At 50.7% G+C, this 140414-nt stretch overlaps 5 protein-coding genes across 9 annotated transcripts in view; 4 read left to right on the top strand and 1 right to left on the bottom strand.

Annotated features, from left to right (window-relative positions):
* NPTXR (neuronal pentraxin receptor) overlaps nucleotides 1-6200 on the top strand; it is a 22578-nt gene extending 16378 nt beyond the window's left edge. The window contains exons 2-5 of the mRNA XM_075009193.1: nucleotides 3128-3347; nucleotides 3987-4237; nucleotides 4882-5061; nucleotides 5976-6200. Coding sequence (XP_074865294.1) covers nucleotides 3128-3347; nucleotides 3987-4237; nucleotides 4882-5061; nucleotides 5976-6200 — 876 coding nt within the window. The remainder of the gene's footprint in view (nucleotides 1-3127; nucleotides 3348-3986; nucleotides 4238-4881; nucleotides 5062-5975) is intronic.
* A 25570-nt stretch (nucleotides 6201-31770) lies between these two features.
* Nucleotides 31771-38207, top strand: DNAL4 (dynein axonemal light chain 4). Of its 2 annotated transcripts, none has more exons than XM_074983907.1 (4): nucleotides 31771-31849; nucleotides 33705-33929; nucleotides 36251-36334; nucleotides 37676-38207. In XM_074983907.1, the coding sequence occupies exons 2-4, from the start codon at nucleotides 33858-33860 to the stop codon at nucleotides 37838-37840; spliced, it is 321 nt and encodes a 106-aa protein (XP_074840008.1). In that variant the 5' UTR covers nucleotides 31771-31849; nucleotides 33705-33857; the 3' UTR covers nucleotides 37841-38207. The 2 variants fall into 2 exon arrangements, with proteins under 2 accessions (XP_074840008.1, XP_074840009.1); XM_074983908.1 differs by having other exon boundaries at nucleotides 31779-31849; nucleotides 33702-33929.
* A 14450-nt stretch (nucleotides 38208-52657) lies between these two features.
* Nucleotides 52658-73832, top strand: LOC142007296 (extracellular serine/threonine protein kinase FAM20C-like). Its single transcript, XM_074983906.1, has 9 exons — nucleotides 52658-53133; nucleotides 53272-53350; nucleotides 56331-56423; nucleotides 58106-58221; nucleotides 59030-59210; nucleotides 59567-59676; nucleotides 72654-72735; nucleotides 72983-73042; nucleotides 73390-73832. The coding sequence occupies exons 1-9, from the start codon at nucleotides 52932-52934 to the stop codon at nucleotides 73619-73621; spliced, it is 1155 nt and encodes a 384-aa protein (XP_074840007.1). The 5' UTR covers nucleotides 52658-52931; the 3' UTR covers nucleotides 73622-73832.
* Nucleotides 73833-84937: 11105 nt separating this feature from the next.
* SUN2 (Sad1 and UNC84 domain containing 2) lies at nucleotides 84938-111022 on the top strand. Of its 3 annotated transcripts, XM_075009169.1 has the most exons (19): nucleotides 84938-85146; nucleotides 85881-85964; nucleotides 86629-86788; nucleotides 87911-88101; nucleotides 88711-88845; nucleotides 89218-89313; nucleotides 90822-90915; nucleotides 91276-91346; nucleotides 93654-93763; nucleotides 94371-94580; nucleotides 94981-95058; nucleotides 97175-97218; nucleotides 98371-98536; nucleotides 98900-99127; nucleotides 102297-102381; nucleotides 102838-102953; nucleotides 104150-104317; nucleotides 105021-105113; nucleotides 107529-111022. In XM_075009169.1, the coding sequence occupies exons 3-19, from the start codon at nucleotides 86664-86666 to the stop codon at nucleotides 107640-107642; spliced, it is 2124 nt and encodes a 707-aa protein (XP_074865270.1). In that variant the 5' UTR covers nucleotides 84938-85146; nucleotides 85881-85964; nucleotides 86629-86663; the 3' UTR covers nucleotides 107643-111022. The 3 variants fall into 3 exon arrangements, with proteins under 3 accessions (XP_074865270.1, XP_074865261.1, XP_074865280.1); XM_075009160.1 differs by lacking the exon at nucleotides 85881-85964; XM_075009179.1 differs by lacking the exons at nucleotides 84938-85146; nucleotides 85881-85964 and adding an exon at nucleotides 85173-85388.
* A 5946-nt stretch (nucleotides 111023-116968) lies between these two features.
* On the bottom strand, nucleotides 116969-139881 carry GTPBP1 (GTP binding protein 1). 2 transcript variants are annotated; one of them, XM_075009136.1, is made up of 13 exons: nucleotides 139482-139881; nucleotides 138682-138793; nucleotides 134499-134679; nucleotides 133410-133758; nucleotides 132667-132790; nucleotides 124039-124153; nucleotides 123372-123516; nucleotides 123047-123229; nucleotides 121976-122111; nucleotides 120997-121175; nucleotides 120304-120504; nucleotides 119330-119371; nucleotides 116969-118957 (listed from the first exon to the last, which is right to left on the bottom strand). In XM_075009136.1, exons 1-13 carry the CDS (start codon nucleotides 139716-139718, stop codon nucleotides 118865-118867), a joined length of 2097 nt encoding a protein of 698 aa, XP_074865237.1. In that variant the 5' UTR covers nucleotides 139719-139881; the 3' UTR covers nucleotides 116969-118864. The 2 variants fall into 2 exon arrangements, with proteins under 2 accessions (XP_074865237.1, XP_074865246.1); XM_075009145.1 differs by lacking the exon at nucleotides 119330-119371.
* Nucleotides 139882-140414: the final 533 nt, after the last annotated feature.

Here is a 140414-nt window from a genome sequence, read left to right as displayed (position 1 = left end):
GTTCATTTTAAACTCAAAGGTGTCTGTTTCAGTTATGAACTATTTCACCTCGGGCCCTTTGATCAGACCTCTAGCTACTCTGGGTTGTGGGCAGAGCTGGGGATTTTGGTGGAGTGTGGCTAGCACATCACCACCCCATCTGCCATACCCTGTCCCAAGTCAGACCTCTGAGCACAGCAATTGAAAGAGCTAGCCTGTGGCCTTGGATAATTGCGAGGAGAAGGTTTGCTTGGGCATTGGTATAGTGTCTCACTGGAGATGGGTGGAAGGGACTTTCACGTAATGTGTAACTCGGAGCTATCCATATCTCATAGAACTGGAAGGGGCCTTGAGAGGTCATCGAGTCCAGTCACCTGTCCTCATAGCAGGACCTAGCACCATCCCTGATGGATTTTTTTTTTTTTTTTAAATCTGACCCACCCCAGATCCGTGAAAGGTCCCTGAAGGAATGAACTCACAATCCTGGGTTTCCAAGGCCAATGCTCGGATGCCCCAGCAGGTCCGCTGCTAGAGTTTTGTGGCCTTCCTCTCTCTCTAGTCTATATCTGTAGCCTGAATGGAGGAATGTCTCCATGGGACCACAAGGGAAGGTTTTTCCAAGCATGTATACTTCTTTCAAATCCAATGCTGAGAGAGTCAGGAGTCTTAAATGGAAAAGCAGGACAGAGGTACATAGGTATGAAAACAGACACATACACCAAAGGCAGGGGTGGGTCAGGGAAGCTGGGCTGGGTTGGTTACATGTAAACATGCAAACTAGGAGGCAGAGTAAACTGTGCAATAGGTACTTGGAAAGAGAGCAACAGACAGAGCCAGTGTTTGACCCTTCTAGTCAGTTCCTTTGCCCCGACACGTTTTTCTTCCTTGCCTGCCACTCAGAGCAGATATCAGCACTCACCTGAACTAGTCCCACTCCCAAATGCCTTCTCCTCAAGTAATTAACTAAGCAGTGATTATCCAGAAGCCTAGAGTTCCATGACCTCATCTCAGGCCAGCTCTGGGGGCAAAGGCTGAGCATGACAGCTGCTCTTTCCTACCCTGCCCCACTTGTGTAAGAGAGCCGAAGCATAACATGGCAGGAGGGGCACAGGGAGGGGAAGTAAAAGAAGGTTACTCCTGGGGCAGGGAAGAGAATGCAGAAAGCATGAGGCAGCCCGTCAGTTCTGCCTGGCGGGATTAGGGCGGGAAGGGGAGAAGGGCCCAGTTAGCTACGCGCATACAAACACACATTTCACAGCCCTGGCATGAGTGGACTGGAAGATTCATGACGCCCAGCTCGAGAGTGAGCTAGTCAAGGGAAGAACTGATATTTGAGGGGAAATGCATGCCACTAGCGGCCACCTGGCCTGGCCCACGCTGGCGTTGACGAGCAGGAGGAGTGTGGGATGGTGTCAAGCACTGATTCCCACAGTACCATCTGCCAGCACCAATCTTGTTACAGAGAGGAGGCAGCAAATTTGAGGCTGAGACGAGACCCTGCCCTTGCAAACACATCGGCTGGGCATGAGTTTGAATAGGAAGGGCTCTCTGGATGAGCTGACCTCTTCTGCAAGAGATGCACACTCTGCAGCCTGGCTCCCAAAGGCAACATGCTTTAACTCAGCTCTACCCTCTCACCCCAGCTTCTCCCGCTGCTGAGTAACATCAGACCTGCTCCCATCTGGCCTGGGGTCTGTCAGGGAGCCTGCAGGCTGTTGGTTGGGTCTTTTCAAGGTGCTGTAACATCTTAGGACTGCTCCTCAGTGTTTCTGACCAGGATTTAGCACTAACCAAAGCAGATCCTGCCTCAGAGAGTCCATTCAAGGTTTTCCTCTGGTGCAGGGTGAGGTAGGGCTTTGCGAGTTTTGAGTGTGGGCACCTGTGCAGGACAGGCATGATCCATAAATCTCAGCACTGTGATTTAAACTCCTAGTGAACGGAGGCCTTGCAGGTATGGCTGCTACACCTGCTTTTCTATTATACCAGTTAATACCTACCCTGGTGGAGAGCTGTACCAGCTAGGGGCTTATCTTCTGTTGTGGGTCCTCACCCCACTTTGCCATGTACTACCTGCTGTGACCTCTCTCTCTCTCTCTCTCTCTCTCTCTCTCTCTCTCTCACTCACTCACACACACACACACACACACACACACACACACACACACACACACACACAGAGGGAGAGAGCAAGGACTGAGCTGTGTTAAGAGCATTACAGCACCACTGTGTGATGTGCAAATGACAGCTGCCTGAAAGTCAGAGATGAGCGGCAGGGAGGGGACTTCTGATCTTTTGCAGCTCAGTCTCACCCACTGTTATGACCTAGTGGCCTTTAAGGTCAGCAGGGACTGTTGTGATCATCAAATCTGACCTCCTGCATGTCGCAGGACACAGAACCTCACCCCGCTGCTTCTGTGACAGACCCCTAACCTTACCTCTGCTGAGCTACTGAAGTCCCCCAATCGTGGTTTAAAGGCTTCAAGTTACAGAGATTTCACCATTTCTTCTAGTTGAAACCAGCAAGTGACCCTTTGATGAAGAAGGCGAAAGAAACCCAAGGTCTCTTTCCCTCCAACCCAGAGGGAAATTCCTTTCTGACCCCCAAATATGGATATTTGGACCCTGAGCTTGTGGGCAAGACCCACCAGTCAGCTCCTGGGGAAGAATTTTCTTTAGTAACTCCAAGCCTGCCCCATCTGATGGCCCATCACCAGCCACTGGAGAAATCCTCACATGATGTTCAGTCACAGCTCCATGGGCTCCCGAGAAACTTTGTCCAGGGAGAGAACTGAATTCCACGGAAGTCCCCTTTGCAATTCAACCGCAAGGTAACTGGGAAAAAGGGTAACCTGTTGACACGCTTAACGTCTGAAGAACTGTTTGTCATGAAACTAATGAAGGTTTGTGTAGCGCTTGTGATGAAACTACATGTGAGGTTCAAATCCAGATGGAGGCTCCTGAAGCTGAGAGTCGCATTTAGACTGTGGCCCTGAAAGACCGATCTGTTTGTCTCAGGAGTCCTGTGTTTTGTCCCAGTCCCTGATGTGCTGCTGATGAGCAATTTGTTTTCATCATGTTCATCTCTGATTTTTGTTTGTTTTCTTTTCCCACTTCCCTCCCTGTTCTCCACACCTCTTCCTGAGTGCAGCAGGAGCTCCCAGCGCGCACCAACACCTCCACCTCCCCCTCCCCGGTACTGGCCCGAGATGTGCTCCACACCAGGATGGAGGAGCTGGAAGAGCAGCTCCTCTCCAAGTTGCTGTCTCTGGAGAAAGAACGTTCCTCTGTTACCGGCCACACTGACCAGCAGCAAGAGGTGGAGAAAGAGCTGAGTGTTCTCCAGAGCCGGGTTGCCGAGTTGGAACAGGGTCAGTACTGACAGGGGAGAGTCTGATTAAACCGTGTTCCTGGCTACACAAAAGCTCCTACGCCCCATCTGCACCCACACGGGCGCCTCGCTGTCCTTAATGGGGAGGCGGAGTAGATGCTGTGGGCTGGGGCTGAAATAGCACGTCACTTGAGTGATTAGTGATCAGTGGGGCTGACTGTACAAATCAGTGGAAATGCAGCCTGTAGCCTAAGGAGATGACGATCTAACTGGACTCAGGCCAGGTTGCAATAGAAGAGGGCACAGAGTCTGAAGGGCCAGACCATGAGCAGTGAGGGGCTTGTTTGAAATCTCTCCCATGCATTGTGCTCACGGGACTATGGCTGCTCCCCTGTCTGCCCTCTCACCGAGGCCTCGTCTGTGCCACAAAACAGCCGCCGCTGACAGTGGTAAGTAATGGTTGCAGCTGAGCTGGTGCTGCACATGGAGACAGGAAGGTGCTGAGCTACCGGTGTGCTCAGTGGCTGTTGTCAGTGGGCTTCTATTCCACTGGGGTGACTCTAGTGTTGGAGGGGTTTAATTCTCAGTGTGTCTGGGTAGGACAGTCCCCCCTGTCATGCCCACTGTTACTCATCTCTAGCCCTGTCTCTATCCCCCCCACCACCTTTGTCCACCCAAGAGCACACAGCAGCACCAGACTTCAGCCCCCCGGATGCCTACAAGGTGACCATCCCTGTACGGACCAACTACATGTACGTGCGCATGAAGAAGAGCCTGCCAGAGCTTTTTGCCTTCACGATCTGCATGTGGCTGAAGTCCAAGGCCTCAGGGCTGGGCACGCCTTTCTCCTATGCAGCCCCCGGGCAAGCCAACGAGATTGTGCTGATGGAGTGGGGCCACAACCCCATGGAGCTGCTCATCAATGACAAGGTCAGGCGGGGGTTAGAGGCTCTGTGCTGGGAGCACCCATGTCTGTGACCCTTTCCTGTGGAGGGGGTAGCAGTGTCCAGCCCCACCCCCATTTATGGGCTGACTCACTATGCTGCTTCTTGTCCTGGAGAGCAGAGGGGCATATCTGCCAGATCCAGGCTGCATAGCCCCGTCTGCTCCTTCCTCCACCTCGCTGCATGAAACAAGGGACACGAAAGGGACTTTCATGGGCTAGGCCTTGGGTGTCCCCCAGCCACTACTGTTTCTATATCAGATGTTTTATGTATCCGCCCCTGTTCTTCTCCTCACCCTTTCCTACCTCTCCCACCCTCTCTTTATTTGCTTCCTTTCTTTTTCCCTCCCTCTGTCCGCCTTCCTCCTCCTGAGGGGGATCCTCAGCTTTCCAGGCCAAGTCCTGATGATCTGTCCCCAGCTCCCTACATTTCCCAACTCCCGTCAGCTGGATCCCTGGACATCGGGCTGTTGTGTGTCCCAGCCAGGGCAGGGGAGCAATCTGCGCAGGACTCCTGCTGCTGCAGATGGGGCTGGGAGAGGTTGTCTCACCGCCTGCCAAGGAGGCACCGTGGGCGTTGAAGCAGCCCCAGGACATGCCTGGGTTGTTTGGTTTTTTTTTTTCTTTTAAGGTTACCCAGCTGCCCCTGAATCTGAAGGATGGGACGTGGCACCACATCTGTGTCTCCTGGACCACTCGGGATGGCGTGTGGTGGGCATATGAAGACGGGGAGCAGCGTGGGTCTGGCGAGAACCTGGCTGCCTGGCATCCCATCAAACCCCACGGGGTGATCATCCTGGGCCAGGAGCAGGTAGGTTGCACTTGCTGCGTCGTCTTGTGAACAGTGAAGCTGGTGCTCAGGGCAACGTGCACAGCCTCCGAAGCAGAAAACAGGTGTCCCCTCTAGTACCCTCCCCAGGCTGCTGCCACCACCCTATAGGAGCTGGGTGGGACAACTCCTAGGCTGACCCCATTGTTGACTGATGTGGTGTCTTGCTCTCCACGGCCTCTCCTCAGTGGCTGTGTCAGCCCTGAACAGGAAGAACCCGCCTCCTCTTTGGAATCCCCTCCCTCACTGCTCCTAGGGCAGAGCTCAGTTATAGTCCCCCGCTGGCTCTAGAGCAGTGGTTCCCAACCTGGGGTCTGCAGACCTTTGGGGGTCCATGAGGCTAGTGCAGGGGGTCTGTGGAAAAAAATAAAAGATTAATAAAAATGATCATAGAAAATAGAATTGGCATTGGAGGGTGACAGGGGGGCCACACTAGCAGAAAAGTTGGGAGCCACTGCTCTAAAGCACCTGGGAGTTTGGGTGGGAGTCCACATGGCAATGCCGTATTCAGCCGGCAGCCATTGTTGGCCGGATGTGTTGACAGTGAGAGCTCCCTAGAGAAAAAGGGGATCCCCCAGGAGAGAAAGCTGAGGTGGGCAGGACTAACGCGGTGGCCACGGTCATTCGTTGTACTCGCCCTACCCTTGTCTGTCTCTCTCCATGTCTCTTTCATTTGTTCACCTTTGCATTTAATTCCCTTTGATTGTTTCCGTTTGGCTGTTTCTTCTTCTCCCCCTCTTGATACTTCACCTTTTCTCTCTTCTCGCGCTTCCGGTCTCTCTGTCTCTTCCCCCCCACTTCCTTTGTATGTCTCTCGTTCGTTGTCACCCCTCTCACTTTCTACCTTTTTTCCTGTTGATGGGTTGATGCCCCCCACTCCTGATGTGCTGCTGCAGGATACGCTGGGCGGGCGATTTGATGCAACCCAGGCCTTTGTGGGTGAAATCGCCCAGTTCAACCTATGGGACCACATCCTGACGCCAGCGGAGATCCTGGGCCTAGCCAACTGCACCTCCCACCTGCAAGGCAACGTGATCCAGTGGGACGACAAACTAGTGGAGGTCCTTGGGGGTGCCAACAAGTGGAGCTTTGAGAAATGTGAGGAGAGGATGAAGGCGTGAGAGGCCCTCCCACTCCGACCCGTGGAAAGGAGCATGACAACAACTCCCCCTCCCTCCTGACCACCTAAGGAAGGAGGCCTCCCTGGTTCCCTTTCTTCCAAATAGAAACATCCTGAGTTCTGAATCCGCCCCGCGAGGTGGGTGGGAGGGACGAGAAAACCCTCCAAACTCAAAGAAATGTGATGCTGTTTGTGTTGTTGTGCCAGTTACGTGACACAAGTGAGTGGCACGGCCCTCCGCCAACCATCCAGACCCTGGGCAATGGCACCACCAGGCACTAGCTCTGCTGTGGGGATGGGGGAGCCACTGGTATGCCGGGAACCCCTGGGCCAACATTTCTCCTCCCTGCACATCCTGTTGCTACCATTGCCAGCCCAGTGTGGGAAGTGGGTGGAACTGCAAAGGCCACAGAGCCTAGCTGCAGGGGGCACTGTCCTGAGGAAGCCATTCGCTGACCAGGAATACCCAAGCTAATGTTTATCTGGTCTCTGCATCTTCCACTGAGAGTGTCACAGTGATTCATCTTCCTCCAGAGCCCAGCTCCATGACCCACCCAGCTGGGATTCCCCTTGGGTCCACCCCCTCATATCCTGCAGCAATGAACAGCCTGAGTTCCACCGAGGATGCAAAAGGGTTTGGTCATTTCCTCTTGCCACAAATGGGCCAAAGTCGGCTGGGGTAGGACGTGATGCTTTAAGGCTGAGCCTCTCACAGCTGCCTGCTGGAATTTGGACGCTCACATCCTATTTAGATTGGGTTTCTCCATCCTGGAGGCAGGTTTGAGGAGCTCACACTTACTATTCACAGTGTGAAAAAGTCCTGTAGCTGCTGAACGATGGGGGGACAAGAACAAGCCCCTGATATGTTTGCAAAAGGATCCTGGTTCCTTTGTTAAAACAGGGTTGTTTCTTCCCTCTGCTCCTGCAACATCCCCTTTAGATCCCTTGAAAGGGAGTCTGTCTGCACAAAACTCACAGGCCCAGAGTCATTCCACAGGCCCCAGCCCTGATGAGAGCTCACAGCCGGAGGAAGTCAGGCTGAAGTGAGGGGTCGGGGGAAGTGTGATGCAAGGAGCTCCCAACCTGCTCCCTGCCTGGGAGGCAGCAATGCGGTCTCAGAAGTGAGTGGTGCTGGCTAGGGGAAGGGTGAAAGCAGGACAGGGCGAGAACTAGTGCAGCCTCAGACACACACGCTGCCATCCTAGGTGTGCCCACTGGGAAGCATGCAGCTGGGACACTCCTTCTCCTGCTGATGCCCTGCCCCCTCAGCCTGATGCCGTTGGCCACCACCTGCAGAAGCAAGGGGTAAATCTGGTCCCCAGAGTTTAGAACAAAAGCCCTGACTGGTTACACCTGCTAGCCCCTCCTCCCACTGAATGCCAGCAGACTTGGAACGCGCGATGGCTTGAGTACCCCGGAAAGTTCTACGGGTTTAACTATACCAGTACCCAGAGGTGCTGGATTTGGGCTGCAGCAGCACTCCTGGCCTGCAGTGGTTTCCATCCTCTGCAGGGTTTATGGATTGATTCAGTGTGTCTCAGCATCCCCCCCATTGTACAAATTTTTTCCAGCACCACTGACAGTATAGTTAAAGTAGAAAACAAAACCAAATTAACCCGACTGTAGTGTGGAATACTTACACCAGCATGGTCTATTCTTGTTTAGAAATCAGAATAAACTATGCTGGTATAAGACACCTTTGTACTGATACAAGTATAACTATTTTGGTTAAACAAATCATCCGTCCCTCTATCCGACATTGTTATCCTGTAAAACTTTATATGTAGGCCAGCCTTTGACTGGGCTTTGCAAATGAACCTAAGGGAGTTAGGCACTTAGCTCCTATTGAAATTCAGTGGGTTTTGGGCACATAAGCTCTTTAGCAAAGCCCAGCCTGATTGGATTATTCTCACTGATGCAGTTAGTTTGCTGTTTGCATTTCATGGAGGTTGGACCCCAAAAGAAGCCTAGTCAGTTTCACTTGCTGCTTGAGCTAATTTAACTTCCTAATTCTCATGCCCTAGCCTGATGCTGTTGTGTTTAGGTTTTCAATAGTTTAATCCTCCTTGAAACATCTACATTGTGTTCCCCCTTCTGCCATTCCCTGACATTTGTCATATTAGCTTTTCTTAGGTCAGACTTTTGCTAAACCTATGCTGCGCCTAAAAATACTTGACTGCATTGCCTTCTGTATATTACTGTTGCTACCCATCAGTCCCTCTCCAGTCACAGCCAAACAAATATATCTTGCACCCTCTTGGAAAGCAGACGGTTATCGCAAATAGGATGGGTGGCAAAGCTAATATCACCTTTACTGATAAGTTTACTCCAGCTCATCAGCAAACACTGTTTATTAAGAATACAGTGAATGCAAAGACACACACCTGCACACACATTTATACTAGATAAGGAAGTGGTGACAATCACACGAAAGATATATTTATCAGACTCTGCTGGCTTCCTCCCCTGTAGTCTGCCCACTAAGCACTAGGAGATCCTTCCAACATTCCAAATCTCAGATACAATTTAAACAACTGCCTTTAAAAACCAGCCAACCTGCCAAGAAATGTTCCCTACCTCTCGCTGCTCTAGAGGTGGAATTTTCCCCTCATCAACCCATGGTAAGGTTCAGTATCTTGTGACACACCAAAGTTAAGTTCAGCCGCTTTTACCACTGACAAGGAATTTTGGTTCCAGCTTCTACTAGGTAAAGATGTATCTTGCCCTCATAATCATGATGTGATGGTGTATTTAAAAGGGCTTTTAAAAAAAATCACAAGTTGACCTTTCCCTCTGAACAGTAAAAAAAAGTAGATGGAAAGGGCAGCCAAAGGCTGTGTCTAGATTGCTGAGAACTGTCGGCAAAAGGTACACAAATTGCACAATGCATTTGTATATTTTTTGCCGACAGTTCTTTCAGAGGCTTTTCCGACATTGGCCTATCCACACGGGGCCAAATGTTGGAAAACTCTCCTGACGAGACATCCCTTCACCCTCGTGGAATGAGGTGTAGAGGGATGTTGACAGAAGACTCCTGACTGGCAGAGATTTTGTCTACAGAAGTCTGCGGTCTAGCCATAGCCAAGGAGCTTTCACTGCACTAGGGAAGAAAGACGAGGGAGCTGGGAGGTCGCCCTGTTTACTCGGGGCAGGGTAGGAAAAGGGAAGCACGCCCTGGCTTTTAGCAGGGGGATGGCACTAGGATCTCCCCCTGCCTCTGAAACATATACAGTTAAGACTTCTGGTACAGAGGGAACCTGACTTCTACAGGCAGATGGATGCACCAAGTAGCTCCAGTACCACTGTAAAACCTCTCCACCATTTCTTAGAGTGTTCTTCTGGGGCCTAAGCAGGCTCTCAGCCAGGGATGGGGAATCGGAGTGTTCTGTTGGTACTGAATTAGGATGACCGAATGATTCGCTTGGAGCCATGCCATGGAAGAATAGTGTGGTCATCCATGCTGATCACGCCTCTCTGGGACACTAGCATGTGTTCTCTTTCTAGGCTATATATTTTCATGTCTACTGTGCATAGGGAGAGATTGATCCAGAGTCAACCCTGGCTTAAGTTAAAGCAGTGCCATCGTAGTCCAATTGAATTTCATTTGCGCAAGGTCCAGATCTGCCCCTTTATGAATAAATTAATGATTGGCTGTAGCAGAGAACTTGTGTTCTCACTGCGCCAGTCAGAAGGCAGCTTTTAAACCTGGGACTGCAGCTGGAGGGCGTGTTCCTTTGCTGAATTTTGCACCCCTGTTTTCCCCTCCCCCCAAGCCATGCAGGCATTTGGGGCAGCATGCCCCACTTGCAGCCAGGACTAGGAAACAAGCAGACAGAAAGCAAACAGTCATCCCAAATCTTTCCCCCTAACACAAGTTCTGGGTCTGATTCATCTCTGTCTGGCACCAGCCTGGTGTAACTCCACCGACTTGATTGCAGTTGCTTCAGATTGTCAATGGTCTAGAATTAGATGAATTCAACCCTTTGAGGCTTCAGGATTTCTTGTATTTTTCTGACACCATACAACTTACCCTGAGTCAGTAAGCAGGCCCTCCCCCCTTTCCTCCTCCCTGCTGCTGGAATAGCCTCAGTTACAGGCCTTGGGTGGGCAAAAATGAAGAAAGTTATTATACCCATGTCTCAGGGCTGTAACTAGAATCTCCCCTAAATAGAGCCAAAACATTTACTCTTTACATTTGGCTGACAACCTGCAATTCCTCTTCTTGATCGAGTCTGTTGGTAGGATGGAGACAGCGTAATTTCCTTGGTGTGAGTGCTCCAAGGTGGCTGTTGCTCCTGCTTTGTGAGATTCTGTGTTGTCCTCTGGCGGAAGATCTTTGGGACAGAAAGTTCAGAAGTAGTTGGGAGTATGGAAAGGGAGGGAGCACCTGCACCCCACAGTCTAACATGGTAGCCACTGCATTAGTTGGGGCACTGCTTTCCCACACTGCCCAATAAGTGCTGGGTGCCAGCTCAGTAGTGAGCAAACCAAAGGAAAAGGGGAAGAGGCGCGCCCTTGGGCATGCTGCCTAGATCATGGTCAACAGCTTGTTGGGAGAGGACAGAAAACAAGAAAAAAGGTGTCGGGGGGCGGGGGGCTGGAATCCAAGATGAATTTCCAGGCTTGGAGTACGGAGAATTAAGGGAAAACAATAGCCCAGGTATAGATAGTCCAGTCCTTGGCGGGGAAGTCATGCTGTTCCTTAGGCCCTTCATTGGTTAATCACAGGCAGAGATAGCCTACTTGTGTTTCCCTTTCAGGCTGTTCTTAGATGCTCAGAATGCCACAGCAAGTGTGAGGCGGGTAGGGGCTGGGAAGGGATTACTGATGATGGACTTTTACCAGAGTATGTGGAAGGAGCCAGCCCAGCACTCTTTGGGTGTGTCTACACAGCAAAGTTATTTTGAAATAACAGCCGCTATTTCAGAACAACTTTGCTAGCATCTATACAACCAATTGCTATTTTGAAATAGCAGGAACCATATTTTGAAATTGGTAAACTTCATTGTACAAGGAACAGGGCCTATTTCATTTTGAAATAGGGGCTACGTAGGCAGGGAATAGACCGTGTTTCAAAATAAACCATCGTGCATTCAAGGTCTCTATTTCGACATAGGCTCTAGTGCGTGTAGAAGCTCAATTTCAAAATAGCTGAGCACGATTTTGAAATGCATTTTGCACATAGCAGTGTTATTTCAAAATAAGCTATTCTGGAAAATCACTTCTGGAATATCTTATTTCGAAATAATGGTGCACTGTAGACATAGCCTTCGAGGGGAGGAGCCTTAGGGGTCAGTGGGCAGAAAGCTGCTGGATATGAGGCTGTGGGTGGAGGAGGTAATGTTCCTTTGGAGTGCCTGATAACTCAGGGTTTCCAAGCTGCGTGAAGCCACTGATGTTCCGCCTACGCATTTTTTTTTGGGGGGTGGGGGGAGAGGGAAGATATTTCGGAATTTTGTGATTGTTCGTGTCGTGTTTTGCTTCTCCCTCCCCAGAACCTTCCACTTTTCATGCCTGGTGGGTCCGTATGCTGGGTCCTATCCTTGTTCTCTCCCAGCTGAGCAGGGTGGAGAAGTGGGGGCGCAGGGGAGAGACAAATGCATTGTTGTTTCCTGGATTATTCTAGTGTCCATTCCTACTGGATCCCCTGCCTCTCTTCTAGCTGCCCTACGCTTGCACCGAGACGCAGCTAACCCCTGCCGGGAGGATGCACTTGAGGTGGGGGAGGGGCTCAAACACACTCGTGTTCAAATTGTAAAACACTGTGATCTTAGTGCACCATGACTGCGGGGAAAAAACACCTCTGCCAAGCTGCTCGCTTTCTCTCTTGTACATCTGTGACATGAAATTCCACGTGCGCGCCTATGTATGTGTATCATATTCTCTTTTGTAAAGCTGACTGTGAACAATAAACTTGATGTTTACATTTGATTCCTGGCTCTGGGGGCTTAAGAAGCATCCCAGGACTCGCTACTGTGGGAGCACGAGCACCTGGTGGCCGGGCCTCACTCGCAAGGCAGAATGACCATACACTCCATCTTGGAATGCTATCATACAACGGCGGGAAGGTCTGAAGTCAGGCCAGGAGAAAGAAATCAGAACGTTGACAAGTAGTTGGACAGTCCCCAAAGAGAACATCCTGACAAGCAGATAGTAAGCCCCCAAAGAGAACAGCTGGGGCTAGTAGCTGGAAGCCCCCCAAAGAGAACATCTTGGTTGTACAACATCAGAGGGTCCCAGGGGAGGTTCAGAAAAAGACCAAGGACAGAGGAAATCTTGTGACATGTTCTGACAGGCCGGGAGGATAGAAAGCCCAAATTAGGTAACAAACGCTTTAATTGGCCAGGTATCGAACCCCCAAGTAAGAAACAGTATAAAAGGTGATTTAGCAGGAATAAGGGTGTGGGCTCCTGGACACAAGGCGGAGGCTAGCAACTTCCAGTCCAGACAGCAGACCCCGGCCTGATCACCCGGACGTCACCACCACGAAAGGTCCCAACCAAGCCGTATCTCTGACTTGAAGGGCCGCTGTAACGTAGTTGTTGGTGAGATGTGGGAGCATTGGATGTTATTGGTAAGTCACATGTAATTATATACAGCTATATGTAACCTAGTGTTTAGCCTATGCCAAGTAAATAACTATATATATATATATATATATAACAAGTGTTAAGTAATTGTAGCTACGAATAAATGAATCAAAAACTATCGGTAAATACCACTAGCTGGTCTAGCTGGGGCTGTATAGAGAATTATTGGGACTTAGAACAGCCACAGGACACTGTGGTGATCACAATCAGAGTGTTATTGTTCCTGGTACTCATAATACTGTGGAAACCTAGGTTTTAAAGTAGATACGCTGAATCACATATTGCTGCTACACTATATAAGGCTGCTATAAAGGTGGGGTGGTCGGTCCCGGGCCACCTGACTCCCCCCGCTGTACCACACCCCACGCGCACTCACGGGACCCGGAGTAGGTCGGCACATCGTCAGCTACCTGGGCAAAGGTGGTGGAGCTGCTGAGACACCTAGACTAGTGAGTGCTCTGATCATCATTTGAATGGGTACCAATGCAACAGGGAAGCATGAGAGAGAGAGGTCCTGGAAGTTAAACTTGGTTCTACTGGGAAGAAGACTTAAACCAGGGAGCCCAGTCCATGACTATCTGGAAGGCCATAGAACTTAGGAGATCTTGTCATAGACCGGGCACCCTGTTATGCCAGCTGCTCTGTGAACACTTTTGAGGGAGGAGAGACCAATCTTAACCAAAGTGGAACCAGGCTGCTAGTGCAGCGAAGTGCCAAGATCTGTTTAACCTACAAACAGAGAGAAAGCTGACAGGTGTCAAGGCACATTCAGGTAGGAGCAAGGTGTGTGCTGGGGATGTCAGTCCTACAGCATTGCCTCTCTGATTACAGGACAGAAATTTCAGCTGCCATGGAAAAGAAACATAGCTGGATCGAAGAGGGACATGCTAAAAGAAATAACTGTGTCACATAAAGGGGCTTATTTGAAAGTAGTGCATGGTCACAAGCAAAAGCTATATACAACTATGGACCCATGTGGAAAGTATAAAGGAAAAACAGAAATGAACTAAAATGCCTTGCCATGGGAGAGCAAACAAGGGGTACTCTGGTGGTGGGATATGAACTATGGAGGAAGAACCGACTAGCAGCTGAGGCGGAAGACTGAAAGATTTGCTAGGATCTAACGAAAACACTTCTGCACAGAGAGTAATGTATGATGAAAGCAGTAAGAACACAAACACTAACACTTCAGAATACAAATCTATGAGGAGGGTTGTGCCCCCAGAATCTTGATGAGAAAATAGCATTGTGTGTGTGAGTGTCCTGCTCATGTGCTCCCATGCTGAGGGAGCTCAGCTGAGCAAGAAATCTAATAAAAGAACAATAATGATTGTTTTAAACTACCCCCCATGTAAACTGGCTTACGAGAGAAACTTAGAAGAGCTGGTTCTAGAGTAAACAACGACTGGAGCCACATGAAACCTTTTCCCTTAATATTTCTCACCATTGCTGTCACTGGCACAGCTTCCTGCAAGGGTCACAGTCGTGGGCGGTGTTAGTAGAAAAGAGGCACTGGCAGCTTATAGGCCACGTCTACAAGGGAAGCCTCTGTTGGCAGATGTTTCTGTCAGGAGAGATTTCCCGAGAGGATCTCTGTCGACAGATCGCGTCTACACCCAAAAGTAGATTGAAAGAGCAATCTGCTCTGTCAACAGCAGCCAGACTGCCTGGCCCACCCTCCACAGAATTGCTGAGCAGCAGCTCTGCAAACGGGGCTGCCCAGTGAACCAGAAGCCCTGTCTGTCAACAAAAGGGCCCCAGAGTGTCTACACGGCTGTTTGGTTGACAGAACACTGTTGAGAGAGGTGCTATACCGGAATGGGGAGAGGTATAACGCTGCCAGTGGATGTGCCAGGTTTTGTTGACAAAGCGCATTTTGCATGTGGACACTCCATGGGGTGTGCTAACAAAAGCCCAGTTTTGCCAGGGAAAGCCACTCATGTAGATGTGTCCCTAGAGTTTATGCCTAGTGTTCTCCAAACCTGCTCAGAGCAGAGTTAGACACGGTGGTGGTCACAATGCTGGCGGCCTCTCCACAAAAGCTGTTGCTTCTGCTAGTGAAGCTGTATCTAGTGCTAATTCAGGTGGGACATTTTAAGAATACATCTGTGGCAGCCATGGCCATGGGGAGGCTACTTCCAGCTTAGACCCAGAGTCAGAAAATCACTTAGGCCCAAGTGCGCAAAGGTATTTAGGCACCTATTTCCTATTGAAATCCACGAGAGTTAGGTTCTTTGAGGATCTGACCTGTAAGTCTCTGCTTAGGTGGAGTCTTAACTCTTCAGTTATCCACAGGAGCTGGTTCAGGCCTTAGTAATAACTGAGCCACTAAATAATAGGGATTACCAGATTACTTGTGCAACATCTTCTGGGCAGACGTCACCCACAGGTGATCACTGACGCTAGACGTTAGAAAAGGGTTTAAGGAAATAAAGAGGAAATGAGCCAAACAGACACTAAAATCAAAACCTAGGACACTACAACCCTTACACTCACCCTGGAGGTTTCTGAGGTAACCTCCTGGTTCCACTGGAGTCAATGGCATGCTGCCGATCAGAGTCATAGAAGGCATGCATGCCCTGTGCTGGGACGTGCACCCCACACAAGCCCTGAGTGGGTTAACGTGGACAAGAAGGGGTAAATTAGCTCTTGATGCTGCACTTGGAGGGGAAGCAGAGCTGGAGAGGGCCTAATGGCAGATGATGCCCAGCTGAGGGGAGAGCTGGGCTAGCATTATAAGTCACGCACAAACCACAGGCAGAGGCTGTGGGATGAAAGTCTGTGCTCCTGTCCTAGAGCAGAAGGGAGATGCCTAGGTACAAGAAGGAAATCAAGGGAGAGAGTAAGACTCAGAGTTCTTCCCTGGACTGGGAAATCTTTCAAGCTGAGATGGATGGAGTAGCCATAGGGAGCAGAGGAATCTAGTGGTAAATGAGGGATTGACTAGGTGGTAGATAGAGAGATAGGTAGGAAGTGACCCAGAATCTGAGCCTGTCAGCCATAGGGTCGCTGGGTTAGATCTCACAGTAGTGGGTAGCCCCTGGTTCCCCTGCTAGCCCTTGGCAAAGTGGCCCAGGGCCAAGAGATGTAGACTGGAACACCAGCTTACGCAGTACCTAGACAGCTTGTCCAGTGGGACTGCATCATAACCTGGCTGGAGAACAGAGTCAAAAAGCAGGAGCATGCCAAGTCACGGGGGGGGGGGGGGGCACAGCATGAGCAACTATCAGATGGGGCCAGCAGGCACTTCAAGGGCTAATTCCAGCCCCAGCTGCAAAAAGGTGCCCCGCAGTGTGCTCTTCTGCAGCTCCTTAAAAAGAAAACGGTGGAAGGCAAGTAGCAAAGCCTTGTTAGCTGACATGATCTGGAGGAGTATTGGAGTCAGACCTGGCAATCTGACCTAGGTAAGAACAATAGAAAGGAAGGCAAACTATGGGCTGAAGAAGTGGGTCTGTCTGACGAAAGCTCATCACCTAATAAATTATTTTGTTAGTCTTTAAAGTGCTACTGGACTGCGTTTTGTTTTGGTAGCGTATAGACGAGCTCGGCTTCCTCTCTGTTACCACAAGGAAATTGTGAGGTGGAAATTAGAAAGGTTGGAAGCGATGAGAATATCAAATATCTGAAGACTTAGAAATCAATAAGAAACCCCTTGAGTGCATTAGGAACATGAAGTCTGCAAAAGATCTTGAGCACATGCTGTGTTACCGGATAGTAAAGGGAGCAATTAAGGAGGATCGGGCAGCAATGCCTTGATTTCTTTACCAGCAGTCTTCCCTGAGGACAGCACTGGAAAGACATTTTACCCAGGCTTACTTCATTCAGTAACCAAGATGAGGCACAATCAGACTGAGGTGTCAGCTAAGGAGGAGCTGGGGCAAACTGACCAACTAAAGAAGTCACCTGCATCCAGTGATATCTCACTGAGGAGTTCTGAAGGAATTCCAGTGCAGCAGTTGAGCTGCGAACAAAAAATAGGCCCTCTCATTCTAATCAGCCATTGTGCTGAGGACTGGAGGGCTACGTCTACACGTGCACCCAACTTCGAAATAGCTTATTTCGATGTTGCGACATCGAAATAGTCTATTTCGATGAATAACGTCTACACGTCCTCCAGGGCTGGCAACGTCGATGTTCAACTTCGACGTTGCTCAGCCCAACATCGAAATAGGCACAGCGAGGGAACGTCTACACGCCAAAGTAGCACACATCGAAATAAGGGAGCCAGGCACAGCTGCAGACAGGGTCACGGGGCGGACTCAACAGCAAGTCGCTCCCTTAAAGGGCCCCTCCCAGACACACTTTCATTAAACAGTGCAAGATACACAGAGCCAACAACTAGTTGCAGACCCTGTATATGCAGCACGGACCCCCAGCTGCAGCAGCAGCAGCCAGAAGCCCTGGGCTAAGGGCTGCTGCCCACAGTGACCACAGAGCCCCGCAAGGGCTGGAGAGAGAGTATCTCTCAACCCCCCAGCTGATGGCCGCCATGGAGGACCCCGCTATTTCGATGTTGCGGGACGCGGATCGTCTACACGTCCCTACTTCGATGTTGAACGTCGAAGTAGGGCGCTATTCCCATCCCCTCAGCTGCGTCTACACGTGCACGCTACTTCGAAGTAGCGGCACTAACTTCGAAATAGCGCCCGTCACGTCTACACGCGTCGGGCGCTATTTCGAAGTTGAAATCGACGTTAGGCGGCGAGACGTCGAAGTCGCTAACCCCATGAGGGGATGGGAATAGCGCCCTACTTCGACGTTCAACATCGAAGTAGGGACGTGTAGACGATCCGCGTCCCGCAACATCGAAATAGCGGGGTCCTCCATGGCGGCCATCAGCTGGGGGGTTGAGAGATACTCTCTCTCCAGCCCTTGCGGGGCTCTGTGGTCACCGTGGGCAGCAGCCCTTAGCCCAGGGCTTCTGGCTGCTGCTGCTGCAGCTGGGGGTCCGTGCTGCATATACAGGGTCTGCAACTAGTTGTTGGCTCTGTGTATCTTGCACTGTTTAATGAAAGTGTGTCTGGGAGGGGCCCTTTAAGGGAGCGACTTGCTGTTGAGTCCGCCCCGTGACCCTGTCTGCAGGTGTGCCTGGCTCCCTTATTTCGATGTGTGCTACTTTGGCGTGTAGACGTTCCCTCGCTGTGCCTATTTCGATGTTGGGCTGAGCAACGTCGAAGTTGAACATCGACGTTGCCAGCCCTGGAGGACGTGTAGACGTTATTCATCGAAATAGCCTATTTCGATGTCGCAACATCGAAATAAGCTATTTCGAAGTTGGGTGCACGTGTAGACGTAGCCCTCATGGGGTTAGCGACTTCGACGTCTCGCCGCCTAACGTCGATTTCAACTTCGAAATAGCGCCCGACGCGTGTAGACGTGACGGGCGCTATTTCGAAGTTAGTGCCGCTACTTCGAAGTAGCGTGCACGTGTAGACGCAGCTGAGAGCTGCAAATGTAGTTCTCGTGAACAGCTGCTATGAGTGACACTGGGGGAATTACATTCACATCACTAGCAGGTAGAGTTATAAACTAACTTTGATGAACCTGCCATGCTAGGGACAAACCAGCACAGAGTGTGTAAAGCAGGGGCTCTCTTAACATCATTGCATTCCCACTCCCTTCCGACAACTGGGGGAGGCTTACAGACTTGCCAGGTCCCTGTGCACACTGGTGTGGCGGGGGGCGGGAAGCTGGCTGTGTGCTCCTGGAAGGGGTGGGCCTGGGGCAGCCAGCTCTCTACAGTTGCCTGGATCGCACTATGCCCTTGTCCTCTGCCCTAGCCCTTAGCACCATCCAGAGTGCACCACTTGGGGCTCCAGTGTCAATTAAAAGGGCCCTAGGGGTGGCAGCCAGTAGTCCTAGGCCTCTTTGAGCTGCTGGACCTCAGATCAACTATCGTGCCCCCCCTCCCGCCCCTCCTTTGGCAGGCCAGCTGACAACAAAAAGTACTACACATCCCTCATGAAGGGAGACAAAAGCCTGAGCCCACCTGGGTCCTCACCTCACAAGTGGAGGGACAAAGCCTGATCCCCACCACCTCAGCCAGGGGGGCCTGTAACCTGGTGCCAATAGCAAGGGTTTCAGCTTTGTCCCCAGGAGGTGGGGCTGGGGCTTCAGCCCCAAACCCCAGCAAGTCTCAGCCAGTCCCAGCAACCCCATTAAAATATGGTTGTGACCCACTTTGGGGTCCTGACCCACAGTTTGAGAACAGCTGGTGTAAAGGAAAGCCAGCTCTCTCATTTATTAGACCTCTTCAAGGATGTCAACAAAATAGTGGATAAAGGCAATTTGTTTGATATAACTTATCTAGCTATTTTAAAAGCCTTTGACAAAGTTCTCTATATGCAGCTATTAAGGAAAATAACTAGTCATGGCATGGGGGAGATTAGAAACTAGTTTAGAGAGAGAGAACCAAGAGTAGCGATGATGGTCAATTTTCAACATGGCAAAAAGCTATCATGAGGTGCTCCAAAGAGCTGTGCTAGAATCAGTGGTGTTGGTTTATGTATTGATGATCAGGAAAGAAAGGGAATGGCAAAGTGGCAAAATGTGCAGACAATGCTATCCTGTTGGTTAGTCAATCTATCGAAAACAGCAATTTCAGAGGCACCTAAAATGTTAGTCATCTGGGCAGCATGATGTGAGATGACAAGTTCCAGGTGATGCCCAATGAGAAGCACAATTGGAACCACTTATTCACACTCCTGTGTTCCAAATTAAATGTGACCACTCAGGAGAAAGATCTGAGTATCATTGTGGGCCACTCAGTGAAAACCTCTGCTCTTTGTGTAGCAGGAATAAAAAAGAGCAATCCAAAAGGAAGCACGAAGAGAGGAAATAAAAAAGTTGAAATATTATGATGCTGTTATAAAAATTGATAGCACTCTCTCACCTTGAATGCTAAGGTCAGTTATGGTGGCCCCAAGTCAAAAGTCACAGCTGAAATAAAAGAGCCCAGCAGTGGGACAATGATCAGAGAGTGGGTGTTAATACTTGTCTTTGAAGAGAGATTGAAAAGATTGGCACTGTTTAGCTTAGAAAAGAGGTGATTAAAAGAGGACTTGACAGAGGAGAGAAAAATGAACGCATAGAGAAGATAAAATGAACTCTCTTCTTTACCCTCTCTCAGCAAGAGTCATTCAGTGAACACCAGAGGGAATGCTATTAAAAGTGATCAAACAAAACTTTTTTTTTTGTATACTGTAACATAGCTTACACATCACTGCAACTATCCCTAAGGCCAAGAGCTTAGAAGGATTAGATCAAACCGTGGATTAGATTTGATCACAGTCCATATGGGACCTATAGGGGGGAACTAAATTTTGCTAATGGGCTCTTCAGTCTAGAAGACAAAGGTACAACAAAAGTCAGGGTCTGGAATTAGAAGCAAGATAATTTCAGACTAACAAGTTTTTAAGTGAGGGAAATAAACCATAGGAATAACATACTGAGAGTCATCATAGATTTTCCATCGCTAGCCATTTTTAAATCAAGGTGGGATGGTTTTTTCTGTAAGAGCCATTCTAGTTCCAACAGGAGTTAATTCTGGGAAGTCCTATGGCCCTTGTTACGCAGGTAGTTAAATTAGATGATAAGTATCAGAGAGGTAGCAGTGTTAGTCTGTATCTTTGAGAACAAGAAGTCCTGTGGCACTTTATAGACTAACAGATACTAACAGATAAATTAGATGATGACACTCATCCTTGCTTAAAAGCTATAGCAATGAAATGCTACTTTTACAAATAAAAGGGTTATAAACCTTCATGCTGCAGGGCACAAGCCACAAGGTTGCAGGGAAGGGGGATAGAAGAAACACCTCCGACTTCTTATCAGTATTTCCGTAGACCTTACAGGTCCAAGCTGCTTCTAGAACCCCATTGTGCTACGTCCTACTCGAGCATAGTAGGCTGTCCCTGCCTGGAAGAGCTGACCGGCCAGCTATTCATGATAGACTTTCTTCATCTTTCCTCTGGGGCCTCTGATGTTAACCATTACTGTGACAGGCTACAGGACGACAAGATAACCACTAGTCTGATATGAACTGAAGTTACAATAACCACTCTGTGCCGGTGTGGTATCAGTTTTTATCTCTGTGGGGCTAGTAAGAGGCAGGGAGTGAGCATGCAGCACTAGGAGGAGACAATTTTCCATTTGGGAGACAGGTAGGACAGCAGTTACATTGTGAGACAAGATCCTGCCAGTCCATTTACCTAGGCAGGGTGCTTTCCTGGTCATGAGCTGGAGAAGATCATGCAGTGTCAGCTCCCTCTGTCCAAAGTGAAGCTCAACTATGGTATCTGTCTTTAGGCTCTCCAAAGAGATCCTGCTTTCCAAGTGAACTGAGATCACGGTGCTTGCTGTGAACTGGCTGGCAGGATCATGGCGTGTCACAGTGCCCTACAGTGACTAGCTGGAGAGCTCCCGCTGCTTGAACCAGAAGGTGCTTCTAGCACAGAAAGGATGCCTCCGCGAGCTGATCTTCCCAGTCGGCCAGGGTGTCCATTGCCCCAAACTAAACACAATTATGAAAGTCCCTGTGAAGCTTACAGAGTCAAAGATTCTAAGGTCAGCAGGGATCACCATGATTATCTAATCTGTCTTCCTGCACAGTTCAGGTTACTGGATAGGAGAGAACCTGGGAATTCCCCTGGGCACTGAAGCACCAGCGCAAGTCTATCCTTTCTTATGGCCATTGATCAGTAGGGCTCTTGTGAACATTAACAGAAAACGCTAACTAGCTGGAGAATCCAGAATTAACCCTGTGCAGGATTAATAATTGAGGTGCTGACAAGCAGGCAGTGCCAAAAGGCAGTGAGTATTTTTCAACAGATGCCATTCATTTTTACATCAACGTGTACTGCAGTTAATGGTTACATTTTCCAATTCAACAGAAGGAACTACAAACACATCTCACAATGCAGGAAATATTTATAATCAGGATTATTATATAGCCAAGTGCAGAGAAGCAAAAGACTTTGCTCTGAACTAAGGCTGGGTGGAATAAACCAGCTGATCTAGGCCCGGAGCTCCAGAGAGACCCCAGCTCCCCCAACACACAACATTTCAGAAAGTCTCCACATGTGTCCACTCTACCACCCTGTTGGAAACATGCACCTCTGAGTACACACATTCCCAAAGAAGCACCTACATTTTGTGGCGACTAACCCCTGTAAGTAAGACACATGGTACCCTGAAAATCATCCCCTCTGGCCAGTTTTTTGAATGCCTCAAGATGTCTAGTCCCATCTGTCATCTCCTGAACCTTCACACACTGGGATCTATTCTTTCAGTAGAAGCAAAGACTGATGGAGAAACAAAGAAGAAATCCTTGTTAACTTGCTGCTTACTGACTGGGGCAGCTGAACTACACAGGGATTTAAAATAAAACAATAATTGACTCTAGAGTTCATTTCATCCCTGGAGAGATTAGAGCAGCTGCCTGGAAACAAAATTGCAATGGAAAGATCTTCCTCCCAGAGTTCCTGTTCCTAATTACCTGCCCATTGCTAAAGGGATGATCTTCAGCATCTACCATCTCTGGATGGCTCCCGTGCTGCTACAGCCTCATTCCAAGAGAATGGTGACATTAAAAAGGGGAAGAAAGGAGTAAAGCATTTAACTGAGGAAGGAACTGACGTGTTGCTGAACAAGTGAGGGATTAGAGCCAGTATTAAGTTTACATCTTTTAAGGTCACATTAAGACTATGTCTACAATAGGACGCTACGTCGAAGTAGGCTATTTCGAAGTAACGGCATCGAAATAGGCTACTTCGACATGTATCATCCCCACATCCTCCGGGGCTGGTGCTGTCACTGTTCAACATCGAAGTAGGGATGGGGAACGTCAAAAGGGGCCACCCTGGAGGGAAAAACAGAGCTTCCACACATGCAAGCACCCCCTTTCGAAATAAGGGGCCAGGAAAGCCTGCGGATGGGGTCACAGGGCAGACTAGCCTTTCCAGGGCAACAACAAGCTGCTGCTTTAAAGGGCCCCTCCCAGACACACCTGGTCTGCACAGCACGACGTCTACAGAGTTCTAGCAACATTCTCACAGACCAAGTCAATGCAGGCATAGACCCCCAGCAGCAGAAGCAGCAGCACGTGGAAGCCTTCCAGGTTGTCACTCAGGGAGCAAGAGCCCTACTAGGTGCTGTACAGGAGGCCACCCAGCAGCTCCTGGCAGGGAAACCCTCCCCAGGGGCAGATGGGGATGCCCCTGACCACTGGGCCCCCCTGTTCTTTCCCTGCCGGGTGCTCCGCTGCCTCTGGAGCTACCCCACCAGCTCCGAGTGGTGGGAGCAGCTGGTCATGGGGGAGTGGGACGACGACCAGTGGCTGCGGAACTTCCGCATGTGCCGACAGACCTTCCCGGAGCTCTGCCAGTGGCTCACCCCTGCACTGAGGCACCAGGACACATGGATGCAGTGCACCCTCCCTGCGGAGAAGAGGGTTGCAATAGCTGTCTGGAAGCTGGTCACTGCAGCCAGCTACTGTTCTGTGGGCCACCAGGTTGGAGTGGGAAAGGCCACGGTTGGGGCCATTGTCATAGAGGTAAGGAGGCCTAGGCATGCACCCACTGGCGGGTGGGGGCCAGGGAGGGGGGCTAGGGAGGGAGGGGTTGGGCAGAGGGGGTGTCCGGGAGTGGGGTGCCTGGGGGGAGTCGGGGGTACCCTGCACACCCTCATGGGCACTCATGTCCCTTCCCCACAGGTGGTCCGTGCGTTCAATGCCTTGCTGCTCCAGAGAGTCGTCCAAGTCGGGGACCTGGACGTAGCCATTGCAAGATTCACTGCCATGGGGTTCCCGAACAACTTTGGGGCCCTAGATGGGACCCATATCCCCATCCATGCACCGGACCACAGCAGCGGACGATACATAAACCAGAGGGGTTACCACCCCATGGTCCTGCAGGACATGGTGGACAGCCGGGGTTGCTTCCAGGATGTCTACATGGGCTGGCCCAGCTGTACACACAATGCCCGCATCTTCCGGAACTTGGGCCTGTGCCGTCAGCTGGGGGTGGGAACCTGCATCCCCCAGAGGGAGATCGCTCTGGGGTACTCCACCGTGCCCCTATGCCTCATGACAGATACAGCGTACCCTCTCCATCCCTGGTTTATGTGGCTGTACATGGCCCACCTCAATGCCAGCCAGGACTGGTTCAATGGTCACCTGGACCACACCTGCCAGGTGGTGGAGAGGACATTCGGCCGCTTGAAGGGCCAGTGGTGGTGCTTCCTCGTCCACCTGGACGTTATCCTCCAGAACATCTCCCAGGTCATGGGCGCGTGCTGCACGCTCCACAACATCGTCAAGAGCAAGGGGGCAGGCCTTTGTCCAGGGGTGGGCAGCCAATGCCAGCAAGGGATTCTCCCAGCCAGCTACCACACCCAGTAGCCAGGCCCACTGGGGGGGGAGGGCAGATCTAAGAGGCCCATTTTGATTGGGGGCCTCCTGAGCACTTCCCTGGCCATCCCCGGTGGGTCTCCAGCACACCGTCCCCACCACCTGCACACTATCCCCACAACAAGCACACGTCTCACCTGGTTCTTTGAAAAATAAAACTGTGAATTATTGAATAACTGATAAAACTGTCTAGTATGGTATGTGCACAACAAACTGGAACTAATAATATAAATTGGGGGACAACTATAAACATGGGGGGACCAGCAGATGGCTCGGCCATCAGCCCATCACTCTGGGGTGCGGGTAGAGGGGCATGACTCTCCCCTTGTCCGCAGTCTCCGGCGCGGCAGGCTGGGAGCCAGGAGGACCAGCAGCTAGGGCCGGGATGCCTCCCACAGCCAGTCTTCAGCCGCAGTGGGCTCCAGTCCTGGGGGCTCGCAGGCAAGGCATCAGGCAGGGCGGTAGGTGGGACAGCAAGGTGGGTAGTGGGGGGGCAGCGGGGGGCAGGAGCCAGGCCATGGCCTCCCAGAATGATCGACTATGTCCCGGAACACCCCCATGAACTCCTGCCACGCTGCCCAGCGCCAAGCGGACTCCTCCCGGTCAAATCGCAGCCTCTCCTGGGCCACCTCCACCTGCTGCCGGAGAGTCACCTGGAGCTGGGGGTTCATGGGGACCATCCCCTGGGTCTGGCAGTGGTGCACCCATCCTGGCTCTCACAGTGTCCCCAGGTACCAGTGATCCCTGACCTCTGGCTGGCTCTACAGGGCAACAGAGGGTGTCTGGGGCCTCGGATGGTGCAGCTGCAGAAAGTGGGAGAGAGGGAAGGGAAGGCTGTTAGTACTGTGCCCTGGCCTGTGGCCCCATGCTCCCATCTTCCCTTGGATGTTAGGTCGCCGTCCCCTCTTCATGGGTGTGGTGTCCCTGTGGGTGGCCCCATTGCACGGCCCCCCCCACAAGGGGTTAGGGCACAGCGCTGTCCATGGGTGCAGGTGCTGATGGGCACTGACAGCCATGCTGCCATCCTGGGACCATGCTGTGGCTAGGCAGTTGCAGGCTGGGGTCTGCTGGGAGGGCGGGGGACCCCTGGTCGTGTCTGGTGCCTCCGCCCCCTGGCTCAGGTGTGTGTACCCTATGGGGTACATACCTGACCATCCACTGCCGCAGTCAGGGGACACCTGGTGGGCGGACGCCTGGCTGGAGCTCTGGGAGGGGAGGTCTATAAGGAGCACCCCACCCACTGCTGGACCCCTGCCCGGTGGTCCTGAGAGCTGGCTCCTCCAGTGGGCCCCGGGCTGCGGGGCTGGCCTCTGGGCTGGACTGTGGCTCTGAGGCCTGCTGGGACTCCTCGGCTGCGGTGTCCAGTGTGGCCGGGGGGGTGGGGGGAGGAGGTGTCCCAGGGCCCAGGATGACCCTGAGCTCCCTGGAATAGGGGCAAGCAGCGGAGGCAGCCCCAGACCATCTGGCCAAGTCTCAGGCCCAGGTGTAACTCTGCTGCAACTCCTTTACTTTGCTCCAGATGTGATCAGGAGTGTGGGCAGGGTGACCCCAGGCAGCCAGGCCCTTGGCCACCTGGGTGAACACTTCTGCATTCCACCACTTGCTCCCCATTACATGAGCATTTCCTCTTCACCCCAGAGCCCCAGCAGGTCTTGGAGCTCGGCCTCCATCCAGGAAGAGCCCCGCCGCTTTTTGGCCCCGTTTGGCTGCCTGAGGGCACTGGGGCCCCTCGGGGGGGAGCTCTGGGGGCAGTCAGGGGGCTGGCTGGCTGCAATAGGTGCCAGTTGGACGGGTCAGGGTCTGTGGAGGGCATGCAGGGCTGCCACATGCATGTGCTGCTGACTGCATGCTCTCAGCTTCCTGCCACAGGATATCTGGGTCCATGGTGCTTAAGGGCTGCTGTGCGCGGTGATCATAGAGCCCTGCAGGGGCTGGACAGCATGTCTCAATCTCTCAGCTGATTGCTGCCATGGAGGACCCCGCTCTTTCAAAGGAGCAGGACACAGATCATCTACACACACCCTACTTCAACGTTTAACTTCGAAGTAGGGTGCTATTCCCCTCTTCTGACGAGAATAGTGATTTCAATGTCTTGCCGCCTAACATCGATTTCAATTCCGAAGTAGCACATGGTGTGTGTAGACGTGACGCATGCTATTTCGAAGTTGTGCCGGCTACTTCGCAGTAGCTGGCTAGCGTAGACGTGGCTTAAATGTTTCCAAATGTTGGAGCTTTCTGGTGGAGACTCCCTTCATTTATTGACTTTAGGTTAATCTAGCCCAAAGGCCCTGTTAAATTACCCTCCCCTCTCACTTTAGAAGGGATTCAGTGCTTGGCTAACTGGACAGTAGAATTAGTTGGCATTTCTCAAAGGAATAGGTTTCATTCAGAAAATGCCGATTCTGCATAACCCAAACTTTTAGCAGGAGCATTGATCACAGAATCACAGAATCATAGGGCTGGAAGGGACCTCAGGAGGTCATCTAGTGCAGCCCCCTGCTTCAAACAGGATCAACCCCTACTAAGTCATCCCAGCCAGGACCTTGTCCAGCCGGGACTTAAAAACCTCAAGGGATGGAGAATCCACCACCTCTCTAGGCAACGCATTCCAATGCTTCACCACCCGCCTGGTGAAGAAGTTTTTCCTAATATCTAACCTACACCTCTCCCTCTTCAACTTCTGACCATTACTCCTTGTTCTGCCATCTGACACCACTGAGAACAGTTTCTCACCCTCCTTTTTAGAGCTCCCCTTCAGGAAGTTGAAGGCTGCTATTAAATCACCTCTAAGTCTTCTCTTCCGTAAACTAAACAAGCCCAAATCCCTCAGCCTATCCTCATAGGTCTTGCGCTCCAGCCCCTTAATCATTTTTGTTGCTCTTCGCTGAACCTGCTCTAGCAAATCCACATCCTTTTTATACTGGGGGGCCCAAAACTGGACACAATATTCCAGATGTGGCTTCATCAGTGCCGAATAAAGAGGAATAACTACTTCTCTAGATCTGCTCGAAATGCTCCTCCTAATGCACCCCAGTATGCTGTTAACTTTCTTGGCTACAAGGGCACACTGTATACTCATATCCAGTCTTTCATCCACCATAACCCCTAGGTCCCTTTCCATCATACTGCTGCTGAGCCAGTCGGTCCCCAGCCTGTAACAATGTTTGGGATTCTTCCGCCCCAGGTGCAGGACTCTACACTTCTCCTTATTGAACCGCATCAGATTTCTTTTGGCCCAGTCCTCCAATTTATCCAGGTCCCTCTAGATTCTCTCTCTACCCTCCAACATATCTACCTCTCCCCCTAGTTTTGTGTCATCCCCAAACTTGCTGAGGGTGCAACCCAGTCCCTCATCCAGGTCATTGATAAAGATGTTGAATAACACTGGCCCCAGAACTGAGCCTTGCGGCACTCTGCTTGAAACAGACTGCCATCCAGATATTGAGCCATTGACCACTACCCGTTGGGCCCGACCATCAAGCCAGCTTTCTATCCATCTTATAGTCCAAGGATCCAATCCATATTTCCTTAACTTATGGACAAGAATGCTGTGGGAGACCGTATCAAAAGCCTCGCTGAAGTCAAGGTATATCACATCCACTGACTTCTTCATGTCCACAGAGCTTGTTATGTCGTCATAGAAGCTGATCAGATTGGTGAGGCAGGACTTGCCCCTTGTGAATCCATGTTGGCTACTTTTGATCACTTTCCCCTCTTCCAAGTGCTTCATAATGGATTCCTTGAGGATTCCCTCCATTATTTTCCCAGGGATTGAGGTAAGGCTGACTGGTCTATAGTTCCCTGGATTGTCCTTCTTTCCTTTTTTAAAGATGGGCACAACGTTTGCCTTCTTCCAGTCATCCGGTATCTCCCCCGATTTCCAAGAGTCTTCAAGGATAATGGCCAAAGGTTCAGCAATGGCCTCTGCCAATTCCCTCAGTACCCTGGGGTGCATTAAATCCAGACCCATGGACTTGTGCACATCTAGTTTTTCTAGATAGCTCAGAACTTGTTCCTTCCCCACAGATGGCTGCCCTCCACCTTCCCGTACTGCATCATCTAGGACCATCATTGGGAAGTTGACTTTGTCTGTGAAGACTGAGGCAAAAAAAGCATTGAGTACTTCAGCTTTTCCTGCACCATCTGTCACTAGGTTACCTCCCTCATCCAGTAATGGCTCCACACCTTCTCTGATAACCCGTTTATTGTTCACATGCCTGTAGAAACCCTTCTTGTTATTCTTCACATCCCTTGCCAGCTGCAGTTCCAACTGATGTTGTTGATGCTCTGCTATTTAAAAGGTATGGAGGCCTAATATCAAAAACCTTTTTTCAACCAGAAAAATATTATATCCCAAATTTAAATGGGTTCATGCTGGGGCTCAAAGTGTGTTGTGTTTGCAGATCTCTTGGCTCAAAATGCACAGCTGTGAGTGTTTAGATTTTTGATGGCTGGTTAGAAAAGTCACTTAGGAGCCTACTTCTCAAGCCAAAAGCCTAAGGCTAGGTGGGGATGCTCCCTGCCTTACAGCAGCTCTTTCTCACAGCTATCCTTCAGCATGGTAAAGAAGTGGCACGGAAGCAAGTGAATGAGGGTTAATGCTAAACAGGAGCAAAGCATTCTTATATCAGAATAAGTGTGTCCATACACAAGAGTTTTTTAGCACTGGCTGTTGGTCTTTAAAGTAACACTTTGCCTTACTCTTGATTAACTTTTAAGTGTAGCCAAGCCCTGGCCTAAAGTACTGGTTTGCAGCCTTGTGTAAACCTAGATGGCCTGTGGAAGCCCAGTAAATATCTTCAGCACAAAAAAAAAATGGTCTGGTTAAATATCTGCACCCACAATACATAATATATACTTCAAGTAATAAATATTAAATAAGCACACCACGTACACAATAGCAGCAACACCTTTCTTATGAGGCTGGCTGGGCTTGACTCCCCACTCCAGGTGTTGTGACCTCCAGGATCCCAGTGCTTCTCAGGTAACCTGGCTCCCCTAATGGGGGGAGCTGCCTGGGCCAAATTTGTAAAAGTGGCATTTGTGACCTGACATATGGAGTTGCATTGCCAGTCACTGAAATTTGGCCTGGCATCATCATGGGGGAGGGGAGACTGGGCCTTCCCTGAGCATCATTGTGACACCATGAATGAGGTCACAAAGTCCAGAGCAGCGCGTCAATCTTAGCCAGCCCTGCAGGACTGAAAATGCAGGAGCCGCTAGTTTGGGGTGTGTGGAGAACAGATTCAGAAGCAAGGCTTCCATGTCCCTAGGACAGGGCTCAACAGTCCCCTCTGGCCTCCCACACAACCTTCCAACACATTCTTGTGACTTGATTTTAGGTCATTATGAACCTTGGGTTCAGAAACCCTGCCACAAAGGACTGTGGTGTTACGCTTTGCACCACTGTAGCACTCACTCCATCAGACTGGCATAGAAGGGAGGCAAGAGCTGCAGGAGGTGTCTGTCTACATCTTTCATTCTCTTCTCTCATGCCCACCTGTGTGTGTTCTTACAGGCAGCCTCTTACATCTGGAAACCACTCCCTGATTCCTAGCTGTGCTCCAACACCTTCTCCTCCTCCAAGTCCGTCCTCAAAAGCCATTTCAAGATATATACAACACCACGGTTGCAACTAAGGACACTAAGTAGCATTCAAACTCATGCAAGGGTCAGCAAAGAAGCTGAATGATCTGTAGCTAACATGTAAACAATTTTGTGAGGTGTCCTTCTAAAAACTCAATGCTACCTGTAATGGGATTCAGGGGGTCCCCAAGCTCTGGACACACACCCCCGCACAGGCAGAAGTGACTCTCACTCAGCAGAACAGAGGGTTTATTAGCAAACAGGGTGCAGCGTCATACAGAGAGTCAGTACAGCAGGTAGAGACAGCCGGTCCAATGCATGTTGGGGAGAGGAGGCCTTGAGGGGCCCCCAGAGCCAGGGCCTTGCCCCCTTCTTTGTTTCTCTCTCTCCCAGCTCAGACTAACTTCTTGCCAATTCCCAGTTCCAATTCAAACCCCTCAGGCTTCACCTCCCCCTTTGTCTGCAGTCCAGAGGTGTCACCTGGTCGCCTCAGTTACCCTCAGCAGGAGCCCCACACCCTCTGTGAGCTACACACAAACACACATGTATCCCCCACTACATGATCTGAAGAAGTGGGTCTGTCTCACGAAAGCTCATCACCTAATAAATTATTTTGCTAGTCTTTAAAGTGCTACTGGACTGCTTTTTTGTTTTGATAGTGTTCATAAATTTGAGGCTATTTCTTTTCTTAGGTGAAAAGAAAAGACAACAAAAATAATTGCCTATTCTTCAGAATGCTCTTAAAGGCCTCCAGTAGCCCCAGAAGTGTCCTGATCTATTGGAAGAACTGTCCTTTGAAAGCATTACATTTCCCATCTCCAGGGGGGAAGGGAGCAGCATTGGAGCACGACTATTAATGCAATGATCTTGTTGCAAAGATGGACTAATGAACAGGGATGGGAACCTCAACTTAATGTCAGCACAGGAAAACGAGGTGTGAGCATGTGGCAGTGGCATAAAACTGTCTTCTCAATGCCATAACATGAAGGCATTGTAGAGTGGGTAGCACTGTGGCATAGTGGTGCTTTGGTGTGATAACCTGACAATGTTGTGATGGTCTGGCAGGGTTATGAATTGCCAGTCTCAGTGCCTTGGCGTGGAGCATGTTGGGATGTAGAGAACTCACAGTGCCATAGGAAATGTTATGTTTTGCAGGTCTCATGGTGCCATACAAAGGCTGTTCTAGCTATATGAAAGCTTTCTAGCATAGCAGGTTTCTGGGCAGCTGCCAAGGTGGCAGGTTTGATCTATCTGCCCCTCCTTCATAACAGAGGGGTTTCCTGTGAGTGATATTGCAATGCTGCATATCAGCGTACGGCCAATCTGAGTGCTATGTGGGGGTGGCACACCACAGAGTTGCACAGGACTACAGCTTTTGTGCCCTGGCCTCTTGTGCCATACTGTCATGTCATGCGTGGTGTGATGGTGTGGAAGTGATGGTGCAGCGCTTTCACACCACTGTGGTGCCGTGGCACGGAAGTTCATGGTGCTGCAGTTTCAGTGCACCGTGGTGCCATGAGATGGAAGTGTCTGGGGTAGCAGTGGTGCAGCACCCTGGTGCCATGGCATGGAGGTACACCTGACAGGTCTCCCAGCACCCTGGTGCCATTGCGTAAGTGGTTCTGTGGCATACCATTAGCATGGTGTAGCTGGCTCTTGTTCTGCGCCTGCAGGCAGCGTTATGACCCGAGGGTGGCACTGTGTTGGAAGGTGCTGTGCCAGGGCAGGGCGCTCTGTCCTGTGATGCTGAAGGGCTAGTGCCTGCTGTAGGCTCTGAGGACATCTTCAGTAACCTGAACCACTGACACGCGGGTTCCGTCCCAATACTTTGCGCCCGCGTGTGATCAGGCGGGAACCGGACACCTATCACTCCAGGCCCGAAGACACTGAAGGACCCTTTCACGCCATGGACAAACCTTCGAACCAATAAGAGGTTTCGAAAGTCTCATGCCGACCAATGAGGAAGGGGAGGCGGGACTTCCTGCGCTGGTTGCTAAGACAAGCACGTTTCTCTCCTTAACAACCGAGCGAAGCTGCTATTTTGGGCTGAGAGTCGAGGAGGTGCAGGTGAGACCGAGTCTCTCTCCGGCAGCCCATTGCCCACATCCCAGCCAGGGCTGCCAGCGGGCAGGTCCCCACCCGCCAGCCAGGGACTCCACCCAGCAAGGGCTCTCCTCAGGAAGGCGCCAACCCCTCCCGGGATAGAGTACTCCCCCAGCGCGTCCCTTCTAGGGGCTGGGAATAGCCCCTCCCCGGCCTGTGCCATCTACAGCCCACCCCCACCCCCCCATGACGGCGGGGAGGGCGTAGGGTCCTGTCTGATACACGCTGCTTATATGACTTGATGGCCCAGCCACTCTAGTAGGTCTCCCCTACTCGTGCGTATATATGGGGTGGTCGTCCGTGGGTCCGTGCGTGACCCTGAGCCCCGAAAGAGTTGATTATTTTTCCTCCACCCCCCGACCATATTTTCTTTCTGTGCTCTTCCTTTCCCCCACCACCCTGTTCTCTGTGAGGTGGGTCTGATACCTGCGGGGGCGGGGGGGGGGGCGTGCATGAAGGTGCAGGTCTGCTGCCACAAAGCAGGAATGAGTCTCCAGGGACTCTTCCCTGGAGTTGTTGTAAACGTAGCTCTTTTAAAATTAAAAGATGCTTTATGGGTGAAATGTCTCATGACAGCATTTGTCTAACATTTGTTTGCGTTTATACGGTATACTGAATATGAAGGATTCTAAGACGGATTGTATGTCTCATGGTGCCTGGGATTGTGACAATGAAGTTTAGGAGATAAACCTGAAATACTGCACAACTTGAAGGGAGCTGCCTCATTTCAGCCATCAAGTTTACTGTCCAGCCGTTCGCTGTCTGTAACTAGTGCTGACTGCCCAGTTGAGTACGTTGGACATTTGTATTAAGCACCACAATCCCATCTGAGGGAACCAGTAGCCCTAGTATTTGTAACTTCACCTAGTGTATCACCAGATGGCTTCAAAGAGGTGCTTGGCATGTCATTGCCCTGTGCTGGGTCATTACCTTTTTTATGCTCCTGTATTTTCTGATGTCATAGGGGAGTGTCTTAAGCTACCTAGGAAAACCAAGGAAGAGGCCAAAGAAAACAGACGAACAGCCCAAGGGGAGATGTTCTGAATTTGCCCATCAAAGAGTGCTATGGGACTCAAGTGTCGGAGGGGTAGCCGTGCTAGTCTGGATCTGTAACAGCAATGAAGGGTCCTGTGGCACCTTATAGACTAACAGAAGAGTCTTGAGCATGAGCTTTCGTGAGCACAGACTCACTTCATCAGCATCTGATGAAGTGAGTCTGTGCTCACGAAAGCTCATGCTCAAAACTTTTCTGTTAGTCTGTAAGGTGCCACAGGACCCTTCGTTGCTGCTATGGGACTGTGTCACCTTTTGAGCAACTGGCCAGAGAAAAGACCTAGAGAAGTGATATAACAGAGTCTGGCCTTGGTCCGCCCTCATTAGCAAACCCAGGAGTTGAAAAAAGAAGTTGAAAAACAAACCAAAACAACCCATTAACTATTTCTAGCCTGAAATTCACACAGCCTGTTCTTGTTGCATTCACACTTTGGCCCCATAACAAAAAGTATTGTGTCGTGAAAAGAACCACATAGCAGCCTAAGGCAGAGGATGGTTGATGCCATGCTCTGGCTTTTGGAAAGCTTTTGTCTCTTTATGGAGTTGTGCCCGAGAGAGGTCCAGCACGTTTAAAGTCCGAACTATGCAAAATGACAACTTTTTTCACTAGAGCAAAGAGATTACAAATATACTGAAAAGCAGTAAGCAATGGAGGAGATGGCAGGGGACTTACTTCTTTCTTCTTATAGTGATCAAACTGGACCTTATTTTAAAATTAAATGTTTTTTAAATTTAAATTAATTTTTTTCACCTTTCTTTTAAGCAGTGTCCTCTGGACAGAGAGCAGCCTCCTGCTTCCACTGAAAATGTGTTCTGCCTGATTCTTGAGATTCCATCCCTCTTGCCAACCTGCATGACAGCATCTGTCCGGTCCTAAGTAGGCACCTCTGCCTTGTCGCAGGGCCACAGTGGAAGGACCATGGCAGACACTGGGGAGGGGAAAAAGGAGGAGGCAGATTATAAAAGACTTCACAGCTTCCCGCTGATCAGGGTAAGAACAAGAGTGGCATTTATAATCATAAGAATAAAACCAATTTGTCATCAACTCGAGTAGCTACAAAAATACTATCATATCATACCACTTCTGTCTCATGATTGCACCCTTCTACCATTTTCCCATGTTCTTCTCTTCTATGAGGCAACTTAGAAGATGCCTATTCCAAAATTTGTCAGTGTTGTGCCCAAATCAGCCAGAGTGAGCTAAGACAATGGAAAGAAGTCAATTTCTGACCCCATTCCTTCAGCACTGAGCGTGCTGCCTTTATAACACTCCCATCACATTCAGGATACCCTGTGGAGCATGGTACAGTAAACCCTCAAAATGTGCAATTTTGAGTTGCGTTTAACTCACATTAAAGCAAGTTAAGCTCAACTCAAAGTCTCGCTCCCACTGGCCCCAATTCAATCCCCTGGCCCCATGCAGCCCTGGTTCAAGTCCCCCACAGCCCTGCTCACCACCCATGTGCAGCTCTAGGTCACCCCCACACCTGGCTCTGATTCCAGCTCACCACCCCTCATGCATAGCTCTAGCTCAACCCCAGCCAGTGCTGGTTCAAACCCCCTGCCAGTTCACCACCCAAGCACGGCTCTGGCTCACCACCCCAGCTCCCGGCTTCGGCTCACAACCCCCATGTGCGGCTTTGGTTCAACTCCCTCACCCTGGTTCAAACCCTCTCCAGCTCAACACCGGAGCACAGCTCTGATTCAGCCCTGCCTCTGCACGCAGCCCAGCTCACCACCCCCATGCGCGGGCTCAGTTCAAACTCCCCGCAGCCTGGCTCACCACTCCCACGCATGGCTCTAGCTCAACACCCCACCCCACCGCCGTACGTAACTCCAGACCAAATCCACCCGGCCCTCCTGCAGTCCTAACCCACCTCACATTTAACCCCCTTCCCCCTCCAACGGCCCCAGCCCACCGCCAGGCTCAACTCCCTCCCCAGTTGACCCCCTGACCCAAGGACTTACCTTTAAAAGGAGCTCTAGATGCTCCTGCTGCTTCCCCGGCCACAAAATATGCGTTATGCTAGGGAAAAAGCCACCCCTTGCCTTACGTGAAATTAGAGGTATGCGAGTGTGCGTGGGAACACAACCCTGGCGTAAATTGAGGCGCTATTGTATTTTTTCAAAGATGCATGGAAAAGAGACATCTCTTGACAATGAGATAAAAGAACAGGGAGTATGTGAAACTTAGGCTTCCCTAGACGGCTTATTGCAATGATACCTCAGGGTTGCCTACCTACCCAACCACAGTATGAGCACAAAATATTATGATCTGTGAGGAAATGGTAAAATAAATCCTAAATTCAGTTTAGAATGAACAGGTGAAGTTCCCATGAGACTGGCCAGGCTATACTCTGCAGTGCTGTAAATAATGGTATAAATGATTCAGAAACTAGTTCTAAGTAGTAATGCAGCATAACTTTTACATATTTGGCATTGAGTGATTGTAGAGAAATGAGTGTAGCCGAAATGTTGAAGTTGTGCAGGAGAGGATGGGATGTATGGGGAAAAGAAATTAGAATGAGAGCAACTAATACAAATTCCCTTTATCCTAACTCCCCTGTTAAATATTTTTTTCTCTTATACCTCTCTCTTCTCACCCTTTTATTCTACCCTCACTCACTCTGGTCTCTCATTGACTACACTAATGCAACTGTGAGCAGACCTTGACTCACTGTATGTGTCATGCATGTCTTGGAAACACAACGAATTTCAAATTGGTACTACTCTCCCCATTGCTCACAACAGTCCTGAATTTGGCCCTAAATATGTCTAACTTGGCTATGTGACAACGAAGTACACAAAGAAAGGAAAGGAATTACTTGTGGGGGGGTCCCAGAGGTACAACTAAGAGTGAAAGGGTGAAAGTGAAAGCCTATGCAGTGAAAGCCATTTAAAGTGTGTTAGACTGTGGAATACTCTCCTAAAGGAAAAGTTGAAACATCATCACTTGTAAGTTAAATCACTGAAATACAAAAAGGGAGTGATTCTGCATTGGCTGGGAGGGAGGGATGAACAAAATGTGACCTAATAAGCCTGTTCCATCTTGAACATTTGCATTTCTCCAAAGGCAGAGCTGTTTCTGATGTCAAGCCCATGACATTTAAGCTCTCCTGTGGGTGATGCTCATGCATCCTTTGAGGCACAGAGCAGAGGAGCTAGCATGTCTGATTTCTTCTGTTTGTATCCAAGAATGTAGGGTGCAGCCATGGCATGAGAGAGAGAGCTGGTGATACCAGCTTAACTGCTCTTCTGTTTTGTTCCCAGCTTTTTGGATTGCTGAGCCCCCTTTTGTTTGTTTTTTCCCAGCACACAGACATGCCAGAAGAGATGCGTGTGGAGGCTATGGAGTTGTGCGTCACTGCCTGTGAGAAATATGCCACGAACAATGAGGTAACAGTCTATGCTAAGAAGGTTACTTTGTCTGTTTGGACATGCTGGTTGCAGTCACTTTGTCTCCATCTTTGAGGAATCTTCTGAGCAAGAGTAAGGGGAAGAGGCAGAAAGGAGACCAGACGTTCTAGTCCTGATTGTCTGTTGTTCTAGTCCTTCACTGAGCACAGGGAGAAAAGGGAAGGGGAAGGAAAGGTGTTTCTGACAAGGCTTTCAGCATTGATCAGAGACCCTTCAGGCCTATTCTAACTTACAGTCTGCTTCCCATGGCTTCTTGTGAGTGAGCTTTCTGTATTCTGAGTGAAGTGGGAATGAGATCTCTGCTCCAGGTATCACAAGGGGTGCTGCACAGGTACAAGTGTTATAGTTGGCTATTAGAAAGCCTGAATTATCATACTTGGTCTGGTACATCCCCTTATCCCTAGAGCTCAGATGATTTCCAGCTAAGCAACAGGGGACAGTCTGATTGTTACAATGGACCTGCAACTCTGGCAATGAGCAAAACTAGATAGTGGAGGAGTTTTTTTAATATATCTTCCATTTGCCCCAAGGTGTGGGAAAGTGCCTTGTGCTGCTGTCGAGCATCTCTCTGCCTCTCACACCCCTTTTCTAGCTAATCTGTCATGCGGTGTGCAGGATAAAGACATTCACAACCTGGCCCAGTCCCAAAATTGTCTTGCTGATTCACTGTGAGGGAAGAAAGAGTCCCTCAAAACCAGTCATAGACTCAAAGAATACCAGAACAGGAAGGGACCTCAGGAGGTCATCAAGTCCAGTCCACTGCACTCATGGTAGGACCAGGTTCCATCCAGGCAATCCATGACAGATGTTTGTCTAACCTGCCCTTAAAAATCTCCAGTGATGGAGATTCCACAACCTCCCTAAGCAATTTATTCCAGTGCTTCACCACCCAGACAAGTAGGAACATTTTCCTAATGTTCAACCTAAACCTCCCTTTCTGCAGCGTAAGCCCGTTGCTCCTGGTCATATTATCAGGGACTAAAGTGAATAATTTTCTCCCTCCTCCCTGTCATAATAGTGATTTAATTCTTCTCTTCTCTTCTGTGACTTACGTGAGCCAAGTCCTCATTCAGACCAGGGTGAGTGAGAGAACAATCAGGCTCTAGATAAAAACTTCTAATACCTCATACTGGGAAATATGGGTGCTCCTTAGTGTAGGTGTGCAGTAGGTAACCTTACCCTAATTTTCAACCTCCTCTTGAGAGCCAGGTTAAATGGAGGGGAAGTGTGGGGAATTTGCGTACACAATCCAGTCCCTCCCATCTCTCTAATCTGCTGCTCCTTTTGCATACTCCTGGATTCTTTCTCTTTATTCCCCAGAGTGCTGCTAAGATGATCAAAGAAACAATGGACAAGAAATTTGGCTCCTCCTGGCATGTAGTGATTGGTGAGGGCTTTGGCTTTGAGATCACCCACGAGGTGAAGAACCTGCTGTACATGTTCTTTGGCGGCAGCCTGGCTGTTTGTGTCTGGAAGTGCTCCTGACACATCTTCTCATATCCCCGGCTCACCACATACAAGGGATTTCTTCAGTTCCTTCAGGAGTTTTTGTACAATCTTGAGGCAGGGCTTTATTTTTAATAGGAAAATTTGGTTTCCTTTTTCCTATTACATATTAGTTTCCTGGGATATGCATGGTGCGTGCGTGTGTGTGTGTGTGTGTGTGTGTGTGTAAGTAAGTCTGCTGAACTATCTAGTACAAGTTTGAGGGGTATCTCACTTTGATCTTGTGTGTGTCTGCTTAAACCAGGTGTGGGCAATAATTTTTGATGTGGGGAACACACTGAGATTTTGGAAAGTGGTCAGGGGCCACACTTTTCTACAGATGGGGAGTGGGGTATGGGACAGAGACTGGGTGAAGAAGGGGGCTCTGGGTAGGGGTTTGGGGTGCAGGAGTGGGTGTGAAGAAGGAAAGGGATTTTGAGTGAAGGAGTGGGTGGTGACCTGGGGCTGGGGGCAGGGGTTTGAGTTATGACCCAGGTTAGGGAGGGATTGGGGGCAGGGAGGGGGCATGGGTACAAGAGAAGATTCTGGTTGGGAGGAGGGCTGTTGGAGAGAGTGCAGGAAAGGGGGTGGTGACCTGGGCGTATGGGCACAAAGGGTTTGGGTGGTGACTTGGGCCAGGCAGGGGTGGTGACATAGGGCAGGAGTCCCAGAGGCAGACTCTGACTGGGAGATACTTACCTAGGCAGCTCCCATCCAGGAGCCCAGTGGGACTCTGAGGCAGGCTTCCTGACTGGTGCAGCACCAGGCTGCTCAAAACGGCTGGAGACTCCCTCGATGAGCCTTTCTGTGCCACACGCCCCTTGCAGGGAGAGGACTTTGTATGCTGCCTCTGCCCCCAGCCCAGTCATCACAGCTCCCATTGGCCAGAAGCCAAGGGCTGCCTGGTGCCTAGAGGGAGCTGCCAGCCATTATGAGCAGCCTTGGGTTGCAGCAGGCAGAGCGCCTGCCTTGGGGTCCCAGCAGTGTGAGCCATGGGCTGGATCTAAAAGCTTGGTGGGCCAGATGTGGTCTACGGGCCATATCTTGTCTGTCCCTGGCTTAAGCAATAAGGTTAGTCTGGTGGGTAGGTAATCCCATGTGCTGATGTTTCTGAAGCCATGTCTTAGACCTAGGAGTGTGTGTGAAAGGGAAAAGGTGCTAACTGAGCCGTGCCATCTTCTTCAATTTTTCCAGGCTGTTTCCTCTTTTCTCTGAAGTCCTTCCTACAGCATAGAAAGGTTCTGGTGGCCAATGGCTGCTCCACCTCCACCATCATTATTGATAGTATTTCTCCCCACCTCATTTTCTTTCTGTCCCCATCTAGGGTGACCTCTTGGAACAGGTCATATCAAGGATCCCCTCACACTGTCCCAAACAGTGTTGGGGGCTAAGTCTGCTTTCCTGCATCTCTCTCCCACTCTCTGGGACAAGAACGTGACAGCTGAGCTACCTGGGGGTGAGAAGAAAGGGACAACTTAGAAAAATCCAAACCCAGTGGATACTTGCAAAGCAAACTGACCCCTCCTTCTCCTTTTCACACCTACTGAGCAGCAGTGCAGCTCTGGAATGTTTGCCGTTTCTGGCACATGGGGGAGTGGGTGAAAATTCAGTACAACATTTGAATGCATTCTTGGGGTCGGGGGGCAAACAATCTCTGCACAGCATGGTGCCAATATCATGCACATTCAATACCTTATTTAGAGACTGGTGGTAGGAGGAGGCTCCATGTGAGCTCCCAGTTTGTCAGTCGTCCAAGGTTTAATATGCATTTGTGCTTTAGTCTGTTGTATCTTTTTAAAGCTCTGCGGAAATGTTGAGAGAGAATGAACCTACTCATATTTTACATAAATGGCTTATTTATATGAATATGGGGATTTTTTAACAATAAAAAGTTTATTAAAATGATGGCCTTTGTATTTGGGTTTTCTCTTTAGAACCCATTGAGGTGTGGGCACAAAGGGAAGGCACCCAGCTGTGATTTAGTTCAGGTGTCATGCTTGGAACACGTCTTCACTCATTCTGCTGTGGGCTGGGTGACTAGCAGTGGTGGGATGAAGGAGCCCTGTCCTCTTTAAATTTGGTTTTGTGCTGGTGGGAGGATTCAGTGCTGAAGGAAGGTTGCCAGAGCAACGGCGCTGGAGACCAAAGTCTGTTCTTTATCCCTAGAGTTTTTTATCCCTATCCCAGCTTCAATATAAGCACAAGCTACTTATACCCCTTCTGCCCTCTGCCAATCTGCCTCAGACCTGATCTAAAGGGGCAGCCTCTAAAGAGGATTTGAGTCTCAGTGGCTCATTTAATCATTGGTATTCTCAGAAGAGAGCCCAACAAGTGCTTCAATCTCTGCCAGTTCTTGTTTATCTTACAGGCCCCAGCTTGCCTACATTTGAATCCATGAGGGCCCACTTCTCCAGTACTGCCCACACTGGAACTAAGTGACTTGTTAGTCCTGTTCCTTGATCTGTTTGACTTGAGGTGTGAGCTGTAACAGCAGGGACCATCCTTTTTGAACACCTGAAAAATCCTTGGCCACACTGTAAACAATGTATTGTACAAAGCCATCAGATTTTTTTTTAAATGAGATTCTGTGCTACATACAGTAGAAGCAAAGGCCTGCGTCCTTTTATGTAGCCTCACCTGTGCAAAGGGAAATAAATTCTATCCTTCTGCCAGTGTGGAACTGGTGACTTAAAGCAGAAAATTCCCATATCCCGTGAGCCATCTACTCCCTTTTTCTGTTACCTCATAGGAACTAGCATGCTGCACCTTACCAACAAGCCAGCTCCTCCTTTTTACAAGCTAATGCAGCACTCCTGGAAAGGGCTCCAGGAGGGTCCAAACACTTGGCAGGTGAAACTCTTGGTCCTCTTGTTCTGTCTTCCATCCTCACACTACATTTACATTCTTTAGAGCCTGGGGGTAAGTAAAGGAAGAGACTCTGAAAGGTCCTGCCTCTTTTTCGTTTGCAATCCATTATGGCATTTCTGAAACACACTCTAGTTCTTTTTAATTGTATTTCTTTCATGCTAATGAATAGTTAATAGCTGTGCATGCGCCTATACACATGCATTCTGATCCTGGGTCCTCATGGTAGGGTCAGGCTGACCTGTCCAGATAAGATTGAGAGGGAGGGGGTTATCTCAGCAAACAATCTCTTGGCCCCACTAGCCGTATGTTATCTGGCCCTGTGGTCATGTGGCTGCAGCCATGTCTCTGTGACCTGCACAAAATAAGCACAATCTACAGAAGTTTGCTGGCCCCCAGCAATTAACCCTACGACTGAAAGACAAAACTCCTGAATTTCTTAAAGCACGTGCAGCTGGGGCATCTAGGAGGTTCCCATGTCCTCCTATGCCTTCCCCTGTAAGTATTTCCCTCCATAGCCAACAGTCTTGGATCTTTCTGGGTCCTACCCTCTTCTGGAATGGAAGTAGCTGCAGTCCTTTTTCTCCACTGGCTGGAGGGGGAATGCCTTACAAACTTGTTCCGTGAGCACATCAGCAAAGGACTTTCAAGTAGAAGCCTATTGGGCAGGCAGCGATTGTATTTCTCCTGTGTTGAGGGTGGAGAGAGGAAAGGTTTGTCCCCATCTGGCATTTCTTGCACCCAGTCCATGTGCTGTTACCATCTTTCTACTAAAGAACAGTGCTTGAGTGGAGAACTGTCGGGTGGCGTGATTGCCACCAAACATCTTGACCCTTCCGATCTGCCAGTTGGGAAGGACCACAATACTCCAATATCCAGTTACAAGCAGTGTGTGGTTTGTGACTTACTTCACTGCAGAGGGGAGCAAGGGACCATAGTGTGCTGCTATTGAACTGCATGGTAGGGAATCCCGAATCCATAAAAATACTGGAAAGGTCATTGAGGACATGACCCCCATGGACTCCCTGCCCCTTGGGAGACTCAACTCCAGCAGGCAGGTGAGGGATAGGAGACAGGAATCTGATCATTTCTCAGCAATGATGTTATGGCAACAGGGTGCTCTGACTTACAGCCAGATGAGAAGTGTTGGCTTTGAAGCTCTCCATCTCTCCTTTCGCTGCAGGCTCAGACCTGAGTCCATGAAAAATCTCTTGGTTAATATTTAATGTTGGCATTGAAGCGATACAGAGCCTGAGGGTTGCAAGCACCCCGCCCAGCTGACTTTCTGCTTCCCACTGTGACCCTAAATCACTGCTGTAACAAGTGACTAGGATTTCGAATGCACCTACTTTAAGGCTGGGATCTTTGTGAACAGGAAGGCTCCAACACGTATGGTATTGCATATGTGCGCTCATGCTGAGTATGAGATCCCCATGCACAGAGTAATCTTGGCCCAGCTCTGTGACCTGGGGCATGTGGGGTCCGTCCACACACACCCAGCTCAGCCCTGGACCTGTGACACAGGACATAATAACTTCACTGCTCACAGAGCAGGGACCAATTCATTTAACATAAGCCAACCAATAGCTACCAAGTGGTAAAAACTGTTGGCAAGCACGAACCTAATGGGTCTGTATTTCATCCACAAACCCTCTGAACCAGTTTGCTCCCCACAGGCCAGGGCCAGCTTGGAACCAGTGACCACCATTCCCCAGTACTATCCACTCACTCCCTGCTGCCTGTCTAGGTCAGCAGGACTTTGAGGTCAGTCGTTTTGCTGTGAGCCCAGAATATGGATGCAATTAAGAATGAATGTCTTTAGCACAGACTAAAAGGGGAAACAAGACCTGTGCATTTATTGTTGGCCATGTTCTTCCTGCAGCGCAAAGCAATGAAATATAGCATTGTCAGAATCTGAGACAGCTGAAATTGTCAGCCGGAAGCAGTTACTAGGCAACCATCACACCGTGGGACATGAGCAAGCACAGAACTCGTTGTTTTCTCCTCAGCAGTTGTGTGTGTATGAGTGTTCAAGAGTGCGTGTCCCCCCTACATAATGCATACCTAGGGCTGAGTGTCAGATAGAATCATACGAAAGGGGTGGGGGTGATAATGAGTGAGGAATGAGTGTGAAGAATGGGAGGCTCTGTGTACACCCATAGGTGCCATCCAACTGCCTGGACCTGAGCCCAGGTTGGATCTGCTGATATGGCTGTGAAGGGCTTCACTTCTTAGCCCCAGCCCCCTGAATTGTCCAGTCACCTTTCCCCAGACCTCTTAGGTGAAAGGAAATTTTAAAAAGGAAAAACTGGCACTTCTTTGACTCCTGTACCCCGGAGATGGTCTCTCAACCCCAAAACAGTCTGGGTCCCATTGGCTGTTGCATTAAGTTTGTGATTGCCAGCTTTGCAGGCAGAGTTGGTTACATCCAGGAAGTTCCCCCTTCTTTTTCCTCCTTGGTCTTCCTAATGGACCCAGCTTTGTGTGACTGTATATCACTGGAAAGAAGCAGGAAGGTTTCCCAGGGTAAGGAGCTCCTCAAAATGATTGAACTCCATCAAACCCATTTGGCTTAGAAAGTAGCTGGCAAGCTACAGTAAACACTTACCTATGCAGCAGCCCCAGGACCAGGAGGTTGCCGGATATTCAAATATTCTGGATAACTGAGAGGTAGACTAGTAATGCATGACACTAAATGAAAAACAGATGAGATATTAAGAAACAAACAAAAATGTATGCAGAATACTTTATTGACTAACACTGTAAACTTCTACTGTATCTGCTGTATTTATTTGTATTTCTTTTCACTATACTTACTTTCGGAAAGCGTAACTAAAATTGACTTATGGTTAAAATGCCGGTTATTTGAGAGTTCAAGATGATAGAACGCCAGCTATGAGTTTACTGTAATTTGAAATTTATCCAAGATGCAGCATTCTCTCCCGTGCGTCTGATTCCTGCTTGTCCCATTCTGTGAAGTGCAGTAGCAGCAGAAACAAGATGGTGCAAGGGGCAGGTGTCATACAGTACTGATATTGCGTAACTCTTCCATGGCACTTTAGCATGACACCAGAGCCGCTTTCTGTTCCAGGGCAGGAAACTACCTCAGATATGCACCTAAATTCTAACCCAAAACATCCTCTATTATTCCAGTTCTAGGAGCCCCAAAGTAGTTGTACCATCCACCTTGCTCATGACCTGCAGTCCCCTCTGCTGTTCCAAGCCTGAGACACCGAAAGCAGCTTTGCCAGCACATTTCACGGCTGATCTGCAGCCACCCTTGGTGGGCCAGTCCCATCCCTTTCCCCTAGCTCTGTCGATACTTAAATTGTTGGTGTGCCCGGTATGAGTGGCTCTGTATATATGTGTCAGTGAAGAGTCTGGCATATTTGAGGGGCTTTGTAGATATATGGGGAGGTTCTGAATGTATATGTGGCTGAGAGAATGAATGGGGATATCTAGGACGTCCCGTTGGGAGTAGATGGTGGAAGCAAGTTCTTTACAATGAATGAATAGGTAGAGGTGGGTGCATGCACAGGTTCAAAAATGCAGATGTAGGCAGGGACATAGTGCATATATCAAGGTGACGGGGTTGAGTATGTGAGTTGGCAGGAGTAGGTGAGTGGGTACTGTATGTAGAAGTCAGTGGACAGTGTGAGTAGAGGGCGGGTACCTGGCTGAGTATACGAATAGCAATCTGCAGGGTGGAGTAAGTGATGAGATAATCTGGAGTCACTTCTGTCATTGAATAGCCTTCTACTATTGATCTGGAACTTGCCCCGTTCACTCTAACCTTGGCACTACCTGCTCTTCCCTTATCAACGCTGATAAACCAAGCTGCAACCTCCCTGCCTCACTCTGTCCTGCTGACAGCTGCCTCATCCGGAGGGTCCTGTCCACAAAGGACCTTGCAGCTGCTCCAGGCTCTCTGCCGGGGACAAACACAATCACCTTTTGTACTGAAACAGCAACAGTGGCAGAAGAGCAGATGACAAGTGTTGCTAGCTGAGTTTCTGCCTGCAAACTCCAGCTTCTGCATTCCCGTTGGTTCTTAAGGCTGAATCTCTACATCAAGGGGGACTTTCTGCAGCAGTGCTTGGGACTTCTTCAGCCTTCTTTTTGGCAAGGGGATCACACTGCCTAAGTGTTAACTCTTTCCTTCCCACACTGGATATTTATTTCTTGCCACATATATCAGCCTGGAGAGGATGTTACGCCGACTTCAGACTCTGCTCCAAAGGAAGTTTAAAATTTTGCTCTTCGTTCTCCTTCTCTTGGCTCTCCTGATGCATATGGTGTTGGACTTGTTTCTCCCAGCTGTACCAAGCTCCTGCAGCTGCGCTCCAAAAGCAGAGAACCCCTTGGGCCTCCCACCACCTGGCCCATTCGTTTCAGTCCAAAAAAAGCTGAGCTTGCGGATCCTTCAGGATTTCAGTGGCAGCAATGGCTCCGTGGAGAATGGCTCCCGCTCACTGGAAGGGAGACTGCCATCAGATGGAGGAAGCAAGAGTGTTCGCAGAGATCAGGGCGTTCAGCAACAGTGGGCAGGTGTGAAGCCAGCATGGGCAGGACGGTCAAAAATGGCAGCTCTCTTTGAGCACCCCCTCTATAAGATCCCAATCCCAGAACTGATGCAGAAAGACAAGCTCTTCAGTGTCAACCCCAAAGAGAAGTTCACTCTGAAAAGCAGTGGGAGTGACGAATGGTGAGAAACCAGCTGCCCAGTATATTCTTCCAGAACACAGTAACCTGAGCAGCCTATGGTCCACCTAGGGTGCTATTGTGTCCAGGGCTGACCCTAAGTAATGACCCTGGGTAAATAATTATTTTGGCACCCCAACTCATTCCTCCCTCCTCGGTTTAGAAAGGCCGGGTCCCAGCCCTGAATGTGAGGATGCAGGGCCAGCTGGCTAGTCAGTCTTGCAGTGCTTATGGTCTAGCACAGGGATGTGACCATAAATGTGGCACCCTAAGCTGCTGCCCCTGTACAAATAAAGCCAGCCATGGGCCTTCCTCTGCTAGTGGCCACTGTCAGACCTGTTGCAGGAATGCACCGAATTCCAGCATCAGCCTAACTCTGCAGTACTGTGCCATAGCTTTGTGGGGGTGGGGATTTTATGAACTCAGTAGGTGATCAGCTTATGGCTTGGCACATGAGTGATTGCAACTTTCTCCTGTCAGAATCAATGTTATTCCACATAGCACAGAAGGCCTCTTTTTGAACTGCACTCAGCTATTTGCCTCAGCTGTCTTGTGGCAGCAAATTACACAGGTTAGTTATTGGCTATGGCCTGTGTTTTCAGAAGTGACTGGTGATTTTGAGAGCCCTGCTGGAGGCTCCTCAGAGATGCAGGCACATGGCACTTTCTGACAATCAGGCCCCTTTAAAGTGCTCAGATATGGCCAAAATCGGATGATATGGGTGGATCTTTCCTTTAGTCCATTTTCAATGTGTGGGACAATTTGTCTTTGTCTCCTGAGAGGAGTTCAAATGGAAGCTTTTGGGTTGGCCAACTCTATGCAATTCATTATATTATATAAGGTAGTTTCCTTCTCTCTCTTCAGCTCCTTTCCAAACCTAATAGTCTTCATTCTCCCATTGTATGAGATGTCCTCTGCCCCCTATCAATAGCTCTAACCATTTGCATTCTCCTCCACAAGACTGCACCCCTTTGAAATGAGATGATTAACAGTTGTTACCTACAATTTCAGGGTTACTTTCTGCCTGGCTTTTCATGAGCTGCTCTGTGATTTGAACAGAATTTGTTGGTCAGGGATCAGCTGGTGTCATATGGTTATTTCCATCCCCGAGTGTTATTGTTGACAGTCACTATTCCTAGATGAAGAAATAAAAGCCAATTAGTAACTACTATTGTAAATACATAGTGACCGTGTCTACACTAGCCCCAGACTTCGAAATGGCCACGCAAACGGTCATTTCAAAGTTTACTAATGAAGCGCTGAAATGCATATTCAGCGCTTCATTAGCATGCGGGCGGCCGCAGCACTTCGAAATTGACGCGCCTCGCCGCCGCGCGTCTCATCCTGACGGGGCTCCTTTTCGAAAGGACCCCGCCTACTTCGAAGTCCCCTTATTCCCATCAGCTCATGGGAATAAGGGGACTTTGAAGTAGGCGGGGTCCTTTCGAAAAGGAGCCCCGTCGGGACGAGATGCGCGGTGGTGAGGCGCATCAATTTTGAAGTGCCGCGGCCACTCGCATGCTAATGAAGCGCTGAATATGCATTTCAGCGCTTCATTAGTAAACTTCAAAATGACCATTTGCGTGGCCATTTCGAAGTTTGGGGCTAGTGTAGACGTAGCCAGTGGCTACTTTAAAGGAACCAGATTTTCAGGACACTGTAGTTATTAAAAACAAAAGTTAGAAATAATGGAAATGTGTAACCATTTTCCACACAACCTTAACTCGGTCTCTGAAGATTATTCTGTGATACGGCCATAAATTAAACTGGGAGACAGATATCTGTTGTTTAAGACATATCTATCATGTGGTGGTGTTTCAGTATACTTCCTAGGAAGGGGAGTCGATTACTCTTTGAAGGTAGAATACTGTCTTTGTTTCATGTTTTTACAGTACTCAGCACAATGGGGCCTATTCTTAAGCGCCCAGATCCTGAAAGGCATTTAGGTTTATAACTCATGTTATTTCAACAGGAGTTAGATACCAAAGTACATTTACAGATCTGGGCCTAGCTGCTGCTCTAATATAACATCACAATGCAAGTGTGCAGCAAATACACTGTATGGTAGTTTTAACAGAAGTAACATGAACTCATGAATCTGATGAAGTGGGTCCCACCCACAAAAGCTCATCACCTAATCAATAAACGTGTTAGTCTTTAAGGTGCCACAGGACTGTTCATCTTTCCAGGTAAATCAAAGTGGCTACGTATACACTAGCACAGTATGTCGAAGTAGCCTATTTCAAAGTAAGAACATTGAAAAAGGCTACTTCGACAATTATCATCTACACGTCCTCCAGGGCTGGCAATGTCCATGTTCAATGTCGAAGTAGCAACAGGGAACGTCGAAAGGAGCCACCCTGGAAGGAAACATGGAGCATCCACGCACACAAGCACCCTCTTTCGAAATAAGGGGCCAGGAAAGACCACGGACCGGGTCACAGAGCACACTAGCCCTTCTGGGGCAGCTGCAAGCCACACCTTTAAAGGCCCTCTCCCAGACACACCCGGCCTGCACTGCATGAGGTCTGCAGAGCAGTAGCCACTCTCTCGCAGACCAAGTCACAGCAGATATGGACACCCAGCAGCAGTAGCAGCAGGAAGCGGAGGCCCTCCAGGTAGTCATCCAGGGGACAAGCGCCCTGCTAGGTGCTGCCCGGGAGGCCATCCAGTGGCTCCTGCCAAAGGAGCCCACCCCGGAGGCAGACAGGGACACCCCTGACCACCGGGCTCCCCTCTTCCTCCCTCACCGGCTGCTCCCCCGCCTCTGGAGCTACCCCACCAGCTCTGAGTGGTGGGAGCATCTCGTCGTGCGGGAGTGGGACGACGATATTGGCTCCGGAACTTCCGCATGTGCCGGCAGACCTTTCTCAAGCTCTGCCAGTGGCTCACCCCAGCACTGAGGCACCACGACACCTGGATGCGGCGCGCCCTCCCTGTCGAGAGGAGGGTCACAATAGCCATCTGGAAGCTGGCCACTCCAGACAGCTATCGCTCCGTGGGACACCAGTTTGGAGTGGGAAAGGCCACGGTCGGGGCCGTCGTCATGGAGGTAAGGAGGCCCAGGCAAGCACCCACTGGGGGGGCGGGGGGCTGGGTGTGGGCTTGGGGAGGGATGGAGGGGCCGGGTGTGGGGCTGGAAAGGGAAGGGGTACCAGGGAGGGACAGGCTGGGCAGGTGGGGTACCCGGGGAGGTGCCTGGGAGGGGGGCCTGGGGGAAAGACCCTGGGGCACCTTGCACAGCCTCATGGGCAACTGTGTTCCCTCCCAACAGGTGGTCCATGCGCTCAATGCCATGTTGCTCCAGAGGGTCATCTGACGCGGGGACCTGGACGCAGCCGTCGCTGGATTCACCTCCGTGGGGTTCCCGAACTGCTTCGGGATCCTGGATGGGACCCACATCCCCATCCGCGCCCCGGACCACAGTGGAGGAAGATACATCAACCGCAGGGGCTCTGCAGGCCATGGTGGACAGTGGGGGCCGCTTCCAGGACATGTATGTGGGCTGGCCCGGCTGCACACACGATGCCCATGTTTTTAGAAACTTGGGCCTGTGCCGCCGGCTGGAGGCAGGGACCTACATCCCCCAGAGGGATCTCCCTGTGGGGGACACCACCGTGCCCCTCTGCCTTGTGGCGGACGTGGCCAACTCCCTCCAGCCCTGGTTCATGTGCCTGTACACCAGCCACTCAACGCCAGCCAGGAGCAGTTCAATGCCCGCCTGAACCACGCCCGCCAGGTGGTGGAGAGAACATTTGGCCGTCTGAAGGGCCGCTGGTGGTGCCTCCTTGCCCGACTGTACGTCAGCCTCCAAAACATCCCCCAGGTTGTGGGAGCGTGCTGCACGCTCCACAACATCATTGAGAGCAAGGGGGAGGCTTTCGTCCAGGGGTGGGCATTGACGCTGTCACGGGCTTCCCCCAGCCGGCTGCCACACCCATCTGCCAGGCCCACCATGAGGGGGTACGGGTCCACGAGGCCCTGCGGGCCCACTTCGATCAGGGAGACCCCTGAGCACCTCCCTGGCCTTCCCGAGACACACCCCACACTGCCCGCACGCCACCCTCCCAACAAGAACACGTCTCCAGCTTTTTGAAAAATAAAACCATGTTTTTTTTAAACTGGATAACTTGTTTGGTTCACCAAAGAAACTGCAACTAATATACAAAAAGGGGGACAACTACATACATGGGCCAACAGCCAAGCTGTCTGCCGGGCCCCCATCAGTCCAGGATGGGGGTAGAGGGGCGCGAGCCCCGGCGGGTACGGCTCACAACCCCCCCCCGCCGCCCCCGGTGTCTGCGGTCCCTGGCGTGGCCAGCTGGGGGCTGGGAGGACTGGCAAGTATGGCCGGGATGCCTCCACTGGCCGGTCTTCAGCCCCAGTGGGCTCTGTGGAGCTTCCCAGTGGTGAGGCAGGTGGGGTGGCAGGTGGGGCAGCAGGCAGCGAGACGGGTGGGGCGGCAGGAGGGGCAGCAGGTGGCGAGGTGGGTGGGGTGGCAGGTGGGGCAGCAGGCGGCGAGGCGGGTGGGGCGGTGGGGAGGGTGGCCCAGGGGACAGCGAGGGGCGGGAGCCGGGCGACGGCCTCCCAGATCAACCCAGCTATGTCCCTGAAAACCCCCATAAAGTCCTCCCATGCCACCCACCGCCGGGTGGACTCCTCCCGCTCAAAACAGAGTCTTTCCTCCGCCACCTCCATCTGCCACTGGAGAGTTGCCAGGAGCTGAGGGTCCACCAGGGCCATCCCCAGAGTCCAGTGGTGGCAGGACCGTCCCGCTGGCCTTGGGGGTGTCTCCGGGCGCTGGTGGTGGCTGACCTCCGGTGGGCTGTCGGGGACAACAGAGGTTGCCTGGCTGCCTGGGGCGTTGGATGCTGCAGCTGGAGAGAGGGAGAGAAGGAGGGGAAGGCTGTTAGTCCAGTGCCCTGGCCCGTGGCCCGTTCTCCCCACCCCCTCTTGGGTGCTGGGTCTCCGTCCCCATCGGTGGGATCGATGTCCCTGTTGACTGTTGCCATGGCATTGTCCCCCACCGCCCCCGGGGTCAAGACTGAGTTCTGTCCATAGGTACAGGTGCTGATGGGCGCTGATGGCCGTGCCGCCATCCTGGGACTGTACTGTGGCTGGGAATTCGTGGGTTGGGGTCCGCTGGGGGTGTGTGAGGCTGCCAGTCATGGCTGGTGCCCCTGCCCTGTGGCCCATGGGTATGTGCTCTGTGGGGTACGTACCTGACCGTCCATTGCCGCGGTCAGGGGAAGCCCGGTGGGCGGACGCCCGGATGGTGCTCCGGGAGGGGAGGTCGATGAGGAGCCCCCACTCCTCGCTGCTGGACCCCTTCTCTGCTGTCCCGAGGGGGGGCTCCTTGGGTGGGCCCTGGGGTGCGGGGCTGGCCTCTGGGCCGGACTCCGGTTCTGAGGCCTGCTGGGGCTCGTCAGCCATGGTGTTAAGGGTGGCTGGGGAGGAGGAGGTGTCCCAGGGGCCCAGGATGGCCCTGAGCTCCCCGTAATAGGGGCAAGTGGCAGGGGCAGCCCCAGACCGGCTGGCCAAGTCCCGGGCCCAGGCGTACCCCTGCCGCAACTCCTTCACCTTACTCCAGACGTGATCCGGAGTGCAGGCAGGGTGACCCCAGGCGGCCAGGCCCTCGGCCAGTCGGGTGAACGCTTCTGCATTCCACCACTTGCTCCCCATCACGTGGAGCACCTCCTCCTCACCCCAGAGCCCCAGCAGGTCTCGGAGCTCGGCCTCCGACCAGGAGGGTCCCTGCGTCCTTTTGGCCCACCGCTTGGCTGCTGGGGGTGCCTGGGTCCCCTCAGGAGGGGAGCCCTGGGGGCACTCGGGGGGCTGGCTTGAGGTCATGGGTGGAGGCAGTGGAGATCGGGGCCTCTGAAAAGCATGCAGGGCTAGCAAGTGCTTGTGTTGCTGCCTGCACGCTCTCAGCTTCCTGCCACAGGAAATCCGGGTCCGTGGTGCTTTAAAGGCTGCTGCACGCGGGGACCATAGAGCCCCACAGGGGCTGGACAGAGCGTCTCAACCCCTCACCTGATGGCCGCTATGGAGGACCCCGCTATTTTGAAGTAGCGGGACGCGGATCGTCTACACATACCCTACTTTGACGTTCAGCGTTGAAGTAGGGTGCTATTCCCATCCTCGGATGGGAATAGCGACTTCGACGTCTCACCGCCTAACGTCGATTTCAACGTCGAAATAGCACACAGCACATGTAGATGCGACAGGTGCTATTTCGACGTTGTGCTGGCTACTTCAAAGTAGCTGGCTAGTGTAGACGCACCCAGTGTGTAACAAACTAATCAAAGGGAAATGAAGGGTCGGGAGAGAGGGTCAGCATTAAGTTTGTGTCTGGAAAACAAGTATGGATCTCCTTTTTTCCCTAACATTTTAAAATATATAAATACAGGTGAGTCCTTTAAAGTAACTGGTATCATACAATTAATTGTATGCACTGGTGGTAATGCTTATGCTGGGAGGAATTCAGCTGGATTTGGACCCCAGCTAAGAATAGAGTCAAAGCAGGGCTGAGAGGTTTAAATCTGTTGCTTTTCTTAAAAAGAGATTTTGGAATCTTTCTCAGACGATCAAATAATGCAGTCTCCTTTTCCTGCACCCAGCAGGCACTGTGGGCCACAGGGTCAGGTCTGGTCTGCCTTAAAACACTTGTGATCCAATAAGACCAGATTCAGGGGACACTGTGGAAAGGCCCAGTCCCGGAAAAGCCAGGGATACTCTCGATCAGGTCTGAGGTGCATACAGGAGCCTTGGCCTGCAGAGTCAGGGAATGCTTTCCCAGATTGTGTCTAGACTTACCTTGACAGCCAATGGCTTTTATGCAACATTTGATACACCAATTCCTTACCAAAAAATTGAGTTTGCAGCCCTTGCCTTCTGTGCCTGTCTTCACGGCAGAAGGTTGACAGGAGCATTCCTCCCGTTGACCTTCCTTACTACCATGCTGCTCAGGAGGAGCTGGAATGCACTATTTTGGGGCTCTCACCTTTGGGGAGGCTGGGTGTGAGCTCTGGAAGCCCCCTAGAAGTGGGGTGGGGGGCATCAGTGCCCAGACTGTGGCCCCACTCAGTCTTCTTCCTCTGAGGTTCCATACACCTGCCATCACTCCTCTATGCCTCCTCCTGCCTTAAGGACAAGTGATTGGGGGGTGGGGTGGAGAGGAGTGAGCAGTGGGCTGCAGGATTTGAGGGTGGGGAGGGAGGAAGAGGCCAAGCAGAGCCTTAGGACAGAGCACAGTTGGGGCCATGGCCCAGGTGTCGGTGGCATCCTCACCCTGCAGGAGTCTCTGCTGGCAGCACTGCAAAGGTGACCGGCAGCAGGCCTCTTGCCCCTTAAGCCTCCCCAAGCCTCATACCCACCGCTCATGCTCCTTTCCTCCCTGTCTCCTCCTGGCTTCTTGTTTGCTAGCAGCTGTGTGAGCAGGCCCTGATCTTGTGTGGGTGTGACCATAAGGAGGCGCTTTGGAGCTGGAGAGTACATTGTGCATGTCCTAAACCCTGTTGTTATTATGCGGGGGGTGGCTTTTGGCTGTAGGATCAGCAGCAGTAAGGCAGAGATGGAACATCCAACTGGGAAGACCCCATATGATACCTACCCCCCGTGGCTCAAGTTCCACATTGGCATCAATCGCTATGAGCTGTACCCTTGCCAGGACCCTATCACTTCTACCCTGCTGGAGGACCTGGCTACACAGAAAATCATTGGCTCAGGTACCAGTCTCTTCTTGCTTCCCCATGCGTGCCTGCTGTGTCTACATTTCTTTTTGTCCTTCTCCGTGTGTGTCTGTTCCTCTCCTCCGTCTCTTTCCCCCTTTTCTCCTGCCCTGACTCTTGTCTGTATCATTTCAGTCCAGAAACCTGGAGGAACCCAACTGAAGCTGATCATGACATTCCCCAATTACGGGGAGGCACTCTTCAAACCCATGAAGTGAGTAAGGCCTGCAAGAGAGGGGCCAGGGCCCCGTCTGTTCCAGAGATGGGTGTGAACAAACATCCCATGTCCAAACACCCCGGGCTTGGGCTCCTCTGCAAACTTTTCATTCCACTGTGAGGAAATCCAGCTAGGAGACGGAGGAAGGCAGGAACTCTAGTGTTATTCTGTCAGCTCATTTACCAGAACCCCTGTGTGGGAAGCTGGGGACGTGAGGTGAACTCCACACTGACACCTCCTTCCCTGAACAAATGAGAGGTGCAGTTCAGCTGCTTGTTTCTCCTGGGGTGGTGCGACCTCTAATGGTAGAGAGGAGCAACTCAGAGTGGATCATTTTGTGTATGACTTACACAGCCTGAAGGGATTACGAGGAGTACGAGGAAGGGAGGACATTTGTACTGGGGGACCCCAAGCTCAGTGTGCTCCCAAAACTTCTGTAATGCCTTTGTAAAAAAAAAAAAAAAAAAAAGGGAGGAAGCCAACCTGAAGTACCAGGGAGGCTAATTTGTCTTTATGGCTTGCCAGCATGTATGTGTAAAGAACAACAGGAGGGGTGCCAGGATGGGGGATGCTATTCTGCGAAACAGTGACTGTGAAAAAGATTTGGGGAGTCATGGTGGATAATGAGCTAAACCAGAGCTCTCCATGTGAAGCTGTGGCTAAAAGACCTAGTACAATCTTGATATATATAAACAGAGGAATCCCAAGTAGGAGAAGAGAAGGAGAAGAGAATCTTAAGTAGGAGAAGAGAGCTTATTTTATCAGTGTGTCTGGGACTGGTGCAACAGCTGCTGGAATACTGTGTCCAGTTCTGGTGCCCATGCTTCAAGAAGGATCTTGATAAATTGGAGAGAGGTCAGAGAAAAGCCATCAGAATGATTAAAAGATTAGGACACATGCCCAACACAGTGATAGATGCAAATCACACAGTCTGTTTAGCTTAACAAAGAAACAATTAAAGGGTGACTTGTTCTTAGGCTATAAATATCTACTTGGGGAACAAATATTTAATAATGGCCTCTCCGGTCTATCAGAGAAAGTCAGAACATGACCCAATTGCTGGAAGTAGCAGCTGGACAAATTCACTTTGGCTACATCTACATGAGAGGGTTTTGTCGACCAAACTCACGGAATATCTTCACACAAAATGGGTTTTGTCAACAGCCTGTTGACCAAACTCAGCACTTCACTGGCAGCGTTCCGCCTCTCCACGATGAGAAAGAATGCCTTTGTTGGCAGTTTCTGTCAACAAAAAAGCCATATAGACACTCCCAGGGCCCTCTGTTGACAGACAGGGCTCCCAGTTGGCCGTCCTGTTGAGAGAGTGGCCAGGCTGTCTGGTCACTCTCTCTCAACAGGGCGGATTGCTGCCTTTGTCTATGGACGTGATCTGTCGACAGAGGATTTGTCAGACGATCTCTTCCAAAAGTAACTCCTGTCGACAGATTGCTGTAGTGTGGACCAGTGTTTCGTACCCTTTCTTTTATAAAGTGCCCTTTTTTCAAAAAAAATTATCAGTACCTCCAGTATCCACAATTTTCAGGCACACGTAATTTTTTTCTACTTTTGCAACATATTTGTTTAAACAACTTAATTGTAACTGGTTGGTTGGAAGAAATTGCCTATAGCCAATAAACTTGCCATCATACTTATGATTGTGCAAAGGGGCTAAATAAAAAAAAAATTAGATGAATATAAAATAAGTCCAATTTTTATTCAGACATATGTATACATATTTTATGCGAACATCAATGAACAGTGATCAATGAAATTGCAAAAAAATGATAATTAATTTAATATGAATTTTGAGTTTGGATGAAATCAGATGTTCAGACCTAGGTGTCAAACTGCTGAGGAACACAATTCAATCAATGTTGCTCATACGGTTTCCTGTTGCCAACCGTCTTCCAAATCTGCATTTTTATTCTTTGTTTTCACAAGAAATCGGCCCAGTTTAGACGCTTTCAGTTGTAATTCTAAACACTGAAGTAAAATTGTACAAATAACAATGTTATCACTTACTGCAGGTAACAAGTATAATATTCCAGCACCGGGCACCTGCAGCTCCCCACTTTAACCCAATCCCCCTCCCCTTCTCCAGAGCCAATGCCCCTATCCACCCCCCCCCCACTGTAATCCAATGCCAGTGACCCACCGGAGCCACTGCCACACACTTCTCCCTCCAAGTGCTGGGGGAATGCACACGCAGAGCGGCACACAGCGCTCTCGCTGCTCCAAGCATTTTGTTGCTCAAAGAGATGCGTACAGCTCCAGCGTGCGTACCCTCCCCCGGACTTCTCTCGCATACCTCTAAGGGTACGTGTACCACGTGTTGAGAAACACTAGTGTAGATGTAGCCATTGGACTTCAGGGGGCTGGACTCAATGACCTCCTGAGGTCCCTTCCAGCCCTAGGATTCGATGATTCTAAGTTGCACATTTTTTATGAGCGTAATGAATCACTGGAACAATTTAGCAGGGGTTGTGGTGGATTTGCTATCACTGGGGAAGTTCTGTGGGCCTGTTTTATACGGGAGGTCAAGCTAGATCAGTGGTTCTCAACCTATTTACCATTGAGGGCCACGCGTGCAAGCTCTCTGTGTGTGATATGGATTGCAGCTGTGTGCTGTATGGCCCCGAGGGTGTCACATGGGCTGTAGCTGGGCTGATTGAGCTGCAAGCAGCCTGAGGGCTGAGAACCATTGGGTTAGATGATCACAGTGGTACTGTCTGGTTTTGGAGCTGTGAAACAAGCAGCAAATGGTGGGGTAGCACTGGGGGCAGCTAATGAATGGGATGGGGAGATGGTTGCTACAGCTCTAGTGTCCATGATGAGTTTGCAGAGGGAAGTGACATAGAACATGTGTCTGGATCAGAATGTGAACGACTCCCAATTTCCCCCATAGGGTGAGCAGTCTTAGACTCGCCACTGGAGGCTTTAACCATTTGTGCCTTTACTTACCTCCCCTTTCATTCAGGCAGACCCGGGACCAGGAAACCCCAGCAGATTTCTTTTACTTCTCGGACTTTGAACGACACAATGCAGAAATAGCAGCCTTTCACCTGGACAGGTGAGTCCCGCAAAGGCCTTCCAGCTCCCAGCTCCATTCTTCAGGGGACAGAGCGTACAGCTATTCAAAGGGGCTGGCAGCAGCCTTGAGACCTTAGGCAGAGAATCTGCCTTCTGCAGGGAGCCTCCTTTCTCTCTCTGGTGGGGAAACGGGAATCCTAATTCAGACTGTTTTGACCTTGGGGAAACAATTATATCTTTGTATATGTCACCAAAACATCGTGCGCATCTATGGTGATACGAAGATTCCGTTCCATGTGCATCCATTCCTAAGATTCCCACACACACATTTGCTTGGGCCCAAATCCAGCTCTGCACAGTATATGCCTTTGCCAGTATGCCTCAGGCTTGACCCTCAGCATTTCCTACCTTAGCAGTGCTAGGACTTCCCGACACAAGCAGCTGCCAGCACACTTCAAACCTGACATTAGAGCACCTCTCTCCTTCCCCCAATCCATCTCTGCTCGTGTTCTACTGTGTGAACCCTTTGGATCCCCACTGGCCTGCACCTGGACCGTTCTGGGCTTCCCACACAGCTCTGGTGATGTACCCTCTAGTAACCCCATGCATTTCCAATACAAGGCTCTCTTAAACACAGATTGTCCTGCCAGATTGTAAAGTAATATTTTGATATGAACAAACATTCATTTAGGGACAGACCCAACTGAAATCTACCATTGTTGCACATCAGGTGCAGGACAGAGCCCCAATGCGACCTATATTTCTCCAACGACAAAGGGGGTTTCTGGGGAAATCCCAGCCTTCATTAGAGCAGGTGTTCTCAGGACAAATTATTTGGTGGCCTCAGACTGCGGGGACAAATTAAGCCCTGGATGGTTGTTGGGAGAGGTAGTGGAGGCCCAGGGCAATGGTGGTGGGGTGGGCGGGTGGGTGGGTGCCTGGGGGAGGCAGCAGGGGGCCACAGTCAAAAGTCCCCCCAACAGGGGGATGGGACACAAAGCCACATGGCTTGAACCTCGGCCTGCACCACTGTGCAGTCGGGGCTGGAGATCAAAGCCCTACAGCCAGAACCTGCTGCCCCACCACCACAGGGCTGGAGCCCAAAGCCCAAACCCCACTGCCAACAGGAAGGTGGGGGACTCGCCAGCTGCAGCCATAGCAACCAATACTGAGGTAGTGCTTCTAGGAGCACCAGCAAGGGGAAGGGGCTGCTGCTTTGCCTCACCACGGAAGCACAGTGCAGGAAGCTGTGGCAGCATGAAAAGCCCCTGGTGGCTACATGCAGCTAGAGTGGCCACATCTCAGAAAAGCTGAGCAGAGTGTCTTCTCCAGAAACTTCGGAGCTGCTGTATGGGATCAGATCACCTGTACTCAGCCTCCACATAAGGGAGAGCTGGACAATGGCCCATCTAGTCCTGTAACCTGTGTCCAACACTTGCCAGTATCTGAAGCACCAGAGAAAGGTGCAGAATCCCTGTGATTTGCACCTAAGCATGAAATACTATGACAATGGGGTAGTGGAGAAAGTCCCTCTTGGCCCCACATCTTACACGCCCAAGCACGGCAATCAATCGCCCTTGTCATTCTGACTCTAGCTAAAGCCAGTGCAGAAGCTGTTCTTACCATCTGCCGGATCGCTGCGAAACAAGCCCTCCACTTAGGGAAGAAACAGCTTTGGTCCTGCGTTTTGTTTAGTTCTTTGTGTTCTCCTTGTTCCCAAAGGATCCTGGATTTCCGGAGAATCCCCCCCGTGGCTGGCCGTGTGGTGAATATAACCAAGGAGATTCGTGACATCACAACGGACAAAAAACTGGCTAGAACCTTTTTCATTTCCCCAGGTGAGTGCTCTCTGGCTGTGTGCCCGTCACAAGTGCCTTGACTGGGCTGCTGTGGGGTAAACTGCAACTCCAGGGACGTGTATCTTCACATCCCGCTAGCCACCGCCCAACCCTGATGTGATTGAGGAACCATCGGCAGTACCTCTGGATGCAGGTCCACAAGACTGAGAGTTCTGGCGCCACTCCCAGGTTATCTCCCTGGGTTCTCTTCTCTCCTTCCAATCCAGACAGTCCGCCCATTTGCTCCATCACACTAGGGATTACCTGCCCAGGAATCCCACCTTCTGTTGGAGTTACTTGCCTGGATGCCTCTTTCCCACGATACAGGACTTCCCAGCTGTTGTGCCCTGTGGGCATGCCCTCTCCCACATCTCACTGATCTCCTGCCAGCTGTGTATTTCAGGCTGTGGCGATGACACTGGGATCCCAGCTACGCATTTGCTGAGTTTCAGCCATAATGGTGCCCATTCAGGTAAACTTCACAATAAGAGCAGACCCACTTTCTTCTCACCCAGCTCTACTACTGTGTAGAATTACTGGCCAGACCCTGCAGGTGAGCTCTCCTCAACCCACATGTCATATCACTCACCAGGCTTTTATACCTGGCCCTGCAGATTTCCAAGACCAGCATCCGATGAAGTGAGTCTGTGCTCACGAAAGCTCATGCTCAAAACTTTTCTGTTAGTCTATAAGGTGCCACACGACCCTTCATTGCTCTCACCAGGCTCTGTTATTCCTTGGCCGAGTCGGGACAGCTGCTCTTTGCTGACTTTTGCTCTTTCCTTACTACCCCTCTCCTTCCTGCCAGCCAACAACGTCTGCTTCTACGGTGAGTGCTCCTACTACTGCTCCACAGAGCACGCCCTGTGCGGCAAACCGGACCAGCTCGAGGGCTCCATGGCGGCCCTTCTGCCTGACAAGGAGCTGGCCAAACGTCAGTCCTGGCGCAGTCCCTGGAGACGCTCCTACCACAAGAGGAAGAAGGCAGAGTGAGTGTGTTGGGGGGGCAGGTGGGGCGGGGGCTGCAGGAGAGGTGTGGTGGGGGGCAGCACGACTGACAGTTGTGTGGGGCAGAGGAGGTGTCTGTGGGGGGAAAGGTGGTGCAGAGGTAAGGCACTGGGTCGGGGAGGCAAGCTGAAGGTGATGTGTCCCTCACAGCCTGGCCATGCATGAGAACGAACGTCTACTATAGGCTGTTCCTTGAAATCCAGGGGTGGGGGTGGGGGATGTGAAGGCTCAGAGAAGCCCAAATGGTGAAAAGGAGTCATCCAAAGTTTCCATGATGCTCCCCCCACCAAGCCCACAAGGACACCCTATGATTTCCCCCTTCGTCCTCTCTTCCAAGCTGGGAGCTGAATCCGAATTACTGCGCCGAGGTGAGAAAGACACCGCCCTACAACAGCGGCTCCCGGCTGCTCGACCTCATAGACATGACTGTGCTGGATTTCCTGATGGGTGAGTGTCTGCCCCTCTCCTGGCAGGAGGAGCCTACAACCTGCCCCATGTCCTCCCAGGCCTGGGCCTACAGATCTGCCCACCTGTGACACACCTGTACCGACAAGGAGGCTCTGAGGTTTTGCATGGCTATTTTTACTGACAGGCAAGATGACCCAGCTCAGTGGTTTGAGCATGAACGGGCTAAACCCAGGCTTGTGAGTTTAATCCTTAAGGGGGACATTAAGGGATCTGAGGCAAATAGATTTAAAAAGAAAAGGAGGGGTGGTGCTTTCTCCTGCTGTGAGAGCAGGGGACTGGACTTGATGACCTCCTGAGGTCGCTTCCATCTCTATGAGATGTGTCTCTCCACTCATGCCTACAAATAATAAGCGGGTAGAGTCAGGGCAGCAGCTGCAGCAGTGTTACTGAGTGTGCTCAGTACAAGCCAAGCAGCAGGTCTGGGAGGGCACATGACCCTGCATGCCACTTCTGTTATTTATAGCCCAGTCAGAATTCACAGGGCATAGGCAGGGCTCTCTTGGGAAACTCTGTCCCTCTGCCCGCTCTCCCTGCCTGTCCCTGCACAGCTGTAGTCTCCCAGTGCTACTACAAGAGTCCCTGGCTCTGCCCCCTACTGGCTGTACTCCGGTATTGCACTTCACACATGAGGGATTTCCATCCTTACCTTTCTTTTTAACCTTTAACTTCCAGAATTTTGATTTACACTCACCCCTCGTTAAATGAGTACTTTACTTACCAGTACTCACTTAACTGAGGGGCAGATATACTTACCTTTGTTCACTGGATGAGTGAACTCCACCCCACTAATACGAGTTTTACCCCCTCCCTACGGCCCCAACCTGCTGCAGCCTGCGCCCCCCCGCCAGCTCTGCAGCCCCAAACCACCACAGCCTGACCCCACAACCACCAGCCCTGCAGCCCCAAACCACCACAGCCTGACCCCACAACCACCAGCCCTGCAGCCCCAAACCACCACAGCCTGACTCCCCAACCACCAGCCCTGCAGCCCCAAACCACCACAGCCTGACTCCCCAACCACCAGCCCTGCAGCCCCAAACCACCACAGCCTGACCCCACAACCACCAGCCCTGCAGCCCCAAACCACCACAGCCTGACTCCCCAACCACCAGCCCTGCAGCCCCAAACCACCACAGCCTGACTCCCCAACCACCAGCCCTGCAGCCCCAAACCACCACAGCCTGACTCCCCAACCACCAGCCCTGCAGCCCCAAACCACCACAGCCTGACCCCCCAACCACCAGCTCTGCAGCCCCAAACCACCACAGCCTGACCCCCCAACCACCAGCCCTGCAGCCCCAAACCACCACAGCCTGACCCCACAACCACCAGCCCTGCAGCCCCAAACCACCACAGCCTGACCCCCCAACCACCAGCCCTGCAGCCCCAAACCACCACAGCCTGACCCCCCAACCACCAGCCCTGCAGCCCCAAACCACCACAGCCTGACCCCACAACCACCAGCCCTGCAGCCCCAAACCACCACAGCCTGACTCCCCAACCACCAGCCCTGCAGCCCCAAACCACCACAGCCTGACCCCCCAACCACCAGCCCTGCAGCCCCAAACCACCACAGCCTGACTCCCCAACCACCAGCCCTGCAGCCCCAAACCACCACAGCCTGACCCCACAACCACCAGCCCTGCAGCCCCAAACCACCACAGCCTGACCCCCCAACCACCAGCCCTGCAGCCCCAAACCACCACAGCCTGACTCCCCAACCACCAGCCCTGCAGCCCCAAACCACCACAGCCTGACCCCCCAACCACCAGCCCTGCAGCCCCAAACCACCACAGCCTGACTCCCCAACCACCAGCCCTGCAGCCCCAAACCACCACAGCCTGACCCCACAACCACCAGCCCTGCAGCCCCAAACCACCACAGCCTGACCCCCCAACCACCAGCCCTGCAGCCCCAAACCACCACAGCCTGACTCCCCAACCACCAGCCCTGCAGCCCCAAACCACCACAGCCTGACCCCTCAACCACCAGCCCTGCAGCCCCAAACCACCACAGCCTGACCCCCCAACCACCAGCCCTGCAGCCCCAAACCACCACAGCCTGACTCCCCAACCACCAGCCCTGCAGCCCCAAACCACCACAGCCTGACCCCCCAACCACCAGCCCTGCAGCCCCAAACCACCACAGCCTGACCCCCCAACCACTAGCCCTGCAGCCCCAAACCACCGCAGCCTGACCCCCCAACCACCAGCCCTGCAGCCCAAACCGCCACAGCCTCACACCCCAACTGCCAGTCCTGCAGCCCCAAACCGCTGCAGCCTGAACCCCACCCCCACCAGCCCCACAGACCCCAAACCGCCGCAGTCTTAACCCCCGCACCCACCCCACGGACCCAACCTGCAGCAGCCTGAACCCCCCACTGCCCATCAGCCCTCCTCCCCCCCGCGGACCCAACCTGCCACCAGGTTTTAACCCTCCCTCCCACTCATGGCCCCAAATTGCCCCCAACTTTTAACCCTCCCCAACCCCCTCTCCCCACAGCCCAAGGTTCACTTACCTTTCAAAAACAGCACCACCTGCTGCCGCTCCTTCCCTGAGTTAGGAGCACTAGGAACCAATCAGATACTTCTACATGTATTTTAATGGTTATTTAGTGTCCCTCTTACAAGTTTTCGCCTACAAGTGGAAAGTTGGGAACCAATTGTGCTCGTATAGTGAGGGATGAGTGTAATTTTGTTTTAAACCAACTAAACCCTGGGCTCATACACTCTTCCCACTTCCTGACATGTTGTTCTTAGCACTCCTATTACGTATTATACTTCATCAATTACCAACAGAAAGCTATTTCCTTCTTGTCTGTTATTAATGCCCCTGCTACCATAATGACCTGCCCTAGATCACTGAGGTTCAGATTGTTGCTGAGGAGGATGAAGTCCAGCTTATCAAGGGTTCCAGGGTAACATTCGCGAGAGTGGGTATAATATTGCCCTTTAGCATTCCTCTTGTTGACCAGACTACACCATTGTAGGTCTAGACCCCACTGGGAAAGCTACTTTCCTTTTAGTAAAGTGTCTTTTTCTTTTATCTGTGCAAAGGTTTTCACCCATAGACATCTAACTTCAGCAACTTGCTTTCCTCAACGGGCCAGCATTGTCCGTATCTGTTTTTGCGTGCTCCTGGCAAGAGTGTGCAGCCAGTGGCTCACCCCTCACAATCACCCCGAACAAATCACAATCCCCTTTATGAAGGTAACAGAAATGGTAACAATAGTTGTGCTGAAATTACCCCATTCTTAAGCTGCTGGGGCCCTGGAACTCCTGAAACCAAGGCAGCAAGGCTGGATAGCATCTGTGATCTTCCTCGTTCACCTGTCTCCTCCCATCCCACAATAGGCACTCAGAGCAGCTGGTATTATGATGCCATCTATTGGGAAACAAGGGGGTAAGAAAAGATCCTGCTGGGATGGTGGCCACAGAGATGTGTCTGTCTAAACAGCAAAGAAAAACCTGTGGCGGGGCTGTGCCAGCCAGCTTGGGCTCGTGGCACTTGGGCTGTGGGGCTGTTCATTGTTGCGTAGACTTCTGGGCTTGGGCTGGAGCCCAGCCTCTGGGACTCTGCATGGTGGGAGGATCCCAGAGTTCACGCTGTGCTCTGAGCCTGGAAGTCTTCAGAGCACTGAAACAGTCCTCAACCCAAGAGAGGGCCAGCCACGAGGTTTGATTTGCTGTGTAAACATCTAGCGCCAGAGCATCCTGACCCCTGCCACGGGACAGGGATGTGATCTGTTGTAATTGCACCTCAGATGACTGAAGCCAGGAATAAAGCTCAGTTGGATATGTTCTGAATGCTTGTCCTGGGATGGGAGAAGCACTTAGGTTTACTTCAGCAGGGCCATGTGGGATGTAAAGAGAGGTGAATGGAAGAGGGCGTGACCCAGTATGCTGCTCTGGCAAGAGCTGGCTGAGCTGCTGCAAAAGCCAGCAGGGATCTCTTTAAAGAGCTGGCAGAGACCCAGGTTGTGATACGACAGAACCTGTAGGAAATATACAGGTACTTTCGCCCCTGGATATAAAACTATACAGCCTGTAGGTCTTGTACTCTTACACTGGGTCACTGGCGGTGTAACTTATCTCCAAGCTGTCGAACCGTGGCATATCCATTACCTTTCCTACAGACTATTTATAGTTTCATTCCATTTGCTGTACAGGTGCATTCCATCAAAGGACAATGACGGCTATTGCCCCATCACTGGCTAATGCTGTCAGTGTTTTCCCCCCTTACCATTTACACTCCTGCCCTTCTGGTTTCTTGTCTTTCTTTGCTATGGATGTGTTCCAGTGCCCACCTTGGTGCTGTTCCCAGGATTCTGTTAGCCCAGGGATGTGAACAGCACCTCTTGATCTGTCTATTGTCTTTGCTGAGTCCCAGTTTCTTTAACTGGTTACATAACTTGGATAGTTTCCCTTTTCCGCTGTCTTTTGTCACTGACGCAAGCAGTTAGACTGATTTGCTGCTGGTGCCGCTGGACTTACTTCTGCTCCGTTTATGGCTATTATCTGTTAATAGCTTTCAGATTGCCCCACTGAGAACCATGAGAGACCTTCTGTCTCAGCCTCAGGCTGAAGATACTGATCTTCCAAATCCCACACCTACCTACCCACTCCCACTTCCAAATCAATGTTTTAGATTTGCCATTGGGAATTTCTTTCACTCCCTTTTTGATTTTTGTTCTGCTACTGATGTGCCTCTGTCTTTTCCTGGGTTTAGTGCAGTTTATACTCTATGAAATACCACCACCTGGATTAACTGGGCATGCTGTAGTGGGGGAGCAAGACCTACATTGTATTGCTGAATAATGCAACTTCACTCACTCTCCGGGGGGTTTCCAGTTTCTCTGCAGGCCATTATCCCGCCTTGATCCTTCTGTTAGTGCTATTGTCCATTTTTTCAAACACTTTAAATCTCTGACCCCAGAGTTCAAGGCTGTGCTCTGAAGCAGAAGTCTGAATATTGATTCCCTAAACTTTAAAGGGGCTATAACAGACAGTGCCTCTCTCTAAATTTCTTCCTTTTGGATAACTGTGGAACTCTGGCCAAGGACTTCAACAGTTTTGAGTGATTTTAGATGCTCAACTTGAGGCATCTTAAAGTAGCCTGATTGTCAGAAGGTGCTGAGTGCTGGCCCTCTGCAAATCAAGCCTAGTAAGCTGTCCCAGATCAGACACCCCAAATCACTAGCCATCACCCGCTTTTCAAATCTTGGCATGTGTTATTTTACCAGTCAAAATTCACCCTCTGGTACTGGCTTTTTTTCTGCATCTTGATGTCTTTCATCTACATCTGACAGCAGAGTGGCCACGATTGTTCTTCTTGACTCTTCTTTCTGCAGCTTGGACAACACTTATGTTCCTGATATCTCCTTGGTTGATACCTCAGCACTGTCCTGCAAAGGACTTTAAAGATCTTCCCCTCAACTTACTTCACTTCTTTCACCACACAGGCATGTTAGTGGATAGACTGTTCATTAAGCAAGTGTTATACATGCAAATGTAGTGCACTGGTCACTGCTAAAAGAGGAGACTGGACTTGATTGACCCTCAGTCTGATCCCTATGGCTTATCCGCTTACCTCTGGGTTCATGGTTAGCTGTTTAGCTTTCCTGGTCTTTATTTTCCTTTGCCATTTACAGTATAGTCTTCCCCCGCCTTACGAGGGTAATTCGTTCCTGAAAAACCCCTTAGGGCAAATTCTCATAAGTCAAAAATGTAATTACCATTAATTTCAATGGGAAAAAAATGTATGCGTTCTTGAGCCCCAAAATGTACACCCATTTATCCTAAAACAACACCAAATCCTATTAAATCCGGTGCAAGGGGGCCGGCAGAGCAGAGCAGGGCATGGGGAGGCAGCCCAGCCTGAGCACAACGTAGGTTAAGTGGAGAGGGGGTGCTGCCAGGGGCTGGCCACGTGGGGAGCTAGGCAGGCACAGGGGGTCCCCGGCTGGTGAGGGGCGATGCCTCTCTCATGCCGGGCTGCGTGGTGGAGAGACCCCACCGGTGGCAGTTGAGGCGGCAGCAGCAGGCAAGCCAGGCGCTAAAGGGGAGGGAGCGCCACAAATGGCGAGCGGTGCCTGAGGCACAGCTGCACAGGGCGGACAGCGGCGGCCCCCTAGCACGCCCAGAATCCACGTCTCGCAGAGCAGTGTGACCTACTGCCGGGACTCGGACGAGTCTACCTCCCCGCACCAGACTTCCGCCCTCTTGCAGGGCGCCGCCGCCCCCCTGCACGGCCTCTTCGTCAAGACCAACGCAGCTGACTCCATCCGCTCGGTGCTTGCCTCCAAATCAGTCCTCGTAAACGCAAAGAAATGCCTCGTAAGCTGAAGTAGGGGTATTAAATGAAACTCCTTGTAAAGTTGAATTCTTATAACTCAAATGGGCGTATCTCAGGGTATGACTGGACCTTACAGTTCTCAGGGTCCTGCCATAGTAAGTTTTCCATGAGACTGAATATTGGTATCCAGGGATAAGCAGATCCAGTGTCTGCCGCTTTTCTGCTTCCAGCACTCCCTCTGAATCCATGTTTTCAAGCAGCATTTCATCAGATCTTGCCTCTCTTGAGATCACAGCAGTTGAGGTCACAGTTCAGTCTGGATACTGCTGTTGATAAATCTGTCAGCAGGGCAGGGTAAAACTGTCTCTGGATGTGATCTGCTTCATATTTCATCCCTGAGCAGATGACTCCAGGTGCAAATAAAATTGGATTGCCAGGATCCTTGGCATGTCCAGCAAAGTCTGATGTGTTCTCTTTGGGGTTTAGTCTCAGTCAGTCGTTCAACACTGGTACAATTCTGTCAAAATTCTTGCTCAGAATAATATCTTACCCTATAGCTTTTGCCTGAATTTTAATGAAGTCTGAATGTATCTCATGGCAATTTCTTGTGGGGGACCAGGAACCATGACTGATTTAACTCTGGCAGTATAGTTAAAGCAGGACAGTTTTTGCATGTAGACAAACACTTTAGTCCATTACTTCTCTCTCCTCACTGGGGTTGCAGCTCCTTCCAGTTTAATACTATCTGCAAAAGCTATTAACGTGCTGTTCAGTCCTTCTTCTTGATCATTAACTGGATGTTAAATAAGATGGTTCCAAAACTGATCTCTGAAGCACTTCTCTCTCGACTGCTCCTCCAACTTACTACATTGTCATTGCTAGTTATTCTTTCTGAGCTACTTCATCCAGGTATCAGTCCACAGGGCAGTGACACATCCAAGAGGATATCGACATCCATTCTGAGAGTAAGATTCTGTGAGCCACAGTATCCAAAGCTTTACTAAGATCCAAATATGATCCACTGCCACCCCTTAAACCATTAATTTTGTAATTCTATCTAAAAAGCAGGAGAGTTTGGCTGACAAATTCTCTTACTGATAAATCTAATGCTGCTTATTGCTCATGGCTCTGTTATCCTGGGTAGTGATCGTTAGGATCGTTCTTCTTTCTTGTTTTGCGGATCAGCATCTCCAGTACTTTATACTAGTGACAATGCTCTGCCATGGCTATTCAGAAATCAGGGGGACAAAGTGTATTTGCTTCTTTCTTCACTACCTGAGGATATATAGAATCCAGGCCAGCTTCTCTGTCTACCTCCTTCATGGTCCCAACGTGTTCTACTCCACTTCCAGCTGCTCCAGTCCTGCCCAATCCCACCACACTCACAACTCTAATTTTGTACTTCAGTCCTGGTATGCAGCTCTCTCCTGCTGTTCCATTTCTCACCTCTGCAAGGACACAGACCTGAGCAGTGGCATCCCCGGCTATCCCAGTCTTGAGACTTCCACTGCAAAGAAACAGCCAGTCCTGCCAAACCAGCCAGTGATTTCAAACTCATTTCACTGATGACCCACTGGAAGTTCAACCCATGTCTCTAAAATAGAGAAGATGTGCATGGCACTGATTCATTCTCTTTCCACTTGCTCTGCCCTGGTCTACACTGCAGCGTTAGGTCAGTGTACAGCATCTGGCAGGAGCCTCACTTGGCAAGCATTTACACTCCCACTGGCAAAACCCGCTCGCTATGCCAACATCATAACGCCACCCTCACAAGAGGCGTAGCACTTAGGGCGAACGGTATCAGTGTAGATGCTGCATTTTTTACATCAACTGTTGCTGCCTTTCCGAAGCCTTCCCACAATGCCCACAGTTAAATCAACATAAGTGTTCCTGATGAGAACATGCACCTCTGACACAAGGGTTACGTCTACACGTGCACGCTACATCGAAATAGCTTATTTCGATGAATAACGTCTACACGTCCTCCAGTGCTGGCAACGTCGACGTTCAACGTCGACGTTGCACAGCACCACATCGAAATAGGCGCTGCGAGGGAACGTCTACACACCAAAGTAGCACACATCGAAATAAGGGTGCCAGGAACAGCTGCAGACAGGGTCACAGGGCGGACTAGCGCTTCTGGGGCAACAGCTAGCCGCTCCCTCAAAGGGCCCCTCCCAGACACACGCAGCCTGCACAGCACACGGTCTGCAGAGCCACAAGCACGCGCACCCCGAGCGACGCAGGCATGGACCCCCAGCAGCAGCGGCAGCAGCAGCAGCCAGAGGTCCACACAGCTGCCCCTGTAGGAGCAGTGCTCGCCCTGCTCCATGCCATGCAGGAGGCAGCTGAGCACCTCCTTGCCACAGAGGAGGAGCTGCCTGCAGGGGAGGAGGACGCAACCCCCAACCCTGCAGCACCCCTCTCCTCCCCCCGCCGCACACGCTGCCGGCTGTGGAGCTACCCCACCAGCACTGACTGGTGGGAACGGCTGGTGCTCGGAGAGTGGGATGACGACCGCTGGCTCCGGAACTTCCAAATGAGCCGGCAGACATTTCTGGAGCTCTGCCAGTGGCTCACCCCCCGCACTGAGGCACCAGGACGCTGCCATGCGGCGTGCCTTCAGCGTCAAGAAACAGGTCGGCATCACTGTCTGGAAGCTGGCCACTCCAGACAGCTACCGATCCGTGGGGCAGCAGTTTGGCGTCAGCAAGGCCACCGTCGGGGCTGTCCTCATGGAGGTAAGAGGACCCACGGGGGGATGGGGAGGCAGCCCTTGCAGGGGAGGGGAGGGGAGGGGGGGCCAGGGCAGGGGAGGGCCACACACACCCTGCACACCCCTCATTGGTGCTCTCCCATGTGCTTCCCCTGCAGGTCGTCCATGCCATCAAAGCCCTGCTCCTCCACAGGCTCGTGAGGCTTGGGGACCCAGATGCCGCCATCGCGGGCTTTGCCACCCTGGGCTTCCCCAATTGCTTCGGGGCTCTGGATGGGACCCACATCCCCATCCGTGCCCCGGAACACAGTGGAAGAGGCTACTTAAACAGGAAGGGCTACCATTCTGTGGTCCTCCAGGCCTTGGTGGACAGCCGGGGCCGTTTCCTGGACATATATGTGGGCTGGCCTGGCAGCACCCACGACGCCCGGGTATTCCGGAACTTGGGCCTGTGCCGCCGGCTGGAGGCAGGCACCTACATCCCCCAGCGGGAGATCCCTGTGGGGGACACCACCATGCCCCTCTGCATCATCGCAGATGCGGCATACCCCCTCCGGCCCTGGCTCATGCACCCATACACGGGCCACCTGTCAGCCAGCCAGGAGCGCTTCAACCTGCGCCTGAACCACGTGCGCCATGTGGTGGAGCGCACATTGGCCACCTCAAAGGGTGCTGAAGGTGTCTCCTCACCCGCCTTAATGCGGGCCCCACCAACATCCCCCAGATTGTGGGCGCGTGCAGCGCCCTCCACAACCTCGTGGAGAGCAAGGGGGAGGCCTTCGTTGAGGGCTGGGCTGTGGAGGCCGGCAGGGCCGATGTACAGCCACCCGCTGCCCCCAGTCGCCAGGTGGACCCCGAAGGGACCCAGTTCCGGGAGGCCCTGCGGGCCCAGTTCAATGAGGCCGCGGGGTGAACGCTGGCAGGCCCCCCACTGCCCCCCGCATCCTCCACAACACTCCCTGCCCCTACGCCCACACCACAGAGCACCCAAGAGCACCCCCCCCCACTTTTCTTGTAAATAAAAACAGACATTTGTTTGTCAAATCAAATATCTGTGGAACTCTTATTATTATTATCAAGACTAACTATTTACAGGCAAAATCAAACTTATGTATATATATGTATTATAAATAAGGATAAGATGAAAGGGGAAGACAAGGAAGGGGAGAACTATGTACATGGGGGGGCAAGGATCAGCATAGCAACAGGGGTCAAATATACAAACTATTTACAAAATAACATAAAACTGGGGGGAATATATACAAAGGTGGGGGGGCACGTCCTGGGCCCCACACCCCCTAATGTCCAGCGCTAGGGGTTGGCGGCTGCGATCCGCGCCTCGGCCTCAGCCCTGGCCGGGGCTGGCTGGGGGCCGGGCGGACCGGTAGATACGACCAGCGGGTGTCAGCTGGCCCTAGGTCCCCCTCGGCGGAAGGGCCCTCGGTGGCGGGTGGCGGTGCGACGGCGGCCGGCGCAGCGGGTGGAGCAGGCAGGGTGGGCGCAGCAGCGGCCGGCGCGGCATGGGGGGCCAGGTAGTCGGCGATACGATCGAATGTCTGCATGAAGGCCCCCCATGCCTCCTGGCGCCAGACCAGCGCCCGCTCCTGCAGCTGGAGGTGGCGCTCCTCCACCCACAGCCGCTGCTCGGCGACCTCCAGCTGCCGGCGGTGGAGGGCCAGCAGCTGGGGGGCCGTCGCCGTCGGGTGGTGGTGCTGGGTCCGCCGTCTTCCCCGCCGTGGGGCTGGTCGGTCCTCCGCCGAGGGGCTGGCCTGGAGTGATGGCCCTGGTGGGCTGTCCGGGACCACTGACACCTCACCGGCGCTCTCCGGTCCTTCCGATGGTGCAGCTGCGGAACACAGGAGGGGCGGAAGAAGAGTGGAGACAGCAGTTAGTTAGCACGGCCCCCAGCCATGGCCCTTGTCCCCCCACCCCTCTGCTGCAGGTTCCCCATCCCCATCCCTGGGAGATGCTGCTGTGATGGGGTTCAGGGGTCCCCCTGCACTGCACCCCGTCCGCTGGCAGGAGTGACTCTCACTCAGCACGTACAACAGGAAGTTTATTAGGCAACAGATGCCCAGTTTCTCACAGAAGCGACAGTACAGCAGTCAGAGACAGTCCTTCCAACCCGTCCTGGGGAGAAGACCCCGAGGGGTGCCCCTCTGGGGTGTAGCTTTCCCCCTCCTCAGGCTGGCTGCCTTCTAGCTCTCCCTTCCCCTAGCCTCTAACTGCCGCCCCCGATTCAAACCCAGCTCAGCTTCTCCCTCCTCTTTGTTCAGGGCAGAGGTGTAACCTGCCAGTTGTAGCCCCAGGATCATCCTTAGCCACTGGGAGCTATTCTGCTTGTGTCTCATATCTAGCCTGAGTCTCGCATTTGCACTCCCCCAACTCCACCGCATGCTGCTGCTGCTGCTGCTGCTGCTGCTGGGTGTCCCACCCCCTCCCCCCAGGGGACCCTAGAGGTTCCACTCCCCCCAGCCCCGGGGATGGGGCATGGCACTGTTGTGCTGGGGGGAGGCAGGGGCTGATGCACGCTTCTGAGGGCCATGCCACTGCTGTCCTTGGGGCCATGGTCATCTGGGCATGTGGAGGGCCCTGGTCATATCTATTACCCCCGCCCCTCAACCCCGGGGGTGTGCACTGGGGGGGTACATACCTGATGGTCCACTCCCACAGTCGGGGGACACCCGGTGGGCAGACTCCCAGCTGGAGCTCCTCGAGGTCAGCATGATCCTCAAGCCGGCGTCGCTGGAGGAGGACTCCCCCTCCTCCTCCTCCTCCTCCAGTGCTCCAGGGGTGGGCTCCTGGGGGGGCCCCTGGGGTGCAGGGCTGGCCTCCGGGGCGGACTCCGCCTCCGGGGCCTGCTGGGGCTCCTCAGCCGAGGTATCAAGAGTGGCTGGAGGGGAGGAGGTGTGCTGGGGGCCCAGGATGTCCCTGAGCTCCCTGTAAAAGGGGCAAGTGACGGGGGCGGCCCCAGATCGGCCGGCCGCATCCCAGGCCCGGGCATAACCCTGCCGCAGCTCCTTCACTTTACTGCGTACATGATCTGGAGTGCGGGCAGGGTGACCCCGGGCGGCCAGGCCCTCGGCTAGCTGAGCGAATGCATCTGCGTTCCGCCTCTTGCTCCCCATTACCTGGAGCACCTCCTCCTCGCTCCAGAGCCCCAGCAGGTCCCGCAGCTCGGCCTCCGTCCGGGAGGGGGCCCGCTGCTGCTTCCCCGCCTGGCTGCTGGGCTGGGAGCCCTGGCTCCCCTTTGGGGGGGGTCCCCTGGGGGCGCTTGGGGGGCTGGGGGGCGGCCATCGCGTCGGGTGTGGGTGTGTGGGTGCAGAGAAGCGTGCAGGCTAGCCGCGTGGCAATGCTGCTGCCTGCACACTCTCTCAGCTTCCTGCACAGGAAGGCAGGAGGCGGGGAGCTTTAAGGGGCCGCTCCACGCAGCCACCATCGAGCTCGGGCTGGAGAGAGCATCTCTCAACCCCTCAGCTGATGGCTGCCATAGAGGACCCCGCTATTTCGATGTTGCGGGACGCGCAACGACTACACATTCCCTACTTCAACGTTGAACGTCGAAGTAGGGCGCTATTCCCATCCCCTCATGGGGTTAGCGACTTCGACGTCTCGCCGCCTAACGTCGATGTTAACTTCGAAATAGCGCCCAACATGTGTAGCCGTGACGGGCGCTATTTCGAAGTTGGTGCCGCTACTTTGAAGTAGGCGGCCCGTGTAGACGCGGCCAAGGAGTGAAGTGTGGACATGTAAAAGCAATTTAATTACTACAGTGACTGTGTGTCAATGTACTTTAGGTTGATGTACTTGTGTAGTGAAGGCAAATTCATTATCAACATTGTCCCTTGAGCTCAGGATGTGCGTGAAACAGAATATTTACCTTCTCTGCTATTTCCCCCTCTATCTTTGCACTTTCTCTGCCCCCCTTCTCCTCTCCCCTCTGCAGGTAACATGGACCGACACCACTATGAGACCTTTGAGAAGTTTGGTAACGACACCTTCCTGCTTCACCTGGACAATGGCCGAGGGTAAGGGCGGGAGGTGGGTTCCGGCTGGCAATACGTGTGGGGAACTCCTGACACAGGGACGCCATGGGAAGGATGCAGGAGCGGGGCCAATCTTTGCACATGCCGGGAATGACGTGGCGGCCCAGACCCCACCGTTTGTGATGTCATTGCCCTGTTGCTGATGAGTCTCTGGCCCACGTGGGATGGACAATATTGCGCAGCCCATCAGGGGCACATCAGAAAGTGACACTCTCTTTGCTTTCCTTAGATTTGGGAGACATTCTCACGATGAAATATCCATCCTGGCCCCTCTCCAGCAGTGCTGCAGGTAATGCCTCTCTTTGCTCCTTCCCTCTCCATCCCACCCCTGAGGGGGCGGCTCTCGAAGGAAGGAGTGGAACCCTGATTGTTCTGGTTCAGGAAGGCCTCTATCTAGAGTGGGCGACTGGATCCATTTCCCTCCATTGTTATGTGGAGCAGAGTGGCTGCGGTGCCCCACCCAAGGGTCTCAGCAGTGGGCAAGCGATCCCTACATATGCTGTCTGCAAAGCACATTGGGCTCACTCTGGGTGGAAACCGCTGCGTGAATATCAGGTGTGGCTGTGGCTGTCGCTGTCCCTTTACTTGGCTGATTATTTTCTCCCCTTTCTTTCTACCTCCCACCCCCACTCTTAGCATCAAGAAGTCGACATTCTTGCGCTTGCAGCTGCTTGCCACAGAGCCGTACCGCCTCAGCGACGTCATGCGGGAGTCGATGACCACAGACCGCCTCTCGCCAGTCCTCTCAGAGCCTCACCTGGAGGCGCTGGACCGGCGGCTCCAGCGAGTGCTGGACACGGTGCGGGTGTGCCTGGTGAAGGGAAGCCAGAAGGAGGTGCTCGTGGATGACATAGGAAAGCTGCAATAAGGGATATGGCAGCATCAAGACAGTAGGAGCAAACGAGTGTGACAGGCTGAGCAGACACCCCTTCCCACCAGGAGTCCCGAGGCTGCCTCTGCAAGTTGGACTCTTGCTGGCTGAGAATCAGCACTGCTGCAGCCATGGCTGGGAGCCCATCTTGGGGGCATAGTCCCTGGATTTACTGTTGGTGGGGAGACAGTTCAGAGGGGGAAGTGAGTGGGGCAAAGAGAGACATGGGGGAGGTTGGGCTGTAATCAAGGGGGGAACCCTCTGAAGAGAGCCCCGGGCAGGGAGGGCAGGCTGGGGAGGGAAGCAAGTTTCAAACTCCGGTAAACATTCAGCACCTGCAGAGTCCTGGGGCCAGCAGGTCTAGTCTCCGCTAGAAACTGGCATTGGCACAGCTGCAGTGTTGTAGCACCTCTGGTTACTACGCTCTAAGCCAATGGCAGGGAGCCTCTCCCTGAGATGCAGTAACTGTGCCTGTGGGAGAACCTCTCCTACTGACACAGCACTGCGTACATGGTGGGTTAGGTCAGTGTATTGTATCGCTTGGGGGGGATGGATTTTTTGCACCCCAAGAGACACAGTTATACTAAAGGAGACGTGCGGGGTAGGCCTGGGTTTGGGTAAGGCCGAGAAGCAGGGACTACTTAGGGAGAGAGGTTATTCTTGTGGATAAGACACTTCAGGAGACTCGGGAGTTCTGGGTTTGTTCTTTTGCTTTGCCATCACCTCTGTGACCTTGGGTAAGTCACCCATCTCTCTGGGCCTCTGCTCCCACTCTGTAAAATGCCTTTCTCTCACCCATATCACGCTATGTGTTTGCGCAGCATCTAGCGGCACAATGGGGTTCAATCTTGCTTAAGGCCTCAAGGCACTGCTGGAATACAAGTAAATGACGTCTGACTGTATTTCAGGGGGAAAGCCCCCAATGAGGACTCCCTGTCTGTACAGGAACAATCCCATTAAAAATCAGAGCTCCTTAGTCCACGTTTAAAGTGTTTCTGTGTTTGTGTTACTAAGAGAAAGGACAAGCCTGTGATGAGTGAGTTAATAACTAACTCTCACCTTGCTGGGAGCTTGCTGCTATGGCTGGAAACTCAGGGACACACTAACTGAGGGGTGCAAGCAGGCTATCTAGGCAGCATGGCCTGCTGGTTAGTCTGTGGCTTGTGGCATCATGAAGACCTGAGTTCTATTCATGACTCCTCTTCTAATTTGCTGTGCACAGCTTGAACAATTCATGATTGTCATGTCATCTTGTTGCCGCTACAGACCTTTGCTGGCATCTTAGCCTATCACACTGCATTTTTCCTTTGCTTAGTATGTAGCATTGCCCTCATCCTAGTGTGAAAACAAGGTGCTAGTGACACTGGCATGAGTTTTAAATCCCGTGAGCTCTACAGATGTTCTGAACAGGACTGGTTGACAGAGTGCTTAAAAGCAGTGGCAGACAGCCTACAGGAGATCTCCTGCCATTGCTATCATCAGTGGAACTGACCCTCTGATAGCAAGTGGTGAAAAACTAGTCCAGTGTAGTAGAAAAGCCTCAGTGGAGCTGGAATTGTGAAATCCCTGGTGCACACAGGAATGGGCCGATTTTTCACATGCCCCAGGAGGGCAGATCTTTGCAGATTATCATGTTCTCACTTTCACCTCTTCTTAATTCTCCCTGAGGCTAATAGCACCCTACAGTATTGTTCATATTCACAACACTTTACCTGGTAGATCCTCCCAACCAAAACAGGAGGGTCTGGTGCTCCAGGCATCTGCCTGGGGGTGGAGAGAGCTGAATTCAAATCCTTTCTCTGCTGCAGACTTCTTGTGTGACATCAGCCAAGTCACTTAGCCTCCCTGTGTCTCAGCTCCCCCTCGGTAAGATGGAGCTAATAGTGCTTCCTTACCTGGGGAGGATGACTACTTGAAAAACTGGTGTGCTCAGCTGGTGTATTAATGGGGGCATGGGGAACACAAAGCTACCCTGCCAGGTGGGGAATTGAGAGGTGAAGTGACGTGTGAGAGAAGGAGCCATTGGCAGAACCAGGAACAGTACTCAAGATTTCCCATTTTGCTGCCCAGTTGGATCACACGGCTCTCTAGATTTTTGACCCTTCTCCTTCTTTCTTGATAAATCCTTCACAAACTCTGCAGTGGTGACATCACTGCAGCTCCCAGGGGAACGAAAGGCATCAGTCTTTTAATTACGGATATGATTGCACAATGTTGCACTTGGGAGAGCTGGGATTGTGGTCTGGGGTGAGGGAGGAGCGTGAGTGAAGCTGCCTTTCCAGCACTTATCTAAACTCACAGCAAAGGCAAGCAGGAGCTAAGCAAACCAGTCTTGGGGAGAGAGACAGATCAGGTATCTAAAAGGGAGTCATAAGGAGGAAGGAGACAACTTGTTCTTCTTGGCCTCTGAGGACAGAACAAGAAGCAATGGGCTTAAACTGCAGCAAGGGAGGTTTAGGTTGGACATTACGAAAAAGTTCCTAACTGTCAGGGTGGTCAAACAGTGGAATAAATTGCCAAGGGAGGTTGTGGAATCTCCATCGCTGGAGATATTTAAGAACAGGTTAGATAGATGTCTGTCAGGGGTGGTTTAGATAGTACTTGGTCCTGCCATTGGGGCAGGGGGCTGGACTCGATGGCCTCTCGAGGTCTCTTCCAGTCCTAGTGTTCAAAAAAAAAAAAAATCTGCCTTGACTCTTCAAATCCCCCTGCTTGGATTTTCTCTCACCCCTACAACCCTAGCAACATAAAAGTTGTTCTTTTAAATGGCACAGATCTATTCAAGGACTAGCACCATATTTAGTCCTGATGCCTCAGTACCTGGCTTATCTCCCTAATCCCTCTAGGAGGAGTTGGAAACTAATCCGCAGAAGGTTTCCATCAACAAAAACTAGGACGGGGGCAGGGAGAAGGTGGTGGTGCTGCTGTTATGTGCTAGGAACTAGTGTTCCTGCTTCAAATAATGGAGAGTTTTGGGTTACAATTAAAGAGTCTAAATATGTCTTGTTTGGTCAATGCGGCTGCATTGGCGGGGGCGGGGGGCATTCAGTCTATGGCTACGTCTACACGTGCAGCCAACATCGAAATAGCTTATTTCGATGTTGCGACATCGAAATAGTCTATTTCGATGAATAACGTCTACACGTCCTCCAGGGCCGGCAACGTCGATGTTCAACTTCGACGTTGCTCAGCCCAACATCGAAATAGGCGCAGCGAGGGAACGTCTACACGTCAAAGTAGCACACATCGAAATAGGGATGCCAGGCACAGCTGCAGACAGGGTCACAGGGCGGACTCAACAGCCAGCCGCTCCCTTAAAGGGCCCCTCTCAGACACAGTTGCACTAAACAACACAAGATACACAGAGCTGACAACTGGTTGCAGACCCTGTGCCTGCAGCATAGATCCCCAGCTGCCGCAGCAGCAGCCAGAAGCCCTGGGCTAAGGGCTGCTGCCCACGGTGACCATAGAGCCCCGCAGGGGCTGGAGAGAGAGCATCTCTCAACCCCTCAGCTGATGGCCGCCATGGAGGACCCGGCAATTTCGACGTTGTGGGACGCAGATCGTCTACACGGTCCCTACTTCGACGTTGAACGTCGAAGTAGGGCGCTATTCCTATCTCCTCATGAGGTTAGCGACTTTGACGTCTCGCCGCCTAACATCGAAGTTAACTTCAAAATAGCGCCCGACGCGTGTAGACGCGACGGGCGCTATTTCGAAGTTGGTGCCGCTACTTCGAAGTAGCGTGCATGTGTAGACGCAGCTTATGAGTAACAGGGTTGTAAAGAACAAAGAGAGAGGGGCATAGGGTGGGATGTGAAGGAGTGTAACCAGGACTATGCACTGAAGAAGGTATGTCTACACTGCAATAGAAGGCAGGTAGCATGGCTGTGGTTGAGCTGAGTCAGTTGGTTCAGGTTTGTGGGGCTCTTAAATTGCAGTGCCAAGATCAGGGCTTGGGCCAGAGCCAAGGAGCTGAGAGAGAGAGAGAGAGAGAGAGAGAGAGAGAGAGAGAGAGAGGGTGGGGGTATCTCGGGATCTGGGTTCCAGCCCTTGTCTGAAGAACTACACCAAAGTTCTAGAGTGCTGCAGCCCTGGCCCAGGCTCTTGTCTGCGACTCAATGCAGCAGGGGGTTTTTTCACAGTGTTTATAAACCCTGAATTGCTTCCAGTCCAGTCAATAGCCAGAGCTCTAGCATAGGCTGGATGGGGCCTGCTCTCAGCAGGGTTAGATCAATTGGCAGTACAAAATCCAGAGCCTTGCTTCCACTAGCATTGCCCCATTTGTACTATTGGTGCAGATGTGTAGTGGTGGGAGGGGTTCAGTGAAAATACAGCCTACAAGTAATGGGATGAAGCTGAGCGAAGAGAACATTTCAGCTGGATACCTGGCAGGTGTAATGTTCTGAGACCTAGCTTTTCAACAGAAGGGATGGCATAAAGCCTTGGGAACATACTACAGGGCAGGGGTGAGCAGAGTGGGGAGGCGGGGGCAGCCCCCCTTGGGGTGTGTGTGAAATTTCATAAGGAGGGTGCAGGCCAATCAGCTGCTGGGGCTCAGGCTCATCCAGTTCATTAAAAATGTTGAAATCTGTTTGTAGATTCTGGAAGGGGAGGGGGATAGGCCAGTGGCTTGAACACTAGCTCCCTAGCCTAAGGGTGTGAGTTCAGCCCTTAAGGAGGCCCTTTAAGGATCTGGGACAAATAGATTTAACAAAAAATCTGTGAGGGGTGGTGCTAGGTCCTGCTGGGAAGGCAGGGGTCTGGACTCAATAGCCGTGTCTACACGAGCCGGCTACTTCGAAGTAGCCGTGCTAACTTCGAAATAGCACCCGCCACGTCTACGCTTGGCGAGCACTATTTCGAAGTTGAAATCGACGTAAGGCAGCGAGACGTCAAAGTCGCTATCCCCAACAGGAGATGGGAATAGCGCCCTGCTTCGATGTTCAACGTCGAAGTAGGGCACGTGTAGACGATCCGCGTCCCGCAACATCGAAATAGTGGGGTCCACCATGGTGGCCATCAGCTGAGGGGTTGAGAGACGCTCTCTCCAGCCCCTGCGGGGCTCTATGGTCACCCTGTGCAGCAGCCCTTAGCCCAGGGCTTCTGGCTGCTGCTCCTGCAGCTGGGGATCCATGCTGCATGCACAGGGTCTACAACCAGTTGTCGGCTCTGTGGATCTTGTGTTGTTTAGTGCAAGTGTGTCTGGGAGGGGCCCTTTAAGGGAGCGGCTTGCTGTTGCCCGGGAAGTGCTAGTCTGCCCTGTGACCCTGTCTGCAGCTGTTCCTGGCACCCTTATTTCGATGTGGGCCGCTTTGGCGTGTAGATGCTCCCCTGCAGCGCCTACTTCGATGTAGTGCTGCCCAACATCGACGTTGAACGTCAACAGCACCAGCCCTGGAGGACGTGTAGATCCTATTCTTCGATGTTGCTACATTGAAATAAGCTATTTCGATGTAGCATACACGTGTAGACATAGCTAATAATCTCTGAAAGTCCTTTCTGATTCTACAAGATAGGTATATCTCCTTAATTTCTATTTTTATGTGCATGCACATTTATATACTGATTAATACAATTCTTACATTCTACACACGTCTTTTCTTACATGTACCACAAAGGTCGGGGGGTTGGGTTTTTTTTCACGTGAACATAACTGAAATTTCCATCGGTTTGGATTACATTAGACTGGCTGGGGCGGGGGGGCCTGCTAATTGCAGAGATGGAAAGTGGGGCCTGACCTAAAAAGTTTGTTCACCCCACTCTAGAGAACAGCCCTGCTCTGGGTGAGAGGAAAGCAGGGACATGCAAGAGTATCCAAATACGTCTTTGTCATCTCCAGCGCCTGTGCTTCCAAAGCGTACACAGCTTGTGGGAAGCAGAAAAAAGCATTGACTGGGAATAGCCTGGGACCCACCAACCTGCTGTCCTTAGTGGCTCCAGGAATGGATTTGAACCCATGTCTCTAGAGATGAAAGGGCAGCATATTCCACCCTGTAAGGTTTTATGTTTCTGAAATGGTAGAAACTGCCAGTCCTTGTCCTGGCTCCAGGAGACAGGAATTGCATATTTCCTGCCCAGCCCTCTGCCCTTAACTGTTACTAGGGGCTGGGTTTTATTTTGTTTGTTTGGGTTTGAAAGTTTTTGTTTGTGCACTTGTTTCTTGGGGGGGGATTGGTTTGGTTAAAAGGCTGGTAGCTCGTCTTCTCTGCTGAAATGGGGCGGGGGGCTCTAGCCCTTATAGGAGGGTGGCATAGGAGAGAGAGCAGGCCAGAGGAGGGCAGGTTAAATGCTGCCTAAGTGAGTGCTCAGTCAGTTTTTCCAGAAAGGTTGGGAACAAGGACGTGGAGGGAAAGAAAGGGGCACTAGTTCAGCATGACTGAGTCCTACAGCTGCAGGAGGTTCTGTAACCAGTGCTGGCTGCAAAAGCACCACCTGGCTACTGAGAAAGATTTGGAGCCAGTGAGAATGTGCCCACTTCAGCAGGTCTGAATTTGGTTCTGTCTCTCTGATGCTCCTATCCATAGAAACAGCTCCCAGCACAGTCAGATGCCTGAGAGCAGCAGCACATCATGACATTTAGGAAATGGGAACCCCTGAAGTGGCCATGCCATGAGGTGCTTGGCTGGGGTGGAATTAACTCATGCCCCGCTCCACCATCACCATTAGAGAAAGCAGTAGCAGAGGGCAAAACTGTCCCAACACTGTAGTGGGGAGCTAGAAAGGACCAGCTACCCCTCACTCCAGCCCAACAGAGACTCTGAATGCAGGAATGCCTGAAAAGAGGAATTCCAAATCTGGGGATTCTGGGTTGCCAAAGGCATCCAAGTGGCAGAGTCCTCAGAGATGAACTGTGGCCAGATTGAATGGATAGGCCAGGCCAGAGACTATGCCCTGATACAGCAAAGTGCAGACGCATGCAGGAAGTCCCACTGTGCTCAAATGCCTTGCAGGGTTGGCGTTTATGTGAGAAAAGAAAGAAAACTTGTAAAACAAAATGTTAATAAAGTGAAGGATCTTAGGGGGAAAATCAACCAAAACATTAGAACAGGGTGAAAAACTATAGACAAATCAGCTGGGGGGGGAACAGATTCTGTGTGCCTGTTTAGAAGGACCTGAATCAGACAAAAGATTCATCCCTGCTTGTTTCTTCAGATTTTTAATCTTTAAAGTATCACTACTGTCCTGCTAAAGGACTCATTGGGGCTTTTTTGTCGTGCTTGGAAATAACCAAGATGTTGTTTTTTAATCAACATGTCCTATTTTGGCAACGGTTTTGGCCAAAAATGTCCCTGCACCAGATGTGCCACAGTGTCCTGTACAGCCAAGCACCCTTCCCCAGTACAGGGGGCCACAGTTCCAAACAGGGTTTTTTTGGCTATATTTTAGGGGAAAGAAGTCTTAAGTAGGGCTGTCAATTAATGCACGTTAATGCCCGGGATAAATGCAGGGCAGGCTTAGCTTTAAAAAAAAAAATCCACACACATCAATTGCAGGCCTTAACGAGCGTTCACAGCCCTACTTTAAAGTGTTGACGCCAGTGGCGCGTCATGCCCTGGCTAGCTCCCAGCCCTGGGGCTGCCCCAGGCTGGGGCAACCCTAGCAGCCCTGTAGCTGTGAGTGGCTGGAGCAGAGTCCTGACAGCAGCCAGGACCCTGGCAACCCCATGAGTGTGTGATTAATTGTGATTAATTTTTAATTGTGCGATTAATCACAATTTTTTAAATCACTTGATAGCCCTTAAGTAATTGGTAAAGAGAGCAGCAAAACTCATCTGCCTGGTAAAGTTGGTTCAGTAAGAAGCTGAAGCAAACTGTTTTGAAAAACTTGTGGATGTCAAAGAGTAGTTGCTTAACCTGTTTAACACAGGTTTCAATGTATTTTGTAATGTCCTGTGGTACTTTCAGTGCTTCAGAGTGCCATAGAAGCTCGCTTTGATAAAGGCTTTGTGAGCCCCAAACTTATAAAACGGAGGGTTGGCAAAGTCAGACATGCGTTGTAATGAAGGCGTAACACACAAGTGCTGAGAGTTTAAAGCTTGACTTTTATTAATTGACATAGGTCAGAATTATAATTATAAAAAGTTAATGCCCTTGTCACATAATAGGGGTTAGTGTCCACTGACTACAGCTACTGTTGCATAGGAAATTGTGTTTTACTTGGTGGGAATTTATGTGAGGGGTGGAAACTTGTGCTATGATGCTGTGACAACACCTGGGCTATGTCATGCCACAGGCCGCAGTGCATACGTGGTGCAGTTAAGCTAACCCCACAAGTTCAAAAATTACGAGTCATGCCCTAGAAATCATTAGATAACTGAAAAAAAAATCACAGGGACTAAATATAATAATTGTGAGTCTTTTTATTTTATTTTACTATAATGTGTATGACCAACATACCTCCAGTCTCTGCCACAAACTTCCTGTGTGACCATGGGCAAGTCACTTAGCCTCTATGTGCTGCTTTTTTCCAGCTGTACAAGGTGGATGACAGTATTTCCCTCAGGGCCGGCCCTAAGGAGATGAGGGTCTGGGGCTCCTTCCTACTCTGCAGATCCCACCTCCACTGCTTTTCCAAGCACTGCCCCACTCCACCCCTCCCATCCCCCTTGCACCCATTGCCCAAGCCCAAGTGACACGAGCTGGGGGATTACTGGGGAGCCTGGCATGGGCAACAGCAAGGGTCTCTGGGAGATGGGTATTGGGTGGGCAGAGAGGCACAGGTCGCCAGGTCGCTCCGGCTCCTGTTGCCACAATGAGCGCAGGGGGCCAACCCCTGCTGCCTCCACACCAGGCCCCTCATTAATCCCCTGGGTCCTGTCTATAGAACAATTGAAGCTGGTGCAGCAGGGACCCAGAAAGCATGGGGCCTGGGGTGGCCATCCCAAACAGTCCTATGGACAGGATGGCTCTGAGTTCCCTACCTCACAGGGTTGTTGTGATGACAAAAATTAAAATGCCTGTGAGACCTCAGCTACTATGACAATGGAGCTATGTAAGTACCTTAGACCCATGGCCGAAGCACCCCAGTCATGGACCTGAACCCATTTACTAAGTACTGTACCAACAGGAAAAAAAATTGTCCCTGCCCCCAAGAATCTGCTGCTTTTGAGCAATCACATGTATCATGCTAACAACAAAGCCACGTCTACACTAGCCAGTACATTCAAAAAGTTTAGCCCTCTTTCAAAAGAGAACACAGAGCGTCTACACACAAAGCGTGCCTTTTTGAAAGGAAATCGAAGGAATGCACCCCAGCTTCGGAATCGTTCTTCCTAACTCATAGTAGGAAGAGCTCCCCCCCCCGAAAGAAAATGTGTGTAGACGCTCCGCGAGCCGCTCATTCGAAAGAGCGGGTCCTCCATGGCATCAGCCAGACGGGATGCCTACACATGCTGGCTGGTGGCTACGGGGCTCTACGGTCCACATGTCCACCTGCCCCTGAAGCTGCACAGATCCAGAAACCCTGTATCAGGAAGCTGAGAGTGCTGGGAGCAGCCATCGCTCACGCTGCACCAGCACACCCCTGGAAGAACCCCCAAATGCTCCTGCAATCAATGGCCAGCAGCCTGCTGCCAGACGAGCCCCAGGGTCCACCCTATGAATGTGCCCAGGGCTCACAGGGGGACCGGCCGGGCTCCAAAAGAGCAAGACCCCTCCTGGATGGAGCCAGAGCTGAGGAACTTCCTGGGACTCTGGCAGGAGGAGGAGGTCCTCAAGAAGATGAGGACCAAGCGCCGAAACGCAGCTGCTTTTGCCCATCTAGCAGAAGGACTGTCCTCCCTAGGACACCCTGCCCACACTTCTGACCAAGTCAGGACCAAGATCAAGGAGTTGCAGCAGGGTTATGCCTGGGCAAGGGACTCAGCAGGACGGTCAGAGGCAGGGCCTGCATCCTGCCCCTTCCACAGGGAGTTATGGAGCCTCCTGGGGAGCAAAGACAGCTCCTCCCCACATGGCATCCTGGACAGGACAGCCGGCAAACACCACCCTGGGGACAAGGAGGAGCCAGGACCCCCAGCTAGCCCCAACGTACCAGGCATGGAGACAGCCACCAAGTGGTCCAGCGATGGGGAGCTAGCAATTGACCTCCCCTCCTGGTCCTCCAGCTGCGCCTCAGCCAGCTGGGCATCCTCATACCTCAGTGGTGGACCCTCTGGTAAGCACCCAACAGGGCACACACCCCGTCAGCCTCCGTGACCGCCCCCAAGGCCACCCTGCATGGGCCACAGGGCAAAGGCTCAGGACTCATGGGCTGGCTGTCTCTTCTTTTTCATTCGTACAGCTGAGCCATCAGAGGACCGGGAGAGCCTCGCTCCATCCATGGTCCTGGACAGCCCACTGGAGGCGGGGGACAGCAACCAGGCAGCCCCATGAACAGCACCAGAGCTGCTGCTGCTGGTCCACCTGGCCTTGTACGTTCTGTCCAGGGCCTGCACTGCATCCGCACGGCTCATGGCAGCTCCACAGGCCTCAGCAGGTGCAGGGCAAGGGTGTTTGGGAGGCGCCCGTTAAGGGAGCATCTAGCTGTGGGCCTGGGAGGGCTTGTCCGCCTTGCAACCCTGTCTGCAGCACTTCCTGGCCCTTTCTTTCCAGAGGGCACTTGTGGCAGTGTGAACGCTCTCTTTCGACGGGGCGGATCGGTGGTGCCGGCAGCCGCTCAGGTGGACACTCCATTTGGAAAGGCGAGCTTTCCACGCCTCGGTTTCCAAAGAGCGCCTGCTGAATTGGCGCTGGAGTCTAGCCCTAGCGACTTTGTCTTTAAGCCAACAAAAGCCGTTGGAGGGGGTCTCCCCTCACCCCAGGACCTCGGGCGCTGGGGCGTTAGGAGCACGCACCCAAGGGGGTCAGACTCAGGAGGAAATCACAAGCACTGGCAAGGCAGCTGGGGGTTTGTTGTAACTCAGCCTGGGGGCGGTTGACGATGCTGCTCTGACTTTGTCATGGTTTTTCAGCACGGGACAGCCGGGCTCACAGAAGCTGGGCTGAGGCCGTGGGTCCAACCCAGGAAAGCCCAGGGCCTAACGCATTGGTTAGCCTCTTGCTGGTCCCTTGGGCGTGGCAGTGATGGTGGGGGAGGGGGCGGTTAGCGAGCGCCCAGGCCACCTGTGCTGTTTGCGCAGCGCCGAGCACAGCGCGCTCTGCCAGCTCGCGCGCTAACGGCCGCCCCCTGGGCCCAGCGCTGGGGCTTCCCGCCGCCCGGGCCAATGGACACAAGCGGCGAGAGGGCGGGGCCCAGTCGGGGCCTTTGTGTTCGAACCAGCCAATGAGGGCGGGCGGCAGCGGGTGAGTGACAGGCTCCGCCCGGCGGCGACAGCGCGTGGCTGTGACAGCGCCCGGGTCAGGCCGAGCCGCGCGCCACGCTCCTAGTCCGTCGCTCTCCGCGTGCCCGAGCGGGCGGGGAGCCGAGAGGGCGCGAGCCCGGAGCTGCGCGGGGCCGAGCAGGGGGCGCTGCGAACGGGGCTCGGCGCCGCCCCGCGCGAGACACAAAAGGCGGCGGCGGCGGCGAGCGGAGCGCTGCAGGCAGGTGACATTGCGCCGCGCCGTGGGGGGTTGGGCCCGGGAAGGCACCGCCGCGGGCGGGCGTTCCCCGCCTACCCCTGCCCAGTGTGCAAGTGACAGGGTCTCTGCCCGCTGCCCCCAGCTGGGGGTTGCAGCTCCGGCCTCTCCCCGGCCCCGCGCGCGCGGCGCGAGGCGCCCCGGAAGCGGGAGCGCAGCAAGGGCCGGTTGTGCCGAGTGCCCGGGGCCAAGCGCGTCCCACACGGGTGAGTGCCGCTCAGTGGCGTCAGGCTGCGTGGGGAGCGTGCCGTGTGCTCCTGCTGCGGGTGTCGTTGGCCCCCTGCCCGGTGCGTGGCGGGGCGGCTGGGAAAGGAGGCAGCGCGGGAGTGCCTGAGCCCTGGCGGGGTGCGGGCGGGGTCCGGGCGGGATGCGCCAGGGCGTGGGTGGGAGCAGCTCGGGGCATTTGCCAGGCGCCGCGATGGGCGTGAAAGTTGTTACCGGGTTCGATTTAACCCGGCTCCCTTACTGCAGGGTGCTTGTGCCCCCTCCCCCAGGGCCAGCTCTTAGAGGGGAGGCTAAAGGGGCAATCCACCGCCCTGTAAAGGGTGGCTCGTTGTAGTGGATTGGGGCCAAGTGTCTGCCTGTGAGGTTGTTTCAGGTTTTGGCTGGGTTGCTGTGGGGAGGCAGCTGTACAGAGACAGGTGCCAGGCAGGCACTTGCATGGACAAAGCTTTGCTCAAGGGGGCTTCTTTCTATAGGACGTTGGTTCTTTTTTCGTCCACGAGACTGCTAGTGCCAGTCAGAGCCTAGCTGTTTGGCTCATGACGTGCTGGAAGAAATAGGTTAGTGTCTGCCTGCTGGCTTGTGCAGAAGCTGAGCTCACTTGTTGTGGCAGCCTGGGGCACTGATAATGGAGGTCATGGGGAAGGCTGCAGCTTCAGGTGCTGTGTCAGGCCAGTTACTGCATTAGTGTTGATGCCCACCTGGCCCCTTAACTTTCCCAGCACATCTTGGTCCTGATCTGTGGCACCCCTTGCGAAGTTAGCTCGGCTTTGGCTGTTGGGTGGGGGTGCGAGGAATCTGCCTGAGATCCCCTGAACTCTCCTCACTCTTGGCAAGAGAGCAGGGTTTGAAAACATGCCTGCAGGGGCGAGAGGCTGATGTAATAACCCTTCTGCAACACTCGCCCCACCCCACCTCCAAGGTGGGAGACCACCAACCCAATCTGTTCTGAGCTGATGCCTTTCAGGCTTTGCCCTTCCCCACAACTCTTGGATGATGCAACCCAAGACCCCAAATTCCAGTGACATCTTGGGGCATGAGTCTGAGTGAGTAGGAATTGCATCTGTGCATTGAAAGCATCCCCAGGCCCTTTCATCTCTTTGTCCCACTGCAGCCCATCCCTCCCTCTCTCCCAGAACTGAGCACTGATTCCTGAGCCTACCCCCCTGCTCAACTCTGCTCTGGGTTCTCACGTTCTCCCATCTCTTTCTGTTGCTTTCTCAGGTACCTTGGCGAAAGGTTATTGAATCTCTTCTGTCATGTCCAGACGTAGCCAGCGCCTCGGGGCCACCCGCTATTACCAAGGCGATGATGATGGCAGCAGCAGTAGTGGCAGTTTGCTCTTGAGTGGCCAGGAGCTTTCCTTCAGGGACAGTCCTAACAGGTAAATGAGTGTAAGGTGGGGGACCTGTATAACTCGTTCGCACCTGCAGTGGAGCGGTGAAGTTTTGTTGTAGCCATAGCATGACTGTCCTCTCCAGGACCCCACACCAGTTCAGGGGTAACTGGGAGTCTGTCCAGAACTTCTTACCCTATTTTGTGGGAAGGGAAGGTCTGTCTCTGAGTGCTCTGCAATTGTCCTTGGCTGTTCAGGGTAGTTCGGCTCTGTTCAGGGCACGGCATCCACTGGTGGTAAAAAGAACATCAGAGAAGAGCTACTGCTATTTTGCTTTCTTTACCAGCAGCTGGCTCTGGGTAAACCCCGAAGTGCCCCACAGTCGTCTTCCACCCCACTCCACCCCATTAGAAGCACAGAACTCTGGCTTTTCATGTACCTCCTGGCTACTACTCCTGTTCATGTTCCACCCAGGGGAGCTGCAGTGGTCAAAAATAGGGCGTGGGAGCCAGCTGTGCACATCACGAGTGCCAATAACACCAAGAATGGAGTCTTCGAGCTGATGTTGAAGGGCTACACGCACACGAGCCCCGCCCCCCCGACACACGGGCTACACACACACATGGGTTATGGTTGTCAGACCATCCTCTCTCTCTCCCCCTCTCTCTCTCTTACTCTCTCTCTCACATGCTCGCGTGCGTATGGTTGTCAGACCATCCTCCCCAGCCTGGCAACCTCTCCCTGTCACAGACGCCTTCCAGGAAAACCACAGCAGCTACAGAGGAAGCAGACCGGAAGCAGAAATGGGTGTAGCAGACAGGTTGTTCTCTAAATGGTGGCAGGACAGTGCCTGTGATAGGTCAGAGGTGTGTGTAGGGAGGGAGGTGGCAGAGAACTGCCACCAGCCAGGCTCTTATTTTTCCAAGGTAGGTGGCAGCCGTGTATGCAGGTTAAATGTGCAGCTCGCTGTGCTCCAGTTCTTTCCTGGCTCCAGCTGGTTTCACTGCAAGGGCTTCAGCAGCAGTGTGAGTGAAGGGAGGGCAGGCTGGCAGGCAGTGAAAAGAATGACCTGAAGGGAGGCTGGTTCTGGCTTGCTCCTCCCCTCTTCCCCCTTGCCACCCTGCACATAGGCCTACAGTGTGTGAACTCTCATTTCCTTGTTTTGGTCAGGACCCTCCGGAGGAAATCAAGCAGCACGAAGCGCCTTTCTCCAGCCTCCCACTTGGGACCTAACCCTACCACCCATACCTCCTATTACAGCGAGTCTGTGATCAGTGAGTCGTACCTAGGTGGTGGCAGGGGACTTGCTGCTGGGGGCATCACTGCCTTTGATGACCAACTGGACAGTGACCCATACTGGGGTGAGTGCTGTCTCCCCTTGGTGCCAGCTTTCCCTGTCCCATCACCCAGTGGGACCCCAGCCCTTCTCCAAGCAGTGACACCCCCGCCACATCTCCGGATGAGGAAGAAGAATTATATTAACTGAGTCCTGAGCTTGATCTCGAAACCGCTTTATCAGTGGGACCCAGACATGCCTCAGAAGGTGCCCCCTTGGCTGGGAGCAGGGGACACACAAGTGGGGAACAGAGTCTTTTCAGCTCCTCTACCCTGGGCCGTGCAATTTTCCATGTCTCTTCACCCAGGCTATGGAGCAGCCCTAAGTGAAGGGGTATCTCCCCAGAGGAATAATGTTGCCCTGCTCAGCCAGTACTGAAGGGGCACCAGGATCCGTCCAAGATAATTGTCAGGGTAGGAGATACTGGGATTTTTGCAGACCTAGGTGAGTGCACAGGGACCAGCCTCCCTAGTGCAGTAAGAGTAATTGGGCAATGAACATCCTGAGTCACCAGCAGTGAGCCACTGTCCTACAGAATTCAGTCCCTCCCACTGGTCCCAGTGTGTGTCCAGGCAGGAGGAGCATGGGAGGCTGTTAGCCAGTTTCTCAAGGGGACTGTGTGTTTCCTGGACAGGTGGAGAGTTCTCCACAAGGAGAAGAAGAGGCACGGGAGGTACAGAGTCCAGTAAAATCAATGGGTTGGCAGAGAGCAAGACTTATGACACCTATGCCTCTTCATCTGGCTACTCCTCTGAGGATGACTATGCAGGTAGGGATGGCTTTGACACCCTGAAGGTGGCAGCAGCATGAGTAGCAAGATTGCCATGGGGAGAGGCCTCCCACCAGAAACCCACTTAGGTCCTGGTTGCATTTCATGGGGAGACAGTAACCTCACAACCGGTACAGGCGGTCATCACTCCAGGCTCCTCTCAGGCCAGGCTCTGCGGTTGTGGAGTGCGGGAGTGGAGTTCTCCCCCTTCCCTCAGGCCTGGTGGGAAATAGTTAACATTCACTTACTAAAGCATCCGGCCTTCCTTACGGGATGCCGGCAGTCCTACCCGCCATTCCAGAGCCGGTGAGTCAAGACGTAAGACTTCAATTTTGTGACTCACAGCTTCTACCTGTCTTTACTTCACTCCAGGTCGCTCCTCCTTGGATCACAGCAGCACTCGTTCTGGGCTCAGGAATGCTGTTTCACGAGTAGGCTCTTTTCTCTGGCTAGTGGTCACTTCCCCAGGTAAGAGCTGGGCCATCAGTGCTCCCTGTAGACAGCCTTCCCTCATGCACGCTGACACCTGCCACCCTCGCCGGGTGCACACGTGCATCGGTCACTTATCAGAAGGGTATTTTCTCGTGCTGTGTTTTTTTTTTTAATTAAAAAAAAAAAAAGGCAAAATAAAATGTAGACGTGGAAAGCATTTCCATGAAAATACAGTGCAAGTTAATAAAGAGAAGTCTGTGAATTTCAGGGACCTGGCAGCAGGCTTTGTCACAGATTCCAGGGCTGGTATAGCCAGAGTGCCGAGGGCAAGGCTGGGCTGCAACGCGCGTATGTCTTTGAGTTGTGGTGTGCTGACTTATAATTTGTCTAGTGTCGTTTAGTGTGCTCGGTCTGCCCAGACCCTAGCTAGAGAGTGCCTTTACATGCCCCAGAGGGCATTGATTTTACATATACAGTAAACCCCCGAGATACACACAACCGAGTTGCATGTGTCAGGTAAACGCGACTGCTGCCACTGACAGGAGTGGAAAAACTCATGAGGGCACAAGCCCTGGTCAGTTTCCCGGTCCTGCAAGCAGAGGAGAGCCAGGAGCCAAGCTGCTGCCTCAGGGGGGGAGGGATGGGCATTTTTAAGGGGGTGTGCACAGCATCTAGCACAATGAGGTCCTGGGCTTTGAGCCCTAACTGGGCTATGGTCGCAATACTAGCAACAGCAATAGCAGTCATGGGGCACTTTAAAGACTAACAACATAATTTATTAATAATAAATTTATTAGGTGATGAGTTTTCTTGGGGGCAGACCCACTTCCTCAGATCTGGAGATACAACATTTCCAGCGCAGCTCGGATGTTTTTGTGACACAGAGATTTTTAAAAGAATAGTTACTATTCAAGATAGGGAGAGTGGCCTTTCGAAGGAGCAGGGAGAGGGTGGGAACTCTGGAGACTGGAAGCAGGCGTGCTGGCCACCGAGGATGTAAAATCCCGGGTAACTGGTTAACCAGTTAAATGGTAGAGGAACCTACTATTTAACCGGTTAACCAGCTAAAGCAGGAGGGTGGGGGTGGAGCTGCTTCAGCTGAGCTGCAGCACCCCTGCCCTCAGAATGCTGGGGACCTGGGCTGCTCTAGACCAGCTGGAGCTTCTCCGCCCATGGTGCTGCCGTGGGTGCGGAGCACCCCAGCATGGCCAGAGTAGCCCTGGTGCTCTGGCGCACTCTGATCGGGGGCACTCGGTCTGGCTGGAGCAGCCCCTGCCCATGTCAGGGGAGCCACCGCGGACGGGCTGCTGCGGCCGCGCTGGAGCTCTCCCCACCTGTGGTGGCCCTCCATGCCTGGAGCGACCCCCTGCCCACCCCCAGTGGGGGGGAGGGGCTGATGTAACTCCTACTGGTTAACTTACAATAGCCTTACTGGGGGTGAGGGCAGGAGCTCTGGGGAATGGAGGCAGACGTGCCGGCCGCAGCCTGAGGAGTGTACGAAAGGGGCATCAGAGTATTCGGATACCATGTGTGGCTCGTTGCAGGCCGGATCTTTGGACTATGTTATTGGTGGATCGGAACCACCTGGTACCGCCTCACCACTGCTGCCTCTCTTCTGGACGTCTTTGTCTTAACAAGGTCAGTGTGGATCGGCACCAGGGCCGGATGGAAGCAGGTTGGTGTGGATTTGAACCTGGGTCTGGACAATTGGCAGGGGGTGGAGGGAGGGATACAAGATTCCCACAGGGGAGGTACCCAGGGAGAGATGTGTGAAAGGCCCCATGGAAGCTGTGAGGACAAAGGTCAGAGTTTTCTTAGGGCCAGATCTGAGCGTGGACCCAAGCTGGGCTGTGTGGGCTGAGATTCAGGACGTGACGTGTTTCCAGAACTTCCCCTCCTCCATGGCTTCATGTTGTCCAAGTTGAGCAGAAAGTCCCTGGGCGAGAGGGCATGGGGTAGCTGCCCTCATGTCATCTCCTCATCCCCTCTGCTGTCTAGGCGCTATTCGGCTTTGAAGAAGCTTCTTCTGATCCTCCTGCTGCTGCTGCTCCTGGCTTCCATTGCTTATGGTGAGTCATCCCAGGCTCCAGAGCTGTTGTCTCTGTCCCCCTCTCCCTCCCCCTTCTGCTGGAGACAGGGTGGCTCTACAGTCTGGAACGCATCTTGAGCTCTGGGGCAACGTGATGCTCATGGGAGCTCACAGGATAGCCAGCCTTCCCCTGCATTGTACATGTCTGTACGCAAAGCGATGGACCCCCCCAGATGCAGGGCGTGGAGGAGGGTACACTTTATTGGGGCCCTGCCCAGGCTGCAAATTGTGGCATGTGTTTGAGAAGGAGCCTGTATTACAAGTTTGCCCGAGGCGTGAAGAAGTTATGCATGGGGCCTGGGCGTGCTCTCTCAGGCCTGTTCCAGTGGGTGGGAAATGCTTTCACACGGGGTGAGGATGTGGAGAGCATTGTTTGAAATATTCTGAAGCTACCCCCTAGTTCCCAATCCCTGGACTGTGAGGGAGGCCAGCTCCAGTTCCAAACATTCAAGCTGACCCTTACCTGGGGAATAAGTTAAACCAAACCCTCCCATTCAGCCTCCCCTTGTAGCCTTCGGCTTTGTGGTCCCAATTTGTAGCTTAAAGATAAGGAATAAAACAAAACTGAATTCTTTGAGGCTCAAACCTCCAGGGCAGTTACACATAATTGAATTTTGTGGAGGACTGTGAATGACACAGTGAGTGATTAAAATTAAAGACTCTATTTAATATCTAATGGTTAGTTAATGCAAACAGGCATTACAACATAAGCATGCTCTTCATTTATGGTCACATTGTGTGAAGAAATGATGCACCGCAGGCTGATCAGTCCCTGGATGAGAAGAATGGGTGTAATCCTTTCTTGGCACCTGGATGGGAGATAGGCACGCCTATATAAAAAGGAAAGGACGCTAATTTTGGCATCACTTATTACAACATGCCATAATTAATTAGCATGAAGCCTGACTTTTACCATGTCTATATTTCCACCGCCATAATTAAAATACCTTCTTCTCCCTCACTGGCTACTTAATATAAGACTCTCCTGTAATAGCTGCATAAATGTCATACCAATGACTGTGCATATAAGTAGCATTTTCCCAAAAATAATGTTTTATTGAAAAGTCTATTGGAAATCAGGACCAAAACATGTTTTCCCAAAGGATGGGGCACAGTGAGCTATGTCCTAACTCAGTCTGTGGCCCACGAGTAGGAAAACCACCACATGCACGATTTCAGAAGGGGGTCAGTATCTCTATTTGAAATGTTTTAAAGGGTCAGCAAATGGAGGGGGGGTGGAATTGAAAAGCACTGGTCTAGCTTATCTCTAATTTGTCTATGAGCTGCCTCATTTTACTTCACTCAGATTTTACCAGGTTTTGCTTGGTTCTTGTCTAGCCTATATGTAAGGGAAAGATTTTAGAGCCTACTTGTATTTCAGCACATTTCTGTATAACATAAGGAAATGCCATCTCAATGTGGGGCCCTATAGCAGCAATGCCCAAACTTTGCATGTTGTACACCACCAACACCACCACCACACCGCCCAGGAATGGAGCTGGGACTAGAAAAGAGCTGGAGACAAAACAGGGCTTGGGTGGTGCTTCTTTCTCACCCACATTGAGGGCTGGCCTGGGTCCTGCCTCACCTGTGGGCATGCCCCATAGTTTGGGGACCACTGCCCTGAAGCATCTGGTCAGGAGCTCAATTGCATTGCCCCAGATTCAGCATATACAGTAAATTCTTTCCTGTCTGGCATTCTATCATCTGGAACTCTCAAATAACTGGCATTTTAACCATAAGTCAATTTTAGTTATGTTTTCCATAACTACAGTATAGTGAGAATAAATACACTGTTTACAGTGTACAATGCTACTGTTATTGGTAAATAAAGTACTCTGCATATATTTTTGTTTCTTAATCTCATCTTGTTTTTCTTTAGTGTTATGCATTGCTAGGCATACCTCTCTGTTATCCAGAATATTTGAACATCTGGCAACCTCCTTGTTCCTGGGCTGCCAGATAAGAGTTTACTGCACTGCACTGCAAGGGGACTCTCTGTTGCCTCTTGTGGTGATGATGGTCATTGCTGGGAAATGCATCAAAAATAGAACCCTAGAGTACTAGAACTGTAAGGAACCTAATGAGCACCTGAATGAAGGGAGCCTGTCTTAGGGTCACTGCCCTGAAGTTGCAGGCCTGTTTGCTTTCTGTTCATATCTATAAGCAACCAGTCTCTGAAGCCTGCCTGGTCATTTCTAATGCGCTTCCCTTTGCAGTCTGTTGTACAACTTCCTCTCCCTGCCCACACATCATTTAACCAACCAGACCCTCTTTTTGAAACCAGGTGCATGGTATTTCTACCCTGCCATGTTTTCTTGGCGAGCAGCCAAGCTCTCCCCCGCTGCTGGGAAAGAGGAGGTGCTTGGAGCTGGAGATTCATCTGCATTCTTTCAGGTGAGTGCCAGAGGGATCTGGGGTGTGGGTGAGGGGAGCCCTAGTGTTTCTGGTTTCCGGTGAGCCTTCCTGCTAACTTACCCCTTAAAATCTCCAGCAGCAGGGTTAGGCTGATAGACTGGAGGCTGAGTCCCTCAGCCACAATCAGAGAACAGCTCCCTCATCCCCTGAAAAATATAGATTGGGGGTGTGTGTGCAGAACAAGGGAGGCGTCTTAGTGGCTGGGCCTGACTCATTTCCAGCCCCCTCTGCTAGCCCAGCAGATGAGGTGCCCTGTAGGCTGAAGAGGGAAGGGCGTGCGGGTGTACGCACCGCTCCCCCTGCTGGGGTGTGACTGACATTCTCACTTGTGTAAGTTCCTTCCACTGGCGGAGCAGGGGGCTGCTCTTCATATACCCCCGCAGTCCAACCCTGCCTGAATTTGTGCTCATGCCGCTGCCCCCTAGTGGAGAACAGTGGAAAAGCTTGTATGTCCACTTCCTCCTCAGTCTGTGCCGGAGGCTCATGCTTGGGTACAGCGCTGCAGGGACAGCTGGGTGAGTGCCAGTCCTCCGTCGATCACTCTGTGTGTCCGTGTGTTTTCTTTTTGCCACCCTGGGGACAAAAGGCAGAGCAGCAAATCCTGTCTCGGTTTCAAGCTCTGGAGAAACGCTTCCAGACCCTGGAGGCTGAGGCGTCCCGATTGGAGAAGCTCGAGCTCCAAAGGGGAGTGGCGGCTGCGGGAGGCCTGACACATGAGGCCGCTGTCCAGCTCCTTGAGGGGCTGGTGAGCCGTCAAGAGGCAGCGCTGAAGGAGGACTTGGCCCTGCATGTCCAGGTAGGGAGGGTGGGGCCTCTCCTGGAGAAACCTGGCCTGCTTCACTTCCTTCCTTCCCCTTTCCCGGGCCTGTTGCCGGCAGGGCACAGTATAAGGCTGGCATGGGGCTGGGGGCCAAGATGGGTGGGTGGTGGGAAGCGCTGATGGTGTTGAAGTGATAGGATTGGGGTCAAAGTGGGTGCTTGAGGGTGGCATAAGTCTGGGGTGATTGGAAGAGGGTTGGGTGCATGCAGGTGAGGGTGTTGGGTGCAGGGACTGTGGTCTGGGGGTGGTTTTGGGGTACCTGGGCAATGGCAGGTGTGCCATCAGATGGAGGGGTTGGCAGGCAGCAGGAGCGGGGGAAAGGGGAAGTTGTGGGTGAGGTGGTGTACGTGCTGATCTCTAACCCATCTCCCTGCAGAGTGAGCTAGAGACCATCCGAGGCCAGATGCAGAAGGATTTAAATGGGCGCCTGGAGAAGATTACTCAGACATCCCAGGTAACCTCACCTCTCTTTAAAGCAAGCAAGTAACGAAAACTGTGGAGGCTACAATCCAGGGACCTTGCTCCTATCCAGAAAGAGGGGCCGTGCTTAGGGAAGGAGGTGCATTTCACTTTAGCATCTGCAGCTGTGGGTCTGCAAATTTATGGATATTCCATAAACTAAATGCAGCTGGACTAGATCAGTTGTTGACTAAAGAGCCCACCGGAGAAAACCCAGGCACAGCTGATGACATGGCAGCAGGCAGAATTTGCTCTCCCCTTGAATTAGCAGATGTCCTGTGCTGTTGATGGGAACCTGAAACCCAGGACCTCACTGCCTTAAAGATCTCATCAAACTGAGTGATTGGGCGACAAAATGGCAAATGAAATTTAATGTGGGTAAGTGTAAGGTAATGCACATTGGAAAAAATAACCCCAGCTGTACTTACAATGTGATGGGGTCCAATTTAGCTATAACTAATCAGGAAAGAGATCTTGGAATTATCGTGGATAGTTCCTTGAACATCTGCACAGTGTGCAGAGGCTGTCAAAAAGGCAAGTAGGATGTTAGGTATTACTAAAAAAGGATAGAAAATAAGACAAGGAGCATCTTACTGCCCTTATATAAATCTATGGTACGCCCACATCTTGAATACTCTGTACAGATGTGGTCTTCGTACCTAAAAAAAAAAGATATCCTGGCACTGGAAAAGGCTCAGAAAAGGGCAACTAAAGTGATTAGGGGCTTGGAACAGGTCCCATATGAGGAAGGGCTAAAAAGATTGGGACTTTTCAGTTTAGAAAAGAGGAGACAGAAGTGGGGACATGATAGAGGTATATAAAATTATGACAGGTGTGGAGAGGGTGAATAAGGAGAAGTTATTTACTTGTGCCCATAATACAAGAACTAGAGGACACCACATGAAATTAATGGGTAGCAGGTTTAAAACTAATAAAAGAAAGCTCTTCTTCACTCAGCGCATAGTTAACCTGTGCAACTCCTTGCCAGAGGAGATTCTGAAGGCTAGGACTATAACAGAATTTAAGAAAGAGCTAGATAAATTCATGGAGATGAGGTCCATAAAAGGCTATTAGCCAAGGGTAGGAATGGTGTCCCTGGCCTCTGATTGTCAGAGGCTGGAGATGGATGGCAGGAGACAAGTTGCCTGATCATTGACTTCGGTCCACCCTCTCTGGGGCACCTGGCACTGGCCACTGTCAGCAGACAGGCTACTGGGCTGGATGGACCTTTGGTCTGACCCAGTATGGCTTTTCTTATATTCTTGCCCCTTTTCACAAGCAATGAGGTGTAGGCTCTGAGGAGTTTGCACATTCTAACCGCAGTGGTGCATTAACTTGCCTGCAGAGATGTGCTCCACAACATTCTTCCTAAAAGGTGGCCAGTCCAAGGCAGACGAGGAAATACACAGTGTGTAACTAGACTGCGGAAGGCTCCACCACAGGAAGTGGTTGAAACCAAGAACATAACACAGTTCTGAGAGACTGGGTGTTTATATTCAGCACAAGCACATCCAGAGTTAACATAATAAGGAGCACAAATGTTGCAGGGGATGCTAGCCTCCTGTTTTAGCCAGTCTGAGTATTAGGGAGCAGGGTGAGACCTAAGGACCCCTACCTTCTCTGGGGTTCTTTCACCTTCCTCCGCAGCCTCTGGTGCTGTGCACTGTCACAGACAGGATTCTGGGCTAGATGGATCTGGGACAGGGCTAGATCAATGGTCCGTGGGTCCTGGTGCCTAGGCTGCGGCTCTGGCTCCTGCTCTATCCGTGCTCCGACCTGAGGCCCTGCTCTTGCTTGGCCTCTTCTCCCCTGCAAGGTCCTGCCACTGGCATGAAGGTGAAGGAGGTGGAGAACAGCAGATGGAGGTGGCAGGGCAGAGGAAGTGAGCATGACCAGGGCCGAGGGTAGAGCACAAGAGGAACTTGCAGTCAGTGACGCTTCTGGATGTGGGCAGAAGTTGGTGCCATTCTGAACCCCCACCTGACCTGGCATATGATCCACTCAGGCAATTCCTGTGCTCCTCCTACATGAAGTTAGATGCCTCCCGTCTCTTCCCTTCCCCAGCCATGCAGGCATTCTCATCCTGTCATGTCTTGCTGCTGTTTTCACAGGAGGCGGAGGCCCGGATGCTGCAGCTGAATTCGGAATGGCAAAGGTAACCCAGCCCCTCTCTAGGGAACTGTTCGAGTGTAGCCGTGTAATTTATAATGTTCTCTGTCTGCTCAGGCTGTGAGCAGGTAGCTGGGGTCCCATGGGGTTCGCTCTTAAGCCTAATCTGGAACCTAGAGCTTGTGGCAAATCTACACTACTGAACCGAGAAGGGGTTTCAGATTCTGATGCGGGTAGGAAGCAAAATGAGATTTGATTTAGAGGCAAGCAAGGCAGTACGGGGAGGGGAAAGGATCCTGCACACAGCTAGCTGGTGGGAGAGTGAGTGGCTGTGGTGATGTCCAAGAGGAGGTGGCTGGAAGGCTCTGCCACCATCTTGATGTGATCTTTCAGATTTGAGATGGTGTCAGAGAAAGGCAGTGTGATCTCTGGCCACATGTGCGCAGGCAGCGTGTCCTGGAGCAGGTACTCTACAGGCAGTCCCCCCTCTGTGACTCTGCCAAGATGGTGCCCAGAATGCTATGCTATGCTTGGGTCTGGCAGGAACGACATGGACACACTGCAGGAGTTGAGATAAGAAGAGCAAAAGTCATCGGGGGCTGGAGGGGTGGTGTGACGAAGGGTAGATAAGAGTGAAGGACCTGTCGCTGGAGTGAGGGCAACACCGTACTCCACAAGGGTTGCTCGCACCAGGGAGGAAAGGGGAGTTGTTCCCAGGAATACATGCCAAGAGCCAGGGAGTGGAACTGAGCAAAGCCAATGGGGCTGAAGATCAAAGCTCTCTCCTGGGAGTGAGGGTCGTAGGCCTTGGAGCAGATGTTCTCCCTGCTGGGCTTGTGTAATCCCATGGCCAGTGCTCTGGAGAATGTAACACTGGGGAAACCCTCTTCCCGTGGTTTGTGGAAGGGGCAACCACAGGAGAGCAGGGATGCTGGTGGAACAATGATGCTGGGGAGAGACTTGACAGGTCACAACTTACTCTCAGCTTGGGGATAGTGGGGGTATAAACCCAACAGGAATACCTGCTCTGGCATTTGCTACTGTGACATTCTGGCTGGCTTCATCAGTGCAGCTGCCTCTCAAGCTTGTCCTCCAGGCCCATGACTGGAGGCGCCAGTGGGTAGCTCTCTGTCTCGGTTGCACCTCACCTGCTTTCTGCTCACTGGTTTTGTATCCCTTTCACCCCCCTTTTCTGCAGCTCAATGCAAGAGGGCCTGCAGGGGAGCTTCCGGCAAGAGATGGGCAGGTTGGAGGCACAGCTGGCAGGCCTGAAGAAGGAGCTGGCACTCCTGGCCTCTGACCAACAGGCGGTGGTGAAGCATGTGGAGTCACTCCCCGGACAAATCAAGGGAGTGCGGGAGGATGTGAGTCTCAAGCCCTGACTTAAGTGAAGTCCCATTTCACCCAGTCTGCTAAAATGATTTGGGAGTGTCTGGGTGGTGCAGGAACATGTGGCCCCACCACACGGGGCACCTCTGGGTTGATGATCTCCCTTCCTGCCCCCCACCCCCACCATCTCCCATCACAAGTTGGACATTGCCGGAGGGTGACCTTTCCTTTCTTCTGCCAGCACCTGACACATCGGGTATCACCCACGGATGGAGGCTTCCCTTTCCTTTAGGGGCCTGTAGTCCAGATTCCAAGGGCCCTTGTACGGCAGTTCTCTGCCCACGTGCTCTCCCTCAGCTCCCTCCCCTGGCCTGAGGTCTCTCCCTTGGTGGTTTCAGGTGGAAGTGCAGTTCCCCCGTTGGCTCAGCCAGTTCCTGTCACAGCCCAGGGAGGATGGAGTGGGGAGCCTGGTTCTCCAGCGTGAAGAGCTGCAGGATCAGCTCCGGGACCTGGAGCACAGAATCCTCGCCAGAGTCTCTGAGGTCCAGAGGATGTCTGTACGGGATGCCACGGCCAGCGTTGGGGTAGCTCTGCAGCAGGAGGGAGTCACAGGTGTGACTGAAGAGGTGAGGCTTTGCCTGCTCAGCTGCATAACTTACTTGGCTTGGGGTTGTGGCATGGCACACTCGAGTGTCAGAGTGGCATCAGTTTGTGTGTCTCAGGGCTGCCTGTGTGTGTGCGCAGACATATGGTAGGCCAGCCCTGAAGCCCTTAGGTGTGTGCCTACCTGGGGCATGTCAGGGAATGTGTGTGGCAGGCTGGGGCTTCATGTGGGTGTGAGGGTGGCAGTGTGTGCAAAGGAGCTGCTGTCCCTAGCGTGCACACTGGTGAGCCTGTGCCAAGCCTGCCTGCATGGAGATGTGGTGGAATGGTGGGAGGATCAGGGGTTGTCTTATGTTTTTGTTACCGGGGTGTGTGTGTGTGTTTTTTTGTTTTTTGTTTTCTTATTCCCAGAACCCCAACAGTAATTTGGGATGGGATTGCCAGGGACTTGGCTTTTGTTGTTTTTAAATCGCAAAACTGATTCTTTTAAATGCGCTATTAACTCTCATGGAGAAGAGGAGGAGGCAGGGTAGAGAGTCAGGTCACTTACAGCCCGAGTTTTTCGGAAGTGTGCAGAATTTGCAAAGCCCATGGGGCTGCAGGGGCTTGTCACCTTTTGTAGTCCAGCAATTAAAACGCAAAACACTAAACACGTTGTTATACAGGCGGAAGGATGAGCTTGTGGCTCGGCACTGGACTGGGGAATCATAGAATCATCGAATGCTAGGACTGGAAGGGACCTTGAGAGATAATCAAGTCCAGCCTCCTGCCCTCAGGATCAAGTACTGTCTAGACCATCCGTGATAGACATTTATCTAACCTGTTCTTAAATATCTCCAGAGATGGAGATGCCACAACCTCCCAAGGCAATTTATTCCAGTGTTTGACCACCCTGACAGTTAGGAACTTTTTCCTAATGTCCAGCCTAAACCTCCCTTGCTGCAGTTTAAGCCCGTTGCTTCTTGTTCTATCCTCAGAGGCGAAGGAAAACAAGTTTTCTCCCTCCTCCTTATGACACCCTTTTAGATACTTGAAAACTGCTATCATGTCCCCCCTCAATCTTCTTGCAAACTAAACAAGCTCAGATCTTTCAGCCTTTCTTCATAGGTCATGTTCTCGAGACCTTTGATAATTCTTGTTGCTCTTTTCTGGACCCTTTCCAATTTCTCCACATCTTTCTTGAAATGCGGCGCCCACAACTGGACACAATACTCTAATTGAGGCCTAACCAGCGCAGAGTAGAGCCGAAGAATGACTTCTCATGTCTTGTTCACAACACACCTGTTAATGCATCCCAGAATTATGTTTGCTTTTTTTGCAACAGCATCACACTTTTGGCTCGTATTTAACTTGTGGTCCACTATAACCCCTAGCGCCCTTTCTGCCATACTCCTTCCTAGACAGTCGCTTCCCATTCTGAATGTGTGAAACTGATTGTTCCTTCCTAAATGGAGCACTTTGCACTTGTCTTTATTAAAGTTCATCCTGTTTACTTCAGACCATTCTCCAATTTGTCCAGATCATTTTGAATTTTGACCCTATCCTCCAAAGCAGTTGCAACCCCTCCTAGCTTGGTATCATCTGCAAACTTAATAAGCGTACTTTCTATGCCATGAGATTTGGACTCACTTCCTGGTTCCGTTAGATGCTTGCCTTGTAATCCTGGGGCAAGTCTCTTCATCTCTCTGTTTCTCAGCCCCTCCCTTGGGCCATCCAGATGATACTCCCTTTGTCCGTCTTGTCTCTTTTTATGCTGTAAAGTTTTTTTGGGACCAGCACTGCCTTGCTATGTGTGGACAGCACATACCATAATGGAGGACAGGGCACGGGCTTAGCTGGGTTCTGTAAGCATTAGTACACTATGAATGGCTAGTAACAGAAGGACTAAGGGCTTATTCATAAAGAGTTTTTAAAGGGACAAACCCTGGTTTGAAAGTCTTTTATAAAAGAGTCTCTTGTCTTTTTCTGGGGAAGAGAAGGGACTGTTTCAGGTGGCAGCTCTCAGGCTGTGCTGTGTAAAATTCCAGGCTATTTCAAAGAAGGATGCACACGAAAGGAGGAGACGACTGCAGCACTGTCACCTCTTGTGCTTGCAGCTCAGTTGGTAAAAGAGAACTTTCACAGCACAGAACTCCTTCAGCCACCCCAGCTCTGCTGCCTTTTTGGCTCTGTAGCTTTTAGTTCCCTCTTGTGTGTCTGTGGGAGACAGCAGATCTCTTGGTGAAGATCAGGCAGCTCCGGGGTTTGGTTTTGGTTTCTTGCAATGAATCGCAAGGTCAGATTTGTGTGGGCTGGCTAAGCCTGGCTCATTTAGCGAGCAGTCAAAAAGAAGTGGAAAAATGTGGTGGGGCTGGAAGCCAAAGTGGTGAGGGAGGCAAGCAAGAAACTTAGGGTCACATCTCTGGAGGTGCTCAGGAGCAGTGTTCCTTCTAAGCTGGGCACTTTGCAGCTGCTCAGGAGAGTCTCAAATGCCACTCAGCTGATTAGAGGAGTTCTCACAGCGGGGTGTTTAGTGCTTTTGGTGTTGCACATTTGCACGTGTTTCAGGGCACATAGAAAAATGTATTCCACACCTGGATGGGAAAGATTCGAGGGACCCCTGCTCAGGACTCAGCCGTGGCTGATGGGCGAGGTGTCGCTTAGGTCCTTTGCTTGTCTGGCCAGCGCACCTTTCAGAATCAGGTGAAAGAAAGGAAGCCTGGCAGTGTGTTGGTCACTCCCCAGCTTGCCGTGCTGATAACCGCAATCGTTAAGTGGGTGATGGGGTGGTTACCAGCACCCTGCCTCTGTGGATGAGCTCTCAGGGTCTCCCCAAAAGAGCTGCCTGAAAGGGACGAGCTTGGCCCACTGTCACACGTCTCCAACTGTAACAACGTATTTCTGGTTCGGGTTTAGATGCTGCCTCTCGTTTTCAAGAGGTTCAGTGGCCTTCCCAGCGGCGCACGTGCGTGGGAGTGGCTGTACCAGTTGCATGAGCAGACGAGTGTGCCCTGAGGGGCACATGTACGTGGCAGGGGTTTGAGTGTGGTCGGCCGCCTGTTCTGAACCTTGGTGTTGCAGCTGCTTGCTGTGTGTGTGCGTGCACCATGGCAGCACGTGCCGCTGTGCACGAGTCTGTGTGGGGATTGTGTGCAAGGGTGTGCCATCCATGGGTGTGTTCATCTCTGGGGTGTCCTTTATTCCTTGTTGCAGCAAGTGCACCTCATTGTGAACCAAGCCCTGAAGCGCTACAGCGAGGATCGCGTTGGAATGGTCGACTACGCCCTCGAATCAGGGGGTAGGTGAATCGGGGCCACCTCCCCTCTCTCCTCCAGGGGCCTCTAAGTATGGAAATGGGGATCAGGCTGAAGCAGCTCTTGCTGCGTTAGCTGGAGGAAGGACTTACTAGGAGGCTTGTAACAGCTTAGCATGTAGCCAGGCACCTGCACAGGTGGAGAAGGAAGGTATTGGGCTGTATCACCCAGGCAGAGCATTACAGTGGGGCTCAGCTGGCCAGCCTGGCCTCACCAGGAGAGGCTCCATGTGCGGCACAGCAAGCTGTGGTTGGAGGGGAGCCCAGCCCTATAGCCCTGTGAGCTGAGCTGGAATATCTCCTCCCTGCCCTGTTTAGCTCTTTTTGGTGCTGCCCCCTCCCCGTGTGAGCGCACAGGTAGCTACACTGGGAGAGCGAAACTTCCATCCCCTGGTGAGGGAGCTGAAGTCTCATGTGTTGTTGTTTCCCTTGCAATCCCAGGGGCCAGTGTTATTAGCACCCGATGCTCGGAAACCTACGAGACAAAGACGGCACTGCTGAGTCTGTTTGGGATCCCGCTCTGGTACCATTCCCAATCTCCACGGGTTATCCTGCAGGTAGGGACCCAGCTGCATGGAGGGGTGTCTGTCTAACCCCTGTGAACTGAGCTGGGACTTCCTGCAGTGGACTATTCCCTCCCTGTTGCCCCAGTGTGAGCCCAGTGGGATAGTTCTCATAATGCCCCCCTGCCTCCCTGGTGTCGTTAATTCCTCCCACATGCTCAGACTGCCATCCTGTCGCCCCGTGTTGTCTCCTCCTGTCACGAGTCAGGCCTCCCGTCCTCTGAGGTCACGTTCCCCCACTGCATTCCCTTTCTCTGGGTTCTGGTCTTTACGTGGGAGTTCTGAATGTGGGGCTGGGAAGCCTCTTTGGTGGCTTGTGCTACACACAACGCCTGCCCCAAGGTGGGGAGGTGTTAGATGTGCCGCTTGTCACCCCATTGTGCCTTAGCTGTGCCCACGACTGGGTCCCCAAGCCCTGGTCGTGGGGATGTGCGCGCAGTGCACACCGACCTCATTTGTGGCTTCCATTCCACAGGCAAGCTGCAAATGGCCTATAAATTCCCAGGCTCCTTCGAGCCCCAGGTCGTGCCCCTTACAGCATCCAATGCCAGGTCCCCCAGAGAAGAGGGTAAAAAGCCCTGAGTCTGAATGCTGTGCTCTCATCAGGGGGAGACCCTTCTTCCTCTCCCCAGCTAGCGAGCTCCTTGTCACAAACCCTGAAGCCCGACAGCACTTGTAACTTTTAAACAGAGCTAGCTAGTGACTGCAGACGCCAGACACCTGTCTCCTCAGCCGGCAGGTTCTGGGTCAGCTCCTAGGAGTCATTCGGCCGGCTGAGCATGAGCCAAATCCCCTCCTGCCCTGATCGAGGACTGGCCCCTGGAGCCAGGGACGCATCTTTGTCTCTTCCTCTCCACTACCCACAGTAGCAGTGGGTTTCATACCAGCCCAGGCTCAAGTCTTAAAGATAACCTAGTGCCGCTCCAGCCGGCAGAGTGATTGGTGCAGGGCACAGGTGTCTGGAGATCAGACCCAACGTTTTCTTCTTTCCTTCCACTGCGGCCTGATGTCTACCGCAGCCATGTTGAGCCCCGGAGGGGGCTGCACTTCACTGGCCGGTGGGGGATGCCAGTGCAGCAGCTTGTAAAACACTGTGGATCAGAAGAGCCTAGAGAACTGCATGAGGTGATGATTATTGCTGTTGCCTAAAGCTGGTTGTGTTGTGTGTGTGTGTGTGTGTGTGTGTGTAGCCGGACGTCAACCCTGGGAACTGCTGGGCTTTCCGTGGATCTCAGGGCTTCGCTGTTGTTCGTCTGTCCAGCCGCATTCATCCCACTGCTGTGACTCTGGAGCACATCCCAAAATCCCTCTCGCCCCCGGGCACCATCCCCAGCGCCCCCAAGGACTTTGCCATTTTTGTGAGTGTCTCTCAGCACAGAAAAGGGGAGCTAGGGAGGAAAAGGCTGCGTGAGGGGAAGGGGGCATGGGTGGTCTTGGCTCCCTTACCAGTCATAGTCACCCTATAGTACTGGGGACAAGGCTGTTTCCTGGCCTCGGAGACGGGACGCAGCTGTCTCCAAGGCATGCTGCAGAGGGCTGGATTGTGAAGTGGAGGCGTGGAGTGTAGGGGAGCAGGGCGAGATGGGGAGGGGAGGTCCTGTGGAAGGAGTCACGGTGTGCTGTGGGGCAAGAAACATTTTGGGGAGAGGAGGTATGAGGGGAGAGGGAATGGAGTAAATGGGCTATGGGAAAGCGGGGTGGGGTGGTTTGTGGGGAGGCAGGTGGGGTGGGTGTATGGCTGGGGAGGCAGGAGGAGTACAGGCTGAGGACCTGTAACTCTCGGCTGGAGGTGCTGCCCTAGCCCCTGGCGTGGAATGTTTTTCCATTGTATCCAGGGTCTGCTGTTTGGCTCAGAGCCTTGTCCCCCTGCTGCTCCTATGGGATCCCTGTCCTCTCACTGCCCTGTTTGTTTTGGTGTGGGAAAGCGGGAAGGGGGTTTAACAGCACTTGTCTCTCTGTCTCTCTCTGCTCTGATGACCCCATTGTTTCTCCTTCCTCTCGCTCTGCTTCCTCATCACTTTGTCTTCCCTTCCCTCTCTTCCCACCTTCGCTTGGGCACAGGGCTTGGAGGAAGAAGACCAGCAAGAGGGTGTCCTACTTGGACAGTTCAGCTATGACCAGGACGGGGATCCCATCCAGACGTTCCGCTTGGAGGTACGGGTGGGGGGGCAGCAGGTTGCTCCTTGGAGACTGGGCCCTGGGAGAGAAACCAGCACCTCTAGTATTTCAAACCAGAAGCGTCAGGCTGTACACCTGCAAATGCTGCTACCTTTGCTGTGCAGGGGTCTCTGCCTGCAGCTCTTTGGACTGGCTGGTTTGGCCCATTGCACACCTGCCCTGGTCCTTTGCAGCTGTTTCTTTCCACCTTCTCCTGCATTAAGCACTAGCCGCTGTCAGAGGCGCTGTAGGCTGCAAGGATGGGGGCTGGTCCTGTGCAGCAGGAGCAAAGAGACTGAGTTAGATAGGTAACGGCTAATCCAGTGCAGCATGCGCTTGCCCAGGAGCTACAGGCTGCGTTGGCAGCTGACTCTGGAGGAGGCCCTGGCTGTGTTGCCCCTCAGGGATACCCAGCATTATGAGGCTCCTTGCCACCGCCACCTGTCTCTTCTGTAAAGCCAAGAGCCCCTGGGCCCTCACGCATGCATTCCTAGGACTCCACAGAGCACGCCCTCTGTGCAGGCTAGTGCGAGGTATACACCACCCCCCTTGGCTTCAGTGTGCTCCCAGCAGTGCCCGACCTTGTCACTGGCACCTCATCATAACAGACAGGATTGCTGTCCTCAAAGAGACTGTGCACACACAGCCTGACTGGCACGGCTCTGGCGCAGCCCTTCATGCTAGTGCGGCCCTGGGATCTACTTACATTGAGAACATGGGTTTGTTTACAGTACATAAGCGTTAGGAGATAGTGAGCAGGGATGTTCAGAAGAGGCTACTCTTTAAACAAAAGGTAGGACGCACTTCTCTGCCAGGCTAAAATCCTTGTTATAAAGAAGTTCTTCACTTAAAGCAGCACTAGCCCAGCTGGCCAGGATACAGCTTTCCTGAAGGCAAATAGTGCGGTCCTTCTGGTTTCCCAGTCAAGCACGAGACAATGTCTTGTCGCTTCTCCTGTTTCCTCAAACTCACTGTTTTCTCTCATAGAAACAGGATAACTCCCACGGTTCCCTTCTTGAGGTGCTGGCTCCAAGGTGTCTTCCCATACTCCCGTTTTGATTCACGTTCCCCTTCCCATCACCTGTTTCCTTGTTGACTTTCAGATGTAAATAGGGATTCCTCTGTGTAGGCTTAACTTCCAGTCGGAGGCAAGGACGGGTGAATAGACATGCTTAGTCTAGCAGAAAAACCTAGCCACTCTACCTGGCTGAAAACTTGAAACATAATTTCAGTATGTATATGTAACTGCTTAAATATCACCACTGCATACCCTTCTACAATAGTAATACAGTAGAGTCTCACGATCTGTGAACTTAATGCTCCCGAATTCAATTATTTGCAAGCGGCCGGGTCCCACCCACCCCCGCTATTCGCGAAACTTAACATTCGCGAGGGTTCTAAACATGGAACCCTCACTTATGTTGAGACCGTACTATAATGCCCAGTAAGTTATCCGCTTTCATTTGATACCTCTCAAAACCCTATTTAAGTTCTGCAGTGCAATAGGTATAGGGAGTAGGTCGGGTCTGTTAGGAGATGCTGTCTCAGAACAAAGACCCCTTTGCCAGTTGGCATGCGGGGTGGGGCTGAGAGTCGCGCTAACCCTAAGCTGGGCTGCGGCTTAGCTAGAGGGGTGACTTTCCCTTGGGGAACATCCTCTGGGTTTGAAAGGATAATGCTGTTAACCACTCAGTAGGCTTCTTTCTGAGCTGTCTAAACAGCAGATTCTCCTCCTCCTCCTTCTCCTGTAGAATTCTGCGGGAAGCTGACAAAGCCCACAGAGCGGTTCTCGTTCTCTGCTCAACCCTTCCTCCCCCACCAGATAGTTTGCGCTGCTCTGGAGACACACAGCTGTCCTAAAACTAGGTTAACAAGCCCCTGGGGATTCCCCCTGCACATGGGAGCCCTTGGCTGATGTACAATTTCATGTTGTGGCTCCTATGCCCCACCTGGTTTTTGGTCTCCTTGCCATCGGGGGTGTGGCCTGGGAGAAGTCAGTGCCACTTCTGAATCTGACTCATGCGTGGCTGGGCACCTTTGTATCTAGGTGATCTCTGGTAGCTGGGAGAGAGCTCTGGATAGGACTAGCACAGAACCAGGATCCAGAGCCACAGACCTGGCTTAAAGCCACTTGTGCCCCGCTTCTTTTCCCTCTGCTCCAGAGGATCAGGCCCATTTAGGTTAATAAAGTCCTTTCCATTGGACCCTGTTGGTTCTGTCACTATGGATTGGACCCTGTTGGTTCTGTCACTGAGGATGACTAGCAACTCTCCAAGATGTGTCAGAGTGAAGAGCCCTCCCCCAAATCAGTGAGGACTCTGGGGAACAGGGGCTAAATCTGGCCAAGAAATGCAGAAATGCTCTGCGGAGCAGGACCTAGATTATAAAGTGTCTCCTCCTTCCCTTGCCCAGGGTGACGACACTGGCACGTTCCAAGTGGTGGAGCTACGGATTCTGAGCAACTGGGGCCACCCAGAGTACACCTGCATTTATCGCTTCCGTGTGCATGGGGAGCAGGTCCGCTAACCCCTCCCTGACTCTCCCCTGCCCCCAGCTGGCTACCTCAGACTCTGCACTGGCCGCACGTGATCGTGATGGTGGAGAGAATGGCAAGACGGTTAAGGAAATTCTTTTTTGCTGTGTCTCTCAAGTCCTGGGCGGGGGGAGCTGGGGGAGCGACTGCCCTTGGTAAACCTAGTCCCCATGTGCTTTTCTGTACTGCCACTACATGAGGGAAGCATTTGTATTTGTGGGGGGGGGCGGGGGCGGTGTTTGTAAAGGTGGTGTGCTAGCAGACGAGGCTCTGATCCAGGTCAGACCAGATGGTTTAGCTTTTTAAATGAGTCTGTGTGGTCCAGTCCTTTCCCCGCCTCCTCTTCCCAGCCCTTCCCCCAGCTGTTAAAGAAGTTGATGTCACAGTGTTCCAAAATTTCTGAGCGTACATGTAATTTAGCATCACGATTATCCGGTGGTGTGATATATCTGGCATCTCTGGCTGGGTAAGCACCATCTGAATGTCATAGAGGTTGGAAGGGTGGGCATATGACCAAATAATTTTGCACAATGGCCCATTCCCTTCCATCATTTGGGTCAGTGGTTTTGTTTTAGTTGGACCCAGTGGCCAGTTTGCCATGGGTTGACTTAGGATCTCATGATCCTGCAGATTAACTAGCAGGCATTTTAGCAGGGGGAAATAATGAGGACACAGACATGTATTAAAGGATTAATATATAAGCAAGAGATCTGGCAGGGGGCGGTGTTTAGTTCTTTTGGGGAGAAGATAATCTGGCCTGCCTGAGATGGTAAAGCCTGTCCCAGCAATGGAAACCTTTTGACTAGGGTCAGTGTTTTACATAATCTCCAAGATGCACCTTCCCTTCCCCCGCAGCTGAGTGCTGTTGGTTTTCACCAGTATGTAAGGCTGTGTCCCAGAGCGGGAGAGGGTCCTGCATTATTCCCACGCGTGTATGTGCGTGTTGTTCTCACGTTTACGTCTCCAAGTGGGTGCTAACCATTCACCAGGCAAAATCCTGTGGCGAGGCCCTTCAGAACTTTTCCCACCGGACACTGTGTAACAATGAAGGACGTTCTTTTCTGTGCAACATATAGTTGACCTGTGGTGCTTTCTACCATCAGGGATACAACTGAGGCTAATCGCTTACGTTAATAAAGGGCTAGACACTTAGTAGCATTCATAGTCGCTCTGACTAGAGTGAAATGGCCAGGGCTATTTAATCTGCAGGCTTTGTGGTGTGACTGGATCAGCAGCTACATTCAGAAATGTCCTTCCGTAGCTGCTGCACAGTATGGGGCCGTGGCCCCAGATGGAGACAAGGTACTAGGCTTGATGGGCCAGGGGTCTGATAGTGCCTGCCTTTTGGAAAGCCCTAGTCAAAATTATAACCAGCTGTGGGGGTGTCAGATATATAACTACACCCCCTCGTATATGTACATCTGTATATAGAAAACTGTACATAGGGGTAGAGTCCAGACTGTAATTATCCAAATGTGGGGTGTGTTGATGGGACAAAGGGCAGATGCGAAGGTATTAGTGCAATCACTGGACGTGGCACAAACCCCACTGGGTAACGGGGGAAGTGAGGCCATATTGTTTTGGTGTTGGGGGATGGTGACCCTGGTGGCTCTGATCTGGGGTGGGGAAAACAGCAGGCTGAGCAGGGGGTGGGAGGGGGATGCCAAAGCTGAGTGAAGAGCTCTATGACATGGCGTCTGTGGGGCTCACTGTGAGTAGGGGTGATGAGGCAAGCCAGGGCAGGTTGGTGCAGATCAGTAAAGGCACAAGTCTTAGCTGCAGGAGGACCCCGCAAAGGAGAGAGGTAATGGCAGCAAAAGCCATTCCGGGAGAAGGCTTGTGGATGAAGCTGAGACTGGCCCTTTTCCCTTGGAAGCAGTGGGCAGGTCTCTGTCACAGCCCACCCCCATTCACAGTTGCTGTCCTGGCTGAGCAGTGTATGCGGGATGTTGGACAGGGCACAACTGGGCATGGAGGGGATGACAGCTGCCTCTTTTTCCTTCCCCCACGGCCCAGGGTTTCAGCCACAAAAACCTTCCCTCCTCCCCACTGTTAGTGGTGTTCCCAGCTGGCGAGAGAAGAGAGGGGCTGTGAGCAGGCTGGCTGGGCCGCGCGGTGTGTGGTGGTAGGACTAGCATCAGCAGTGCAGGACAGAGTAGGAGCGCCTGTCAGCAGCCTTGAGAAGGTCACGCCTGGCTGCTGAGAGAAGGGTTGTGTCTGCCTCTGTAGGGTTTTGGCCAGCATGTTCTGTTCTGAGTTCAGCTTATGTTTGGAATTGGTTGTTTATGTCTTCATATTTGTCTGTATCTGAACAAAAAGCCACGGGCTCATTTTGTTCCATCTGAGGCTGGCCCCCTCAAGTCACTGCAGAGGGAGGGTGGTACCTCATGCTGATTCTTACCAGGTTGTCTCCAAAACCTGTTTGTCCAGCAAGGCTGGGATGGTGTGAGGGGGGGAGAGTGGGGAACTCCCATCTGCAGCCAGCGATGGGCTTTTTTCTGGCCAGCCTGTCTTGCCTTAAGTTAGCCAAAGAAGTCAAGTCATGCCCCTCTCTTCTTGGTCAGATTCTCCATTGGCTCATCAGGCCTGCAGCTCTGTCTGATCCTTGTGCCCATGGGGATGAGGTTGAGACAGCACCTTTCTTTGGAATCAATCCCCACAAGTGCAGAACTGGCTGCAGGGAGCAGAGACTGGGTGGTGAACGGCTGCCGTGCCGCACACTGATCAAGCGATGGGCTCCTGTGTGGATGTGCATGGCCCCCATCCCCAGTATTGAGTCCCACCTGCCAGGGACTCGGACTGGCAATTGAAGGTGTGTTGGCCATAGCTATACACCCTCCTAGGGGTCCAGCTTCTGGTGATTCTTTAAAATCTGGCTGCTGACCCCACCCTGCCTCCAAATCTAGGTGTGGCCTAAACAGGGGGAAAGGAGAGACGGTTCATCAACTCTTCCTGTGCTCCAGCACCAGCTGTCCAGAAACTGTAGAGCAGAGCGTGTTCTCAAACTAGCTTCAACTACAGCTCTGCTTCCTATCTGCTCGGGATTCACAGCTAAGCAATCACGATACTAAATGCAGGAAATGAGTATGGCAAGTTGGTAATCAGTGAGAAATACCTGTTAAGGCAGAGCTTCTCTATTTACTCTCTCCTTGGGCTGCCTCACTCCCCCAGTCTCTCTCTCTCTCTCTGTGTGTACCAGGAAAGTGTTATAGATGAACCTTACACAAACCAAGCTGGGCACAGGCAGATTAATCTGTATTTAATACTGTAGCCTATTGCAAATGCTGCACTGTTTTGTTTTTTTTTAATCTACAGACTGTAAATTATGCCTATGCAAAAAAAATCCAAGACAATAAATTGAGAAAACAGCTGAGACTCGTAGACATTCCTCTGTGTTTGCAGTTGGAAAGGCGGGGGAAATACGGTTTGGACGGAAACCTTTTTTTTTTTTTTTCCCCCCCATAGGGTCAGATTCACAAGGGGGACTATGACCTTATAGCACCTGCCTTTTGAGTGTGCTTCTACCTTGATATCCAAGCTCTTTCAAAAATCCTGCAGGATAAGTAGGGAGCTGCCTGAGGTAGCCAGTAAAAAATGAAAGAAAGGAGTGTGGCCAAAGGGAGACAGGCACTGAACTTTGCTCAGGACTCACAGCTATGGCCCCTATCTAGGAGCTGGTCACCTAAGCCCTTCTCTAGAAAAACAGAGTGCCCATATCTTACACTAGTGGTACTCATCCAGTGTGGGGCAAGCAGGGCTTTGAGTCCCCATTCTGCCTAGTGACGAGGGACTTTCAGCAGGTGCGTGCTCTAACCACCAGGGTATTCTGGGTTATGTCTCAGGAGCTTATGGAAGCTGTTCCCCTGTGTCAAACAACTTAAATTTTCCAAACCAGTGTGAGCTGCTTTGAGAGGATAGCTGATTTGTTGAATAAGGGGGCTGTGGGTGACATAATATACCCAGACTTTAGCAGTGCTTTTGCTGTAACCCATGACATGCTCATAAGTAAACGGGGGCCTTAGCGGAACTACCATGAAGTCAATACATAATCGCAAAGCATAACTGTTACTGGAATGGTGTCTGATGGTAGGGAGATCTCAGCCTGGGGTTCCATGGGGATCCCTTCTCTGTCCAATGTTGTTCAATATCTTCATGAATAACCTAGGTACAGGCACAGGGAGCATGCTGATCAAATATGCCACCGAGGCAAAGCTCTGGAGAGCTGTTAACACTTTCGTGGATGGTGCTGAGGGTCTTTATAAACTGGAGAACTGGTCTACAGAAAGCAATATGAAATCAGCAAAGACAAACATAAAGTGCTACAGTGAAGGAAGAAAAATCACATAACGAATGGGCAATAAGTAGTGCTGCTGAGAAGGGCCTGGGAATTGTGGTAGTTCACAGCTTCAACCTGCCTGAGCGATGTGGTGTTGCTGCAAAAGAGAGCAAATGCAATTTTAGGTTGCATTGAGAAGGCATTGCATGGGAGTCACAGGCACTAATACCCCTTGACAGGGCAAGTTAGGCCTCAGCTGGAGTACTAGATCCCAGGATAGGGAAAAACTGGAAAGGATTCAGAGGTGAGCAACAAAGCTGACCAAAGGGATGGAATAGAAACCCTGTGAGCATAAGCTGAGGGAACTGGGTAGGTTTAATTTGAAAAACAGGAGGCTGAGGTGGGGGGGGCACATGACAGCAGCCTTCAATACTCAAAAGGCCACCACGAAGAAAAGGAGAAAAGTTCTCTTGCCCCGCAAGGTAGGACAAGAGGCACAACAACTTTACATGAAATCTCAGGAAAACACTTCCTAAGAGCAGGGTAACGGAACAGACACCTGGGGAGACTGTGGAATCTGTTTCATTGGTGGTTTTCAGTGGGTCATCTGGCTGGTTAAAAACAAATCCTGCAGCCTGATAGGGCGTTAGCTTAGATCACCCTAGTAGTGCTGTAGGTTTTAGGCCCAACTTTACATACCAGCTGAATGCTCTACTTCACTGGACGGCAGGGGATAAAAGGGTGGGGGGAATGCAACACTCCCCTAGGCTCTGCTGGTTGGAGGCATGTGGGGAAGAGCTCTAAGGAGGTAGGCCATGCTCTTAAGCAGCTTCTGAGCAGGTCTACCTCATTGCCAGCAGAGCCCAATTTAGGCTTGGACATACCTTGCTCACCTGGTTAGCGGTGACAGAAGTTTAAGTGGCAGGGGACCATTAGATACCTGGATGGGTAGGTGGCTTTGAAAATCCTAGTAGCACCTCACTGTTGGCCTTATGACTCTAGCCCATAATAGACTCTCACCCAAACCCTTTCCAGCCTCAGAGTATTACAGATTTGTTCTTACACATGTATTAGTGCAGTCCAATTTCAAGTGTTATAGTAATTCATATCCAGCCACCATTTTCTCAGTGGCCTCATGCATATGTCTACTCACCCAACTCCCCATAGTTCAGAAAACTGATGCAAGTAGCCTTCCCCCCATGCCACTCGCCCCCCTTGTGTTAGCCTGTTTCCCCTCACACCAAAGAATGGCCTAGTTCTGCTTCACAGAGGGGCACAGCTGGTGTGTGTGTGTGTGTGCTGTTGCTCAAGTAGCAGAGAGTTATACAGGGGATTTGTATGATGGGCCTCTCATGGATCTGGAACAGCTGCCTCGATGGAGTGTGCCAACACAGGTGATCAACATTTTACATGGTCAGTGAAGACTACGCCTAGGACGGCTGCTCAGCTCCCCCAGCTTCCTTGCCCTGCAAAGCTGCCTCTGCTCTCTGGAGCTCTATAATCTAGCTGTCCCTCAGTTGGGCTGGCAGCCTGGGGTGCACCACAGCCAGAGCACTTACAGGAGAAGCCTGGGGCCCCCCCCCCACACTCAACAACTTCCCCCACCCCACCCCCATCCTCCTCAGGGAGGGGAAGCAGCAGGGTAGCTGCAGAGCTCAGTGGTTTAGTACAGTCCAGGGGCACAGCCCCCTAAGTCAGTGCTAGAGCTCTACAGGCAGGGTCTGGGAGCACTGCCCCCTGCTGGCCCCTAGCCCCAGGGCTCCACAGCATCCCTGCCTTGTTCTCCAGTAGTCCCCATCCCTGGCCATTCTGTTGCCACCAGCATGAAACCTGACAGCCAGCAGCAGCAGATGGGCCAGCGTTAATCGCCCCTGCTCGAGGACTGGTCAGGGCCCGCAGGCACCAGAGCAGGGAGGCTCAAGCTGGAGGTGGTGGTATTAGGCTCTGTCCCTAGGGACAATGCAAACAAGATTCTGAGCAATTCCCCATTCCTGGGAACTAAATATATTAAGTGTATGAGTTGGAAGCTGGCACCTTGAGGCCTCTTGGTTATTCACCAACTACGGTGAGGGATAAGGACAAGGCCCTTGGATGTGATCACTACTGCATGACTCTTTGGCAAAGAAAAGTTGCCAGATGCAAATCTCAAATTATCCAGCAGCAAGTTCCAGCCCACAAATAACTTCAGCAGCAGAGCAGCAGCACCTCCAAAGCAGGAAAAAGCAAAACCCTAAACAGCTCCAAACTGCTCAGGTAGCAGATAAAATGTCACAGCTCAGCTCCCCCTACAACAGCTCCACGTATTCATACAAGAAACCAGATGTAGAAAATGTCCCTTTTTGCCCCTTGAATGGGTCCTAGAGACTTGCTAGAAATATATTAGAGACCATTCTCCATTCTAAAAGGGAGAAATCTGTTGGGTGTAGTCTAGCAGTTCTCAACCAGGGCTCTGTATGCTTCTGGGGGCATGCAGAGGTCTTCTAGGAGGCATGTTAATGCATCTAGCTCTTTGCCTAGTTTTACACTGTTACATAAGCAGCACTAAAAGGTTTGTACAAACTACAATCTCATACACTGATTTGAACTCAAATGTGAAATTGCGGAGTTATTAACAGTGGTTTGTAACCTATCCTTAAATCCACTTTGGTACCAAATGACTGGAAGACGGCCAATATAACACCAATATTTAAAAAAGGCTCTAGAGGAGACCCTGGCAATTATAGACCGATAAGTTTAACATCAGTACCAGGCAAATTAGTAGAAACACTAGTAAAGAATAAAATTGCAAGGCACGTAGAAGAGCACGAATTGTTGGGCAAAAGTCAGCATGGTTTCTGCAGAGGGAAGTCGTGTCTAACTAATCTATTAGAATTCTTTGAAGGGGTTAATAAACATGCGGACAAGGGGCACCCAGTGGACATAATATACCTAGATTTCCAGAAAGCCTTTGACACGGTCCCACACCAAAGGCTTTTATGTAAATTAGGTGGTCATGGGATAGGAGGAAAGATCCTTTCATGGATCGGGAATTGGTTAAAAGACAGAAAACAAAGGGTGGGAATAAATGGTAAATTTTCACAATGGAGGAGGGTAACTAGTGGTGTTCCCCACGGGTCAGTCCTGGGACCGATCCTGTTCAACTTGTTCATCAATGATCTAGAAAATGAGGTAAGCAGTGAGGTGGCAAAGTTTGCAGATGACACCAAGTTGTTCAGGACAGTCAAAACCAAAAGGGATTGTGAAGAACTACAAAAAGATCTCAGCAAACTGAGTGATTGGGCAGCAAAATGGCAAATGAAATTTTATGTGGGTAAGTGTAAGGTAATGCATGTTGGAAAAAATAACCCAAATTACACGTACTACATGATGGGGTCAAATTTAGCTACGACAGATCAGGAAAAGGATCTTGGAGTTATAGTGGATAGTTCTCTGAAGACATCCACGCAGTGTGCAGCGGCAGATAGTAAGGCAAATAGGATGTTAGGAATTATTAAAAAAGGGATCGATAATAAGACAAAAGATATCATACTTCCCCTATATAAAACTATGGTACGCCCACATCTTGAGTACTGCGTGCAGATGTGGTCTCCTCACCTCAAAAAAGATATATTGGCATTAGAAAAGGTTCAGAAAAGGGCGACTAAGATGATTAGGGGCTTGGAACGGGTCCCATATGGGGAGAGGCTAGAGAGACTGGGACTTTTCAGTCTGGAAAAGAGGCGATTGAGGGGCGATATGATAGAAGTATATAAAATCATGAATGGTGTGGAGAAAGTGAATAGAGAAAAATTATTTACCTTTTCCCATCATACAAGAACTAGGGTACACCAAATGAAATTGATGGGTAGTAGGTTCAAAACTAATAAAAGGAAATTTTTCTTCACACAGCGCACCGTCAACCTGTGGAACTCCTTGCCCGAGGAGGCTGTGAAGGCCAGGACTCTATTAGGGTTTAAAAAAGAGCTTGATAAATTTTTGCAGGTTAGGTCCATAAATGGCTATTAGCCAGGGATAAAGTATGGTGCCCTAGCCTTCAGAACAAGGGCAGGAGCTGGATGGCAGGAGATAAATCACTTGATCATTGTCTTCTGTTCTCCTTTTCTGGGGCACCTGGCATTGGCCACCGTCAGCAGATGGGATGCTGGGCTGGATGGACCTTTGGTCTGACCCAGTATGGCCATTCTTATGTTCTTATGTTTATAGCACTCCGTGTACTGTATCATTAGCTCTCAAACTGGGTTGTGACCACAAATGGGTCATGAGTTTATTTTAGTGGGATTGCCAGGGCTGGCATTAGATTCGCTGCGGCCCAGGGCAAACAGCCCAAGCCTGAGCAAGTTAGCTTTGCAGACACCTGCTGTGGTTTGGGCCTGTAGGCAACTGCTCTGCTTACCACACCCTAATGCCAGCCACTAGTGTAGGAACAGACTCAATAGGAAGAAGAACGTAATTATTATTGTCACTTCACTGGTTCCCCAGTGAAAAAGGAGCTTGAGTATCACACTGAAATGTTAGTACAGTATTTATATTCGAATAGATTTATAAGGTAAAAATGAGGAAGTCAGCAATTGTACAGAAATAGTGCAGGTCTGACTTACTAGTGTCTGATTTTTAAAAGCAAGTGGGTTTTAAATTAGGTGAAATCTGGGGGCTACAAGACAAATCAGACTCCGGAAAGGAGTCAAAGCAGTCTGAAATGGATGAGAGCTACTGGTTCAGTGGTTCCCTGTAGCAGAGAAATAGAGCTTAGACTGAGCTGCCAGAAGAGTTCCTCGCTCAGGCATCACCTACAGCTTAGGGTCTGCCCTGGTTCTCAACCCTACCCCTGGTTATACCATCCCTAGAGCTTCCCCCTTGTACAGGAAAGCAGCCTATCAAAACGCTCCCTCTACACAAGTATAGAGGCTGCCCTCACACCTCGGTTAGAGTAGAGTAAGGTGCAGAATGGATCCTCTTCTTGCTTTACGAAGGCACAGAGATTCAGGGGTAAGTGGTAGCCATTTCCATGATTAACACTTCATGGCACTTAGAACAAGATGACACTTTTTAACTTAGAACAAACTTTTTATTTTATACATCACACCAGTCTCAGTGATCTTTGTATGCTGGTCACAACAAAGAGGAGATCACACCACCTCCTTCACATGAATTTATGTAAATCTCCTTCAGGCCTAGGCTCCCTTCCTTCAGCTGGGGCACAAGGAATGAAGAAAGAGGAAAAACAGGCTGAGGAATGAAGAAAGCCTAGAATTCTCCACCTCCCAAAAGCGGTGAAATCGGATGGACTTTTAATGCTACTATAGGGCCTCGGCACGAATGAAGCAGGCCCCCATGTTTTGTTAGCAACACTTCACACTCCTTCACAATGGGGACAATATGAGTAGTGTAACTTCTTATGGTTTCTCCCGAGAGACCCCTGACAACCAGGGGGCTGGCTCCAAAGCAACCATGCTCTCCACTTCCACTTTTTACCCTCAAGGAAGAGTTCAGGCATTAAGTCCTGTCGTTAATCACTTCCCAAGGTGGAGGCCCACTGAAACAAAGAACAGTGACTGACTTCATTCTGAGTCCAAAATGGTAGCTCTGCCTCCTCCTCCCCTGCCAAGATATTAGGCTTTCCACAAGTCACTGGACGATGAGCACTGGCCTCAAGAGAGCTCACCTTTGGAAGAGGCAGGGATGAGAGAGGAAAGACCAGGTTGGGAGGTGACCAGATACAAAGGCTGAGGTAAAAGGACATGATACTGGTAAAATAAGTCACTTCAGGAGAGTCCTGGTGGGCTCCTCCAAGAAGCTAGATTTTTTTCTGTAAAATAAAAGATATAAAATCTGCCTGGGCTCCCAAGGCTGAAAGTGCTTCCCTAAGCTTGGTACCAACTAATCACTTCCCACTTCGGCAAGAGTGGTACTGGACAACCTTCCCACTGCCATGGCAGAGCTTGTCCTGCGAATTCCAGGAAAGATGGGAGCGCTTGGAGCAAGCCCTCAAATGAGGATGGTGTTTCTTTTCCATTTCCAGCCTCGAAAGGGCAATTCCACTTGTGATGTTGTCTAGTCATACAGGAGGCTCAGACAGGCCACATGGTGTTCCTGCAGCACCTCTCACTATGTCACTCTGCTGCCAGGGCCTGGAGGGTCGGTCAGAGTCGTTCCAGCATGCATTGAACAGAGAGTACAAGAGGGACGAGGATGAGATGGGCAAATTACCTCTGTACTTACATCTTTACTCAGGAGGCAGGATTATCAACTATTGTCCTTACATCAGAGGCAGAGAAGTATAGAGAAAAAAAAATTAAAACATACCTACTTAAGGTTAAGGATCTCTCTTGAATTCATCTTCCTCTTTAAGGTCTCTCTGTTCAGTTTGCTGTATCCCCCTCCAAACTGCAGTCACTGCCACATTAAAATCAACCCATTTAATAAAACAAGTCAAGACAGGGAGAGTCCAGAATGCATTTGGCACCTTACCAGAGGGAGAGGAGTTCCTGCTCCCTAGGAACCACCCATTATTCAGTATATATTTTCTCTGGACTTTTAGGTCTTCTAATGCCAATGGCCTGGGAGACAGTGTAGAAGGTTAAACAGGCAAGACCAGATGGGGAAAGGGAAGCAGCCAAGTGGCTCTTCTCCAATATATCTGGATTTTCTGCTCATCTTCATGCACGTGTAATAAAAACTAAGAATAAAAACCAAGAACCCAGGTGGTACAAAAGTGTGTTGGGTAGAGGGAGGAGGAAGATGTCAGTCGATCAGTTCTGGGTGTCTTGTCACCTTCATTAACTTATAATAAGTTACAGTCCCTTGGTTGTTCCTTGGGAGAGAAGATTCTTCTGCAGCAGATCAGATGGATGGGTTTTGGTTTACGCTGCTCTGGATCTCTTGGCTAAGAAATGGAGGGAGGGGGAGAATTCCTCAGAGTGGGGGGCAAAGACAAGATATTCAGCAGCCACTGGCGGGAGTCACACAAGCCCCCTGAGACTTCACTTTATGGCGCTGGCCTCCACGTCGCCGGCCCCCTCCTCCAACCTTTGACTGCAAAACAAGAAGGGGAATTTTAGCTTGTGATGCGCCCAGAAAAAAGTCCAAGTGACACATGCAGAACGGACGCAAGTGTTCTACCACACGTACGGCTCACAAGGTCAGCGTTCTACTAGTGCAAGTAATAAGAAGACAAGCAGAAACCGGTTAACTTTAGTTCTACTCTTCTGGGGATCTAATTTACAGAAGCCCTGAACACTTAGCTCATATGAGGTCAAGGAAAGCAGATGGTGCTCAGAATCTCAGAAACCAAGGGCTTGGGTTTTTGATCTTGAGGGTGATTATTTTGCTAACACGACTCTGTTCCCGGACTGACGCTAGCGAGCCCACCATTATCTCACGTCAGCTCTCAGGGTGCAAAAATACCTTATTGCCCTCTCGGCTGGGGGGCTCTTCATCCAGTGCAGTCTGAAGGAAAGCAGCAGGGAGAGAGAAGCAGAGATGAGCAAGAGCACAGCCACAGAAACACCCAAGGAACAGGGCAACAACACTGAGCAAGCAGAACACGCTGGGAGTGTGGCCGTTTATCCACAGGGACACCACAGCACAGAGGAGATAGAAAAGCAAAATATACAGAGAAGTGAGTCAAGGAAAAGAACGCGGCCTCTTCCCAAGCCAGACCCTGTGGCCTCCGTGTGAACTGACTAAAAGGAAGTGAGACTGGTGGTCTCATGCCCTTATTTGGGCTGTGAGCTTATTGTGACAGATGCTGTGTGTCTGCACTGCAACGAGAAGAATGGAGCTCTGTTCCACGACGAGAGCTCCTAGGCAATATCTGGACAAGTTCCCATCACAGAATCATGGAATCCCAGGGCTGGAAGGGACCTCAGGAGGTCATCGAGTCCAGCCCCCTGCCTAAAGCAGGATCAACCTCAACTAAGTCATCCCAGCCAGGGCCTTGTCAAGCCGGGACTTAAAAACCTCTAGGGATGGAGAATCCACCACCTCTCTAGGCAATGCGTTCCAGTGCTTCACCACCCTCATGGTGAAGTAGTTTTTCCAATATCCAACCTACTCCTCTCCTTCTGTAACTTCAGGCCATTGCTCCTGGTTTTGCCATCTCTCATCATTGAGAACAGTTTCTCACCACCCTCTTTAGCGCTCCCCTTCAGGAAGTTGAAGGCTGCTATTAATCACCCCTAAGTCTTCAAATCACCCTTAAGTCCATCCATTAGCACTCAGGATTTTCTGAGCTATCAGAGGCTCTAGGTTGTTAATAGGGTACTGCTGGCTGTACCTGTATGATTTGCTGTTGCTGGTGTTTTGAGGGGCTGAGACAAGCCAGCTGGTAGGAAGGAGGATGAGAACAGCCAGAAGACATTTAGATAGCTTTTGCTAACCTGTGGTTGCATGGCACTAGAGGGTACTGATGGTGTTACTCCCGATGAGGTGGCTTCATCCCCCACAGAGGACCCCCCAGGTGCTGCCCCTCCTTGGGGCATGCCATCCTCTCGTTTCACAAGGGGGCCCTTTTTTGTTGACTGCATCTTGATCTGCTGGGGCTTGGAGTTCATTGGAGAGTTGTTGGTGGTCTGGAGCAACTGCCAGGGACAAATGGACATGATGGAAGAGTACACAGCATTCAAGTGGCAGGACCAGCCAAGCCAGGTTCAACTTCAGGGTTTCTGGGAAGGGAGGGCTTAGAGAATTACTTCCACTAGCCATCACGTGAACTGCCGAGGCAGCATCAGCCCACAGATGCCCATGCTGGGGCATCAGTATGGCCCAAGCTGCCCTGGAGAAGCTACAGAGGGCTGAGACAGCAATTCAGTTTCTATGGCACTGCCAGTCCTTTTTGATGGGGGATACCTGTCTGGAAGACAGACATCTCCAGTCTCCCTACCCAACCAGTGTCCCGCAGGCTAGACAGCCATCCTGCAATACAGGTGGGTCACCACTAGCCTCAGTTTTGCTTGAAATTGGTAACTAAGCAATACCCCCTTGTTCCCCGATTCCCCTCCTTGGCTCCTCATTGAAGAAATTAAGGTTTACTGGAAAAGCAGAACAGCAAGGGTACGGTCCCTGACCTTTACCTTGGTGATAGTGCCCACTGCTTTCGTACGGCCCTCACGGAAGACCAGCCGCTGGTCTATATGCAAGTATTCGGGGGTCTTGATGAAGCGGAAGTGCACGGTAGCCTTGTCCCCTGTACGTAGGCAGTCCTTGTCCATGCTGAGGATAGTGGCTGTCTGGCGGATACTGCCACAATGCACTGTAAACAATAACGTACCAGAGGTTTCCAAACAGTAAATGCCATTAGTAAAACAAGCCTCAGATTAGCGTCCAAGGTCATTATCGCTGATATATCCACAGCACTTCTGAGTTCAGAATGAGAGAAACATTGTATTCTAACCTGTTCAAAGTTGACACTACAGATGCATTTGTTTGTGGCTCAGAAAAGAAGCTAAGTATTGAATACAGCAGTAGGGTTCAAATGTTCTGCACTTTCCAGTGACCCATGCAACACAACATTAAGAACCAAAAGTGGGGAGCCAATGATACTGACAAGAGCAGGGTAGATCTACACAGACAAGAAAAACCCACAGCAGGCCTGTGCCAGTCAACTTGGACTTGCTGGGCTGTTTCATTGCTCTGTAAACTTCTGGGCACGGGGACTGTGGGATGAGAGGTTCACGGACCCTGGACTGCAGCCTGAGCCCTATGAGCCAGTCAACTGGCCTGAGCCAGCTCTAGGTTTTACGTCGCCTTCAGCATCTCAGGCAGAGTTTGTTCTGCAAATGAAGAAGCTGAAGACCCTCCGAGCTAGAGACATGATGACTTCTGGTGGATGCTGTGTAGGCTTTCCTCTTCCCAAACACACTGTTTCTTACAGGCAGCAATTCCTGACCTTCATGATCTACTCTCTAACCCATAAGAGGAATGGAGAAATTAATATAAGGAACTGTATGTCCTACGACCTGGATAACGCAGAAATCATAGATGGATTAGGCTGCCTAAGGCTGAAGCCGAAATCTACAACTATGAGCTGTGCCACTGGCCTGCAACACCTACCCATGGCCTGATAGCGTGGACTGATGGTGGTGGGATGATGCAGTACCAGGATCTCTGCTTCAAATTCCCAGGATGCTTGTGGATTCAGGCGGGGTGACACCATCACCATACCCTTCCGGATGGAGGAACGTTTGATCTGGGGGAACAAATGAGGGGTGGGAGGGAATTTAAGAGTCATGCTTATTACAAAGAATACCTTTTGTTCTTTTGCTCCTTGCAGACAGAGGGATCTCAAGGTACTTTATAGATCACAGATTACTCACACACGCTGAAATGCAACCTCTGGGATGCAATGGGACAGCTGCTAAACAGCATATAACAATGCTATGCAGGGGTTCCAAAGAATGACTGCAGCTGAAACTTCTGAAGTTATAGAAAGAAGGATGTGATTACCCAAAACTGAATCTGGGGCAGGGCATAACCTACAGTTGTTAAGAGTGCCATAGGCATCCTTTTTACCTGTCGTTACAATAAATGCTCCTTCCAGCAGCTCAATGGCCACTAGCACTGTGCTAAAGCCTTGTTTACGCAGTTTTTTCTACAGCTTTCCCTGTATCAGTTTGACACCAGTGCAGCTCCAACTAGTAAGGATGCAGTTATGCTGATATGAAGTGTTGTTATCCTTACACTAGGGCTTGTAACAAAAGAATTTTTTTTTTTTTGGTTGGGAGGGAGGCACCTCCTAAAGTCAGACTCCTAATAGCTAAATTGGTACAAACACTGGGTATAGACCATGCCTAGGACATTAACTCAGTTCTGAGGAGACTCTTTCCTTGCAACACCTGTATTTAATGAGCCATCTCCAGCAAGCCAAACCTACTATCTTACATGATCTGGTGAAGGGCACAGAATTATTAGACAAGGGAAAACACCTGACAAGGGAGTGTGATGTGAAGTCGGCTCCACTAAGTTTGTATTGGACTTTACGGTGTTGGCAGATGAACTCTCCCCCTGCCCCTCGCTGTTGGTGGAAGCAGTCTCATTTTAACCAGGAATGGAAAGTATCTTGAACGAGCTAAGGCTCTTGATATCAGAACTAGGGCAACTCCCCCTCCTCCCAGGCACACTCACCTTCTTTAGAGCAAAGGAGGCAGTCTGGCCACCACGCACCTCCTTCACAGGCATGCGTTTGCGGTGGATGGACTTGACAGCAATGGGCAGGAAGTTGCCCAAGGGGTCTGGGCCAAGAAGCAAGGTGTCATTGAGCTTGATCAGGCCTCTCAACGTTGTACCAGACACAACAGTTCCCACACCCTGCACCACAGAGAAAACCACGTTACCCAACCATGCTGCTAGAGCAGTAGTGGAATTCCACCTGCCCACAGGCCCACCCCTCCCCACACCTGGTCCAATCTCAGATACAGCAGAGAGCCCTTCCCAGCACCAGCCCCCTTACCGGGACAGAGTAAGTGTCATCTATCTGAAATTCTGCTGGCTCTTCCTCCCTGTAACTTGTTCGGGGAGACAGGAGATTGAGAAACATCTTAAGCAATTCCAGATTCTCACCAGTAACATTGGAAATCTGGAATATTGGGCACATCCTGTAGGGAAGATAGACAGAGATAAGTAAGTCCCCTCATGTTGATTCAGAGCTCAGGGAGACATCAACAGCTTGGTCTGAAGAAGTGGGTCTGTCCCACGAAAGCTCATCACCTAATAAATCATTTTGTTAGTCTTTAAAGTGCTACATGACTGCTGCTTTGTTTTACCTTGGACTGAGTTAACTACTCAGCACTGGCAGGGGAAAGCTCGGCAGGCAAAGTTAATTGCAAAACACCTCATATTAGAAATTCTGCAGCACTGCACCCAATCTCCCTTGTGAGAGCCAGAAAAGGGGCTTTAGGTCGTAGATGAGCAGCCTTGCAGAAGCCCCTCACTGCTATTTGGGAGAGGACTATGTGGATGGCTCAGTCTGAGTTTTCCCTTTATGGAACCAACACATTATGCAGCAGATGCAAAATTAATATATCTGAACCGTGGGGCTTTTGCTCCCTAGCGTCTCACCCAGATATGCTCCACCCCTCACCAGTGCTAAGACAGACTGATCTCTCCATTCCTATTACCTCTCGGAGCTGAAGTTGGAGGCTGTTACAATGACATCATCTTTGCTCTGAACCAGCACCGGGATCTTCCTGCACCCTGGGGACTTCAGAAGTCGCTGTAACAGCTTCAGAGTTTCTTAAAGGGTGAAATGAACATAGTTAGGGCAGCATCTCCCCTCTTTAAAAATTGCCTCGGCCAGATTTCCTATAGGAGACAGGCACATATTCAAAAAATTGACTTGGGGTCATATTTTCCATAACAGCCAGCCTGCTGCCAAGCAAAAACTGTTCCAAAGTAGTATGAACTTGCCTCTATACATATCTATGAAGGAGTCTGACTTTAAGGTTGCATATCAGAGTCTGTTTTTAACAGATTGGATCAATTTAAGTTGAGGAATTTAAATTAGTGATTTAAATCACTAAATGGAAAACCTCAATTTAGATTTCCATCAACCTTTCTATTTGAATGTCAGTTATTTTCTAACAAAAGGTGATGCTTCATTGGCGGATAGAAAACAAATCCAATTTACACTGAAACATGTTGATTTACAACTAACTAGTGCTTTTATGAGAGGTTTGGTACACTTTTTTGCAACGTAGAAAGTTACACTAACTATATAGATTTAAGCAGTTATATAGCTCAGTATTTTCAGATTCTTAATCTGCATATTTGCAGTATGTTCAAAATAGGTCAATAATATATTGCTTATTTACTGGAAAATTAACTTTAGCTCATGATTTGTGGCAAGCTGCATTAGGATGGCAACTGGAATTTAATTAAAACACAAAACAGCATATAAGATGTACATGAATTAAAAGAAAACAATGTTTTCCTTACATAAATGTCTCTTATCAAAAGATGTTTCATGTTTAAAACCAAATAATTATGACTACTAAAGGAACAGAGATTAAATATAATCAGTGAAATAAACTGATTTCAAGTGAGCCTGGGAAATTTTTCAAATATGCATAAGTGAAGGTGACTGGAGTTTAAGTTTCTATTGGCTTAAGTCTTTTGAAAGCAAGACAGTTTCCTAAGTTACTTACTTTCAAAGCTAGGTCTTATTCCCTCCCTCCTTGTTTTTAATCCATAGACTGGAAGAGAAAGGCAAATTTTCCTGTTGTTTTAACTTCCAATCCACTTCTCAACTTTGAATGAATTAGTCAAAATTAAGAAAATATTCTTTCCAGGCCTGCAAAGGAGGCTACTAGTAGCATGAAACGCCAGTTTAGCACTTCAACAAACTCTGGTTCCTGGAGCTTAGCTAGTGACTTCTACCAGTTCAGTGGTGGGATTCTTAAAGATCAGCCAACATGTAATGCTTGAATGGCTCAACTCCAGCCCATAAATTCATTATGGTTGGCATGACAACCAAGTCACGGTAGCATCTTCTTCAGTAGTTGGACATTTGCCCTAGTATTTTGGGCTAAGAATATTCACAAGAAAAAAAGTAAAGTAAGCGATCCATCCACCTACTTCTTTACCACCTAAAATTTAATTTCGTTGCTGAGTATTGCTTTTTTCAATGACTCTAAGTTCATTCCAAATTTCAGCTGCCACTGTATTGCTGATGCTCTCTTTCTGCAGCTTTCCCAAGGCTATCAAAAATGGTTTTGGTATCATCACCATATCTTCTACATTTCTCATTAGTCTGATGTTAACAAAATGGATGGAACTCTCAAAGCCAGTGATTATGTTTTTCTTCACAAAATTGTCATCAGACTAGGCCAGTTCTCGATGAACAGCTCAAGAACAGCCAGTCACTGAATTCCATTAAAACATCCAGGATGGAATTAGTTTGTATATCATGCTTGTTCAGTGAAACTGAAGCAAAAAGTGGCTGTTGCAGTGCAATTTGCAATGTCAAAAATACACTGCGCACCGTATGTTGTAGGTTTCCTTCATTATTTTCTTCTACACCTTATCTTTGCTACATTTGCAGCATTGTCTGCAACAAAGCCATGTGGTCAACTGTTCAATTTTGGATCAGTCTTTTATAACTTTTACTGCTTCTTTATTCTGCTGTATGGCTATTTCCTGGTATGTCAATTGTTTCTATAAATAACATAAGATGGGGTTGTCGTGTGTCACACAAGCACAAATTACAGGATCACTATACATTGCTCCACCCATCAAAACTCAGATTACCATGCTTCTCCAGCAAAGCTGTTGGCACACTCTTCAGATTTCCTTCCTGTATACAGTATCCAATAGCCTTCCATCGATGTCTGCTCTGCCAGGTGGAGTGTAACCTGGTCGTAATGACTAAACTACAGCCATCTACAGCCATAAAGTGCTTGCTCTCAATGAACCAAAAGGAAGAATTTGTTGCTTGGTTCATTTCTGCAATCTATGGAGTTGTTTCACATTGCTGGAATTTTCTGGTTGGTCCTACTTATGAACTCATCCATGCATTCTCTCTCTCTCTTTTTTTTTTTTTAAAAAGCACAGCTAATTTACTGTGACATATTTAGTTGAAGCGCTGCTATTGGTATCAGCTGGCAACTCTGCAGTTGCAGACATTGTAGATGGATGTTCATAACCCCTTATATCTAAACTGAGCCCTGAAACAAAATGGTTAAAAAAGGTCACTCACTGATGACTACTCAAATGTATTGCTTTAAAAATGAAGATTGTAAATCAAAGATTTTTGCCCACTTCTATTTGTGCCATGGTTTAAATAATTTATTTTTTTAGTAGAACTGGGCTGATTTAAAATACACAAAGGATTATCTAAATCTATGTAAACCCTTGTTTTAGCAACATACCATCTGAAATTCATAAGTAATTTATCCAAAACGTAATTTAAGTCCTTTGCTACTGTGTTAGAACTTGGCATGCAGTGCATAAGAAAGGTGCAAACATAAGATGACCAACTAGTTGATCCAGATTGAAGATGATGATGTAGACACTTGAACAAAGTCATTACCTTCTGAGGAGCGTTTTTCATAACATTGTTTCATTCTGACAGCCAGGCCTTACATCTCTTTGTTGAACTGTTCAAGGGATTTAGCATGTTCTTCTACCCAGGGGCACAGGAATTTCTTGAAAATATTCCCAGATAGAGTTTTATGGCCTGTGGCCATGGTTGACTGTTTTCCAGTTGCCAGGTGTTGAAATCAATACTAGACGTCGCACTCTGAAGAACAGTCCCTTCTTCACAACACCCTGTGTTGACACAACTGTTGTTCTTTTTTCACTGCACCTTGCACTCCTTCTCCCATGTTACATAACTTGCCCACTCTCCTCCAGAAAAAAACAGAAGAACTAACAACAATCCAAAACTTATGCTCGTGCAACCCACCTGCCTTTTGTAGTGTTTTATTGGGTTAGAGAAGGAGGGAGTAGGTCGAGAAGTTAATGGATTTCTGTTTGTAACTGTTCACGTGCATATGCAAGGATATAGCAGCAACGAAGGGTCCTGTGGCACCTTATAGACTAACAGAAAAGTTTAGAGCATGAGCTTTCGTGAGTTAACTCACTTCTTCTGAAGTAGTGAGTTAACTTCTGAAGAAGTGAGTTAACTCACGAAAGCTCATGCTCTAAACTTTTCTGTTAGTCTATAAGGTGCCACAGGACCCTTCGTTGCTGCTACAGATCCAGACTAACACGGCCACCCCTCTGATACTTGACAACATGCAAGGAGATAGACTTCCGAGTAAATGGTTACCCTCTCTGTCTACACTACAGCATAAATTCAAATCTGAGACACTTAGCTTGACTTTAAATTGTGACTGTTCACATCTCAAATACTATTATTTCAAATTTAGGGGGCGCTATGGCCAATATTCTTACTCCGAAAACCCAAGTGGGATTAATGGGAAACTTGAATGTAAACACTTGGATTAAAGGCAGTGTGGAAACAGCTTCCTTTTAAACTGGTTTTTGGCCTCCAGAGGAGTCCCACATGTGTCACACAATGCCCCGTGCATGTTCTAGCTTGCAGGAGGTGAAGGTTGCAAAGATGGGAAAGATTTTGGGGGCTGGCTGTTGCTGGGGGCAGGGCAGGGCAACAGGAGGTGGACTTTTCAGAGATGATAGCTAGGGGCTTGGATCCCTCCTCTACAAGTTCCTTGAACAGGAACAGATTACAGCTTGTGATATCTGGCACCAGGGCCGCCCCCCAACGCCCGCCCATCACTGGCATCCAGGGCTGGACCCCCTGCTGGAGAAAGCCCCTGAAGGGACCCTGTTAACTGGCCCTTCAACCATATCCCCTCAGAATGCGTGTGTGGGTGGGGGAAGAGACATCACAAGCTGTAATCTGGACCCATAATATTTTCACCTAGGCTGAGATGGCAGTCACCTGGGTGATAGTGCCCTGCCTGCTGTACTAGCTGGCTTATCACATAGAAGTCATACTATTCTGCCCAGGCTGGGGTGGTTTCAAGTGTAGGTAAAAAGTGGCTGAGGGACCAGTTGAGATGGCACAGTCACCTGGGTGATCCCAGGACACAGAGTCATTCTTGTATGTGGATATGACAGTCCCCTGCCTGACACACTAGTTGGCTGAGAAAGCAAAGTTTTACCTAAAGGGGAAAAGTAGCTGAGAAAGCAGTTTACAGAGTTCAGTCACCTTCTGAAGCCAGCCTGTTTGATTGTCTTTCACCAGGGTTTCCCTATTTTTCCTTCTTTCCCTCTGAAAAAATGGCTGTTTGCTTTCCAGGGGAGGGGAAATGGGGCCAATGCAATGTGGGAAGATGACACATACCCACAACTACTTGTGGGACATTTTTTCCCCCCACACTGCACTAGCAAAAGGAACCCCCCCCCACACACACAGAATGCTACAGGGCTGAGGGAACTGTGCGATAGGTTCCCACAATGCACTGCTGCAACAGTCGATCTTTGGTGATTTAGTATGGCAGCACTAACTTGAATTTGTAGAGAGGGGAGGATACTCAGATTAGAATTTACAAAACCCAGCATTACAAATGCAACTTTATCTTGTAGTGTAGACGAAGCCACAGTGTCCAGAATTACCCAGAAGCAAGGGTTGGTACATAGTGGGCATATCAGCGTTTTCCCCAAGAACCAGAAAGTAAATCTGCATGGTGAAGGGTCAAGTAGTCATAACTGGAGAACTCAGCCAATTAGCATACAGAAACAGAGAAGAGTTGTAAAAACAATACAGGTTGAACCTCTCTAATCTAGCACCCTTGGGACTTTACCAGTGCCGGACAAAGAGAATTTGCCAGGAGGTCGATATTGGCTAGCAGCATTACCAACATTTCCACTCCTTACTGGTCTCATAGAAGACACTTATGGGTAAGTTAGAACTAATTAACAGCACAGAACGCAGAGACAGGACTGGTGGGTGGAAACAATCTTTATTATGGGATCACAGGAAACTTGGACACACCCATAAGTGGTCATCAGACTAACTAAAATCATGCAGGATTATGGATGTTGCCAGACAAGACAGTTCCAGATTAGGAAGGTTCAACCTGTATGGAGGCCAAAAAGGTGGGCTCATTGGGTCACCCTCATTAGCACGTCAAGTATCAGAGGGGTAGCCGTGTTAGTCTGGATCTGTAGAGCAACGAAGGGTCCTGTGGCACCTTATAGACTAACAGAAAAGTTTAGAGCATGAGCTTTCGTGAGTTAACTCAGCATCTGAAGAAGTGAGTTAACTCACGAAAGCTCATGCTCTAAACTTTTCTGTTAGTCTATAAGGTGCCACAGGACCCTTCGTTCCTCATTAGCACAGTGTAGTACTCTGTGCCTCAAAGCAGCACCTTTGAATTCCCCTATTCACCCTTGCTATAATTATGGTATTTCATACAAGTCATGCCATGTACCTTATGAAAGGTATACTGAAAGCCATTGTTCTGTCAAAATGTGTATCAATAGTATGAAAAGGTGAGATTTTTACTGTACTGCTCTTAACGAAATATGCTGCAAGTTTGCTAGCGATGACAAGGGAGGTAATCTAAAGACAGGAAGGTGTGGAGTGACCATTAATCAACAGGGAGTCATAAAGAGAGGATTTAGTATGCTGTAAGAGCACTGGAGAATCAGACGGTGGGAGGACTGCTCAAGTCTCTGAATGAGCAAAGCCCACCAGGACATGTCTGGGTTACTGTCTTCTAGGTGTATGAACTGAGGCTCTAAAACAGGGAATAGCAGCACCATGCTTTGACCTTTGTCCTCCCCCTTCTATGTCAGGAAGAACATCACTGGGCAGACAAAGACTTGAACTGGGGAGACAGGGATCAGGCTTGCAGGGAAAACCTGTATATTAAAATCCATATTGTCTGGGGGGGTGAGAAAACTGCTTGACCTAAATACTACCTAGTCTAATAAGGTTCAGGGTTTAGACTGTGTGTTTGTCTTTTTATTTGGTAAACAGCTTTCTGGAGAGTGATGAAGCACTGGAATGCATTACCTAGAGAGGTGGTGAAATCTCCATCCCTGCCAGTTTAAGTCCCAGCTTGACAAAGTCCTGGCTGGAGTGATTTAGTTGGGGTTGATCCTGCTTGGAGCGGGGGCTGGACTAGATGACCCCGAAGTATCTTCCAGCCCTAGGAATCTATGAGCCTTGGAGCCTTCATCATTCTGTATTAGTAAACCGGTTTTACACTGTACCAAAAATGTATTTTGTTTTAAGTGCTTGTAAAACCTGAATTCAGTTCTGAAGGCTAGCATGTGTTCTCTCCACATGGAGGGAGGGGCTGCCTAGACCATAAACTTATATGGGTCAGGTTTATGACCAGGGCAAGATGGTGCAGTTTTGGGGTACCAGGTTGAGGGCGTGAGACATATCCAGTTTTGGGGTACCAGGTTGAGGGCGTGAGACATATACTGGTGCCTCTCGAACACTTCAGTGGCTCAGGGAACATTCCTACACTCTAGCTGGGTGTAGGGCTCCAAAGGCTATTTGCTTTTTGTCACTAGCCAAGCATTACAAGAGAGACAGCCCAGTGGTCAGGGGACACAGTAGTACCCCATCTCCAGGCTGTACTCCAGGCATACCAAGATCCTAGAAATTAGTTTGCCATGGGGAAAACCCTAGAATTTAGTTTCTACATTTTGTGGGAAAAAAGCCCTCAAATTTCACTCAGTGCATGCAAACCCCACCCCGTGGTCAATTTTTAAAACAGCTGCTCCTGTTGTCTAAAGGTTACTGTCAGCATAGAGCAGTAGGTTATTTTACAAACCTCACTTCAGCCTCCAAAGAGTGAGTAATTAAAGTTACAGAAAAAGATGCTGAAAATTTTAAGTCATCCCTAATGATCATGTCACTGGGGTTGGTGAGGACAACTTTCACATTGACTGATGTCCTGTACTACATGTATGTAATGAGGGTATCAATTATATTTGAAGGCAGACAATGGCAGAACACATGGAAAGTACTACAACTGAATGAACAGAAACTAAAAAACTAGGAGGCTGAAACAGTGTAGCCAAACACTAAAACCATGCACTGCGATTAGACTATTCTATTAAAAGATTGGCACTCGGGGGCTTCAGATTTGCTTAAAAATTGTAAATGTATCAGTAAAACTTTGTGTCCAACTGACACCCACATCACAGCTAGTGAAGTAAGAGTCTACATTTCATTTTAGTTGTGGAAAAAAAAATGTGCATTTTTGTAATCTTTAAGTCACAGAAAACCAGAATCCCTGCAGAGATGTGCACCTGTTCTATACCTCCAGGAGACACTATCAATGGCTGTGAGGATTTTACAAGTCTTTTGCACAGCCTCTACATCCCCCACAGGCTCACACCTTTAATATACCACAATCTACTGTGCCATGCTTATGAGATTATCTCACAAGTTACATTCCCCACCCCACCCCCCGCTTCAGGATCCTTTTATATAGGAAAGCAGCCTTCAATTCAAAGTCTTAATACAGGCTCACAAATTCAGGTTTTTTATGTAAATGTTTTCAGAGACAAGTTTAGACCTTCAGATTATGTTCTTTAAAAAAAATAAACTTTTAAAAAGGAAATAAATTTAGAAATGAACTTGACTTTGTTGGGAAAAAATAAATCTTTATTTCCCTCAGCATTTCCTCAGTTTCCCCAGGAGCTGAATATGCTAGTTAGTGGTCAGGACTAGACCCTTTTTTAAAGAAGTTCCTTTCTGTAATGCATTAACCCTGTGAGTAAGTGTATTTTGCTTCACCAAGTCTAGTAGGTAACCATTGTACATTGCTGTAGCCACTGGAGAAAAGTTAAGCCACAAGTACAGGAAAAAAATATCATGGTGGGGAGCAAAGGGAAAGCAAGCCTAAACCCCCTGTTTGGAGATGGGGACAAGGAGAGAGAGTAAGACAAGTCTGCCCCCAAGAAGAGTGTTCAGGATCCCCCCCATGACTTAAGTGGGTGCTGTCAAGGAAGACAAGGAAAAGGGCCAAAGGTATAGTTAACCCTGCCACCAACAGCCCAATTAAGCAAAATCCTGCAGCAGACACCACTGCTGTACAGCTAGACAATGATCATTGGGAATTGGTAGCTGTAACACAAAAGTGAGGGTACCATCTTGAGAAAAAACAGACTGTATCGGGGCTACAATCAAAGCCACATTATGTATGAGGTGACTTCCTTTCCGATTCACCCTCTCAGAGTGGACACTGAGAAGCCAGTGCATACAGAGTGTTCTGAAGACAGAAGGGCAGTTGCTGGCAAAGATCCACTTTTACCTTGCAGGATGTTGGCAGGACACATGTCGATTTTTGTCACCACAACAAAGACTGGAACATTGAGTGCCAGTGCTAGGCCCAGGTGCTCCTTGGTCATCCCAACAATCCCAGCATTGCTGCCAACCTGAAAAAAGAGAGAGGTCATACAACTCATACAACTAGAGGGAGTTGAATCACATAGGCTGGTCTGGCCACACAATCCATCACTGAATGGATTAGACTATGCAGTAAACTACTGTCAGTCTATAAAAAAGGCTGTGGGCAGGGGAAGAGGATGCAGCAATGTCAGGGCCCATCCTCTCAATACACATGCACACACAGAATTTTAAACATGACTGCCAATTCTCCTCCCGTGGAGGCTGCAGAAGAGAAGCTAACCCATAACTACTGCTTACAGTATTATATTCCCCTCCTGAGTTCTCAAATCTTTCAGGTGACAGAGGACAAATATCCTGATCATGTATCATTCAAAACCAGGGAGCCAGTCATGGAGTCCCACCAATACCATCACATTAGGAATTATAAACAGCTTCAGCAGGCAGAATATCCTACTGAATGTTCAGCCCATCACAGTACCTAGGAGTTCCCTTCATGGGCCAGCTGTCCACTGTGTTAGGACCTATGCAAACACAGAACAAGTTGTTCCTGCCCCAAAGAGTCATACGCTTCTCCTCTGTACTGATATTTTAAGCTTTGAATGGTACCTAGCCCCAGCTATAGTGCACTGCTTTACAGCCACTTACCATAAGCATGCAGAAATCTGGTAGGTGACCGGTCATGCCAAAGACTGTAGTCTTCAGGTACTTCTCATGCCCAGCCAAGTCAATGAAAGTGATGACTTTGGTGGATTTCTCACAGATCTTGGTCCACTCCAGGCTGCCACCATGGCTGTCAGGCTTGTTCACCACATTGCCCTCACTGTCAAAGCCCAGGATGTCATTCCCCACACTGCTGGTACGACCTGATTCAATCTCATGCTTGTGGCGAAAGAGCTTTTGCCGGGCAAAGCCCCGGCCATTGTCCAGCTCACCATGCGTCAGAACACCCAGCAACGTGCTCTTTCCTGCATCCACATTGCCAACCACTGCTACCCTGCAGGGAAGAATATAAAGTAATCAAACACCTGGAGAGCAGTTAAATATCAGCTTGGCCTTCCCTTAGGTTTCTAAGTTTTTTCAGATTAATAAAAGTTTGTGATTGGTGCTAGCACCAGCATCTGAAAAAATATTTAGATGTTGTTTGTGCTGTGCACAAACAATTCCCAATTTACAGCGACATGTATATGGAAATTCATTGTCCCAGGCTTGGTCACGTATTAAAAATTTTATTGAGAGGGCGACTGTGGCAGTATTAGTAATACAAAACCCAATCCAAGTGGAACTGAACTAAGACTCCCAGGTCATTTTTATAGATGGCATCAGACACCCATCAAACAATAACTTTTGACCACTTAAGCATTAGGCTGGAATTGAAGTGATGACTGATAAAAGGTTTTACATTCCAGTAGGACATATTTTAAGCAGCCAACTCCTTGCAAGGTCCCCAGAATCCACAGGTTAGATGAGTCCCCATACAACTTCTCATAGATCAACAAAGAATCCCTGAAGAGCTCTCAGCCTAGAGAGCCCAAAACAGAGGCTGTAACTCATACTGAAACTGAGCTAAAAACTGGGAGTACAAGCTAATGAGCGTTGCGACAACTTGTACAAAAGAGGAAAAGATTTAATTAGCAAGGAGTGGTCAGAGAGCTGCCTTTTCTGGCTTCATTCATCACCACTTGCTCAGATCAAAGAGATGTGGCTGCCTAACCCTACCTCCACCCATCTCCTCACCTGACCTCCAGGAAGTCGTTGTCACCCACACGTTTCCGAACAAGGTAGTCGCGCACCTTGCCCCCTGCCTCCTGGTGCTCCCGCAGGAGTATCACATCTGCCTCAAGCTGCTCTGCCATACTCTTCACTGTGGCATAGGATGCTTCCATATCTGCCTCACTCAGACCATAGTCAGTCCCATCTAATGAGAGGTTGTGAGGGGGAAGGGAATAAAAGGTTAGCATCACCTCCCAACAGCCTGAAGTAAATGGTAGTTTTATTCCTGCCTATAGCACTGATTATGCAGATGTGAAAGACACCAGGCCAGCCTATGGAACCATAGGCAACTTTAGGCTTAGCTCTAAGACTCAAAGGGTCACCATCAGCAACTGCAAGAAAAATACAGTAAGTCTTACTATCTGAAAGTGCTTCACCTACTAGAGTTACAAGAATCACTTAGTCACCAAAGGATTAGAATACAAATTCACGTTTTTCCTCACTTTGTGCTTTTAATAGTACTTTGGCTGGATATGGGGAAAACTAAATATATACCCAGGCACGCTATTTCCTTTACCAAACTTTAACATTTCCACAGAGGAGAAAAAATATTTAAGGGGATGTTGTAGAGAAGGTTATCAGAGGGGTAGACATGTTAGAACAACGCAAAACAATGAAGAGGCCTGTGGCACCTTATAGACTAAGATTTTTTTGGAGCATAAGCTTTTGTGGGCAAAGACCCACTTTGTCCAATGCATGGGCCAAAAAAATCTGTTAGTCTACAAGGTGCCACGGGACTTCTCATTGGTTTTGTAGAGAAGGTAGCTTTTTCCAAAGTATTAATATGTTTTGTAAAACTTACTAGATCACAAGTCTAGTATTTCTTTAAAACAGTGTTCCCCAAATGGTGTTCCACAGAACCCCAAGGTTCTGTGAAATGAAAATAAGGCTTCCATAAGAAATTTTTCTGCGGCTCCCTGCCCTGCCACCACTGAAACAGTAGACCTAAATTTAATTGGTTTAACAGCCAGCAGAGATCCATCCACTAAACCAACTGAATTTAGTTCCATTATTTCAGCTGCGGCAGGGCAGAAAGCCACAGAGCGCCCCGCACTCACTCACTCCACTACCTGAGTGGCCACACCCCTCTGCTGGGCATGGTTCAGTTCACCCTCACCAGCAGAGCACCTCCACCTTAGCCTTCTTTCTTCTGGGTGCACGTGGCCAGATGATGTAGGCTCCCCAGCCAGCACCAAAGATGGGTTAGGCCCCAGGACTGGTGTGTGGGGGAGCAGGTTTGGGGGTGAGAGGGGGTAAGCCTGGCAATGGGGTTCTGCAAAATTCTGTCAAGTTTAAAAGGGTTCCGTGGCTAAATAAAAATTGGGCAACACTGCTTTAGAACAGTACAAACCAAAGAAATTCAAAAGGTGTCTAAGTGGGCTTTGGCGATTGTGGCGGTGATATGAAATTGTAACCTAGAGGAGAAAATTTCAAGATAACCCCAGATTTGTATACAAAAATGAGTATTTCCCTCTTGGGGAGTCTTAACCCAGGTCTTCGCAAGCAAAAGTTTCTCTTTAAACAATCACAAGTAACACAAGTTATCCTCCTTATGGGCAGTGTCAGTAGAAAGCACAGAGACTAAATGATCAACTGAACTTCCTTCCCTAGGACTAAAACCACACTGCCATGGAAGATTGACCCACTCAGGGTTGCTTCTCTGTGGTTTTGTTTCACACATGCGCAAATCAGTGCTTTAACTCCTTGTGAGCAGTGAGAATTAAGGAAGGCTGATGGAAGAAACGCTCCCCTCAACCTTCTTCCATATAGACAGCCACTATAGTCACCTGCTGCTAAGTCCATTTTAGCTATGCAATTGGCGTAGCTAAAAATCGCATATTGGCAGTCGACTTATGTCTAGCTGAGATATAGGTTGGGTGTGGTTATTCCCTGCAACAGGGAAACAGAAAATTGATGGGCGTAACCTACATGGGAAGCCTGACTGTATAGTTCAATATTATCTCTGTATTGAGGGCATAGTTGTACAGAAAACTTTGTCATCCGGACCTCTCAACCAGCATTTTAAACCGTAAGTCAATTTTAGTTATGTTTTCTGTAAATACATATAGTGAGAATAAATACATACACAGAAGACGTTTACAATGTAAAATACTACAGTTGATAAAGTACTCTGCATACATTTTTGTTTCTTAATAGCTAACCTTGTTTTTCTTTAGTATTATGCATTGCTAGGTCTGCCTCTCTATTATCCAGAATATTTGAATATCCAGAAACCTCCTGGTCCAGGGGCTACCAGATATGAAAGTTTGCTGTAATAAATCGGACCAGTGGTCCATCTAGTTCAGTGTCCTGACAAACAGACTGGCTACTTCCAGATGCTTCAAAGAAGGTGCTAAAAAACTCACATAAGGCAGTTATGGCAGGGGTGGGGAACCACCGGCCAGACTGTGACTGTCTAGATGTGGAAACCAAGGCTCAGGGCTCTCTTCCGTAGAATCTGGCCCACGGCAGAGTGGAGGGTTTGGCCCCTGGCACCCCAGGGCAGATCAGGTAAGCCATGGTCCAGATGCATATCCTAGGCTCTGCCAGGTGGCTGCGGGGCAGGAAGCAGCTCTGAGCTGCTGTTCTCCCAGCCAGGGCAGGGAAATCAGCAGCACAGCATCTTCCTACTGCTGCTCTGATCGGCTGGAATTCTGGTCAACCAGAGCAGCAGAGGGTGCAGAGTCATGTGCACCCATGGGTGCTACAAGGTAGAAGTGCACCCTGTTGCCCAGACCCCATGCCCCCAGACAGCTCCTGCACACCCTCCCATAGACCACCCCATCTCACTCCCTTCCTGCACCCTCCCCCCAAGCCTGATCCTCCTGACCCTTCACCCTCACCCCCCTCCCAGACACCACACCCCAAATCCTCCACTCTGCTCCCACCCAGACCCCACACTTCTCTCCTGCATCCCCCAGACTCCCCACCGGCACCCTGCTTCTCTTCCCTGCCAGAACCCTCTCTTCCAGACCTCACACCCAAATCCTCCTGCACCTTTCCTCTCAGCTAAACCCACACCCTCAGCCTGCTCCTGCATCCCCTCATGCCCAAACCCCCACCTCTCTTCCCACACAGATCCTCCACTCACAGCCTGCTCCTGGACCCCATTCTGGCCCAGACCTTCCACCCGCTCCCCACTTCCCAGTGTGCTCCTGCACCCTTCCTCCCACCCATACCTCACAGACCTGGCTCCCATACAGGTGCCGAGGGCTTTTTTCCCCCCTCTCCCCCATGTGTCTCACTTCTGTGTACCCCCCCAGCGATTTATCTATGAGTCAGTGGGCCCCTGACCCAGATGGGGTTCCTCACCTGAGTTATGGGATACTAACTGCTCCATAGCTTGACATCAGCTTTGGCACTATATAGGAGATTTTTAGTCTCCTCCAAAGCCTAGTAAATAGGATATTTTTAACATCCATGCACACGTCCAACTTTTTTGAAGCCCACCAACTGCTTGGCTTTCGTAAAGCAAGGATTTCATATTCTAGGAGGGTCAAAGTCTATTTTTCCATAAGCACTCCAACATTTAAAATAGAAATTGCAAAACAGTATGAAGGAATAAGAGGCAGATATATCAAAGCCCTGTTAAAGGATCAGGCATCTAAACAGCAAGCCCCAATATGCAAAGGCATGGGGCTGGTACCACACCTAAAATATTAAATTAATAGCATTATATAAAAACAACAAAAAGGAAATTGCTTTTGTAGCACTGCCAGACTGCTTCTGTTTACTCTTGGCAGCATGTACTGTAACTATTATACAAATGGGCAAAGCCCACAGCACAGAGATAAAGCAAACCCTTAAGAACATGAAAGTAGTATAGGGACAGGGACTGTAACCAGAGAGCTCACATCAACCAGTTCTGTGCCCTAATCACTCTAACTGCCAAAGATAGCTATAAATGTTATTGATAAATTAACGTAGCCTATGCCGGAGAAAATATGAACAGGGTAACCAAATTACATTTCCATGGTTAGTCATCAGAAGGTCATGTCCTGACACTGGAGGATGGGAATGGAGGGATTTCTCCCTCTCCCCCTCCCTCTGAAGTTTCAAACACAGCCTTCAGCAGCAAATTAAAAGGAACCAACGCTTTCTTGGAAAGCTAACCTTTGTTCTTTCTTCAAAAGAAAGCAATACTCACCTGATCCCTGTCCGATTATGTAGATTGTCTCCCCACAGCCCTCATCTATTCTCTCCCACATCTGCTGAAGCAAGCTGTCGTACTGCTCGGAGGTGGGACTGACCATCACCAGCTAGATGGAAGAGCAGATATCCAATTTCCACACACACTCATGGGGACAACTGCCTGCCTAAACAAAGCTAGATGATAGCACAGCCAAGGTGCTTTGTGTGGGAAGAGCACCCTTTCAAAGTCCCCTTCCAGTCATTTTTGTGATTTACACAACATGGGCCTTCAAGCACAAGGTCTGAGAGAGCCATAAACAGGTCGGGACTTACCTATGCGTTTACAGCCAGAGGCCATACTGCGAACTAGGGGGATTCGCATCTCGGGCTGTCCGGTAAAAGAGCCCAACCGATCCCGTTTGCAGGGAATGACACCAACGGGTGGTAAATGAAGCCAGGTGAAAAAAAATCCCAAAAAGTCTGATCCAGGCCAGGTGCTCGCTGGATGTTTGGAGCAGTAAAGTACCTGACACCTGCAGCGCGGAGCTCTGAGCCCAGCAAGAAAGCAACCTGCCTTCACCCTGGGCACCACCTTTCTGCCCCTGCATAACCCCATCGCCTCCCCTCCTCGCAGGCCTGGGCAGCACTTAACCCATAAGCTCCCCAGCCCCAAGAAAAGTGCGACCAGTCAAACTCCACCCGCAGCCCGCACCGGTTCCACGACCGCCCCCGGCGCGCTCTACAATACAACCCCCCCACCCCCAAACAACAAACCCCCACCCTTCCGCAGCCCACCCCCCGCCAGACCGGGCCTACCTTACTGGTGAGGTCGAGCTCGGGCTCCCCGTTGACCACCTCCCCATCCTCGCTGTAGTCCGAGCCGAAGGCAGCGCGGTGCGGGTGGGCGGAGGCTGCTCCCTGCGCCGCCCCGCCGGGGGAGCCGGGCTCCGGGGCGAACATACAAGCCGGTACCGGGGAGCCCCCAATGGGGGAGCGGCTCCGCTCCGCCGCCATCTTCCCTGCCCCGGCCTCTAGCGCCCGCCTCATCTGCATAGCCCCGCCCCCAGCTTCTTCGTCTGGACCTATACCTCGAAAGCCCGCCAACGGGCTTGTTAATAACGAATCAGACCCTCCGGCCAATCACCGTGCTGCGTAACGAATAACCATAACTACCGAGGGGCGCAGAACTAGTCATAAGCCACACCCCCAGGCCAAGGCTTCCCGCAGCAGACCGGAAGACAGAATTAACATTGCCAAGTCGACTCTTTATAGCCTCACAAACCCAGAGCCCGCTCGACGTGTCAACCGCATTATGACCAATGAAGGAGGAGAAAAGTATGACAAACATCTCCCCCTACCAATCAAACAAGAGATTCAGAAACACGGGGTGGACTCGGAATCTTGTTCCATAGTAGAACAGAGACAGGGAGGAGGGGTCAAAGATTTTCTCAAATACGTCAAGCAGGCGTTTATGTTTTCTGACTGACCGATAAGAGAGTGGGCATGTCTGATAGACATATGGAAGAACCAATCAAATGAGAAGAAGATTCGTGCCCGCCGTGTGTGGGAATTTCCCGCGTGGGATGAGCCGACCTGGTACCTGCCAGAAGCTGATGACACGGGGCTGAAACAAAGCTGATGGACCAGCCTTACACTGATGCAATGACTCTGCCAGAGTTTGACCAGGCTGCCTCTCCACTCCACCGGCATGATTTTGAGGCCCTACAAAGGTCACGGCTATTCTGTGCC

The sequence above is a fragment of the Carettochelys insculpta genome, chromosome 1 (assembly GCF_033958435.1).
Source record: "Carettochelys insculpta isolate YL-2023 chromosome 1, ASM3395843v1, whole genome shotgun sequence".
NCBI lineage: Eukaryota > Metazoa > Chordata > Testudines > Carettochelyidae > Carettochelys > Carettochelys insculpta.
This window is presented reverse-complemented; position numbering and strand designations above follow the sequence as displayed.

Excerpts from the sequence above, each read along its gene's own strand:
- LOC142007296 (XM_074983906.1), top strand. The coding sequence starts at position 52,932 with ATGCGGGGGGTGGCTTTTGGCTGTAGGATCAGCAGCAGTAAGGCAGAG. Across the intron at positions 53,351-56,330 it reads GCACTCTTCAAACCCATGAA|GCAGACCCGGGACCAGGAAA; the intron begins GTGAGTAAGGCC and ends CCTTTCATTCAG. Across the intron at positions 73,043-73,389 it reads CCTCTCCAGCAGTGCTGCAG|CATCAAGAAGTCGACATTCT; the intron begins GTAATGCCTCTC and ends CCCCACTCTTAG.
- DNAL4 (XM_074983907.1), top strand. The coding sequence starts at position 33,858 with ATGGCAGACACTGGGGAGGGGAAAAAGGAGGAGGCAGATTATAAAAGA. Across the intron at positions 33,930-36,250 it reads ACAGCTTCCCGCTGATCAGG|CACACAGACATGCCAGAAGA; the intron begins GTAAGAACAAGA and ends GTTTTTTCCCAG. Across the intron at positions 36,335-37,675 it reads AATATGCCACGAACAATGAG|AGTGCTGCTAAGATGATCAA; the intron begins GTAACAGTCTAT and ends TTTATTCCCCAG.
- SUN2 (XM_075009160.1), top strand. The coding sequence starts at position 86,664 with ATGTCCAGACGTAGCCAGCGCCTCGGGGCCACCCGCTATTACCAAGGC. Across the intron at positions 91,347-93,653 it reads CCTGGCTTCCATTGCTTATG|GTGCATGGTATTTCTACCCT; the intron begins GTGAGTCATCCC and ends TTTTGAAACCAG. Across the intron at positions 102,954-104,149 it reads CTCCACGGGTTATCCTGCAG|CCGGACGTCAACCCTGGGAA; the intron begins GTAGGGACCCAG and ends GTGTGTGTGTAG.
- GTPBP1 (XM_075009136.1), bottom strand. The coding sequence starts at position 139,718 with ATGCAGATGAGGCGGGCGCTAGAGGCCGGGGCAGGGAAGATGGCGGCG. Across the intron at positions 123,517-124,038 it reads TCCAACTTCAGCTCCGAGAG|GATGTGCCCAATATTCCAGA; the intron begins GTAATAGGAATG and ends TCTTCCCTACAG. Across the intron at positions 118,958-119,329 it reads CCAGCCGAGAGGGCAATAAG|TCAAAGGTTGGAGGAGGGGG; the intron begins GTATTTTTGCAC and ends CTTGTTTTGCAG.